At 40.2% G+C, this 142,978-nt stretch overlaps 3 protein-coding genes and 2 long non-coding RNA genes across 8 annotated transcripts; 4 read left to right on the top strand and 1 right to left on the bottom strand.

The window, feature by feature from the left end:
• Positions 1-6,014: 6,014 nt before the first annotated feature.
• APPBP2 (amyloid beta precursor protein binding protein 2) lies at positions 6,015-30,853 on the top strand. The gene is made up of 13 exons (XM_068656343.1): positions 6,015-6,335; positions 15,876-15,964; positions 17,021-17,172; positions 17,439-17,562; positions 20,489-20,657; positions 21,381-21,470; positions 21,952-22,019; positions 22,099-22,204; positions 22,572-22,696; positions 22,887-22,972; positions 23,416-23,606; positions 24,024-24,189; positions 24,999-30,853. The coding sequence occupies exons 1-13, from the start codon at positions 6,195-6,197 to the stop codon at positions 25,250-25,252; spliced, it is 1,761 nt and encodes a 586-aa protein (XP_068512444.1). The 5' UTR covers positions 6,015-6,194; the 3' UTR covers positions 25,253-30,853.
• A 5,103-nt stretch (positions 30,854-35,956) lies between these two features.
• Positions 35,957-41,502, bottom strand: CHCT1 (CHD1 helical C-terminal domain containing 1). Its single transcript, XM_068656372.1, has 5 exons — positions 41,391-41,502; positions 40,374-40,615; positions 39,283-39,458; positions 38,859-38,958; positions 35,957-36,160 (listed from the first exon to the last, which is right to left on the bottom strand). Exons 1-5 carry the CDS (start codon positions 41,500-41,502, stop codon positions 35,957-35,959), a joined length of 834 nt encoding a protein of 277 aa, XP_068512473.1.
• Positions 41,503-42,111: 609 nt separating this feature from the next.
• On the top strand, positions 42,112-53,811 carry LOC137842266 (uncharacterized). 2 transcript variants are annotated; one of them, XR_011088987.1, is made up of 5 exons: positions 42,112-45,967; positions 47,583-47,694; positions 49,845-50,049; positions 51,620-51,696; positions 52,802-53,811. It is a non-coding gene; the product is annotated as an uncharacterized lncRNA (long non-coding RNA). The 2 variants fall into 2 exon arrangements; XR_011088986.1 differs by having other exon boundaries at positions 42,114-45,967; positions 49,845-49,950; positions 52,802-53,810.
• Positions 53,812-56,207: 2,396 nt separating this feature from the next.
• On the top strand, positions 56,208-133,528 carry USP32 (ubiquitin specific peptidase 32). 3 transcript variants are annotated; one of them, XM_068655608.1, is made up of 34 exons: positions 56,208-56,398; positions 77,302-77,429; positions 82,987-83,092; positions 83,657-83,775; positions 87,373-87,532; positions 97,094-97,225; positions 98,679-98,786; positions 99,460-99,575; positions 99,990-100,052; positions 101,832-101,915; positions 104,533-104,594; positions 104,713-104,815; positions 106,752-106,944; positions 108,081-108,256; positions 108,695-108,835; positions 112,226-112,343; positions 114,685-114,839; positions 115,551-115,632; positions 116,468-116,542; positions 117,135-117,273; positions 117,527-117,632; positions 118,254-118,427; positions 119,005-119,179; positions 119,864-120,015; positions 120,739-120,850; positions 121,412-121,623; positions 123,053-123,237; positions 124,402-124,488; positions 124,998-125,118; positions 125,800-125,991; positions 126,590-126,884; positions 127,196-127,629; positions 128,252-128,344; positions 128,884-133,528. In XM_068655608.1, exons 1-34 carry the CDS (start codon positions 56,341-56,343, stop codon positions 129,055-129,057), a joined length of 4,830 nt encoding a protein of 1,609 aa, XP_068511709.1. In that variant the 5' UTR covers positions 56,208-56,340; the 3' UTR covers positions 129,058-133,528. The 3 variants fall into 3 exon arrangements, with proteins under 3 accessions (XP_068511709.1, XP_068511708.1, XP_068511710.1); XM_068655607.1 differs by having other exon boundaries at positions 112,226-112,385; XM_068655609.1 differs by having other exon boundaries at positions 56,209-56,398; positions 106,752-106,797; positions 112,226-112,385.
• Positions 133,529-134,350: 822 nt separating this feature from the next.
• On the top strand, positions 134,351-138,547 carry LOC137842018 (uncharacterized). Its single transcript, XR_011088888.1, has 3 exons — positions 134,351-134,864; positions 136,658-136,769; positions 137,281-138,547. It is a non-coding gene; the product is annotated as an uncharacterized lncRNA (long non-coding RNA).
• The last annotated feature ends 4,431 nt before the right edge of the window (positions 138,548-142,978 follow it).

Genomic DNA, 142,978 nt, shown 5'->3' with positions numbered 1-142,978 from the left:
CCCCCTTATTTCATCTTGAAGTTCTTTAGCTCACAAGAAAGATTCAACTAAACCAGATACAGGCAGAAATGGGAACATGCATACAAAAGTTGAAGTTTCAGGGAGAAAAACATTTACTCCAAAACCCAAGTAACAAGAAATAACTGAAGGGCAAGACTTCTTCATGCATCTCTCTCTCAGACACAAATATTGGGAATGCTTTTTTATTGTTATTAATTTAATACTTAAAGGAACTAAATGCTAAGCAGAAATCACACTGGTCCAAGAGCTATTTTAAAGGCAGAATATTCTAAAGTGAGGTTAAGTGGCTTGTCAATAATAAAAACTCATACATAAAGAACTGCAATTGTTTAATGGAAAATGTTTTTAAATCAGATATTTAGTTGACCTTTACAATGGCTTATTCTCATTTTGGCCAACAAAAAATGAAATAATTTCAGAGTGGCTGTACAAGTATTATTATTGCTTGGTCTGGCCCAACTAATTTAAGTCACCTCTCAAAATTAAACAGCCACAATTTCTTTTGCGTAGCAAAGCTGTTAGCTTTTTTTTTTTTTAAAAAAAAAAAAAAGTAGTTTAAAAGAAAATCTCGGACAGGATTCAATTAAATTAGTTGCATTCTGAAAGAAGAATTACAGTATTTATAGCCAAAAGCTGTTAAAATAGTAAAACAGATAAGCACCTATAGTTTTAACCCAGTGAGGCTGTCAGGTTAGCTGACATCAGAAGAAGAGCATCATAACTTCCATTAATTACTTTCAGATGTTCACTAATGCACTGTGTAGTTCACTAGACATAACCATCATTGTTCTCATTAGCGTATCTGTTGAGGATTACCTATCAACAGGCTCAAAGCCTGCAAAAACAAAAAGGAAATAAAGACACAAAGGAGAAAAAGATGCAGAAGATCAAATGCCTGGGGCTCAAATACCAGAGAAAAGAGAGGCACGCTAACCAAGATAGAAAATCCAAGAGAGCACTGCGCACCAAAACACCATATTGCTCCTCACATGACACCTCCCGTGAAATTAAACATTTTATAGTTCTACACTCAACCAAGTGAATAAACGAATTTACCTTCTCTCTAGGAGGAGGAGGGAAGAAAGTTCACACAGGTACTAATAGTTTTCACAGCCGTATGCCTTTCCCTCAGCTGAATCAGACAACAAAAAGAATTGACAAAGCTACATTCAAATTCATCGTAACTACACATAACAAGACAGCACTGGGTGGCCAGCATCCTGCCTTCTCTTCTAGTCGGGTGCTTTAGAGTTGCATAACATTGTGTTTTGTAAAAAGCCATGACTAATTTTCTCCGACATGAAAAATACAGAAGTATAACAGATCAGATGCTTAAAAACTCAGAACTGGGGCACAAGCTTAATAATCACAAGACACCAGAAATCAGCACTGCCCATCTGACTTCAACATACACAAGTTCTTGAAGTCTCTTAATTTGTAAAGCACCTCAGCTAACTTTGGTGGCTAACCTTCAAGTCTTTGTGCTCACAGACACACAATAATCTCTCCTTCCTCCTGCTCCTAAGCAAGCTTTGGCAACCTTTGTTTGCTATCAGCTTGGTTTCTCTTCTCTTGCACCTCTTCCACAGCCTACATAGGATGTGTTTGACCAGAAAGGCAAAAGAAAAAGATCAAACTGAACAGTATCCACATTCTTAAAGCTTTTCCCTAGCCAATGAAAGAGTGTGGGACCTGACCGTGCAAGGAGTTAACCTCTGAAGCTGATGGAGTACAATCTCAATTTCTTCACATTTGCTATGCCATAACAGCATTGTTTTAACATTTCTTCTGAAATGTGACTACTGAACTGATATATATATAAAGAGTGCAAAAACAAAAAAGTATTTATCTGGGTTGCAGTAAACATGAAAGCAAAAAAAAAAATGCCAGCATTAAAAAAGATCTGACAAGTTCACGTGCATGCTCCGCATTTAGCTCTTGTTTTAGAGCAACAGTCTGTTATGCTGGCTCCTCTACAGTTTAATGATTTCCTGTTAGGAATTTAAAATTAGAAGCCTCCAACAACTTCCCCATAAACTATTTTCAAGGTTCCTTTAATATCCACATCAAGGAGATATAGAAGGTTCATATGTTATCCATGTCAGTTCACTTCCTTCCCACTTCAAAATAAGCACATTGCAAGAAAATTCAGCAGGTTTTTGTATTGTTTTCTTAGAACTTTTTCCCCTACTAAGTATGTCCAGCCATAGTAATTAAAAAAAAAGGCTGTTCATTTACACAACCTCATATTTAAACTGAGAGAAAACGAGAACCACCAACCACTTCTGAAAATCCTGGACTATGATAGCTGATTGCTTAAGTCTTGTAAGAAAACTAAGTTTTCCATCAATGAGCTGGCTTCCATCTTCAACTCCATCCATATTGAATTTCACCTATGTGAACACAGCAATTTCACAAACTGATTTTTGCACTTTGACAAGTACATTACCTTTAATGAAAGCGTGTAAACGCTCTTGCAGTGGCAGCACGTGAAACAGATTGGATCTTTTTCATCCATGCTTTCTAGAATTATATTCCTGCAATACAGACATGGTATTTTAGTACTTCACACCTATAGATCAAAAGTCATACACCACTGTTTATTCTTTTGACTCTGAAATGATGTAATATAACTACCACTATTACACCCCACTCACAAAACCATTTGAGCATTTGCAAGCAGACATCCCATCTCAGTTCCTCACTGGGTCGATGAAAGGACTCAAACACTAATCACCACCTTTCCAACAAAAACCAGCATCTACACCTAACGACCAAAAATCACTTAGTATATGAATGCTTTCTAACTAATTTCAGATCAAAGCAAGTCAGGTGAACCTGCAGTTGACTTAATCTGACTTCAGAACACCTGTGAAAAAAGCAGTAGCAAAAGAGGCAATCCTGCTGCTACAACTCACCATTGTACCGATGGTAACTGTGTACCAATAACTTCTTGGGATTTTTTATTTTTTTAAAAGGTTTTGAGGACTGTTTTTTTTAACATGGTGTAGCATAGCATCAAGCTCCAACCACATTCTATCCAAATTATACAACCATCTTTCTCTGCAGATGTAAAATCTCTTTTGCATGAACTTCTACAGACAGCATTTTGACAACCAAGGGGTTGTTTGATCTTCAGGGACAGCTTTTATAATAGCAGACTATGATTAGATTTTCTTTATACGTTTACCCATTACATAGGCTTGTCTGCATCCCTATTCACTGCAATGATACACAGATGTACAGAGCCATTGCTCTCCATACGCGTTACATGTGAGTTGTTCAGATACCCAGATGCATCTTCAAAAGCTGAGATTACAGAAGACAGACTGACTGAATGCTTTTGCCTAAGCAACGTGCATTACCATTTTGCTTTCAGACGCAGACAGTATTTGTAAGCGTCCTTTAAATGTTTCCCTACATAAAAAAGACAAAAGAATAGAGAAAGATATCAACAAAGATAAGAATATCCATCAGAACCTTTGCCAGCAAGTACTGGAGTCAGAAAGATTTTCTAACATCTGCAACTACTAATAAGCAATCACATTAAAATAATTTACATATGTGAAGAGCACATCACTGAGTGAAGCCAGTTTGCTAATAGGTTCACAGTACAGTTTAAGCAAATAAATCCATACATTGAACAAGATACCTCATAAGTTTAAAGGTGTCTGGAGAACTAAATAACGATTTAAGAAAACAGATTTTTTTTTTGAAGTAGCATGCTACTGTACGTTACTCAGAATGGTGATCTACTATCTCAACATTAAACACGCTGAATTGACAACTCCATGAATACTCTATCCATGCTTTTACAACTCAAATATGTATCTACAATAGAAGATTACCAAGTTGCTCACTGGATAAATATATTAAAACACACACTACTAATAAATAACAGAGCTACCACATCCAAGTTGTATTCCTACCTAAAGATTAAAACACTTCAGCCACAAAGATTGCTCCTTGGCCTCTATCAAAGTTAATTACAGACTCAATATATAACAATGCACTCCAGAGAGAGCCTCTATCACATCTTTTCATAAAGATGTTTATTTCTTCCCCTTGAATTGCATGTGATACACCTACCTACATAAAATTACACAATAACAGGTGTATCCTGGCTAGTTATTTTTTAAGGCATAGCAACTTAAAAAGATAAAGCCTGTTGCTACAACACTCTCTTGGAAATTATATTTACTTTATACAGATGTTACTCATTATTAGATTTTTTTACTCTATTTTAAAGCACAATAAAAAGCATTATAACTTCAAAAATTACCATTTTCTAGGTATAATTAATACTTCTCTTTTATACAGCAGAAAGCTGCCTTATCTGTACTCTCCTCATATGCCTCCAGCTCCACATGCTCCGAACTAGCACTCTAGAAAGTAACTGAGGTAAATAGCCTCTGCTTCTTGGGGGACTAATTGCCAATAGAAACCATCTGTCTTTCTTCAACTGAAATAAAAACCACATGATCTCAGAAAATAATTAAAAGACACCTGAAAACACCAACAGGCAAACGAGGATAAAGCAATCTTCTGTGGTCTGCTTGTACCATGCTCATTTCTTTCTACCCCATAACACTTCTTTCTGTATGTAAGTGATGAAGAATAATGCTCTCATAAAATTGGGAGGTGAGAGAGAGGGCAGCACTAGCAACACCTCTAGGGTTATTAGAAACAGTCCCCAAAGTGAAGCGGTAGATGCTCCACAACCAGTAACTTTTAAAATAATAAATAATAAGCAGTAAGTCACAGTCACCACCCTATATTAGCTAAGCAAAACAAAATAAAAATTAATAGAATGAGAAATATTTCTCTGTCCAGTTAGTGCATCTGGGATTTTTTTTTTTTTTTTTTGACCACGGTTGTGATTAGTTTTAAAAGTTTTAAAACTGCAGGATATTGACTGTGAATAGATGGGACCGCTGTGGTTCAGGACCACATTACAGCAGTCAAATCTGAGCATTAACTTAGTGTGGTATCAAAATCTACACCAAGTACTAATCTCTTAGCTCATGCCTGTATTACACAGGGGTGACTACATCGCTGGCTACAGACATAGTGCAAGGCTGTTTTACTCCAAGTAATCTTAATTGCCTGTCCCAAAAGTATAGCATCTGTGGCCAAACGCTATTCAATATGTTCCTAGTGGCGTGTGCATGCCCCACATGGAAAGCAAATTAAGAAGAAAAACATACCTCAAACAGCGTGATAAAGATAAGGAGATATTGGCAAACTATAATGGGGCCATGGGGTTCATTTACACAGGGAAAAGGGCATTTTTACCACATGGCAGCCCACGAGGAACACCAGGCAAGCATGTGCACATAGGGCACATCAATAAACCCATGGCTTCCAAATAACGCTCACCTTGAGCTGCCTGCGCACCTGAAAGCCCCAGAAGGCAAGCACCAGCAGCACATCACCGCGGGTTAAGCTGTAAATACAAACACGGGTCCCTTCCAGGCGGGATATTTGCTGATTCCTTGAAATCCCTCTGCTCACGGCAGGGCAGGCCGCGGAGCTCGGCGTGGGAGGGGGCGCCCGGGGCCTCCCCTGAGGCCAGGTACGGGGGGTGCCGGGCCCGCTGCCCCCCTCACAAATAACTCTCCCTCACAAGTAACTTCCTCACGCCAATAACGCCCCTATACCAGTAACGCCCCTACACCAATAACGCTTCCAGACCCCGAGCTCAGGGACCCCGAGCACCCCCCGGCAGCCGGGCCGCGGGTCACGGCGCTGCCCGCTCACCTCACGCTCCCCCCAGCGCCTCCCCCCCTGCATTTCCCCTCACCCCCACCGCAAATCCCGTAACCCCTCAGCCCTTGACTTCCCCTTGGCTTTTCCTTCTTCTTCTTTTTCTTCATTATTATTATTTTTTTTAAATCCTCCTCCACTCTCCGCCCCACATTCGTTCCCTCGCGCCTCCCCAGCGCAGGCGGCTCAACCCCTCACCCCCCCCACACCCCCCCTTTCCCCTCTACCCCCCTCTCCGCCATCCTCCCTTCGCACCCCAGCAGCGCCTCCGTCCTCCCCTTCCCTCCCTCTTCCCTTCCTTCCCTCCCTCCCTCCCTCCGGGGGCCGGGCGACCGCGCAGGGCTGCGGGGCGTGAGGCGGAGCGGGGCCGGGCTGGGGCTGGGGGAAGGCGGCTCCGCACACGCAAGATGGCGGCGGTGGAGCTGGAGTGGGTGCCCGAGACGCTGTACAACACGGCCATCTCGGCTGTGGTGGACAGCTACGGGCGGGCCCGGCGCCGGGACATCCGCTCGCTGCCCGAGAATATCCAGTTCGACGTTTACTACAAGGTGCGGGGGGAGTGAGGGGTGTGTAGGGAGAGGTCTGGGCCTGGCTGGGCCTTAAGGGAGGGGGGGGGGGGGGGGGGTGGAAGGAGAAGCGGCCACGGGGAGGGAGGAGGAGGAAGGGGAAGGGGAAGGGGAAGGGGAAGGGGAAGGGGGGGCCGCAGCCGGGCCTGCCCCACGCAGGGGGGGTCTGAGGGGAAGGGGCGCGGGGTCTCGGTTCCCCCACGGTGCTGCTCGGCCGCAGGGCAGGGCCCGAAGGACGTGGGGGGGGGGGGGGGGGGACACGGAGCTGAGGGCCTGTGAGGGGGGAGGCTCCGGGGGAGGCTCGGGCAGGGCTCGGCCTGTGGAGGTGGCGGGGGGGTCCTGGGGAGGGCTCGGGAAGGGCCTGGCCCTGCCCTGCCCTGAGGGGCAGCGGGGACGTGGGGAAGGGGTAGGGGCAGGTTGGGACCGAGTGGTTTCGGTTTGGGGGGTGTTTTCGGTCCAGTTTCCCCCTCCCCCCCTTTATTTTTTTTCCTTCTACTGGAGAAGGTGATATCTGGTGGAAGGCGCTGAGTTTGCCAGGCTCTCCTACGTTTAAAGATCTGGTGGGAGCCAGATCGGAGACTCTTTAAATGATCGAGCTGGTTAGCTTTAAATCTTTCTTTCACGCAGTGGCTATTTCTCATTCAGCTGCCTCCTCTAAAATATCCCGAGTTAGAGGAAAAGGTGTGCGAGGATGGTCCATTAATTTCTATTGTCCACTAAATAGGTGCTTCATCCATCTACGGGAGCTGCTGGAAAAGAGCATTTGTCAGGAGAGAAACAGTGTGTAAGAGCTATGGAGGCGGATAACCTTTTTTTCCTCGGCCAGTAAATTTCTAAAAACCTAGGATGTGCTAAATGAAGTAGTTTTTCAGATGAGTCCTTATGAACCAGGAGTAGTGGCCCATCCCATACGTATGGAGTAACGGTATTTAGAAGGGTGTCTGATCTTCGATAGACAGAGAAACTGTTTCTGTGGAGTTGAAATACACGTTTTCTGTATATTAGGTACTACTTACCTAATCCAAAAGTGTTAAGAAGCATGGGAAATCTGTATATGAACATGCTCACAGAAAATGATGGGGTTGGATACAGCAAGTACTAGATAAACACTAAAGGTGCGGAAATAATAATGTGGAAAAACATTTTGAGGTTTATTTTTAGCTGTTCACAGGTATGGCCATTGATAAGTAAGCTTCCTTGACCCTGTCTTGACATTCATACAGAAAAAGGGCTGGTTCTCTAGGGCTTTAAAAGCACAGAAAAAGAACTTCAGATGATGGAAGTGTCTAAGTATATGTTCTTCCCAAATTGTTTAAAAACTCCTTCACAGGTGAGCTAAATAGATCAGTGACTTCCTATGCTTTATTAGCACTCTTCAGTGGTTGCATCAATTCATATTAATTTGGAGTTACTTCATCATGAAAAATAAACCAGCACTATATTTGACTTCTAAAGATACTTTAATCTGTTCTGATCATGTACAAGTAGTATGTTGCCTTGTTCAGGAGATGGTAACAAGCATGCTAAAGGCCTGTCCTCAAAAATACTGGTTCTGTTGTACTAACCGCTAGCCAGTATAATTTTTGTTAATGGTGATAATTTGTTTTTGTTTTTGTTTTTTTTTCCCTTTTATTTATAAGTTTTACAACAGGATGATCTTTGATCTGAAAAGTATAAGGTGCACCTCTATTTCTCATACAAATATATACCTATGAGATGTCCAAATACAGAGTAACTGAAAGCAGGTTACGCAGTGTAGTGAGTGTCTTGCCAGTGCTGCCAATAGCAAGATGGTCTTCCATGCCTTCACTCTATTTTCACACTATTTTGTACCTTTTCTATGTAGGAGAATCTGTCCTCTTTAATAGTTGCATTTAAATTAGCTTATGCATAAATGTGACTAAATCTTGGCTGGGATGCTGAAAGCAAGTCTGCAGCCCTGACTAAACGGTGCTCCATATGCAGAGATGTCTGCCTTCAGTGAGCATCTCAAAGCATAGCCCAGATAAATCTTTTGGAACAGTGCTTGCGTTTTTCTATGCACCTATACAACACCGAGCATGGTTCTTGATGGCTGCAGCAATACAAAGGACATCAGTGAACCAGGTTAGAACGAAAACTCCCGTACCACCTTTGAACAATCCCCTTCCCTGTTTCATATGGTGCGAAACCCTGTTTTGTATAGTGCAAAAAAGCAAAACAATTTGCTTTCTTTGTTTCAGAGCACAGGTACCAGGCTTTCCAAAATGATACTGATAATAATTACCATTATAGGTTGGGGAGGTATACTCAGTGCATCCTGACAATGAGTTCTTTAAAGCAGAATTTCCAAAATCACTAATAGTCTTTAAAAGAAGACAAACTAGAAGCCTTCTCAATCTTTGTTCTGATTATGTGTTGATGGCTGCTCTGTTGAAAGGGCATCAATTTGTTGTTAGTATTGTATAGAATTGACTTATTTTTTAAATACGGCTGAGGAAAATTGGTGGGTAATGTAGAACTTGTGAAAATAGCTGCATTTAGACCTTGAAAAAGAGGGAGAATCTTTCTGTGATTATTGATAGGAGGTATTTTTTCAGTCTCACATCTAACTTGCAAAAAAATGCTGTTATCTAGGTGTTATTTGCAACTTGTGGTATCAGAGAAACAGCCACCCGCTTTGTAAAGCTAAAAGGTAGCAGCACCAGTCAGACTTTATTTTGATACGCACTGTGGATGTTAATTGGCTGTGGCCATATAGAACTATTTTTAACACGTTCATCAGTATGAACACTTGAAATTAGCATTTGCCAGTCTTGATTGCACAGTTTGCTAGCTTGGTTACATTGGTTACAGGATATCCTGGAGATTTTCAAGTCTGCGTTTGTGCTAAGAAAAATATAAATGTCTTATCACATCTGTATTTTGAAGAGTTTAATAACTGGTATTGTCGCAAGTAACACCTGCATTTGGAAAAAATGTGCAAACACAGTGTATTTTGTTTCCTTAGGATCTTTGCCAGGCTTATGTATATCCTGGTGGTGTTGTTTCCTAGTAAAAGTAGTTCGTTTTTTTTTTTTTGTTTTTAAACTGGAGGTGAGGTCCAACTTTCAGAAACCAAAGAAAGAAATATGCTGGATCAAAGTTAAAATGTGAGAGTCGTGCCTGGCAGCTGGGCAATATTTGCAAATGCCAAACTTTTTTTATTAAAAAGTGACAACTGGAATAAACGGAAAATCTTCAAAAAAATTTTTCTTTTGTGGCTTGTCAGGGAAAGGATGGTCTATTGAGGGAGGGAGTTCTTCCAAATAACTGAGCTTTTGACAGAAATAAGACATTGAACTATGGAGTCCAGAGGCAGTTTACTTAATGCTGTATACAGAAGTTAGTTGTTTTCCCCTGTGCCTCAGCTTAATATTCTGTTATGTGTTAATTATCTTTTTTGTTGTTGTTGATTCTCCTGGATATTTGAAGTCATACTGCCTCACTAGTCTTAGTGTTCTCTTTTGTAGGTACTTGTTGCAGTTACATGCTAGCAAGCTAATCTTGGATATACATAGGATAACAAGGAGTTTCGTCTAGTGTCTAATTTCTTTTTGAAATGTCTATTCTGGATTGTGCTGTTATTTTTTTTTTCCACATTGATCTTTCTTGAAAATCATTTGGGTCCAATGTTCTTTGAATGTTTTCTGATGATATCATTAACCACAGGAACAATTGGAGATGACAAATTGTCTCAGTCAGTGCGGACCCGTAACCTTTAGAAATTGCACTATGCTAACTTGTTTTGTATTAACATTTTCAGGCAAAATCCAGAAGGCTATAATCATGCTTTTTCTGTATTTTAAGTGGTCAATAAAACTTCCAGAGTGGTCCCGCCTTGCTGTGGGTCAAAATACAGGTTTTTAATTTACATCTTGATAGCTCCAACTTCTGGACAATGTGTAGCCAGAGCATTGTCTCTTCCCTGTATTCTGGTAATCCAAACAAGAGCAAGTATGGCTAATAAAAGCTCTTGTATCGCATCTAGTTATTCTTTGAATGAAACAAAATGAATAAACAGGAATTTGCTGACACTTTGCAACACACAATAGAGCGTCCGTTCTCTGCATTGCAGTAGAGACTGCTTTTACTGATGAAGAATGATTATAAGCATCTTTTCCATAAGGTCAGAGTAAATCTGGTTCATCCCTCATATTCCTGGGTATGTGGTGAAGGAGGAAAAGGTAAGCTACCTATGAATTGAAGTATAGCTGTACATCTTTAGTTTGAATATCTTTGTGACCAGAGGAATACAAACAAGGTCATAAGCAAGCAATGTATCTTAGGAGGCAGGTCAGAAATCCAGAACAAGTGGGTCATATTTTGTAGGGCTTCTGGCTGTGACTGACCAGCGTGACTTCACCAGGCTTAATTAAATTAATGCTGCTGTCCTTCTAGGGGTCAGAAATACGTATGTGGGAACCAAACGTGGTTTACATATGTGTGCATGCATACAGGCATTCTCATCACCTGGTTAGACTTCCAGGCTGGCACATGCAGGAGGACTTCCCTAAACACTTTGGATTAAATCATATCCATCTAGCACCCCCTCTTTAAATTAAGACCTCCCACTGAAGGCGAAGCACCATGTCATGAGCTTTTTTAGCAATGTTTATTGCTCTTTATTTTAATATGTCTCTTATCTGTAGTCTAAATTTGACTGGAACTGAACCATCCTACCTTATGTTGTTGGCTTGAAACTCCTTGCCTTTGCTTACCGTTTTCCTAATTCTTATTATTTACTTCGCTCTTTATTTTATTTATTTATTTTTCTTTTTGAACCTCTGTGTGGCATGTTTTCTGATCCTAATATGTATTCTGGCTTCCCTGTTTTTTTCAGTATCCTTGTTAAATCTTATACACTGGAACTCAGCATAATTCTGGTAATGAGGTCACATGAACAAAGGTGTTCAGCTGCCGCTGAAGCAGTAATTGCTGTTTCTACTTCATTTCATTCGTACTGATTTAACTTGAAATCAAAGCAAACTGGATAGAAAAAATAGGGATTCCCTGCTGTGGAGAGTCACATGAATGTGTGACTCTAAGGTTTGTACTTCACACAAAGTGTACGAGTTCTGTGTAGATGTGAAATAAAACAAAAAATGCTGATGTGATACAGGAAGAAGAGCGAGTTGGAAGAAGTGTGCTCTGTATGTAAGACTATAAGCTCAAAAGTTATCTGTTAAATTAGGCTTATTCAGTGAGGGGTTTTTGTTAGTTGTTTATTTTGCTTGAGGTTCATAAAGATCAGATTCTAATTAGAAGTATGTTTTCAAATACATAAAAGTTTGCCTTTTTATGCCCAGTATCACATTGAACTAGCCTTGTCCAGATGCTTTGAAGATGGATTTGAAATTGATTTAAGAGTTCATGTACCTACATTTCTAACTGATTATTTTCTAAGCCTGTCTGCCACCTGTCCCCTTGGCCTTTAATGAGTCATTTGTCAACAGATTGATTCGGTGCCCTAATGATTCCTAAAAATCTTTCTTCCTTCTGTGTTAAGTAGGGGAGAAAGACAGGGGGTTGCAGCCAAACTTGTTTCCTAAATACTGATTTTGGTGTTTAGGTATACAATCCTTCCTACATTTAGCATGGCATTCTACAGTATGTTATTGAACATCACTAAACTTGCTGGGTAGCTCCATGCAATTCTTTGCATCTTTAATTCTTACCAAAATATCCATATTTATTTTTCAGACCTCTTCCAAACTGGAGCAATAAGAGCATATTTTTCAAATTGCATGTGCTACAGTTCTTCTGGAGGGTCCTCTTACAACTGGTTAGAATTAATCTCCATCTGCTTTTAAAATGTGATTAATTTTAAAAAGCTAAATGTATTTTTAGGTTTCTCTTGTACCCAGTGAAACAGCCAAGAATGCCAGTGATACTAATACTGTATCACTTTCTCTGTGATGTTATGGCTTTGCTTTTACTGGTAGTTTAACATCTTTGTCTTTATTTCTAGGGGTTTGCTAGGAAGCAGTTAGAGCTCAGCTTAATCTATTGAGAGAGAACTCTGACAAGAACTTTAACAGAATTATATGGGCGCGATGGTATGATAACAGATAAGTTAAAAGTTAATGTTATCAATATGTTTGACTGGGAACACCGCTGTATGCAGCTTTTGAATGCTTTGGACAATGTGCTGTGGGTTAAATGTAAGCCTTAGTTCCTGAAGGAAGATCACGGTGGTTTTCTCATAGCTGTGCAGAACAGTTTGACTCTGCACATATGTAAATAACAAGGCAACGCATTAAACTTATACCTTGGTTCGTGTCTTCAGTGCCAGAATCGATGTGTCAGTTTGAGCTGTTCAAGTTGGAAGTCATACTGTAGGCTCTTACTCAATTTTCTGTGGGTTTTAAAAAAAGAAATCTCTGTTAAGCTCCAAATACGTTTTTTTAGACAAAAACTTAACCTCTTCCTTCTTAAGAAATTAATAGTTTTCCAGAAGTCCAGACCTCTGCCATTCTTGTCAGGGCATGTTTTTCTTGAATCACTGTTTTGTTTTTTATGTTATGTAGCAAGGCTTGTGGTCAGGAATTCTGTCTCTCTGGAACTTTAACAAGAGAATCATTTCTTCAGTACTTGCAACTGCTTCTCAATGAGCAAATGAGTGTTACTGAGTCTACTGGAATTGCTTCACTGTTTGCTGTATACTCACTATTTCCATGTCAAATTTTGTTTGAAAATATTGCTTTAACAGCTCTAACAGTTTAAAGAGACTTCAAGCTGAGTTGGTTCCTCAAATGTTTGCCAGCGTGTCGAGGCAAGGGGTGAATAGTGTGGTAAATATTCCAAGGATACTGTATTTCTGGTTATACCAGGAAAAAACGGTTGTTTTTCAGATCCAAGAACGGTGCCTTGAGCACTGAGTGCTCATCTCAGCGTTGGGAATAGCAATGTGCACATGGCAAGCTTGGACCTTTGGGCCTGAAATAATAAATGTACCAAAAATGAGGATGTGGTTCGGGGCTCCCCTCCACAACCAGGGCATTTTTTCATTGGGAATTTAAGAATCCCATGTAACAGTGGGCACGTTACGACAAATGTTTATGGAACTTCATAAATATATTAATTTTAAAAGGTCATATTAGAGTTAACATTTGGCAAAGCAGTGTTAGAGTAACCACTGGGATTTTTAGGTAGCACAGCAAAGTGATGAGGGGAAATTATGATGTACTTGGTTGAAAACCGAGATATTGAACATATGCTAGTCCTTCTGACCAAGTCTTGGTAAAATAACTTGGTGTTAAGTCTTAGTTTCTTCCAGAAATGATCTCATTAATTGCTGATAAGATGTCTGCCTTCAGTACTGGAATAGTACACATTACAAGGTGTAATCTGTTTCAATTGTGAAAAATATGTTTTAGGTTTTATATATGATAGTTACCTTTACAGAGTTGTGTGGAGAAAATGAGACTGCTTACCATAGCAGTAGTTTTCTAATACACCAGGCTGCATGGTCTTTCTCTACCAGAGAGAAAATAGCTTCAGAAGAAACTGATTTCTTTGAAGTACAGGGACATGGCACTGTTTTATCTGAGGAGTAACTTTGCACGCAGACTTGTTCTGTTTTTTTAAGGGACTTCCTTTTTTTCCAGTGAAATGGATGACTAAAAGGAAAACATTCATTTCTGGCAATTGACATTATTAGGTCAAAGTATTTTTGAAGGTTTTTTTGTAGGTTCTGTTGTTAAAATAACAAACTTACTGTGCTGTAAAATCAGTGTCATGTGCTTTTATAAGGAGAGTTAACTAAAACTAAGTTTCTGGCTGGGGGAGATGTTCTCACATGCTTTGTTTGAACACGAATTCGTCTGCTTCCTGTCTTTGTGGTTAAAAAGGCAAACAGATAGAAGATGCTTATTAAGGTTTTTTAAGAAATTATGAGAACTCAGAGGGGAATGTTAAAGTTCTCATTAAATTTGTGCTTCTGCTTGAACACCTCTAGCATGTTCTATCAGCCTTTGCTTACAGAGTGAGGGTGCTGCTCGCTCACAGCACAGAGTCTTGCTGCCAACACATGCCAGCCTTGGGCAGTGTGTGTTTGAATACCTTAGCATGTAGATTGAAAAGTGGGGTTTGCTGAATAACTGTTAAGAGTGCAACGTAGTAGTGCTTTACCTGCATGCTCCTGATGGTGTGAAACGTTACTGCATAATCTGTTTGGTGTCAGATCATAAACTGTTGTGTCCTGGTCCTGCCTCACGTAGTGCACACATGAAACGGGAGAGAAATGGACCTCAAATGGCCTTTGTTGAAAGATGCAGCATCTAGAGATGAGTCCTTTTCCCCATGGAGCCACTGCCTTGCAAAAAAAAAAAAAAAAAAAAAAAAAAATATATATATATATATATATATATATATATATAAAGGACTGGGGGGTGTCCTAGAACACCTAAAACAAAATAAATGGTTGTACTGGAGCAGCCCTGTGTAATCCAGTGCTGTGCTTCTGACAGGAGCTGGGGATGGATATATGAGTATGGCAAGTATATAGTGGTGCTTCTTTGATTACATACCCAGCTTTCAGTCATTTGTGGTTCAGGGACTTCGATATCAGGATTTAATAGCCCGCGATGGATTTTTCTGCTGTATATTTGTACAGACATTTTCATACCTATGTAAATTCTTAGTATTTATAGCATGATGTGGCAGAAAGTTCTGCAGCTTAACTATGCGTTGCATAAAGAACTATCTCCATGGTTTGTGTTTTTGTGAGCAAGCCAACTGATATATTTGCTTATCTGCAGGTAAAAATTAGTTTGGACATAAAATTAGACATTGCTTTTAATAAATTCATGAACAGATTCACATGAATATTCCCATTTACTCAAACAGGAATTACTTGTGTGAGCTCAGGTATTAATGGGGTCAGGGCTCATGCCTGTGTTTAGCTCTGGGTATCAGTGAGTCATTCATTACAGAACTTGTGTTTTTTGTTTGTATATATAATTTTATTGTTGCATCCTTTGTTCTAGGGGCCTGCTCAAGTTTTCTAGGATCACAATATATTATTTTATTATATCCTTTATGCTTTGGCTTTGGATTTCCACTTACAAATATTCTAAAATAATGCTGGTTGCTAGATTCTGTGTAATTTTAAAAATGTTTTCAAAGCATCTGGTATCAAAGAAGCTATTCATTATAATTCTTGATAGCTTGGGGAGTTTTTTGGCTTTGTTTTTTAGCTGAGGTGTCGTGTTGTTTTGATGATGCAGGTGAATATAGTGGACGTTTGGAGAAAGAAAGAAAAAAGCGGACAAAAACAACTTGAAACCACATACAGAGCTCTCATAGCTTGTGTTTGTTCAGCTTTTAACACTAAAGTTGTGCTCCTGCGTGGAGATTGTGGAACTGTTACTTTTTAATATTTACTCCGGCTCTATTTCAATACTTTGAAGTCTGGGTTTCTTCATAAGTCATCCTTGTGTTAAATTTCCCAGGAGAGTGCAAAGTCTTAAATTTTTAAATATATTTGTGTCTTCCTTTCAGCTTTACCAACAGGGCCGATTATGCCAGCTGGGTAGTGAATTTTGTGAACTAGAAGTTTTTGCGAAGGTGCTACGAGCTTTAGATAAAAGGTAAATATCTTAATATTTTGTTAGTTCTCATTTCAGCTCTTAGCCCTTGATCTGGGCTTTGAATCTGGAAAAGGTCTCTACTTTTCTTGGGTTTAATAGCCTATGTGATAACCATAGGAATTACCTCTTCAGATTTGCAGAAGGGCTTTTAAGGTACAGTGTCTCTTTCTCTGTCATAAAATAAATAAAACAGTTGTAACTTCTATGCAAATACACCAAGTCATCTGTGTTACTTGGTACTCAGATTGCTTTCTTTTTCTACTGTGCAGTTTGTGCTAGCCATAAGTCTTGTGATAGGTTTCACTGCTCGCCAATACCATGCCTTAAAAGTTTTTAGACCTGCGGGTGTCCACTTCTGTTATCACATGCAGTGTATGCTATGCCTGGAAATCATACACATGCTTATCTCCATTGTTGTGACTGTTCTGAATCAGATGAGTAAGACGTACAGGCCAGTCAAAGTATGTTTCTTTAGGTTGCAGCTAATTCTAGGGGAAGGGTTATCAAACTGATAGGATCGCCCCAGTTTAAAGAGTTTTCCTGTCTTTAAATATTACCACTCTGTATTGTTACAATCAGAACGTGACTTTTTTAGATCAGATTGTTTGTAACCAAAATAAGTTTTGTGTCTTCCGACATATCTCCCTTGTTGCGTGTGTGATGTTAATGGGTTCATCACTGCTCATTTATCTGCAACTTCAGTGGGAGTTGTGGGGCAAGGGTGGACTTTGAGGCTTCCCCCCCTCTGAGATTTAGCTAAAAATGTTTTCCAGTTCTAACAATGTGTGGGTAGTTTGTATATCGCTTACACTGGAGGGTGTCCTTGTAAAGAACTTTGTGTACACTCGTTCTATTTGTTGGCTAATCCAACAACTGTAACCCATTAGCCTTGAGATTGACAATTACTCTGTATTCATATGGTTTTGGTTTGAGAGAAGGTCGGAGTTACTTCTTTGAATCACTACTCATTTGAATTCATGGCACTCAAGCCAACTGACTGCAGTGTTTTAAAAACTTTAAGTATAACTAAATTCTGTTTTTTTTTTTTTGTTTCAGACATCTGCTTCATCACTGTTTTCAGGCTTTGATGGACCATGGAGTAAAAGTTGCTTCTGTACTGGCCTATTCTTTCAGTAGACGGTGCTCCTACATAGCAGAATCAGATTCTGCTGTAAAAGAAAAAGCAATTCAGATTGGTTTTGTTTTAGGTAACTGATGATAAGCTATAAAATATATTCTTTTCATTCAAGCTTCAGTTAAGCTAATGCTATTTTTTTCTTTTTAATATCTGTAACTTCTTTTAAATAATGTATATACGTTTGGAATATAAGTTTTAGAAAGCTACTTGGTGTCTTATGTATATTGGATTTAAATGTCTGAGAATTTCAGGCTGCTCTCTGCTCTTTGAATGTTTGGGATTTAAAATTTGCAGGCATGATGCTTAATATTTTTTTCTTTTTTTTTTTTTCTCCAGGGGGATTCCTATCAGATGCTGGCTGGTATAGTGATGCTGAGAAGGTATTTCTTTCCTGCCTTCAGCTGTGCACCCTTCATGATGAAATACTTCATTGGTTTCGTGCAGTAGAATGCTGTGTAAGGTGAGCTCACCTTTTTTGCATGAGTTTTGCATTGGTGTTTTCTGAAATTACACTTAGTGTACAAGAAGAATTCACCAAATATGAATGCTAAAAATACAGTTGAGCAGAAATAAAAAGAAAACATACTTTTCCTGATAATAGATCCAATATGTTCTTGAGCTATTTAATTATGTAGTTAGGTAAATTCAGGTGTCTAGTTCTTGTTAGATGCCTTCAGCCACAACTTAAGCATTTGGAAAAGAATTTGTTTTTAGGAGGCATTTAGTTTTTGCATCTGGCTGGTTTCACAAGACCTGTAGTGGGGTCCATTCAGGTAAGTTCCCCTGCTCTTACATTCATGTACCTAGATGTGTGATGCTGATACAATAAGTGGCAAGTAGCCAGGTTGTTTTCATTGGCAATTGTGTGACTGACCTCTTCTGTGTGTTGCAGCTATGGGCTTGAATACCTATGTACTAGTAAGCATAGTTAAATTTGAGATATATATTTTTTTAGCTGCTGTAATGAACAACAAGGTATCCTGTTTATCTGAATATAGACAAAAATATTGTTTTGGAAAACTGCTCCAAAACAAAACTGCACCTTGTTTGTAGTTGGGTAAATGAGAAGTAAATGGGTTTGCTAGTAGCTATTTATTTTACGTATTTTTTCAGTGTTGGAGAGTGATATACAGCCCACACAGTTGTGGATAAAATATTGTCATATTGTGCTAGAAAAAACATCCATCATTAGAATGATTTCTTCTGAACTGGAGCTGCTAATTCTGTTTGGGCAGAGACAGCCATTGTTCTTGTAATGGAAGCTGATGGCCTGCATATAACATTAAGTCGCTCTGGGCAGCAGTGTGAATGGAGAGATATGCATTGGCATCTCCCAAACAATTAAATAACAGCACAGTTTAGTTGGAAATATATCAAATAAAAAGAATCCTGAAACGATTTCAGAAGTGCAAAGTATGTAAATTCTAAAAACCCTTTTGTGGGAGAGAGCAGTAATTGTACTCAGCTTCAAAGTCACGAGGTAGTAAGATAAACTTTTTGTTGTTACCATCTAATCCCCAGTGTAGAACAACTTGTTTGAACCACTTGAATAACTTGTTTAAGTCCAGCACTTGAAAATACAATTCTCTAAGAAGTGGCTCTTCCTATTCTAAAACCTAGGAAGTCCAGTCTCCAGGGGTTTAATTAATGCACTGTATTATTAATAGAATGCAATTTAAAAATGTAAACCTTTATTATCTAGACATGATTTGGTGTTTCTTCATTGTACTAGCACTAGTAAACTATATGAGAAAACTCAATAATGTGATTTGGGATCTCTTATACAAACTTTTATACTACTTTATTGCAGGTGTAGTGCTCCTATTGGCTTGATTTCTTTAATTTTTCTATCTTACACAATAAGGCACAAATATGTAATACAAATACATGGTTCTCCCATGTCATTGTTTCACATTTTGCTAATTCTTTTTTGGTGTTTTTAGCCTTACCAACATGTTGTGTAACCCTGTGGTTGCTGTTTGTTATGCTATTAGAGAATGATTTTACTCTAAAGGGGAGCATTACAGACATTAAAGAAGATTTGAAGTTATTAGCGTAAAGGTTATAAAGTGTTTATTCTATGTCTTTCTCTTCTAAAATTCCTTTGGATTAATAATGGAGTTTTTGTTACTCAAAACTAGATCACATTTAAAAAAAAAAAAAAGCAAAAACCGGCACAACCCTTTCAGTTTATTATCTAAAGGATTGGATTAGGTTTAGCTTGATTTCTGGTTGGTTGTTTTTAGATACTGCTGATGACGCACCAAGGTACTGGATATTGTCTTTCCCATGTGCATATGTAAACTGCAGTATTATCCCCACTCACATACGTCATTATGTGGGATGTGGGCTTTGTGTATTTGATGATGGATGGCAGCTCCTCAGCATCTCACTAGTTGGAATAGTTTCCTCTCTGAAAACTACAATTGCTTTGTTTTTCTCTCCAGTTTCTTTAAAATTCCTGCCTTTATTGCATCTAGATAGTTTTCTGCTGCCTGTGACCAAGAACGCAATGCATTTCTGCATCATGTTTAGTTCTCAGAATTTATTTAAGGAAAAATAGTTGTCATTTTTATTTTTTTCCCTCTGGGTCTTTGTCACAGTGTTTCTTCTTGGAAAGCTGGTGTTTGTTTACTTAGCATGTTTCAGGGGGTTTTTGAAGGTCTTCTCTTTTGATTATCTCTCTGCATGGCTTTCTCTCTGCTCTGTGCTTGCCTGCCAGTCCCTGCTTGTGAAAATGTCAGCTTTATTTCCTTTCTTGTTAATGTTTGATTTCATGATACATTTCAATCAGAAAGTATAGGAAGAGTATTATGGGTAGGCTGAATTTATAGGGCAAATTTGAATGTATTACCTTGCTGTTGCAGGAGGCATAGCTACAGTAACTTAGAAATCTCAGAGTAAATGCTTACAGGAAACAAGTTTAAAGAAGAGAAACATTTGGTCTAAAACATAATTGATCTTGCCTTCCTCTGTAACAGTTTATTGGAAGATCTAGTGTAATGTGTCATAAAAGGTATAAAATATTGCACTATACGTTAGCTCATGTTTCCTGAATTTAGCCCCTCTTTGCAGTACGGAATGGACTTTATGAAAAAATAAAATATAAAGCCACAGCAGAGTGGTTTGAGCACTGGATATACAATGATTCATCAACATGGAAAAAATCATTTGATGTTTCCAATGGTAAAAATTCTTGCTGTGCAAGTATTTTAAATAGTATTCTGTAAACAGTTCTTTTGTATTACTGAATTCAGACAGTGCAATTTTGCTGGATGATAGCCCAGTTCTATTGTAAGTATAATGCCAAATAATAGATCAGTGATACTACTGTATAATGAAATGGTTTATTCAGTGTTTAGAGGATCTCTTTACGTCTTCCTAAGGTTGCTGCATGTTCGAAATGGTAACTGTAAATATCACTTGGGAGAAGAAACGTTCAAACTAGCTCAGTCTTACATGGACAAGCTTGCAAAACATGGTCAGCAAGCAAACAAAGCAGCACTCTATGGGGAGTTGTGTGCACTGCTTTTTGCCAAGAGCCACTATGATGAGGTGAGTGGGATTAGTTTGTTTTTGTTTTACTTCAGGAAACTGGTTATGAAATCTGCTAGGACTTTTCATGACTGGCTTGCTATTCATATTGTATTTCTCGCTTAAGTTCCTGATTGGTTTTGGTTCTTGTGTGGTAGTGCCAGAGGAATACTTGATTTACCAACTGATTTCTGTGTGTTCTTAGTCTACAAGCTCTTAATGGTACTTAATCCATCATTAATAATCTTATCACATATAATTTCTGAGTATATTTTGGTTATCAGGAAATGACACATTACAAAAAGCTTATTTTAATAGGTAAAAATGAATCGGAAAGCACAGATTGCACTTTGCAGCTAGTTTAGAAAAACTGCAACTTCAGTGTAACTGCTGCATAAACTGCAATTTTCTTTTAGCTTCTAAGTACACTGACTAGCAAGCTGTTGTTTATGATAAGAATTGTAAGGATTACTTAAAGACTATTGAATACATTTTTGTCTCTAGAATATATTACATTCATTGTAATTATACAGAACTTAGACCAGTGTAAAATACTTCCAAGTTCAGTTATTAAGCTTAAGAGGAATCTTTAAGTTGGCCTTCTCAGATTTAGCTGAAAAAGCTTTATCAAACATAAGCAACTAAATAACTTTTTTTTAATTTTGTAATGTATATGATCAGTGTATTTTTCAGAGCCTAGTTATGAAATTCCAGACTAAATATGTTGCTGACTTTGTTCAATAGGCTTACAAATGGTGTATAGAAGCTATGAAGGAGATCACAGTTGGCCTGCCTGTAAAAGTAGTAGTGGATGTTTTGCGACAAGCTTCAAAGGTGAATTTAAAATCTTCCACATTCCTTTTGTAAGTGAGTTACTACTGAGAATTGGTGAGGATGGGTAGTACCTCCAGAATACTCAGGAAACCTGGTCTGTATTGTAAGCATTATGGTTTGTTTTTTGTCTAATTGGTCTATCTCAGCTGTGTGGATTTTTTTTCCTTTTCCCTGACACTGACTTACAGCTGTTCAAAGGAACTTCATGACAGAGTTAACCTGAGAGCATTCCATGAACAGGTGGTCTGTTTCCATCTTTGTAGACTAGGTGCAATACTAGCACTCTGTTTAGTCATTTATGTCAGAATAAAATATGTTTATAAATGTTATCTGTAAATTTTTCTTAAATAAGTTGAAAATTACTTTAGTAACAATGACAATATTTTGAAACTAGAAGTAATAGTGAGCAACTGGGCCAATATCTGGAGGAGATGCATTCTGAGTGTGCACCTCTTCATGTGCTTCATTTCTATATGTTTAGGCTTGTGTTGTAAAACGTGAATTTAAGAAGGCTGAACAGCTGATAAAACATGCAGTATACCTTGCTCGGTAAGTAGCATTCCAAAAAATACATTTTAAAATTTATGCTTAACTTGCCTCAGTTTGTAATATAAGTATGTTCCTACAGGGAGCATTTTGGAGCCAAGCACCCCAAATATTCTGATACGCTACTAGACTATGGATTTTACTTGCTCAACGTAGATAATATATGCCAATCTGTTGCGATCTATCAGGTATGCAGCAAAACTAAATGTCTGTCTTTGGTTTCTATTACTGAAAAGCTCTCAATTTTTTTTAGTGTAATTTGCATGCAGTTAATTCAGGGAAAGAGACAAAAGTTGATTAAGTTACTGGCAAGCTTTTTCAAAAAATAATGAAAACAACCATTAGTTTTTGTTTCCATTTTGCCCTGAATCCTAAATGGATTTTATATATATTTACTGCATCAAGTGTGTATGTATAGGCCTATAGAATTTCAGAACCATCCGACAATTTTTTTTCCTTTTTTACAGTGACAGAAATTCATAAGTTGTTGTTCTTTCTCTCTTTTTTTTCTCCCCTGTATTGACTGATGAAATGGTGTTCTTGTAACTCTTTCAGACAGCTCTCGATATTCGGCAGTCAGTATTTGGAGGTAAAAACATACATGTAGCTACAGCTCATGAAGACTTGGCTTACTCTTCTTATGTTCACCAGTACAGCTCTGGAAAATTTGACAATGCACTGTGAGTACATTGACCTGAGGTAATGGCAATAAATCTAGTACTGTAAATGGGGGAAAAATGTTTTTAAATTATACGGATTTTCTGATCAGAACTTAAATGTATCTGTTCATTTTATTAATGTTTCTAACACTTTACCAGTTAGCTGCTAATTTAAATAAAACTCTGGCTGCATCTATTCAAACTTTTTCAGATTCCATGCTGAACGTGCTATTGGCATTATAACACATATTCTCCCAGAAGACCATCTGCTCTTGGCATCTTCAAAGAGAGTTAAAGGTAGTACACTTAATTGCGTTACTTGGAACAGTTTAATACTGTGTCAGTGGAGATCAGTCATTCAGATATGTTTATCCTGTTCCCCAACAGAGGCATTGTAACTTGAGCTTTTTCCCAAATGGAGGTCACTCTAGAAGACTCTCAGCAGTCCTCGGTGCTCTTTATCAACACACTTGTAAAATGCAAATAACTTCTTTAAAACTTAGTGGAAGACTCATTGAATAAAAATAGTAAAAGTATAGATTATTTTAAAAAACAGGTTGGTAACTCTGGTCATACCATTTGAAAGCAGTTTGTAATAGTCGTAAAGCCTGATTTAGATGTCTCCCGAGGTCTCTTGGGTAGATGACTTTCTGCTACCTACAGTTAGCATATTTGTGTTTAGAACACAGTAATTTTGCTTGTTTTTTTTTTTGTTTTTTTTTCCCCTCTGCTATACTCAGCACTTATCCTGGAGGAGATTGCAATAGACTGTCATAACAAGGAAACTGAGCAGAGGTTACTTCAAGAAGCTCATGACTTACATCTGTCCTCGCTTCAGTTAGCTAAAAAAGCTTTTGGGGAGTTTAATGTACAGACAGCAAAACACTATGGCAACCTTGGAAGACTGTATCAGTCCATGAGAAAGTTTAAGGTAAGATTATGCTAATATAAATGTCCTAAGATCTACAAAACCCCTATAATTCTGTCACTGTAAAAAAATATATATATATTCTATGGCCATAATTCATAACCTCAGTTGATATTTTTATGGCTGAAGAACTTGCACTTTAATGTCTCACTTTGCTTTGTGCAACAATAATTAAGATGCCTTCAGAGACGGCATGATATCAGTTCTGAAGACGGAAGTGATACTATTTGACCATCTAAAACAGTATTTTGGCTTTTATTTTGGTTTACCTATACCTAGTTCTTTTATGCCTTTTATGAAATAGTGCAGTCTATTCAGCCACTAAATAGTTATGTTTCTTTGTCTCCCCTTTTTATTTGTGTTTATTTATTTATTGCAGTATGGTGAGTAGTCTGACCTATATGAATTTGTTCCTCACAGGAAGCAGAGGAAATGCACATCAAGGCAATTCAGATTAAGGAGCAGCTTCTGGGTCAAGAAGATTATGAAGTTGCCCTGTCAGTAGGACATCTAGCTTCTCTCTATAACTATGATATGAATCAATATGAAAATGCTGAAAAGCTTTATTTGAGATCCATAGCAATTGGTAGGTGATTCTTCCAATGTTTTTCTATACAATACTTCTAATACCACAGAAAAGCTTATTACTAAAACCTTTAAAACACTTCTTAAGGAACTTAATTCAATACATGTATTTCTATAGGGTTTCAATGTAAGTCTAATACTTTCTCTTAAATGTTCTGCTTGGAACTGAATTACAGGATTTTATCACTCCCAGGTTTGGATCAGAACTCACTCTTGAAAACATCTAGAAACATGACCGATTAAAAGCTTTGGTGTTAGTCTTCAGACTACATTTTGGAGTTGCAGCTGTAACTTAAACGCAGAATGTGTTTACCTTCTGAAAGAAATGGAAAGCTGTTGTGCCTGTCAGCCTTCCTTGTATATTCATTATTTTTTTCCCGTTATCACTTGCTGTGAACTTACAAATTAAGTCATCTTTGGGCCTTGCTCTGGCTCGATTTTGAAACAGGCATTCTTATTTCATATTGTTAACATGTAGAGTGGGTTACCAAAAAAAAAAAAAAAAGATTTTAAGGTAGAAGATCGAAAAACAATTTTTTAAATTAATTTTGACTGAAACCGTGACACAAAATGATTGCCTTCTGTATGAGGCTGCTGGATTCTATCTACACATGTAAAGCTACTAGAGTCCTTGAGGACAATTTACAGTTCTGTTAAAAGGAAAAGTTTGATATCAATGTCAAGCATTGTCCAGGAAGCTTGCATGTTGTAACAAAAAGGTTCGTGTTGATGATAAAAATGACATGAGAAGTAAGGTACAATGTGTGGGTGGATTACCTTTTAATTTTGTTATCTTCTGGGTTTCTTCAGGAAAGAAGCTTTTTGGTGAAGGATACAGTGGACTTGAATACGATTACAGAGGTCTCATTAAACTGTACAATTCCATTGGCAATTATGAGAAAGTTTTTGAGTACCACAATATTTTGGCCAATTGGAACCGGTTGCGAGATCGGCAGTTCTCTGTTACAGATGCTCTGGAGGACGTAAGCACCAGCCCTCAATCCACTGAAGAAGTGGTCCAGTCTTTTCTGATGTCTCAGAACATTGATGGACAGAGTAGCTAAGAACTTGGTCAATTAACCAGTTAAGGTTTTTTCCCCAGATTACAGGGGAAAAGTCATACTGTGAAATCTAAACCATGTAGTTCTCTGGGGGCTGGAATTTGCATTGAAACACTGGTCCAGTCTACTGAAGAGTGCCCATACGGATGAATGTGTGTTAAATTCTTATCAGCATGTGTATGGCATGTTTAGTTCGGCTCACATTTTTAACTGGGTATTCCAGAAAACCCCTACTTTCTCTCTTCTTTCGAAAGAACCTACTTTACAGAAAGTCTGCAAGAGAACATTAAATAAAACTGTTTGAGTTCAAAAGAGTTGCATTCTTGTTATGAATGGAAGGTTTCATCAAGAGCTTTCTTCTGATATACAGAAAGAATAAATGCTATGCTGTAAGAAATTACACAAGAGAGGTCTTTCTACTGTATGCATTGTAGCAAAGTTAATCACAAATTTTAAGAAAAGGGAGAATGCCTTGGCTGCCACCTTACGAAGAGAAGTGGCAAAGAACCACTTGGGAGAGAGCAACGTACTCTTTGTGAACCACGATAAGTTGATGAGCAAATAACCACCGTATGTTGTTGTTGTTAATATCCTGAACTGGACCAGTGTTCATCTGTAAGCGATAGAAGATCCGGTAGACCAGCAATCTTAGTTTTCTTTGGTACCAACCAAGAGTGCTAACTTTCCTAACAGGACCAGGAAAATCAAAAGTGGACCAGCCTGCTAGAAACAGTTTTTGGACCAGTGGCTTTAATTTAATATTTCTGCCCCTGCATTCACTTTTACGGTAGAATTATTTCATTTAGATGTATGATCAGTGCAAAATTATATTCATGTAATAGATACAAAACTAGGAAGTGAACGTTCTTTAGCAGTTGCGATGGCATGTCTTTACTTAGTAAGCGTATACAGATATTAATGTCAATGCCACACACAAAAACTAGAAATGCTTAACTATTTGCTGCAGCCATTTTTTATTTTTATTTTTGAATGGGCTTACTCTAATAATTGAGGCAGTAACTTGTTTATACCAGTTAATAGTTTTGTATTACAATCCAGTTCAATTTTATGTTTCTGGAGAACACAGCTTATTGTACAGTTTGCAGGGGTCAGTGGAAAATGCCAAAAAGCACAACAGGTCTTTTTTGTGATGCTTCGTTTCTACATTAAATGATAGTACAACCAGAAACTGATTCCTTTACGTTAATTTAAAAAGCAGAAGTCAGCTGTAAAGATCCTTTAATAATGCCTATCTCACTAGCCTGTCTTAATTTTTCTTCTGTTGGGGCATGGGGGCTGCTTTGCTTTTTTTTTTTTTTTTTTTTTGAGTGTGTGGGTTTTGTTTTTGGTTTTGTTTTTTTGTTTTTTTTTTTTTAATTGTTGAGGTAATACTCATTTGAAAGTCTGTGTAACATAGCAAACTAGAAACAACTCACTGCTGTTACCTCAGTTCTTATTATAGTGGCACAAACAGTGCTCCTATAGTTAGGATTCTGTCAGTTTGGGTTCCCTTCCCCCCCTATTTTCAGGGGTTTGTAACTTGGCCATGAAAGTTCAGTCCAAGCTGAGGCTCTGCAAGCAAGGTTCCTGCAGGACTTGGACTGGATGTTTTGTTTGGGGTTTGTTTTTTAATTTGTTTATAAAGCTTGGGACAGGGAAAGCTGCTTGATGGTCTTCAAAAAAGAGTGCAGAGAAGAAACAAATGTCAGACACTACTTTGAGCCTAACAGCTCTTTTAAGAACTGAAATTGTACAGGCCAATAGTTCATATACTGGTGCCTTCGAGTATAATTTTGGGGGAAAGGCTGAATAACACCAACTTGAAAATGCAGTTATATAATTAGTGCAGCTTTAATGATTGCACACTTGGAATACTTTTACTGACATAACAAGTAGTATTTGCATTAAAAAAAAAAAAAGCTGGTATTAAGACTTAGATTGCAGTGTATCCTCAAAGGCTGTTCGAGGAAAAGCCAACTTAAAATTATGCATGGATTTTAAATCTAATTTCTTCATAGTAATTTTTCTTGTTTACGAGTGCTTTAGGTACTACAAGCAAATTTGGCTGTCTACCAGGCAAAATATTTTCATCCCCGAATGTTCATACGTTAGGGCACTGATGAATTAGATATTATGAATTCTCTTCTTTAATCCTGTTAAAACTACTTAAATGAAGCTTGTAATATTAGTATCAGAACTTGGGCAGGGGAGGCGTGCTTAAAATTGTCCTAAACAAGCTGTGTAGCTTCTGTACAGCAGAAACGTTTAACAGCCTCAAACCAGGTACATGGATTTCCACTTAGAGCGCCTGGAGCTGCTTGCCTGGGGTTTGCAGTTAGGTCTCTGCTTCCAGATTTTGACTGACAAAACTCGAAGGTCTCAAGGTTTTTTGTTTGGGGTGGTGAGCTTGACTGGAGGTGAGAAAACAGGAGGGCTCCTGGTGTGGGACAGGTTAGGGAGGCGTTACACTGCTGAGAACCAAATGTTTGTTCAATTCCTTCAATGAGTAGCTTTATTCTGTTTTCTCAGACCTTCTGAGTGGATGTACATTTCTCTTTCCCCAAGCTACTTCACCAGCATGTTGTATACCTCGGTGCATTGGCTTGTCTGGAGGGAATTGACGTCCTATAAATCACCCAGGGTTCTCTTGGACGGTGGACTTTGGCCAAGAAACATGACTTGGAGAAGAGCACTTGCAGTGCTCCTTGTAGGACTACTAGCGTGCTTTTCATGTGATTAAATTAAATCGTGACCCAACTGTTGGGTTGAACTTCTCATTGTAGCACTTCAGTAACTCCAGTCGTGCCAAGGCACGCACATTTTGGAGAAAGGTAGCTGGGGCTGGTTGCTGAAGTTGTCAAAGTGCTGAAGCTTTGCACAACAACTTTGCAGCTACAAAATGCTTTGTCGCCTGCTATGCATGCCGTAGCTCAGAGCCTAATGCTGTCCTTGCTGCAGATGCGCTCTCCATGCTAAAACCAAACTGACCTTTCTAGTTTTGGGTTCTGCCTCTCTGGTGGTGTTCTCAGAAGAACTTAGCTGTCTGTATTGGCATGTGGAGACGATATTTAAAATGTGCTGCTCATTGTCACTCTGTCACTGTCTCTGCTGTTACAGCTTGTTGTTTGATATCCCTGAGAAAACAGGAGTAAAACTGGGTGACTTCAGAGGAAGGTAAATGACTTGTTGTCCCTCTGTAAGGGCAGGAGCAGCTCCAGTGTGATTGGATTGGGTTTCTTTGTATTGTTTCATCATTATGCTATGACTTCTTCTGCACTAGGTAGAGCTAAAGGAGCAGAGCATTATCCACTGTGTTCTCCGTACCGTGCGGCTTGTTAGTACAGAACTTGCCAACACAGACCCTGCACCTCCCTCCCACTAGAGGTAGAAATGAGGAATTCCTGTCCTATGTTTAGCCCTAACACAAGTTTTCAATGCATTCTTTTGTCAATTTGTCAGTACTTTACAATCTGATTGTAAGTATTGGAGAAGGGGGCTACGTCTAACCACTGTGCATGGTGGGAGACCTTGTGTCTGCTGAGATTCAGTTAGCCAGCCATGAAACAATAAAGTTGATTAATCATTGGCATTTTATATGTGTACAATGCACCTACCACTAGCTGAGAGTGTTACCTGGTGCTGGTGCTAAAGGGGAGAACAGGGCTTGCACCTCCAATGAAATGCATCTTCAGAATTATCTTGATGGTAAGTAATTGAATCACTCGAGTAACTGGAAACAAGTGGTGAGGACAGGTGTCACCTTATGGAAAATTAACTATTGTTTAAGCCCTCAATTTATTTTCAGCACGAAGCTTTTTGAATTGGTTATTTGTATGTCTTGTTTGAAGCAAACACTGCAATTTGTAGAAGGAAGAATGAGATATCAGGATTCCCGCACTGGGACTTGGGCTATTCTGGGTGACTTGTCTGTGGAAAGGGAAAAGCTTGCAAAGACTTAACTGACAAAAGGGGAAGGGGAAATTTGCTTCTGCAATGTTCGAAAATAAGCATATCCCTCAGTTACTTGAAGTACAACACCTAGCAACTATTTGGCCCCAAACAGTTGTTTGGTCACTTCTGTAGCACGATGTTAACTCTGACCAGCCAGTGTCTGCCTGTGCATGCTGGTCTTCATGTGCACACTTTACTTGTATACCTGGTGTTTAATTTTTTTTTTCACACGGGGTTTTTGTTAAAGAATTTTGAAGGTCTTTTTGTTGTTGAAATCTAACTTATTAGGACAACAGTGTTCTTTTTTTTTTTTTAATTACCTTTAAAAATGAAGTTTTTCTCTAAATGTGCTGCAGTCTGAAACTTGCTAAAGGTGCCGTTGCGCTGCTTCTCATGGTACAGAAAATGCACATTTAACTTGATTTCCTTTTTAGAATCAGATGTATTGGTAGAATACAAGAAGGAAAATGCATCGTGCCTAAAACATGATTGAAGCTATTGACAAAAACTTTACTTAATTTATATGGATCAGATGCAACTTTGCAGGCTAGCAGCAAGTAGCGTGGGAGAGGTGTTGCTGTTAGCAGTCTCTAAACAAAACTCCTTCCGTCTGCTGCCTGTGCGGAGACTTTATTTTATCCGAAGCTCATTGTATTCCCTTTTTTCCCTTATGGTTTCTATAATAAGAAAATTACTGGCCAAATGTTAATTGCAAATCTGACTGTTGTGGGTGTTTTCATGTTTGACACGTACGGCCTGTTGCACGTTTTGTTTCTTGGCCTTCTGAGGATTTCTGTGAGAAGCAGGGAAGAAATTTCCTTTACCTAGAGATAAACTAAACTGCGTGCAGAAAATTGACAGCACTGGTAATGCTTTTGTCCCTAAATCTCAGGAATGTTTTAGGCAGTGAAACAGGTTTCCCTTTGGTGATATAAAGGTGCGTGCTCTAGGGTCTTGTTTAACAATATTTCATTGCAATCCTAGGTATCTATAGCATGAGTGGCCTTAGTGAGTTTGTTGAAGTGCACATTTTTTTTTTCAAAAGTAAATTTTAAGATGAAAAAGATATATACTATATAAATATATAGAGATATTTAGAAACTTGGTTTGTGGTGCACAAGTTCAGTGTTGGATCACTAAATAATTGTCGCAGGTACCATATGTGTAACTTTTTTCTTTTATGTATATTCCTTTATGGGAAGCAATGTTGCCATGGTAACTAGAACTTTACAATTTCTTTACTACTTAATGATGTGAATGAACTCTACATTTTATTGAATATTACCAGGTTCAGTACTATTTTTATACTTTATTGAACTACAGGGGATTTTAATTTAATAGCATTCTAAAAAAGATGTTGCTTGAACTGTATAACTGTATAAATTGAACTACTTATACAAAAACACCTCTAAACCAGAATCTTTACCTGTAGTGCCACAGTTGTTTATATGAAAATATCTTGAACATTACTAGATTTGGAAGACCACCCTACTTGTGTCAAGACTAACGTTTCGTATCCCACTTCTCACAGACTGCAGTGCCCGACATTATTTGTAACCATCAAACCATACTATGTTTGTAACCAGCATTGTGATATTCTGTAATTGTATTGCTGAAATGAAATATTGACCCAATAAATATAGTGTTCCTGCATTTTGAAGTATCTGAATTGAATTTGGTTCAGACTTTGCTTTTGATAAATACCTGCCCCCTTTCTTTATCATAACCTGTGTAAAATGGGTATTGAGCTGTCGCTGTACCGGCCTTCGAACAAGGGAGTGCAGGGCTAGGAGGTGACTTGGTCTGAGTGCAGCTTGCAGAGGGCTCAGCCAGCAGCGGGTCTGAGCTTTGTTTCCTTTGGACTGTTTTGCCACTGGCACCTTTATTCTGGTGCTTCAGCCCCAGAGTGCATCCAAGCCGGCTGCTTTGGGATGGGAGGAAACCACGGACCTTACTGGGGTCGGGTCCTCTCGTTGTCACCTTGCACCTCTCCTCTCCCTGTTGTGTGCGGGATGCAAGGTGTTTGCAGTCCAGTAACGGCAGGGAGAATGGGTCACTGAGTGGGCAATTCTGTTTTACTCTGTTAGGAAAACAGTGTAAACGTCGCTTGGATAACTTCTGATACCATCACTGCCTTTATTACTGGAAGGTGCCATAGAAGGCTGATTTAATTTGCCTGGAGCAAGATGATAGATGATTGGTATTTTATGGAAAACTTAACTTGGGGTGTTTTCATCATAGCCGGCCCATTTGGTTTTGTGTTTCGATATCCTTTACTGCATGTTCTGTTGTAAGCGTGGTTGCCTTTGCACCCTGGATCTTCAGATACCGTAGCAGTTGTATTAGAAAAGAGAAGCACCGAATGAAGCTATTTATATGGGCTGTAAGTTTTGGTAGCTTTAGCTTTTCTATTGTTTTTTAATGGAAATCTTCAGACAGTACACTCCCGAAATAGATTAAAAAGCTGCATTTATAGTTCAGTAATTCAGACCACGCTGTGTCAGCATGGCGGTATCGGTGTGCGACAGCAGCTTTAGCTCTTGGTAGAAACAAGAGGGAGAAAGCCCTCCCCTTTCCACCAGAGGGGAGGTCGTGCTCAGCTGTGCTGTGAGCCTGCCACCAGCTTTAATCTGAAATGTCTTCAGACACAGGAAAAAGGCCGCCCTGGCTGCTTCCCTGGGCTGTGTTCAGGTGTATGCTCACAATCAAGAGTGTTTGCACACGGGGAGGTGCTGCCGTTCCTTCTGGTTTGTTTTTTTCCCCTCTCGCCTTGTCTCGTTGATAACTCAGTTGACCGTTTATGCACACTTACCTGCAAAATCCCCTAAAAGCTTGTTACTGATGACAAGCTGTGCAACTCCTTACACTCTCCAGCTGTGTAAAGGCTCCTGGACGGTGACTGTGGCCTGGCGAGGCCTCCTGAGGAGGAGCAGGCCTGGCCCTGCTCTGTGCCCGTGTCTCTGGTGCTTGGGAGGGCTGCAGGCCCAGCCTCAGCCCTCGTGCTCTGGGGGCCTGTGCAAGATGTCTGTGATGAGCATTTAGGTGGGGACTTTGTTCCTGCACCTCACAGGGGTCTCCGTGTCCCTGTTTTGCTGGAATGAGGCCCTCTGGGAGCCTTTTCCAGGAGACAGCAAGTGGCACTGCGGAGCTGTTTCTGGTCCTTGTTTGTGCTTTTGGAGGTTTTTACCCTGGATTTACTGCGTGTGCCAGCCACTTCGTGTTCATCTGGCCCCTCGCTGTAACCCAAAACACTCAGACCTTGGCACAGGCATGAAGGATTTGTGGGTGGGGAGGGCGGTGCCACGGGTGTCACCGTGAGCTGTGGTGGTGGCTGAGCCCATGGGGCGCCTCTGAAGCCTGAGCCCCTGGCAGCAGTCAGGAATGGGGCCTGCCGGCTGGTTTCTTACCCCCTTAGGGCTCACCTCATCTTAAATGAGGATGATTCCAGAGGCTGAGGCTGAAGTCAGGGCTGTGGCCCTGCCCTTTGTGGTTGTATAACCCAATATATCCTATCCATGCAAATTAAATGGGTGAAGGATACAAGCCACCAGGCACCCACACAACTTTCTCAATTCTTTCCCTTTTCCTCAGGGAAACGTTGACATTTTGGGGGTGACATTTTGAGGGAAGAACCACCACCAGCGGAATAAAACTGTTCCTAGCAAGGTAAGGGTACAGTGCTGTTGGAAGCTGAGGTGTGAGGCCATCCTGCTGATTGTTGGGGAGTTAATGACACAAACTGGATGAAAGCTGCTGTCCACTGATGACTTTCTTCCCCAATTAGTCTGGGGAACGATCACCCGAAAGCTGACATCAGCAAATCAGCACTGTGACGAGTAGCGCGCAGCTTCTCAGGCTGATGAAATTTAACCACAATTCCCCTAAATATGGCTTGAGGTGAGCTGCTCTGGGGGAGGTGGTGGTGTTTTGTTGTGGTGGTTCGTTGTTGTTTTAAGAATTAAAAGAAATATAGCCTTGGGTTATCTGAGGCGCTGGGTGTTCGTCCTGGCTGGCTGCAGGTCTGGAGCACTGGGGTCGCGTATGTTACCCGCTGTGGCAGCACCAGTTCTGCTTATTCCTGACATCTTTTGCCAGGAATGTTGCTGCTTTCTGTGGCACAAAGTATGAGCTTTACTATCCTGAGTGTAGCTGTCAACAAGGGGCCTCTGCATCTCTTCAGGTTTATGGTTTTAGGGGGGGGGGATTTTTTTTGTCTTGTTCTTTTCTTTGCTGATTCTGTGTTACACATTGACACTTCATAAAAAGCATTAAAATCTTGCTTTTCTTTAGAGCCAAACCCAAGGTTGTGCAAGACTTCCATGAATTCCCGGATGCTGCATTTAAACAGAAAAGAGCAACCGGCCTGAGTTAGGACAGGCGCGTGGAGCTGCAAGTCCTGCAGTTGTGCTTGGTAGCACTGCTGCCTGCCAGCCTCCAGCATTGCACAGCGCAATCCTAGTGATGCTGCATTAGAGGCACTGATGCACTTCTGTAGTTTGTGCCAAAGGTTTTCATGTAATGCGTTCAGTGTAGGAACGCTTCTCCTTGCCTTCCTTTGCCCATGTCATCTGTGGGGGACTCGGTGGGGTGATTGCTGGCACAGCTCAGTTTTCCTTGAGAGCTCTCCTGTCACTTCTGAGTTCCCTCAAGTCCTACTGGAAAAAATGTGGAATAATCCAGACTTGAGCAGGCTTTAATCTTGCTCAGCTTTGTCTTAAGCAAGGGTGACATTTTGAGGGCATACAGTGTTTTTCTGATGCAGCCACATGTGTTATTGGCTTATGCAGTGTGTGCTATGGGGGAAGCTTATAACCTTTAGCTGAAAGAAATATTGAAAATCAAGCCTAGTGAATCCTAAAATGCAAGCCAGCCAGGTTTTCTCTTCTAATTATTCCTGTCCTGCAGTGTTAGCTCCCTAATGAGTCTCTTCCTGAGCCACAGTCCAACAGGGCTACAGCCACCTCGGGCTGGATGAGTGGATAGCTGCTGCAGTGTCTGCCAGGCCCACTGACATTTGTGCTGGCTCCTGGGCTTTATGAGCCTGGAGCAGTTTGAAATAGCATGTGTGTATGTGTGGAAGTTAGGAAACTTTTTTTTTTTTTTTTTTTTTTTTAATGTACCAGAGTATGTTCCATACCCCAGCCTCTTCCTCTTTTGGTCTTTCCTCCCGGGTCGGTGCGGCCACATGGAGGGGTTGTGTGTGTGTTTGCATGGGAACAGATTCTGCCTTTGTCAGATGAGGTTTCCTTCCATAGCAAGGAAAGGTGGAGCTCTCTGCCTCTTCCCACACACTGCTCTTCCATTCTTAGGTTTTGTACAAAAGGAAAAATGTAGTAAAGGTAGGCCTGATGCTTATGCATCCCTAATGGAGTCTTAATGCTGGTGCACAGCTGCTAGGAAACTCCAGCCTAAGGATGAATAAGATCACATGATTTTTAAATAACATCATTTTCATTTTGCTTGGGTCAAAGCTTGTTGCTATGACGCTGCAAGTAATGCAGTATTTTACAGTTTCAGGAAACCATGAGGACTTTTTATTGCATACTTTCTACCTACGGTGCTGGGTGATGATCCCAGATTAATTCCTTTCTGTGGGTATCTGAGCTGTCCGTGAGAACCTTAAAAGCAAAGAACACAAAGTGAGTGGGAGGGCCAGGCCGAGTCCCCTGAGGAGCCGCTGCCCCTCTGCATCCCCACCAGGCGGATTGGAGCACAGGGCTGCTCCGGACAGACCCTCACCACCCAGGCTCTCAGGCAACCAGTGACCCCCAAACCTTGACACCTTCCTAACATTTCAGTATTGCACGTGCTGTATGATTCTGGTGTGTTTCTCACTGTAGGAACTTGGCAGGATCTGTTTGGTCCATTTCTGCAGTGGAGCAGACAGGGGGAGGAGGATTGCCTGGAGCTGCAGAGCCGGGGGTTAGTGTGGGACTCCTGCTCACCTCCCAGACCATGCTGTCTAGCTAGTTCCTGGCTTTTGACTTTCCGTTTTACCAGTTTGGATTTTAAATGGGTAAAATTTAGCTGTTACATGTGTACCAGCTATGATATGTAACAATCTGATAGCAGGCTGGGTTCTTTTAGAGGGAAATAGAGAGTTTTGGGAGAAAGGAAGTGAAAAACAAGATGGTTTGTGAGCAGGAGCACTCCCACGGGACACGTGGCTGCATTTTAGCAGCTTGAAAACTGGTGTGTGTGGGCCAAATCCTTCTGTGGGCAGACTGTGGCACCTGTCTGTGGCAGAGCTGATCTTGCCAACAATTGCCCCGATGTCCCTTTTTCCTACCTTCTTCAGGGTTTGTGTATGGCAGGGTCTGGGCTCACCAGCCAGGCTGCCAGGAGCCCTGGTTAGCAAGTGCACCTGCGACAGGTTGGTCGGCGTTTCTGCTCCACGCCGAGAGCGTGCGTGGCTTTGTAGGGATGGGCCCAAAGGCAAACCACAAGCATGCTTTGAGCATCCCGACTGCTATGCAAAAATGTGCTAATGAACCTCCCCTGGCATGGGCCACCAAAGGGATGTCTTCTGCTGCCTCAGTGCCTTATGCTAGAGCAGTTTCTCCTGCTGATTTTCCTATTTGTGCGTCTCCTCTGAGACAGCAGTTCAACCTGCCTGACTTCTCTAGCCCCACCACCGCTTGCACCTTCACCAGCTGATTGTTTTTGTGAAAAAGCCAGGTGTGGGTGGCTCTGCCTGAACAGGGCAATGCTGTCCCTGGCCATGCCCCTGGGCCCCAAGCTCCCAGCAGCAATACCTCAGCCATCATTTTCACCACTGGGCTGTGCCCCGGTGGGTGCGTTCATGGTGATGGCCTCTGTGTCCTGGTTTGTGCCCTGGTTGTTCCCGGACGCCTCTGGTACCTCCATCGAGGTTTCAGCTGTTGTAGGGCCACTCCTGCTTGTTTCACTCAGGTTTGTTCCTGGAACTGAATCTGTGCTTTCTGGTGGACAGCATAACAGCTTAAAAAGAACAAAAAAAAAAAAAAAAAAAAAACACAAAAAAACACTTCTAAGGATATTTAGATGACCAAACACTGACTCATGCTTGGGCAACAACTCTTGCTTCACCACGGCCCTGTGGGGTGGCAGTGGGTGAGAAATACCCGTGCTGCCCCACAAACCATCGCCCCGTGGTTGTGCCATGAGCTCTGCTGGATGTGGGATCCCCACTGACCTTCACAGACCCATGTGGGCTGGAAACCTCAGCATCTGGGCACCCAACCCCTGTGTTTTAATGCAAGAATCCCTCTTGGTGTGCTCTCCAGAGGACCAGCGTTTCCCAGGCCCTTTGGAAGGCGGTGGGCAGCTGGCGGTGCTGTTTAGTGGCCGTTTTTTGGACCAAGGCCGAGGTGTGCAGTGCGATGTGGGTGCTGAGCCCTGGTGCTGCGGGAGGTGCCTGTGTGGGGATGGGTGTGCGCTGCCACTGGATGTCACTGTCGCCTTGTGGTGCTTGGAGCAATGGGATGGCTGGGGGCAGCGGTCCCTGTGACAGAATGGCACTGCGGTGGAAGAGTGACAGCATCCTCCTAGGTAGGAGATGCCAGGGGAAAAAGGTTGGGTTTGTGTTGCTAGGGTCACGCTGATCGCTGTTTTTTTTTTTCTTTTTCTTTTTTTTTCCCTGATGTTCTAGGGCTTCAGATATTTCTTCGCTCCCACAGACTAAGTTGGACTGAGGCATGGGGCTAATTCCTACAGTGAAAAAGCTTTTGGCAGCGTATGAGAGCCAGTGGATCACACAGGGACGCGTGGCTCTGTTCTGCTCTGTGCCAAGAAGTGGGGCTGCTCTGATGTTTTCAGTAAGTCTATAAACTGAGCTTGGACCAGTGTTCAAATTCAAATGTCATGGCTCTTTTTTTCTTTTTTTTTAAGTTTGTTTTTTAAAAAAGGGCCTAAAAGCTCGCATGTGAGGAAACAGGATAATAGATCTCCATCCACCTTTAAGAAGTCTGGTGAGTAAGGCTAATGGATGGCTGCTCTGCCAGCCTCTCTCTAATAAAACTCTCAAAATTATCAAATTACCACGCTGCCAACCTCAATCACTTACTAATTGCATATTGATTCTGTATTTTTATGCCCACTCATCTAAATAACGAGGCGTTTCCAAACAGTCTATTTCTGTCCCCCCCTGGACCCGCAGCCTGCTGTTTGTGCTGGAGCAGGGAGCCGCTGCAGTTCCCTCCCCACGAAGGGCAGAGATGCTGCTTTTCTCCCACTCGTCTTGCATAACAAAAGGCGTTTGTCAGCCGTTACATAACGGCCGGGGTTGGGTTTGTTGCTGCTTTTTGGAGGAGGCCTCGTCCAGAGCAGCTGTGTCAGGGCCTGGGGTGCTCACGCCCTGCTCCTGCACAGCTAACGCTTGGCACCTCCACTTGCTTTTCTCCTCCCCAGGGAGATGCTGATGTCCATTTTTATTTTATTTTATTATTATTTTTTTAACAAAGCAGTGGGATGGGGAGGGCTTTTGGTTGGTTGTTTTTTGGGGTGTTTGCTGCCTCCTGCTTGGGGTGGCTGCATAGGCCGAGGCCAGGCCCATTGGCACCATGGCTGCTGCCAAGCAGAGGCCACGTCCTGGGCCCAGCCGAGCCTCCGAGGGGCTGGGAGCTGGGCTCGGGTCGTTCTCTGAGGCTGTGGTGAACTGAAGGCAGCACCAACACCCATCACCACCTGGCTGCCCTCATTTGGACTCGCTTTTTTCATATCCCCAGTTAATCTCAGGTGTCTCCTGCTCACAACATGTTATTTTATTTTTCCTTTACGTTAATTTCCTCATTGTTGGAGTGCATTTTTGGAGCCCTAAAAACAAGTAGACGGTTTTATTTTGCCATCAACTAAAAGAAAAGCTGCACAGCTGGTTGCCCCTTTGCAAAGGGAAAGGAGGCAGCTGCTCACCTGCAGCCGCCGCTTATTTATGGCTGCATTGCTGCCAGCAACCAGATGACTGCGGCCCTTTATAACACAGAGCAGTGCCTGGTTCCTACACAGGGTTGTGCCTTTTTGAACTTACTCAAAACATTTTCCCAGTTAACTCTTTTTTTTTTTTTTTTTTTTTTTTTTAAACTGTGGGTCTGTTTTTAATTTTTTTAAAATAAACTTATTTAAGTGTTTCTTATGGACCTTTGAACTTCCTGGTGTGCTCAGCCTTTGCTCAGGGGATGTTTATGGGTGGCTGTGAGTGTGCTCATGTGGTTTAAACCCTCAGGGCTGGGGTTCTCTGGAAACCCTTGGTTGCAGCTTCCTTGGGTGAGGAGCTGATGCTCAGGCACAGAAATAAGCCTTAGCAAACACTGACTTCACCTGAATGAGTTACTTGTTTCAATGCTTAACTCTTGTGTCACCAGATAAATCCAGGGATCAGATTTGGTCTGTAAACATGGCTGGGAACACGGGATCAGTGAACAGCCCCAAAAATCATAAGCCGTGGTGCTGGGCCCGTGAGCTCAGCTTCCAGGTGCTGGCACCAGCCACTGCAACAGCTCAGTGCCCGTGACATGGTGGGAACTGGCAATGCCCACAGGGTTTGTGCCCTTCTGGCAGGCAACTACTTGCAAGGTGCAGGTTTTCCCTCTGGTGTGGATTGAGCCCCTGCATACTGTGGTCATCCCTTCAGGTGACTGCAGCAGGGACACCTTGCGGGGCATTGCCTTTCCTGCTGGCTTACCTTAAACTTGTCCATTCTGTTGCTCTTGATGTACTTATACAGCTTCTGCAGCTGCTTTTCGTCATTCTCTGAGAAGAGGGAGACGAACCTCCACATCATTCTGGGGAAAAGACACAGGGATGGTGTACATGAGCACAGACTTCAGCCCTTCCTAGTGCTGGTTCTGGCTAGTGGAGGGAGACCACTGCTGTACCTGTGCGTGATATTTTTCTTTTTCTTTTCTTTTTTTTTTCCTGAGGCTTATAAGCTTCTGAAGAACAGCCCTTCCCTAAGCGTGGGAAGCACCAGTCTCCAGCAGACACCCAACCTGCCCAGTGCCTGGAAATGCAGGGCCAAATTGCATCTAAATTCCCCATGGGAGCCCATCTAGCCAGGAGCATCACCGGTGCGGGACCACCAGCCCAGTAAGAGGACAAAACCTTACGTCTTCCAGTGCTTGACCTCCGAGGCTCTGCAGTGCTGCCGCAGAAACATGTCGATGCGGTCCCCGATTATGGTCAGGCTTTCCTTTGTGTACTTCACTTTTCTCTTCCTGGGGAGGTGCTGGGGAAAACACAGCTTCCTGAGAGACTTCTTAAAGGGCCTCAGGAACTCCTTGCACTGTAAGGGAAGCATTGGAATAGGCACTTAGCACTCAGCTGGGGGCTCGGGTGCTGCTTTTTGTTAAATGAGCTGATTAAGGTGATCCCAATGAGCTGGGATCATTGGGGAAGTGTTGTCTGAGTGTATTGCATAGGGATAGGGGAGATGGAGTGGACCTCAGCAGGTCCCTTGCTAGAGGTTCCCATTGCCCCACAAGAGCCCATCCTGCACCTCCCCGGGTTTACCATGCTCTGGGCACAGCCTTCGGAAGGGAACTGAGGGATTTCCACCTCTGGGAATTCCCTTCTGACATCACAGGGTGAAATATTAACTTCAGGCTACAAGACAGCTGTTCTGCAGGGAGGGAAAGGGAACTCACACGCTGCTGCTTCCTGTGGCCGTGCCTGGGATGGTGCAAACATCAGCTCATGATGCAAGAGCCAATGCTGCATCTGCACGCCCTCCTTTTTGCCCCTCCTCACAGTTTTTTTGTCTTTTTTTTTTTTTTTTTTGCCACTTCTGAGCTGTGACCAGGCTGTGTGTGGGTATGCCTCTGTGCACCGGGAATGCAGGATGTGGGAGCGGGTGGGCAGGATGTCCCCGTGCAGGGCAGAGGTGTGAGATGGAGCTTTGGGGCCATGGTGCCGGTAATATTGCTGAACCACACCACCAAAGTGTCATGTGAAATGATAAAGATTGCAGTTTGTGTTTCCAAAAACCTGGTGGTGTATGTAAAGTGTGATTTTTGGTGGGGGTGGCTGTTTAACTCAGTGTGATGTCCAGTTAACTGGAAAACAGCAATGAGGTTAACATCCAGACATGGAGGAAAGCTGCAATAAGATGATGTATCCTGCTTTTTGCTCTCTCTCAACAACCTGAGTTACCACTGATTTTTTTTTTCTCTCTACCACTGAAGTCTATTTAGTATCTCACAATTTTGAAGGTGTCCCGATCGAGGCCGTCCGCGTAGTTGACGAGCGGGGTCCTGCATGGCGCAGCGTGCGAGCTGCCTGTCCTGGGGGCTGCCTCGCCCCTGCTGCCAGCCGCATCCCCCTCGGTGGCCTGCGAAGTGCCAAAGCTGCAGGTTAGTCGCCTGTTGGTGCCAATCCTACATCCTCTCCTACAAACATTGCTGAGGGCAAAACCTATCCTAAGGCTCAGAAGCATTTCTCTTCCTGCCAAAAGCATTTCAGATTGAGTTTTCAGAGGTGCTTAATGAAGCTAGGTACTCAATTATAATTAGAAGTCCATAAGAATTGGCCACCTACTGTAAGTCCCTTTTGGAAACCCTACCTCTAATAAATTACAAGGTAAACAATGGTCACTCATTCCTAATAGCATCCATCAAACAAGGGCTGGCATCCGCTTGCTAAGTGGAAATCGCAGCTACAGTGGGCTCAGTGTAACGCGGCACTGCTCCACGCACAGCTTCTATGGACAGCTGCACAGCTGGCTGGAAAGCAAAGCAAAGTCCTCAGCCACTGGGTTTGCATGTCCCAGGTCCAGGGGGAATTATCTCTCGCACAGGGTGTAAGTTTTCCCTGCAGCAATGTTTCCGTAGGTAACTTCTCCGCTCATTTTTTTGGAAAGCAATGATTGTACAACCAACTTAAACACAAGCTTATGGTGCCTCTTAAAGCATGTAGGAAGAGCAGTTCTTCCATTTTGTGTGTGCTCTGCTCCCTGGGAAGATCCCTTCTGGTTTAGGACTGGATTTACGAAGAGGTTTTGGAAGTGATGCTGAGGCCGGGCTCTGCTCTCACCGTGCCCCTGCCCCTGCTCACCTTGGCCTGCCCAGCCGGGTTGTCCTCAGCCGCCCCCGTTCTGCTGCCCGTATTCTCCATGGGACACAGACCCCTCGCCTCCTGCTCGCACCAGGTGGGAAGGGGAAGTTGCCACGGGAGCTGTGTTTGAACCAAAGCGCACTGGGGTAACCGGGGGCCCGGATACCGGTTCCGAGTTCCACCAGCCATGGGAACAGCTGGGGCGCTGCCCGGAACGGCACTGTCACAATGGGACAGTCCTGCAGGGCACGGTCACCTCTCCCAATCAGCTCTGCCATTGAATTGTGGTTCTAAGGAAATGGGCTGAAACCCCTGGGTTTTCCCCCAGGTGCTGTGCATGGAGCTTCTTAGAGCAGAGACCACAACTCCCACTGCAGTGTAAGGGAAATCTGGGGGCATCTCCCTAACAGGTGGTGGTGGAAGCCACCCACAACGAGATGCAGCTCTCCTGGGTAGCATCTCTTGAAGCTCTGTTTTAAAACACGAATAAATTGCTCTTCCCAGGAAGAAGACTGGAAAGGCTCGAAGTTGAGTGGAATTTGTTTTGGAAACTTACTTCAAGGCAAAATGCTTTCACAAATAAAAATGTGTCAGGCTGCTGTCATGCCCTGACCAGTTGGACAAGTGCAATTGTTTTGTCCCTTGGACAATTAGTGTAATTACTGCAGCTGTGATTCAGCTGGGCTCCTGTGCCAGGTTGCTTCTGGCACCAGGAGTCATCCTGAGGACCATACAAGGGTCCCTCACCCTGAGGACCCCCGGGCACGGCATGAAGAGGACTGGGCTCTGTTTGGGGCAGCAGGATGGATGCTTCTGGTGGAGCAACCACCATGTCCTGATGAGGGGTCTTGAAGCTGGATAGGTTCTTGTTTTCAGTCCTTTACCTGTGATTGAATTCAGTAATGACAAAAATCCGCTAAGACAAGCCTCGTAAGATGTTGGTGGTGTTTCTCCCTCTGTTTGCTTTCCACCACCCCCACATCTGAAGTTTCGCTGTCAGCTCGCTGACGTGGGAGCCTCACACGGGTTGGCGCTGAGCAGGCCAAGGACAATCACCTCCTAGCACATTGCAGCTAGGTTTGCTTTGACCCTCTGAGGTATGTTATGACTTATTTAGTCTATACTAAGATTTTAAGGTATGTTATGTGTTACTTAACATGAGGCAAGGTCACTGCATAGCAGAGCGGAGGAGTCACGATAGCGTGGATCAGCGTTACCTATGTGAGCGTTGGGGTTTTGCAAGGACTGCGTTGGAGGTGTTGTTGGCGAAGGGGATGTTGAAAGTGCACTTGGCTCCTCAACGCCTGTTGCCAGTGCTTCTCTTTTGCCTGCAATCATGACACCAGTCCCCGGTGTGGCAGGCAGCTCCTCTCCTTTTCACCTCCAGAGTTTACACCAGGAAGCTGACAGCCTGTGTCCTCAGCTCTCAAGTCAGGGTGCTGAAGGGCAACGTGGTCACAGCAAACAGGAGCACCAAGAGTAGTAAAGCTGCATCAGCGCAGGCTTTAACACATGGTGGCAGGTAGATTAAAGGCCATTCAGGAGCCCCAGGAACGTACACCGGTTGTTAGCGTAGGCATAACCCATATTTGCACGCCCGTATCTTGTGTACTTGGGAGATTACAGCCTCCACAGGCATGTGACTACAGTCTGGAGAGGTTCTCCTGATTTATCAAGAGAACACTTCATGTTTCAGAGGGCAAAGAAGGCCTTTGGTTTCCCCTGTAAATCCCAGTCTTTGTTCCACCTTTCAGCATGCACTGCACTCAGAGCACAGCCAAAGCCATAAATCCTCCAGCAGGAGGTTCAGGTGGACTTCCCTGGAAAGCCTTCATCTGAGGATCTCACTGTATTTAGGCGTTGTCCATTAACCAGGCTCACAGCAGAGCAGTGATCTTAGCAGCCTTCTCCAGCATTACTTGGTACAGTAGCAGAGCAGGGAACTAAAAAGCTGAGTCTGCAAAATGCCCCTTTCCACTGTTGAACTGTATAATGCTCAAACTGTACCCTGACCACCGAGCTATAAACCTTCCCTGCCTCTTGAATCTTTTTGTTAGCACCGAGTCAGCCTTCAGCTCATTTTGTGCATCACCTAAGGCCTGGTGAGTGAGTCCACTCCAGTGAGGTCAGGCACAAGGGATGCCTCTGAGCCTTCACCAGTCTTGTGGTCGTCTCCTTTCCCCTGCCGCCCTGCAGGACAACATTAATTTCAACTTTGAGGCCTATCGTGCTGAAGATAACATAACCCAGACCACATCTATGTAAATCTACCGGATTATGTTGCCTGCTTGAGGTCAGGAATCCTCTGAAACAATGTTCCAGTTGGATGGGTAAAAGTCAGGAGTACAAATAGATTATGCATCTCGTATTTCCTCTAGTGAAGGGAAGGGAGCCCAAGTGCCAGTCAAACACGTTGCTGCAACAGTACACCTCGGGGAAAACTGCTCCTCTTCCCCTGACAGCTCTTCTGTGAAGAGTCATTGCTGCAATTTATTGAGTGCTTGGGTCTTCCAGGAGCTGTGCAAGCGCAAACAGTAAGCGACCTTTCTTGCAAAGCAGCTCTTCCAGTGCAAGACTGGGCACGTAGCCAAAAAGGAAACATTTGTGAAGATACCCTGCTCATGCTGCTATTTGCTGTTTTATGCAGATTTGGCATGAAAACAACATGTGATTTGATGAGTCAGGTTGCATACAATATATGCAGGTGTCTGATGCAATATTTATTCAGTGGTAGGTCACGGGGAAGGAGAGTGATAGCTGCAGATAATATACAGGGACTTTACATTATGCTTAACCCAACTGCGTGTACAGGTGGTTTAGTTTAATATAAAACCCAAGCAGCATTGCCGGACGTATTGCGATGTGATACTAAAAAGGAGTTGCAGTGAGGACTGTTTTCAGTAACCTGTTTCTACCAAGTGGATGGTGAACGCCTCGTTTGATAGAGTGATTAATGATACTCAGCGCGACTGCTCAGCCGGCAGGGGTGGAGGCTTTGCTAATTGGATCTGGAAATTCCTTTCCTCGTGCTTAAGGATGATGCAAACTTTCACAGCCAACTGGAGACCTGTCCACCCTGCAGCTGGATGCCAATAAACACAGCTCAAGTTAATAACCCTTGTGTCAGGGGAAGAGATCCAAAAGAGAATCTGGGCCTTGTTATTGTTCGTATGTGGCATTATTAGAGGCACTGTAATATGCCATAGGAGTCCCTTTTTGTTAAGGGGTGGGAGTTTTTTTAATTGCTTGTCTGAGTAAACGTGTTAAAGACCCCAAGCGCTATTTGTGACCGGGGCATGTTGAACATGAAGCCGTGGTTGTTGAACACAAAGCCACAACCACGTCTGCATCCCTTTCCCCCTCTCTCTCTTCTTGCAAAGTCTGACCAGATGCGTTCAAAGTATTTGCATTCTGGAAGGCACAGCTGAACCTTCCTCAGCGCCCAAAGCTACTGGTGACCAGCCTCGTGTGCTGGTTCTTCACTGTCAGTAGATGTATCTTGGTGTGTTCCTACTTTATTTTATGCTTCAGCAGGTTTCTGGCTGAGTTTCTGCCTTTAGGTATCCAGTCTGATGTTAGGACACTTACTGGTCTTTGCTGATGTCATATCACTTGTTTTTGTTTTGTTTTTTTAAGCTGCTTGAAGTCCTCAGGAACTGAAAGAGCGTTATCAGCTTCCTTCACACTGTTACGAACGGGACAGTTACAGGCCTTCCTTCTTACTGCACTTCAGCAGTGCTTGTTTTGCTTATGCAAATCGAAATATGCATAGTTAATGGCATGTTAATAAACTTTTCCCTTTGCTGCTGCTTCAAAAATCAAATCTGGACCAAGGTGGGTGGCTTCATAGTGAAAGCAATCTAACTTCCTCTGTTAATCTGTTTTCTGATGCAGTGTGGATTGTGCCAGGTGCTAGCTCCTTGCCCTCTTTCCCTTCCTTAAGAACTTTGCCCCCCATCTTAGCAACAGAGGAGCCTGGAAAATGATGATGTTGGCACGGCTGTGCCCAAAGGTCAGCTCTGCCCAGGAATGTGGCACGAGATTAGCGAGATGTGCAGAGAGGCATTGAAAATACGAGCCTTAAAGGTGCACGCAATATAGAGGCAGGGTGCAGAAAGGACTGAGGGAGAGGTGGGAGAAGTAAGTGTTGCATGGGGAAGGAGAGGGTTGAGAGGCAAAAGGCACGGCTGGGTGGGAAACCCAGGAGCTCTCGAAGTCTTGATGTGAGAGGAAAAAAAGCTCAAAGCAGAGGCAAACAGCCCGGTATGGAAATGCCCATCCAAGCAAGGTTGTCTTTGGGTTGGTGATGCTTTTTTTTCAGTCTGTTATAATGAAAATAATCTTCTGGGAAAAACCCCATGGGTTCAGAGCTCACAGCACTGAGCTGGGCAAGAAGCAGCACCTCTCCACAGAGCGTCCCGGTGCTGCCAGTCCTCCTTGGCACAGCACTGGTCCCCCGCCAGATTGGCCTCTTTGCAACGCTGAGGAATAAAATAATAGCTCATGAAGTAAAAATAATACAAGATACAGAACACTAAAAAGGGATTTTCCTCTTTCTGCAATGGAGAAATAAATGGCTGACCACCAGAAGGGGTTCTTCTCTCGTATTTGAGTTTTCAGTCTTGAGGCTTTTCTCCAAACAACCCAAAAAAAAATCGCCGTCTTGTATCTGCCCATACAAAGAGGATGGAAAACAACAACTGGTCGGAGCAACTGGGGCTTGGAGCCAGGATCCTGCATCAGGTCTGTCCCCTCTCTGAGCCGTGGCACCTTCGGTTTCAACGCCTCTAATTATGGCAGAGGATCCCAAATCTGTGTTTTCTTTCCACCTCCTCCCCGCTCCTTTAGAAGGTGTTGGTACCTGGCTGTTGTGATCTTGCTGTTTGCACAGGAGCACCGCACTGGGCGCATTTCCAGTGCAACCTGTGCCACCGGGCTGGCTGCCTTCTGGCACGCGGTGTGACGGGGCTCCTGGGCATGCAACGTGAGCCGGAGTAGCGGGGTTCAGTCTGCTGGCAGCACCCGTGTCCCATCCCTCTGCTCCAACCTGACCGATGCCCTTTCCTCGCTCATCCCGCCTGGCGCCTCCTCTCCCGGCCCCGTACCCGCACTGCGCTGCCCCGTCCCGACCCCGGGTGTGAGGTGGGCGGCTGCTGCTTGGGGGATTTTTACAATTCCACTCAGCGCTTACCTCAGCTCATGGATTTTCCAGAGGAAGTCAGGTTTGGGTTTGAGGGCGGTTTTTATAAAATTATTTTTGGTTTTAATTTGAAAAGAAAAGAAAGGAAATCCCCCTCCAGCCTACAGAATGTAGCTTGCAAAAGAAGTGGCTTATTTTTTCTTTCTTAAAACATCGAGCACCCTGTTATGCTTAAAATAATAGAGAAATAAAGGCCAGCCCTGTTTGTGTGATGGGTTTCAGTCTCTTGTATTGATGCTGCAGTGGGGTAGCTGTAGTGAAACATAGGCTCTGCTGAGATAGGCAGAGGGGAAAAAAGCAGTGTGTGCCATTTAATTTCTGCAATGTTCTGATTCCCTCCTACCAGCCTGAAAATACTAAACACGATCCTTTGTCTGGCATATGGGGATTTGGAGAATTGTTGCTAATTACTGCAGTTGTGCTATCTAGCTTAACTGGCTTAAATAATATATTAAGTGCTTTAATGTTCTTCCACAACGTGCTGGAATGCAAAGAGGTGCATTTTATGCCGTTTATGGCAGGCACGAGATGTAACGCTGATCTGCAGAGAAACTTGGGTTTGGTGACTTACTGCTTGTATTACTGACAGCCAGGGCTCCAGATGACCAGAGACTGTTGTGCCGGGTGCCGTGCAGATACGGGGTGAGCACCTCTGTCTTTTGGGGCCCGAGTTCACCTGCAGGGAAAGAGGCAATGGGGGGCTGCAGGAACGGTGGGGCTGGACCGCTGGGGAGGCCAGGGGAGGACCTGGAGATGAGGCTGGTGGAAGCGCTGCGGGGTTTTGGTAGGTCTGATGGTAAGGGCAAAAAGCCTGGGATCTGGAAGAGCATCACGGGAAGTTGCGATCTAACTTATTTAGGGAGCATTCCTATTATTTTAATTACAGTTCAATATGAAATTAGGAACATATTGGTCAGCATTATATTTAGAAATGGGAGCACTTCAGGGTCTAGAAATGCTTATTCAGAAAAAGAAGGCAGACTTTATAGCCTGCTCAAGAATCCTTTTTTACACACACACATTTATTTATTTTTTGGGTGGTGGTGTTGAGGGGAACAGTAATTCTTAGTCATCTGATTCCACCCAAATTCCAGTGTCTCTTGCTTCAAAATCTGTTTTTTTTTTTTTTTTTTTTTCGGTATCTGCTGTTGTATCTAGTGTTTAAACAAAATGTGAGAAGAGCGTGCTGTGAATGGCTTGTTGCTGGACCTAGTGTGATGAATAATTATGGAGCAGCTGAGCAGTGCTAGCCAGAGGCTCAAAGAATCTGGTAAGACACGTGGTTTGGTTTTATTTTTATTTTATTTTGGGGTGGGGTGGAGGGTGAGGGGATAAAAAACGACTGACACTTCAGGATGTTATAAACCACAAAGGGAATTAGCGATAATGATAAAAAGACTTGCACGTTCTGACCCATAATTTGGTTTAGTTTGACGTAGTTCCCTGTAAAATCACAGGACTGTTAGAATGCACTAGTAATTAGCAGTATTTTATCCATTTGAAATTAAGCATTGTGTGCATGCTCTGCAGATTAATGAAAATTATGTATTTTTTTTGTCTGTTTTTTCTTGCTAATAGCCTGGAAATAGGAAGGTGAAAGACTTGTGTCAAATCTTCAAGAATAATTTAGCAATTAAAAGGCTGGGGAGAAAGTGTGATCTGAAGACCTTCAGTTTCCCAGCTGTGACATAAAATTTACAGCTACCTTCATTCTGATTCTGTTTTAATATTCCTGCAGAGAAGCAAGCAAAAAGAACTCCCCAGGCTGGCTTCAGTGAAATGGAGGAGCTGATAGACAATAACAGGGTACGGGCTGGCTGAGGAGTGATTTTTGTTGGTGCTAGCAGGCTCGTGTTCGCACAACGCTTTGGATGCTATAAAGTGATATATGTCTAATGCTAAAAATTGAGAGATGCTCTCTGGGAGATAGGAAACGCTGTGTGAAGACAGTTCCTGATTGGCTACACGGAAAAATTCAAGGTCATATATGCGCCAGCTTGCAGGGTTGCACAGCTGGTACCTCGGCACTAAAAACAGCAGAATCAACTAGAAAGCTGTTAGTGAGCTATGTGGGTAAAAATGGAAGGATACGCTAAAACTACCTGAAAGTGGAAGAAACAGCTGGGAAGTGATAAGAGAAAGAGAAATGAGAGGTAAAACTCTTGCCCATCAGTGGTGTCCAAGCGCTCTGTAACAACTTCAAATTGCTCCCTTCCTTGAATGCACCAATTTTCTTTTTCAAGCTGCAATGATTTGGCAACTTCCAGCTCCTCTGAGCTGGTCATGCATTGCTGAGAGCTGCTCAAGAATCTGCTCCATGGTCCAGGCCTAATGTTTGCTCTGATAGTTGAAAGGAGCTGCTAGGCCAAATGCGCTTCTATGAGTAGCTGGGCTTCTAACCAAAGGGAGAGTGACTGCCAAAGGCTTTTACGGATCATTAAACAATATGTTTTATATAATAAAAACACGTATAAATGCTTAACATAGTAGGCAAAACATTTGATTAATCCCTAGTGCTCTACCTGGCTTCATGGGTGCAACCAGCCCACAAAAGCAGCGAAGCGAAACGCCGCGGGAGCTGCTTGTCCACAGCCGTGTGCCGTGCCTCGTGTTTGAGAGTCCACTCTCAGCACATCAACAGCCACCGGGTGCTCAGCTGAAATGGCAGCTACACAATCTGGTCATCTGCATCCTGTTGTGGCTTACTGCTGCATGGAGGAGAAAGAGGTGTGATGTAGTGGTTTGAGCAGATGGCAAGCCGTGGGACCTTTTTTTGTTGTGCTGTTGGCTCTATCAGGAACTCGTTGTTGACTCTGGGCGGATTACGGGCCTGACGCTAGCTCGGATAATACCACTTTGTAAAGAAATGTAAAAGCCTTAATCACTATCATTAGCCATTTGACACCATAAACAGAGGTCTGTTATTTTAACGTCTCTTTCTTATCTCTGTCTGCAGCGTCCTTAGCTCAGGCAGGGAGGTGTCACTTTTGGATCGCCATCCGTGGCAGCGTGCACGCCAGCAGGACGTGTGTGTGTAGGGATTTTTGTATGCAGACGTCCAGAGTTATTCTGCTGTCTGCATTGTGAAAGCACTGAACTGAGACATCAGTCTGCTGGCACGGCGGGGAAGGCTGACAGGTTTCTATGTGGGGATCTCCTTTGCCTGTTCCACGCTTGAATTATGTGAAACCTTAATTAGCAAATAAAATGCTTTGGCCTTCCCTGCCGACACCTGAAATGGCATTGAGGGAGGTGCAAGGAGGTGCCAGATGACATGGCAGTCCTGGCTCCATGGTTTTTGTTCTGCTCTGCTGTCCTGCTGTTTTGAGATGCGCTTTCCATTGTGTCAGCTGCTGGCAAAATGTTCCTAAAGTTGTTACATGTTTTATGTTTTGGTATTGCTTTCTCTGTATGCAACAGTCAAGCTGCTAAGATGATGTTGGAGACCCCGTGTGCAGCAGCTGTTGAGCTGAGAAGAAAGAAGCTCACTCTTTGAAAAGGAAAGCTGCCCTGGTGGGCCGCAGTGGTAAGCCACTGCCTGCTGCGCTCTGCCGGTGCTGTCACTCTCTGGGGGCAAAGCAAGCATCCTCTTCCTACCATGCACTCTGGACTTTTCTGAAATGGGGTAAATATTACTCACTCCTTGCAAAGCCACTCCTTTGATTTGCTCTTCTGTTATTAATTATGTGTGCTTTCTTTTGTCACACCACTTTTTTTTTCCTTGCTGCTGAAGATGGGGCTGTAGAGAAATCCGTTACCTCCATTTCAATGGCAGACGTGTTATCTGTCTACAAGAGAGTACAGAATTGCTTTTATCAAACATATTTCTTTTGCCATTGTTTCTTGATGACAGATACTACTCTTAATCTATACAGCGACAACACTTTGAGATGGGAGATCTGTGTTGCCATCAATTTTTGTTACGGTGATAAATCATGGCATATCTCACTTTCTGAATGACATGCTTCTGGATTTAGGTCTGCATTTTTTTTTTCTTTGTCACAGTTTTTCTTTTTCAGTGCCAGCAGCAGCCTTGCCAAAGCTCATCTGTTCCTTTAGCGTTCACTCCAGCAGGCTGATTAATTCTATCACACGTCTCCCCATACACAGCATAATCAAACAGGTTGATAGAAAGTCAGGAAGGATGTGATATTTACAAAATTTCCTAATGCTTCATGCTTATCTTCGACTTCCATTAGTTGTGGCACCTTGTTTCCTCTGGGTTGGAGGGATGTCAGCAGAGTCGGACAGGAAAAATAATTTTTTTCCCCTGTTTGCGGGCCTCAAGTGTGATGGTGTCACCCTGCCACACACGGGGAAGCTTTGCTTACAAGAGCCTTGAGTGGAGGGTGCCTTATGCTGTTTTCTTCTGTGTCTCAAGGGCAGCTTCAGTAAAAATGGGGGATCGCTCTCCCACAAATCTTAAAATAGTAAAGAATGCAGTTCAGGTGCCTCATTTCTTTGGCTAGGTAGATAGCACTGAGTCAAAAATATGTATCAATAGGAATACAAGCAGCAATTTCAAGTGGCTTTAAACCTGTTCTGAGCTCCCTAAACAAAAGCATCTGGGGGGAAGTGGCTGAGCAAAAATATTAACTAATCCTCCTCTTAAGAGGAGGCAAAATTAAGCAGAGGCAGTCCACAGCCCAGATAAGGCTCCTGCCTCACTTGTCTTTGCCTGGCGAGGATGGAGAAGTGCTGCCCACATTGCTATCTCCTGCCTCCCCATCATGTTTATATGGTAATCTGTGTGGTTTATGTGGAACTGACTCAGTGAGAAAGAAGGTACTGGGTGTCAGGGTGAGCTTCAGCCAAGCTGTGAGAGCACTGGGGAGCTATAGGGCAGGAGTGAAAAGGGAAGGGCCCATGTACTGAAAATAAAGGGGAAAAATCCAAATCATCTCACTTTGACTCCCCAGGCAATGCCACGCTGCCAGCCCAGTGAGCGCTGCATTCATTAACAGGTCCCATCAGGAAGGGGGGGGATTACTGGGTTTGCAGAAATCCCATTTGAGAATTTGCGGTTAAAATATAAATGCAAAATTTATTAAAAACACGGTAGGGCTTCCTGAGAAAGAAGATAATGTTAAGACCTCATTTTCCTATCTGTTGCTGCTAGTTACAGTGATGTTATTCTACAGGTATTAAATTTATTATTTTTTTTTCTGTGTGTTTGTGCATTTTGTTTTATTCAGTTTTGGCCATAAAAGCCATGGCAATGCTCTGCTACAAAATTCATGCTGGCTGTGGTGCTGGTGTGCTGCCTTGTATGGTAAGTGTGACATAGGAGGGACCTAGTAGGAATCTGTTCCTTTTTATTTCTGTTTCTAGTTCATACAAATCTGTAGTGAATGTCACCCTCTGACTACTATTCAAAACCACATACTTCCAGAAAAATGTGGGATGTGATAAAAGTTGTAGTTTGCATGTAGAGTTCTGCTCTTCTTTGAGGAAGCCTCTTGTGTTCCTCCGCCCCAAAGACATCAGAATTAGATTGGCAGAAGATGATTTGAGGTATTTCCGTCACTCAGCAGTTAATTAAAAAGATATGAAATTGTTCAGCTATCAACACCGCAGGCCTATGGTAAATGAATACTCTCGTTGCACCTCGATATCTCTCCCACCTTCTGCTCTTTCCAAATATTTGAGATGTGCTCTGCTGCACTGCGTTCCCACTGTCTGTGAAGCACAAGGGGTAGAAGTTGTCTCATGTTTGTACAGTGCCTCAGACCTTGTCGTGGCAATAAATGCAAATTACAGATGATAATCTGGCCAAGCAGTTCTTGACCAAGTTGCCTTCTGACTGAGGGGTGAAGATAGTTCGCTGTGTCTGTGTTGGAGATCTGGGGTCTCCATTTCAAAAGCACATAAATGTCTGGAAAGAATAAAGCTGTTTGATCTAGGCCTTTGACATGAGTTTTCCTCTCGTTCCATCAATTCCTTGTCCCCTCATGCTATTTAGTACTGTTTGTCTGCTGGGCCACCACTTTCTGTACAACACTTCTGGCAGTTTTAGCTTTAATTTTAGCTCTGCATTTTTTTTTATTTTTATTTTTTTCTTCCTCCCATCTCTGTGCTGAAAATTCCTGCTTCCTTCTATCTGGTATTAAGTACAAATACTAAAGAATAGTGTAATTTTTTTTTAAATATATTATTGCATCTTCAACATAAAGATTGCAATTATCCTGGAGGGTGCAGCATTTCCACAGATGAGGATGATACCTATTTTGAGGTAGTTTACAAAGATCAAAACATATATGACATCCCTGGAGAGAGACAGATGCTGGGGAAAGAGGCAAAGATTTGGAGGTGAGTAATACAGCAGGGCCCAGAAGCTGCATTTTTGGTTCCTTTTTTTTTTTTTTTTTTTTTTTCAGTGAACTTTAAATCCGGAAATCCTAGGGACTACACCACTCTTCTCAGAATTGTTTTTGATTCACCGCAGCAGTTCCACAATTACTTGGCTCATCTCTTTTGAGTTCAGGTCTTAAGAATGCAACTTGAGACACCTCTTTAGCAGATGCCCGCTTCAGCCTTAGCCCACAGCTCAAGTCCGTGACTGTTTTTCCCTTCCTGGTAGCCTCGGGGACTGCCAGCCACCCCCCCCCGGGGACTGCCAGCTGCTCTGCCAGGAAGGCAGTGATGCTGTGCACCTCCTGCAGCCTCTGCGCAGCAGTAAATGTCTGCTTTTCCACAGATACTTGATGATGATGCAAAGACACTTAAAGATATTTGCTAAACGCTTATGAATCTATTTGTGATTAGCGAATAATTAAATAAATCACAGCAATCATAAAGGCACATGGCCAGTTAGTTAGATTTGCATATATAGCACTTTTCAAACAGAACAGAGGAGCTCAATTCATCTAATAGAAGCCTAAATTCACTGTATCTTAATTTGATTTACCTTTGACATAACATTTAAATAGTAGCAACATCTATAATCTTGTGCTCCTCAATAAGGCTTCATTAAAAACTCACTGCCAGATCTAATCCACGGTTAGCATACAAAGTCTTATCTCTAGGTTCCTGCTTCAATGCCTTTGAGAACATGCTTAATTTAATCTGAACAAAGACACTGCCATCATAAGCCTCCAGTCTGATTTTTCCAATCTAGAATATCTTTGTTATTAAATTTGGTGCAAGCCATGGTGCATACAATGGATACAGCAAATTATTTTAAAGCACTCTTCAAGGAAAATTCTACTGCTTGTTAGACATCTTTTATATCTGTGGGACGTAAGAAATGTCACTTTTTTTTAATGCCATACAAAAATGCAGTATTAGTCTTAACAACTTAACTACTGCTTGAAAGTGCCAAGTTTTAATGTAATATATGTTTTTTAACCATTTGAGAAAGAATGTTGTTTTTAAATGTATTAACCATCATCATTAACCATCTTTTCAATCCTTTTTCATTCTGCTTGAGGAAGGACCATCTCACTGCACGTTTCTGCTTCCTCATTTGAATCAAATACTAACTCAGCTGTTTGAGACTATACCTTAAGCTGGGATGGTGGCAGGATCTGATTTGCAATTATCATTTCAGACGTTCGTCTTTTCATGATATAGCAAGTGAACTAGTTGTCATTAAAAGCCCTGTACTGCCCAATAATCTCTGCTGCCTGAGAACAGGGCTTGTGTATGCTACAGTTAGAGTTTTTTCAAGACATAGATAAAACCAGAATATTTTTTAAAGTATTGGTTAGGCCTCGGCTGAAAGTGGAATAAAGCTCTGGTCATCCATACTTGTAAACATGATCTGAAACTGGTATAAAGAAAGTCTGCTAAGTTGTGGTGGAACTTTATTAGAGAGGTAACTAGTAGAGCTTAACGGTTAACTGTCTAGTTTTTGAAAACAAAAGCTGGAAAGGGAAAGACTGGTATCTGTAAATACGAAGAAAGCTGTTGGTAATTCATCCAGGTCCCAGCATGGAATTTGGTAAGTGCAGGAATGCGTTTATCAATGGTGGTGGCTGCACTAGCATCAGAGGGAGATCACTGCCCTGGTGTGGGTCCCTTCGCTACTGCGTGCCTGGATGAAACAGGCCCAAATGTTATGTCAGTTCTGCCCTGTGCCTGGCTACTTTTGTTGTTGCTGTTTAACAACAACAAACTCACTGAAAGTAAGAGGCTTAAGGGAGGTTAATAGTCATGGAAAAATCGGTGTGAAGACGAGAAGAATTTGGTGTGAAAACTACAGACAGCTGCCTTACGACACCATTGTAGTTGCTTCCTGCTCTAATTGCTTTCGGTAGCTGCTCTGCCAGTTTGGGTCTGGCTGGATCCCAGTGCAGCTTTTTGCTCCAAGCAAAACAGGGACTCTCAATGTATCATTATCTCTGCAATTCTGAGAAGTAACCAAAACATAAAATAGATTATTACTAGGCATAAGATCACACAGGAATGGCATACCAAAGTTAGGAATTAAACTGTGTCTCCTCAGCTGTGAGTTAACACTTCTGAAAAGTGATCCGTCACAAATGGAGCATGGCAGAATGAATGTCATTGTTAGAGGCTGGAATGGTTTATTTAATCACAAGATAAAGCAGATACTTCTCCAGCTGCTTTGAGCATTGCCAACTTCACTTTTGATTGACATGTTGCCATGTTTGTTGTATTCATTCTGCAAAATATTTTAGAGTTTATATTGCATCTAAATAGAAGCCTGTTTGAGTGAGGGACTACAAGGTGCATTGAGAAGAGAGATGTAAGGGTAGAATAAGAATATATGAGGGCACTGAAGACTCAGGCTTAAAAGATAAGTGTGGAACGAGTGGCTGGTGTGTTAAGTATGTTCCCAAGAATTTCACTTGGGTTTTTAAAAAGCACTTAAACTTTCTCCTTCTCCCCATATTCTATCTTCCAGGGAGGCAAAAGGTCCACTGGGTTGTTTTGCTTGAGTGTAATTATTATCTTCTTGGTCACGAATGTAAGATACTACAAAAATCTGGTGATGGCGGAAAAGGAGGATTTATGAAGTTTAATACATTTGCAGTGACTCTGCAGTTTAGTAGTGTTACAGGAGAGAGATTTGGCCTTCAACCTCGCTTCTCTGTGAGCTGCATTCCTGGCTTTGCGTATCAGATATGAAATTTGTTTGGAATGTTTGCTATAAAAATACCTACGCGTGAACTTACATCAGCAAGAAAATAACTTTGGCTTGACCTTTCGTTAGCCCTGATGTGGTAAGATCGTTCAGCAAGGAAACCCTAAGTTAGGGAATGACTTGCAACTGGTGTTTTCACAGGTTTGGTTTCCGCAGGGGAACAATCCTTGGAACGACCTGCCCCTGGTAATCAGTGTTTTATTTCACTCTCCTTATTTTCTGCTGGAGAGTGACCCAGGGCACGCCACCTCCCTTAACGCTGTAACGCAGCCATGGGGGGAAATCCTCAATCCTCCCATTCTGGGCAAGCGCTGCGCTGAATCCTAAACCCAAACCCCTTGAAGAGCTGGGAAGGACGAGGCCAATCCCTACTCCTTTCCCAACTCATCCCATGTGTGTGTTTTATGCACTGAACCCCCTTTTCCAGCGGGGTGCTCCCTCGCCTCAGGGCCGCCCCCCCCCCCATAAGCGCGGGCTGCGCTCCCCACAGCCGTTGGCGGGCGGCTCCGCGTCACGTGACCCCCCCCCTTAGAGGGACGAACGCGCCGCTGCCCTCCCCGCTCCTCCCTCGTCACGTGACGCGGCGGAGGGGCCGGGCTCCCCCCCCCCCGGCACGTGACCGCCATGGAGGCGGGGGCGGGGAGGGCGCGAGGCCGCCTCCTCCCCCCGGGCCCGCCCCCGCCCCCGCCCCCCCCCCCCGCCCGCTCCCTGCGCTCCTGAGGCGGCGGCGGCGCAGCCCGGGCTCCGCGGCGCCTCAGCCGGCCGGCGGAGGGCGGGGGGGGGGGAAGCCATGGACTGAGCGGCACCATGGGCGCCAAGGAGTCCCGCATCGGCTTCCTCAGCTACGACGAGGCCTTGCGGAGGGGTGAGGGCGAACGGCAACCGGAGACGTTGGGGGGGGGGGGGCGGCGGCGGGCCGGGGCCTGAGGGGATTGGGAAGGGGGGGGGGGGGGAGCCGGGGCTGTCAGCGGCGCTGTGACAGAGCCGGCGCTGCGCCTCGCGCTCCCTCCGCGCCCCTTTATTTTATTTTTATTTTATTAAGGGGGAGGTACCGGGGACCTCACCCCCCCCCCCCCCCCAGCCCGGTGAGGGAGCAGCCGCCACCGGGAGGACCCCCCCAGGGTCTCCTTGCAGCCGGGTGGGGGCTCCGTTGACACCGGCCGGGCCCCGCGGCCTCGCCTCCGCCTGTCACCCGCCGGGGGCCGGGCCGTACCGGGCCGTACGGGGCTGTACCGGGCCGTACCGGGCTCCTCGCGTTTGGCCGCGGCGAGGAGCGCGCCCCTGCGGCCGCCGGCTGGGAGGGAGCCGCGGTTCCCGTGCGCGGTGCTCCCCGAGCCGGGAGGAACCGGGGGTGGGGGGGGGGGCCGTAAACAAGCGCGGGGCCGAGCCCCGAGCTGCGCCCGGTGCCGGGAGCCAAGGACAAAGAGGGCCCGGGGAGCTTGGATGCCAGGAGGGTTTTTTTTTTCGTCGTCCTCGGCCTGTGGTGAGGTGCGGAGCGCTCCGGCAGCTCACCTGTGCCGGGGTCGGAGCGCCCGTGGGATGGGGGAGCGGCCCCTCGGGGTGCCGCGGGCACCCCAGAAGCGTCTGGGGGCTGCCGAGGGAGAGCTGGGAGGAAACATCCAGTGATAACTGGGAGAGAAACAGAGTGGTGTGACATGGGATGGTGATCTGCTGTTTTTATTATTATTTTTTTTTTATTTCAATATTTTTTTAAATGGTGGAGGCAGCGAGGGATGCCATGTCAAGTAGGAAATGGAGCAACGTATTCTAAACGCTGTCAAGCAGAGGAAACAAATGTGGTTCAAACTCCTTTTCATTACAGGTTTCAGCCATAGCAGCCCCAAAGAATTTCGCTTCTAGAGAAAGCACATGAAGTTTCAAAAAACATAGATGTGCGTGTTTTTAGAGGAGCTGGAGTCATAAACATAGTTTGGGAGAGACGCGAAATTGAATGAAGTCATTCAGTCAAGTTGCATATTCTGAAGTTCATAAATAAGAAAAAATAAACGCTTGGAATTTAAAGTTAGATTTAAACTCATATTTTGCCTCTAGGAAGCTAATCTGGAAGCTTTCATAGGGAAGACGTTACTTGACATCAAAGTAAGATTGATTTTGAAGTTATTTATAATTTCCTTGCACAGTGAATGTTATTTCTCTTTAGTGTTTTTCTATCTCTGTGAAGCTTTTAATACTGTTTTTCTGCAGGAGAGCAGAAAGGTTGGTTTAGGCCCTGTTATAAATTGATGTTTTACTAAATAACAGCGTTGTTTACTTAACCAGTGAATTGTTGTACATATAAAACAGGCTGGTTATCAAAGCGTTGTTTGTTGGGGCCATTCTTGCTCGCACAGAACTGTGCTGGTGCTTGTGGTACTTCTGTGGACACAAGCAGCAAATGATGATAATAGATAAACATACACATTATTAAAGCAAAAACAAAGCTCTGTATATTTACATCCCATTAGATGGATGGAGCTTTTCTGACATTGTGTCCCGATTATTAAATGCTGACAAGTTTTCTATTAAGTGATACACAAACTCACCCCGTGGAATGAGTGGTGGTTACCTGTGTTTGTAGAAGCAGTGTTCATTCAGAATGCTGTGCTCCTCTTTTGAGATGCTTTCAGTTGTTCAGAATATCTGGCAAAATGCAAAGCTGGTTCTGTAAGCTTCAGGAATTAAGGCTGACTCTTTAAGTTATGAATGGAAGCAATTTTACCATAATTTCGAGAACAACCCAAAGGAGTGAAGGTGAGGAGGGTTTTTGTGGTTAAACACTCACAATATAAATAACTAGCTAGAATATAACTTCTGTTCAAAGAGATGAAAACATGAGGGCAGCCTGGTATTATTGGCCTTGTTCACCCTGGAGCATGAGATAGTGCTGTGATTTTTTTCATCACTGTTGTTATTTTTTGCTCATCATCACAGACAGCTGACTGCAGTGTGGATGATGCGGCCGTGTGGATGCGCCCGATGAAGTTGTCTTGTGTCCCCCCAGGGCAGCTCCCGCTGCTGGTCTCCTTTTTCTCTCCTGCCCTGTAAAATCTTTGTCTGGTTGTGTAGCTTGGGAGTGAAACGTAAGGGCGACTATTTGGACATCTCTTCTTACGAATATTGCTGAGTTATCATCATCTTATTTACAGTTGCCAGGGGCACAGCTTTGCCTCTTGTTGTGGGGAAGGTAAAGGTTTTGAGCTTGTTCTGATCCCTGTGTGGAGCTCTTCCTGGCCCTCAGACCTCTGGCTGAGGTTGACTTCTTTGTGAGGAGATGAAATTCACGGACAGGTCGTTAGAGGTGAAGTAAGTGCTTTGTTCCAAGTCATGCATAAAGTAATCGGTTATTTCATCAAACTCAGTTTATAATGGCATAAACTGTCAACCTGGCTCATGGCTTTGTTGCTTTTTTCTTAGCCCAAGGTCCAAGAACATCTTTTTTTCCTGGGGCGGTGCTCACGTCAGCTCGGTCAGTATCCCTTTTGGTTCGGTGCCTTCTCCAACGCGTGCCTCTCATTTCTGCCCCCACTCCGTTCACCAGGCTGTCTGGCTGCTCGCTCCTCCTGAGATTGCCCAGCGCGAGGCCTTATCTTACACGGAGGAGGTAGTTCTCCGAAGCCTGCCTTATCTTCCACTTGTTCTGCTGGCAGCCTTAAAGGGCTGTGTTTGGGAAATGCCACTTTATAAAGGAACTTTATTGCTGTAGCTACAGTGCAGCAGGTCTGCTGCGTTGTATATACAATGCTTTAATAAGGATTCCTCAGGAAAGAGGTGGGTACGTGGTACTAACTGATGGCTGGTTTATGCTGGATCCCTGAGGACTGCATTCTCCAGTCACTGTTAACACGTCTTCCTTAGGTAACTTTTAAAATATAATCACAGACTCAGACCATACATTTATAAAGGTATTTGAAAATTATGAGATGATAGAAATCAAAGTTTCTGAGAATGCTGCTTCGAGAAAGCAGGTCATGCTAACTTGGGCTATTTTCAGCTTATGTATGCTAAATATTCAGTCAGGTAACCACTTAAACAAAAGGAGTGTCAATGAATAGTCATGGATCTGTAAGATTTGTGCTGGGAAGGAGGGCTGGGTTTTTCTTCTGCTCAAAGCAAGGTAAAACTGCTGTTGGGTGTATGCTGGGATGGAGGAAGGAGGAACTGCAGTTGACAGCAGCGTGGCCAAGGAGTGTAGCACTGGGAGAAACAAATGGCTGTGGATAGGTCTGTTCCATTGTGCTTTGAGTTTTGTGCACAATGATCCTTGAGAAAAAGAAAACAAATAGCCTCATAGTCCAGAAGAGTGCGTGCACTTCGTGTGCCCATTCAGATTGGGGCAGGACTAACAGGTGTGTCAGCTTCACGGGATTTGCCTCTGGTCACAAAATGGGGCTTTTTATTACTCCTGACTTTGACATGATCTTTTAAAATCCCAGGTGCATTTTTAGGAAAAATTAAGAGAACTATTCTTGTGGTTTATTCTCTTCTTTTTCTGTATTCCATGAAGGCAGATGTTGTTCTTTCTTTTCTCCCATATCTGAAAAACAGTGCTTGAGCAGCACAGGTAGGCAGGCATTCTGCTGTTTTCCAGGACACTCCATGTTCAGGGGGTATAAACCTGTGTCCTGTTTGAGGAGCTTTGAGTTTTCAGGTACTTGTGATGAAGATGCTTAGATCCCTTTCAGCTTCCTTCCTTTCCTTCTTTTAGCTATCAGAATTAATGGGATCCACTGCTGAGCCTGCCTAGATTCAGGGAGACTTGTGTCAGCCAGTATCTGCTGGCTTTAGGGCTCTGCTGTATGATTAAGGCAGGTATGAGCGCACAGCTTCACGCTTCCTGTTTATAAATCTGTGAGGAGCTGCTCCATCCCCAGAGCAGTAATTATTTCACGGCTTCGGCATTCAGCTCTGATGCTTCTTTTGGGAGGGTACCTCAGTAGTCTTAGCTGAACATATAATGAGATGCACAGGTGACTTGAGGAATTCGACTTAAACTTCCACAAGTTGTTACCAGAAGTGAGTTTTTTTTTACCTGTAATTCTTCAGCTAAATTGCAGTGACCTCTTTACTTTCTTCCTTATTTCAGCTTCCAAGTTGAGAGTGGTTTTCAGCCTTGTCTTAAACATGTACCCAGGTTACGTACTTCTGGAAATGAGGAACATTTGCGCAGTGAACTTCAGGCAACTAACAGCGTTTCCTTTCCTGGGATGCCTTTTGTGGTCTTTAGGAGAATTTATGAAATATCAGAATGTAATTCATTAGAGTGAATGCTGTGGTCCTGAAGGAGCTGACATGTGTACCTTCTTTGTAGGACTTCACTTGTTCTCTGATGGTTCCCAAGCACGGTGGCAGTAACCTGGAGAGTAAACGCTCAGGGGCTGGGTGTGCACGCAGCAATGAAGGCTGATAAAATAGGATTTAAGAGTGCAGGTGTTTCATAAACAAGAAATGGTTGAACATCTTTAAGGAAAAAGCCCTCAAAACCTTTAATTTTGATTCAGTACGTGTTGGGAGTTCTCTAGTTTCACACTTTAGCGGATGAAATGTGCCTCTAAATAATAGCAGTCTCATAATATCAGCTGCATTGCATAGATCCTGTCAGCATGTTACTAGAGACTCCAATCAAAGCGGTCAGGAAGGCTGCCAAATGAACGTAAATAGATAATATCATTTCAGCCATGGTGGCTGGGAGCTGAGGGATAAGCTGGACAAATCCACGTTTTGAGTGTTGAACAGCTTGGTATAAGCTAAAAGTTTGCTATCAGAAAATTATAGCCATAATGTATTTCCTTACATTGACATTATCAATTAAAATGGAGCACTGGAAACATTTTTGTATCGTTTTATAGAACACGTGCCTATATCTCATCGTTCGTACAGCTCCGGGTTGTTCTGCTTTGTCTTACATTTTGATCAATGAAATCAGGTTATTCACGGTCAGCTCTTCCTTGTCAGTTTCTGGTTGTAACTTTCTTGAGTAACAGCAGAGGTTTGTTTTTTTTTTAAGGCAAGCCCAGAGAGACTGTTGAACTTTCATCCTTTCAGGTTTTCAAGACCTGCCTGGACAAAGCCTTCTGCAGTCTACGCTGAGTTAAGTGTTGACTTGGTTTTAAGCACCAGGCTGAAGCAGGTGACCTCTGAGATGCTTCCCAACCTGGTAGATTCAGTGAAATATTTCTGTTCATTTTGAATTTTCTAAAGCCTTGTTTTTATGCAGTATAAATTCAGGGTCCTGAGTCTACATGACAGTGTCCTAGAGAGATGATAAAATAAGACAAAAATAGAAACTAAGAACCTTTTCAAAATGACACGAAGCATTTCTAATGAAATGTGAAAGACCAAAAGAGAAGTGGAGGGGGACACTACTTGAGTCCTGCTGTACTTGACCTGTACCAGTGTCAGGCTCCCTGGCTGCTGGCACTCTGCAAGAAATCAGTAAAACAACCCACATTCCCTTCCTCCGTCTCAAAAGGAAGCCAGCTTACTGTCTCATTTCATAAAATAAGTGTGGCGTTCAGTTCCTTAGTACTCAAAAAAATGGAATCACATTCAAAAAGCGGGCCTGTGAAGGTATGACAAGCTTTGTGAGAGTAAAAGAGAACACAGCATTAGCAAGTTGTGATCAGGTGAGACATGATCTGTCTATTTAATTCTATAAATTAAGATTAAACAACTGCTACTTTATGATAGGACTGATTTTGATTTTTCTGTAATTGAAAGAAGCAGCAGACATTACTAGTATCTGTCATTTTTAAATGACAGAGCATCTGAAAATTGAGTGTATATACATATATATTGTTAGAATGTGAATTCATTAATTCATTCTAAATAATTTGGTATATGGCGAGTGTCAGGTAGGTCTAATGAGCGCTATATCCTAGAGGTCTTATGGCACAGCAGTTATTTGTAAAATAATCCTGCTTTTATTTCTTCTTGGATTTTGGCCCAGGAAGAAATCCCAGATACAGTGAACATACAGAAAGGAATGGAGGAAGTGTAGAACAAGCGTTGTGTTTCCAAATACTGGAAGGCGGTGTGTGTTTCCTTTTTATTTCCTCCCCGGTGCTTTAGCAATAGCCTGCTAGTTTCCAAAGATGTGCCAAGCAGGGAGCTGAGCATCCACCCGGCCCTGCTGGGCTGGGCAGGTGCTGAGCTCCCAAGGGAGCTGTTCTGCTGCCTCACTGCTGCTCACCGAGGGCTGCGGTGCTCCAAGTGCACCAAGAGGTGTTTGGGATCTTACAGAGCAGGTACTTAGGGAAGTGAAGTTGTCCTCAATGAGCAGGAGCGGTGTGAGTTGTTCTGCCTGTCCTTGACCGGTGATTCTTCACCCTTGCGACGAGGGGCGTGTTTGCTGTCCTCTTTCTTACTGCACCCCAGGGATTGCAGCACCAGCTGCTGGTCGTAACCGATGGCATTACTTTGACCAACACATGGGGCTCAGCGGAGGCTACGTTGCAGCACGTGGCATTTGATTTGGGGTGCCCTCTCTCTCGAGGTGAGCTCCAGTGAGGCAGTGATGGACAGCTGGGCTAAGAGAGGCACATTGGGTGGGATGGGAAGTGTGCTGAGGGCATCTCTGCAAGTCTTCAGGCTCTGCCCGCGTGCTTTCAGAACTGCATTATACAACCTATTCTTTAGGAATCCTCATAATAAACCTGTTGTTTTCCATTTTAGGTTCCTATATAGGAAAGTAAGTTTGGGAGGTTAATTCTAAATAAGACTTTCAATTTTTCATTATTTTTAAAACAAGTTACTTCTTAATTTGTTATATTGCTTGAAGCGCTTGCTTTCTGTTTAAGTTATACTTAATCTAAATTACTGTGAATATCGGTGTGATATTTGCAGTATTGAAGAAATACAAAAAGCATCTTTAACATTTAATTTTCACATGAAAAGGTCATTTACATAATGAGACAATGAAGCCTTTGGGCAAAGATGAATGTAGAAGGAAAAATCCATTAATGTAGAATCTGCCTAAGAGTTTGAAAGGACCTAATTCACAGAAGTTTGAATACTATATTATTGCTAGCACTTACCAGAATAAAAATACCCTGCTTGCCTAACGAGTGGCAAAATCCTAATGCACGTTCTGTTTTGTGCTTTCTTAAGGGACATCTCGCTTTTGTTAGCGGTGACTGATCCTGAATAGCTTTAGTCTTTTCAGCTTAGCTGTGTAATGATACTTCGCGTTTCTTTTTTTATGTAATGAATCTTAACACCTCTGAGCAGTGGGTTTATTGCTAGCCTGTGTTTACAACTGAGCACGGTTGGCATTGGCCTTGTCGTAGGTAAGGGCATGCTTGGAAGGAGCGCGTGTCTTTTAATTGCAGTTCTATTAAATGGATGTAAAAGCCCTTCTGGGTTTCTGATTCTTAATGGGCATAAGCTGGGCTCGGATCTTGGTTTGTAACAAAATGCGTCTGCGTAGAATTTTTGTAGTGTTTCAACTAAATCTATTTAAAAACTGGTGCCAGTTATAATCAATCACAGCGTTCTTCTGTGTAGACAGTTAGGTCACTCATCATAATGGCAATAAAAACAGAAATCCTTCAGTAGTTTAGTGTAATCCTGACAGGCGGCTGAGCTCTGAGAGGTAAAGACGTGTGCTAAATAATCTGGTAGTTGGAAAAAAAACACAATACTTTTTTTAAAAAAAATAGACTAACATTTGTAACAAGGCCTTCATTTGCAAAACAGAAGATGCCTGAGAAAGGTTTGGGTGATTTATAATCCAGGTGGGCTGCAGTGAGCAGGGTTCATTCTCCATTATGTATTTAACTTGATGTAAAAACAGCCAGCCGAGCACAGAGTTCGTTAGCAGTGCCAAAGTGATAGCTGGCAGCAGGCAGGGTGGCTGGGCGTATGGAGTGCTGTGATCTCCGGGGTCCTTAAGCCCTGCTCTCCATCCCCTTGCAGCCCGTCAGAGCACATAGCAAGCTGCCCCGAGCACAGTGCCACGTGCTGATGAGGCTAACAGCTCACTGAGCTTGTGAGCTGGTGGATTTGGGGCAAAACAGTGATATTTCCTTGGAATGGTGCTGGGAAGCTGTGGAGGATAAGCGCCTCCACCATTCAGGTGGAAGGTGCTGCAAACCATCAGAGCTCCTGGGAAAAGGATGCCCTGTGACAAAGGGGGAGGAAGGGGGTGGAAATATCATCTGGTTTTACACCTTGCCATGTACTTCAGTTCTGACTTTAAGGACGTTCTTAACCCATTAGTGGTACGTTCTGCGTTAAAAAGGGGGTTGGCTTCTTGTCTTCACTCAGGTTCTCTGCAGGCGCAGTCATGAGCAGTGCAGCAGGGCAGCGGGCGATGCTCTGGGGTGAGGCTGTATCTATCATCCCAGTGTCGGAACGGGGCCCTTGCTACCTCCTGCCAAGGGAGAACGGAGCTGTGCTTGCCAGGGTCTTACATAACATTTATTTTGATGGTAATTTTTCTATGTTGAAGACCTTTGAAGCTGTTTCCTGTAGTCCTGGAGGTAATAGCTGGCTTCTTGGAGCTATGCAAAGGTAAAGAGAAACGTGCAGCTTGGCTCTGAGTTAATTTTAGTGTAAAGCATTAACCTTTTTCTAATTCTGAGCAAATAACTGTGATGGTCATGCAACATCAGATTTTAGATGGTAGAGAAAGAGGAAAAAAATTACTCAATGCTTAGCAGTCTTAGAGAGAAATCTTTAGAAGCAAGACTTGATGCTTCAAGAATAATGTTACAATTGTTTAGTCGGAGTTGGATCCCGTCGTTCTGAGAGGTAATGTCACCAGGCCAAAGCAGGAGGTAATTGCATTCTGCATAAAAATATCCTCACACTTTATAACACTTATTACAACCCCTTTTGATTCTTCCTCACACAAGCTGCGTTTTTATTCACGTTGCATTGATCTTTTTTTTTCACTTGGTATTTCAGTTTTCATCCCCTCTTAGAATATAGGTATTTAGTACGGAACATACGCTTAGGTTTCCATTGTGTTTGGAATTGATATTCTTTATTTTAATTCATAGAGGTAATGGCCATGGTCAGGTTTTGTCCTGCATCAGGCTGCTTTGGTCCGGGACGGAAACACTTTAACGGGTGTATGGTGCTGTCACAGTGTAACTCTGCAAAGATCCTAAGGCTGGTTTAATTGGGTTTTTGGTGATCATTTTAAATGATCAGTGTTACTGTGTTAGTTTTCAACATTGTTACTTTGAAAATCTGAAACCTTGAAAGAAAACAAAAATTGGAAGAAGCTCAGAAACCCAAGCAGGGCAGGAAGTGCCCCATTTAGATGGGCTGTGTACATGCATAAAAAGAGCTGGAAGTGTTGGAATAATTACGAGAGCTTTAGTTTCGGTCTATAAATGAACTTGGATTCTATTTTGAATTCAATTTGAACACAAATCTATTTTGGGCGAAGAAGTGCTTCCTTTCAATCCATGGTTCTAGTGGTTTGGTGTTGTCCAGAAATAAGATTTTTTCGGCGCTGGAAATTTCCTATTCTCATGAAGAACGTTTTCACCATGTTCTAGCTAAGTGCGATAGAGTTAAATACTGGATCTTAGTTTAGAAATTAGAAAAGTGAATTTGTACTTCCTACAGCTGAAGCAGCATTTGCCTAAGAAAAGTGATTGCCAGCAGCGAGTGTGGTGGGCACAGCCTGCTCTCCGTCCTGCCAGGGTGTTAACGAAGGTGATAGCAGGGGAAAAGGAATGCAAAGTCTGCTTGCTCCCTGTTTGCCAGTCTTACAGCTAACAACATGATTTTTCTTTTCCTTAAGGAATTATAATCAATCTTTTTGCTGCTGACTAATTTACCACCTTTTTTTTTGTGTGTGTTACCTGCAGCTCTGTCTTCTCATTGCCTTAGTTAAAGAATGGCTGTATAAATACATTGTGCTAATAATTAATTCATTTCCTAAGTAATGAGTAGATTGTGAAGCAAATGGGTTAAATAAGGAAGGAAACAATGTATAAATTCTAGTATAAAACACTGGGTAAATACCTGCAGAAGCCACAGAGTATTATAAGAATATAGATTTAAAAGGCAGAATATAAAGTATTTGATAAATATCTTTTCATATAAAGTGTTCACAGTTTATTATGTAAATGTGCTGCTTCGAGCAGAGGCAGCTGTGTCCTTGGGGATGTCTTGAGAGTCTCGGCAGAGATTCAGGGAGAGTCTCCAACTGCCGAAGCTATTCAGGGCATCGTAGCTATTTTGTATTAAGTTATTCTTACTTATAATTATTTTATTAATAAATTATTTATGATTAGCCTCTACTTTTGGGAAATAGTGGATGCTGTGGGAGGGTTCCTGACTTATCACATCAGTCTAAAGTGGTCACTGGCTGCAAAGTTACAGAAAGAAACCCATGCAGCTGTTACCTGGGATCTCTAAATACGTTGTTTCTTCCATTCTTGTGAATGTAGCACCTTAGGAATAGAATACAGCTGGCAGTGAAGACTTCTAGAGATACATCTGCACTCTGCTACCAAATCTACTTAAAACTAGCGTGGCATCTTTCAGGATAGCTCTTCAAAATGAGTCCTCAGGTGTGTGTGGGGAATTCTTAACAAGGGACACCACAGTGGGGATGGAGTTTGGAAGCAGTGAGGCTGATTTTTTTTGCTGCTGTCAGTTAAAAACTGCCTCCGATTCAACTCCTGGTGTCATGCTACAGGTGTAGTAGGGCCCCAGCACTGGCCACGTGTTTGTTTTTGTTTTACTGCTTGACTGCCTTGGCTCCTGTCTCTGTTGGTGATTTGGGTTTTATTTTTCAGCCTGTCGCAGATTTGCATAAAAAAACTTGTTACGCATCCATAGCAGTGTAACAGAAGGCATAGATAATTTTGTGACCTGGCACTAAAATAGCACGGTTTGCGTCTGAGGTTTTGTTCCACGGTTGTTTCCCCAGCAGTTGAGGATATGAAGGATTAAAGCACAGAGCCTTCTGCTGTCCATCGGCTGAATGTGTGCATGCATGTGTGGCGTGGTCAGGGCAAAACGTGTGGCTTCCAGGTGAATGGTGTTTTTCTTCTAATTGTTGAGAAACAAAAATGGAGCAGGGCACAGTCTGAATCTTTTAGCATTGGTTACTTGTTGTAGCACCAACTGCTGGGCTTTACTGGAGTTGGCTTTTCTAACTGCCAAACATCTGAGTTAAATACGTGATTAAAACTATACCAGCAACTGCAAATCATAACTCCTTGCCTTTAACCTTCACTGAAGGCTAAACGAAACACTGCCCTCATGTGCACGAGTTGCAGATTCTGTTTAACTTTCAGGCTCAGGTTTTTGTTTTGTGTTTTAAGGAAGTGCCACTTTATAGTATAGATGCGCTACGAGTCTTTGGCACTGTTGAAAGAGAGGATATGAAACATTTGTTCTATCAAGGCATATTTTTTAGCAGGGTTCTTACGTGGTGTTTGCCCTTGCATGGTTGGCATTTGCAGCAGTGCCTTAAACCTGCCTTCAGATGGCCTGTACCTGCAGACGGCAGGGCTCTCCTCGGGAGTGCTTTTGCCTTTCATTTTAATGTGCTGTTTATTTCCTGGAAAGGAGCTGTGTAATGTAATTTTGTATATCTTACCAAGCATAAACATCTAGATGATTTTCATGATGGTAATAAAGTGGAAGCAGCTTTTCCGAGTTGCGACAGAAGCCGCTCTGCTCGCCCAGGGGAACGCCAGCCGACAGTGAGCTGCCAGGAAAGCTGGCCAAGGGACAGCCCAGAAAGCAGGTTTGTTTCCTACTTAAATGGGAACAGCTAGCCAGTTTAATGCCCTTGGCTTTTGGTAGGGCCAGCAATCGTTCCTCAGAAGCCGTGGCAGCCCCTCACCTTGTGGGAAGCACCCCGTGCCAGGGGGTGGCACCCCGGGATGAAGTTGGGCTGGAAACGGCTTTATTCTGCTGCTGAGGAGGAGTTTGCCACTTCTTTAATTGCTAAGTCATTATTTTGTCTCCAAGCCGGCAGTCAGTTGTGCCTAAATTCGTAGTAATACATATGGTAAAAGTTATTGTAATGATCCGCAGAGGTTTCTGAATTTTCAGGTTCTTTCAGCCTTCTTCTGTGGCTTATGGGGTTGGGCTGGGGAGCGTATAAAACCAGGCTCCTCTAATTCCTGAGGATATAAAATATAGCCAATAAGATTGAAGTGCTCAGATGGTGGGAGGATTATTTCACTGCTGGGGCTATTACGGAGCAATTCCTATCCCTGCTCGTCTGATGGGGAAGGTTGTCACAGAACCTGTACTGATTAGCTTTGCTTGAAGCAAACATAATCCAAATAGCAATGTGACAGTGTGTGCCCTGATGGAGATACTTTGCAGATGGATAAAACAGGCTAATAATACTTAATGGCATTCTTTTGGAGGATGGTAACTGTGAGAAGTAAGCTCTTTGAAGATTAAAAGTGTCACATAAATGCTAAGTATTCTTGTTACAGAAAATTGGCAAATCCTATTGTAATAACTAAATCTTCCGCCGCCCTCCACGCACAAGATGTTAAACCTTTGATATGCATTGTGGTTAGCTCTAATAGCACCAAGAAAAGCTTTATCCCCACCGTGAGCCACTGCTACCAAAAAACAAAGAACAGGTATGAGGGGAAAAAATGGATTGAATAACGTGATTTTTTTTTAATATCCAAACTCTATTGCTATTGTCCTTAATTCCTGTTGCATCCTGTCACTGGTAAGTGTCATGCTAAGAGTGTCAAGTCTTCGCTGAGACACGCCGAGTAATAGGAACAATGCGATTTGTAATGTTCTGGTTGGGAGCCATTCCTTACGAGGGGGTCGGTGGTTTTGTTGGGGGCAGCCTTTTGTGTCTGCCCACCCCAAATGTTCTCAAGCAGTCTCCTTTTTTTTTTTTTTTTTTGCAGGAATGGGTGGGTGTGGACTTTGTCTTTTAAGTAGGAATGGCTGGTTCATTTATTTCAATTGTGTTTTGCAGTTTGGGCTTTTTCCCAAACATGTTTTCTGTTCGCTTGTACATCTTACCTCTTTGAAGCTTTTTAGTAATTGCTTTGGTTCTTGACAACTTCATAACCGCAGCCATTGAGTCACAATAAAGACTAATGAAAAAAGTAATAAAATTTCCATGTATAACTAGGAAGAAGATTCCTGAGGGAAATATTGAGCAAGTGATTACAGGGAAGATAATTGTCTGGTTAGAGAATTATATGCCCTGTGAGTTTGATATTGAACCTGTAAAATTGTCACTTAAAAATCAAAATATTAGAATTATTAAAAGCAGAGATGGAAGTCAGAGCTTGAGGTAGGTGCATTTTGCTTGCTTTCTGAGGAATGATCGAGTGGTTTGCTGTTCGGTTTTTAACTGAGTTTCGCTTATTTTTAGTAAAGAATAAATGCAGTGTTAGGCTGCTGTATGGCTGCAAATTGTTGCTTGCCTCGTGTGCTTGAGATCTGCAGGGCTTTGGGGCTTTTTTTTTTTTTTTTAATAAAGGCACTGATGTAGCGAGCTGTCTTTTATCCAGTAGTGACTGGAGGAGTGGTAGGAATTCCCCTTCTGTTTCCTGTTTGTAGTGTATCGTGGACATTTCGATGCTTCACATTCTGGGAAAAAGCGCCATCCCTACTAGGTATTTTGTAAGGTGCTTTAGCCAGATGAGCTCAGTGTGTCTTTATCTTCCCCTTACCTGAACTTTTCATCCTGTGTGATTTTTTTCCTCCTGATCATGGAGTGATTTGTTTCCTGGTTTCATTTCCAGCACTGTCAATACCTTGTGGTTTGCTGTCCGACTTTTTTTTTCCCCACTCACCTGTAAACTAGAATATACAATTTCCTTTCATGTAGCCAAATGAAATATCTTCTGCTTTTGATACCTCAAGATCCTGCCAGCTCCTGGGTGCTGTTGCTGCCACCTCTGCTGGTGCCCGTGGTGCTCTGCGTGTTGGTGTGAGCAGAGGTGACCAACTCACCACTCATTTCTAGCAGCCACTCCTTTCTCTTGTAAAGAAGAAAGTAAAGAAAACAGCTCGGCATGTTGTTTCTGTGCCCAGCTTGTTACAGATTAGGTTAATTGGCTCTTGGCTGATAGCAGCCCTTGCAGATTAACTCCACCTCCTCTCGGTTCAACTACCGGGCTCCTGTCCTTCTCACAGATGGAAGCAGCTCCTTGGTGCAGGACTTTTACAGACCGGCTGAGATCACTTATAAAGCAACTGTCTGATGTAGACTAGGATTTTTATTCCTTTTGTCATTTCCATGCATTCTGTTGGATCTAGATGATCTTTAAGGTCCCTCCCCGCGCGAGCTGTGCTGTGACTGCGATTTTAGCGCTGAGACAATTAAGGCACGGAGAGGTTAAGTGCCTCTTGCCTGAATGTCTCAGCATTAAAGAGCTCCAGCGCGATGCTTTTATTCCTCTTCTGCTACAACAACCAACTTCTTATGCTCTAAAAAGCTGCGTTTTATATCTCATTCTCTATCACAGCGTTTTATATAATTCTGCTTGGATTTTGAAGATGAGGGGAAGAGGCATTGTAGGGGAAGGCGCATTTTGTAAAACAGGAATTTAAAACCCATGCATTGTGCTCACTCTCATCACACATCACAAGCAAGGTATCTAGTAATCACCTCATATAAGCTATAATAAAACCATTAAGCTTGACTAGCCACTACTTCTAACCTTCAGACAAGCTCCCTTCAACATTAATACTAGTTTCTTATAATGCTTAAAGTTCACGTGTGAACTGTTGCATCCTAAGCAGCAGTGCTTGCTCATAAACTTTGGTGTCCCTTCTCTTTGGTGCATTTGTAAATCTTTAAACTTTGTAAGGGCGGTGGAGAGCGGCCGTGCTCTGAGAGGCAGGCGGGGGACTTCCAGCGGCTGTCGCGTTGGGTGCAGGTTGCTTACTGGGGCCAAGCAGAGGTGCTGCTGCACAAGCCTTGTGTTCATGACCTCTGTAGTGTTCCTAGTGTTGTCTTTTTTATTTAAAAAATTCGGATTTTAGGCAGATTTTAATGACTTTCCTGCAGTATTCGAGTAAAACATACTATTGAAGGAATCTGGAAGAACTTCAAGCCAGGTTTGTTTGCCTCTGAGGACGTCCGATAGCGTTTGCGGTGTTTGTGCTTCCAGTAGTGAGACCTGACTTTGATACAACCATTTCCTTCTCTCTCTCTTTCCAAGACAGGCAATGAACAAGCACGAAGTATCGATATGAGGTGCATTTGGTTCTAACAGTCAGATTTTTATGATGACTCAATAAGATTTTACTAGTAGCTCTATAAAGGCAGCACACTTTTTGCTGAGGTAGGTGTTTCTTTCCCAGCTTGCTAAGTTTTCCGCAGGCGTTTGTTGTCTAAAGCAGGCCTCTTCAGTCTCACCTTTGTCCTGAAGTGACAGAGACTGTGCTGCATGTTGAGCTATGCAGTACTCACATTGCTTTTTTTTTTTTTTAATTCTAAAAGGAAAATTCCAAGATGGCTTGGTAATGACTACATGGAGTGAAAGCATTGGAAAGAAAGGGGCGGCTCCAACACGGGACTGCCTTATTCTGTAGCTGTTTTTGGAAGGTGCTATATGCATTTTTAGCTAGACAGTTGTTGGTTTAAACAAAATAATACTAGAGTTGTAAATCTATACAAACGGCATTACGTTTAACACCATTAAACTAAAAATAACCTCAGCAATTGGGTGAGCTGAAGGTCTGCTACAATTACTGTAAGTTGTGGTGGCGTTTTTAGCTGAGGTTGCACGGTTTCATTTAAACTTTATTAAACAAACTGGAGCTTGAGTATTCCCTGGAGAGCTGGATGCAACACTAATCTTCTGTTAAATTGTCTTCAGCATTGTTGGAAAGCATCCAGCCAAGGTAGCGTTAAGGAGGTTTGTATTTGCAAAGTTGCCTGGATGGAGCGACAGGCGCTGACTTCTGTTGTGGAAGAGGCAGTTTGCTTCTGCGAGGGGCTTTGGGAGCAGGCTGACTGACTCAGATACAATTTTAAGAATCAGAATGCGATATGTTACTATTGAAACTTGCTTTTCTTATTTTAAATTCAAACCTTAGAATAAAAAGTTAGCTTCTGTAGTCATGAGGAGTGAAGAGCTAGGCGTGCGGTCCCAATTAATAGCTGCCTTGCTTCCTCTGCAGCAACACTGAGGCCGAGCCACCTGTTATTGGTAGGAACGATGAGAAGGGTTTTTTTTGCTGTGTTGACTATCGTAAAGTTATTTTAGGAAGTCTTACATGTTCTGTTTTTCCCTGTCAGGCTGTGAAAGCAGCAGCAGCGTCTGTGTGTGTGCAGGGAACGGGGCTGCTCAGTGGCCTGTTTGTAGGGACGGCTCCGTCCTGGTGAGGCTGCCTTTGGAAAAAGTGAGTCTGCTCAATGCAGGACCTTAAGTCAGTGGATGAAGTGAGGTTGTTAACTGTGTTTACATCTAAATGTTGGTTTAAAAATATCTCTGTGGTCTGTGATGCTTGCTGCTGCTCAGCCACCTTTTTATCTGTTGTGCGTTGTTTTTAACAGGCGCTGATTGAACGCATTTCCAGAGTTCTTGAACAAATGTTTGAATGCCTTTCTGTAAGCCTCTCAAGTCTTGAGTTGTGAAAGACAAGAGAAAATAGTCTTAAAATTCTTCCTTGCACTTCTTATTCTTTTTATTTCTCCCTTCCCACACTCCACAAAAACTTAAATAAAAAAGTCTCCAGCGAATACACTGAAGTGCTATTAAAGGCTGCTGTGTGGAAGTGGAGGGCAGTGTTTGACATTGACCTCTTAATAATACCAATTTTGCATACATAACACCTCTGACCTCGGTTGGACCGTCTATTCAGCATGGGATTTGTGCAACTGAGAGAGAAAAGAGAGCCTGCAGCCATGAGCACTCTCATTTTTATTACAGTAATAAATGTATTGCTTCTGGAAATCTTACCTTCATAATTTAAGACCTATTGTTATTTCTTCTCTACAGGCTATCATGTTCTACCTCTGTGTCAAATAATTGGAAGTTTTGTATTCATGTATTTTATTTGTCTTCCAGACTTAAAGTAACCATTGATAATATCTTTGCTTTCTACTCAGCTCTGTTTCAGTCGTACTTTCGTGTGCCTGGCTCTAAATGTATAATGAACTTGTTTTTGCAGAGCTTTGCAGATGATTGTAGATGGCCTGCATCAATCATTTTAATGTGTCCCAGGGAGGGAATGGAAATGATTATCTTTTCTGTAATTCCATGACCTGCTCTGTATTTTCTGCGTGCAAACAATAATATTAAGTGATCTCTAGCGCTAGCAGTTTGCTTTTGAGATGTAGCACAGAATAGCAGTATCAATTTAGCATCTCCTATTAAATGGTGTGCTGGCAGTCCTTGCTGAAGATGCTAGCAGCGTTGAGTAACATTCATCTTCTCAGCCTTCCTTTGGCCAAGCCATCCAGCAGCAGGACTCGAGGCATGTGTGGGTTTTGAGGCAGGTGGGTATGGGATGGACTCTGCAACCTGCCAGCACCACCCAGGGAGATGCTTGCACCAGGGGGATGCTTGCACGGCCGCGGCTCCTGGGGAGATGTGGCTTCCTTCCTCTGCTCAGGGCCATAAGGCGACACGCAGAACCTCACCGGAGCACTACGTGGTCTGCTCATGGGGCTGTTTGGTGCTAATCGCTTTGGTTTCTGTTAATACAGGTAAATTATGTGATTATGAAAGTACAGGACTGACTGAAACAGCTTAATATTCTAGCCCATTACATATAGGCAGTTCACATTTATTGCATAAGTAAAATTTTCTATTAAAACAGTTATTGGAAGTTTTAATTGGTTATGGGCTGTTGTATTTCTATGTTGCCAGGATTAATATAATTAATGCTGGCAAAAAAGTAGTGCACAAGTGTATGCAAAACTGCATGTACTAAGAGGAAAAAAAATCCTCCCCTAATACAAATGCTGCAGTTGGTTTTGACTGCTAGTTGAAGGAAACTGCAGCTCCAACTTGAAATGTATTTTGCTAGTGTTAGGATTGCATTCATGAGAAAAAATAAATGAAATTTTGGGGTGGGAGGGGATTCTTGTTACCTTCTTTAGCAGAAGGCTAAATACTGTGACTTTAATCAGAGCATAGTCCTACAGCTACGTGGGCAAGTGGAAACAGACCTAAAACCCATTTTTTAATTTATTTATTTATTTATTTTTTACTACAACCTGCTATATTATGAAAAATTCTAAAATTGCTCTGGAGTTGTGTACTGTTGGCGTATTGCTTGAGGCTTCACTACCAAAACACCTGTTCAGTGTTTCTTGAGATAACTGAGAAGTCAGTGATAGATGTCCCAGAGAAAGTTTCTACAAAACTCCAGTTTTAATGAAATTCTGTCACCAGTAACAGGAGGTATGGAAAGCCTTATTTTATTTAAACAAACAAACAACCCAAAGGCCTTGGTATTCAGGTGCACCAATATAGTATAAAATACAAGTAATTTTAATGAAGATTTTCTATGCAGCCAGGAAAGTAAACCTAAAATTTATATAGCCACGTTATATAAGAACATTGATAATGGCATGATGCTTTATTAAGTAGCTATGTTTGTTGTGTAGGTTTCAAACTTGATCTGGCAGTCAGCAATAATTAGGTTACTTGAAAGTCCACTATAATATGTGTAAAGCCATAAGCATTTGCTTAGTTAAGACTTTGTGTGTGTGTATGTATGTGTATATATATATATATTTTTTTTTTTCTTCTTTTCTATTTGCTGAATGACCACAAAACAGATTGGATTAACTGGTAAGGAGCTCAAAAAATAAAGGGAGAAGGACCAGGGAATACAAAGTCTGTCTGCATTAAGTGCGAGTGCACCTTCATGGAAGTGCTGCCAGGTCGTATCCAGGAGCTTTGTTTGCTTTACCTTGCTGCAGCACTGGAGCTGGGAGCTTCTCCCTCTCATTTTGTCCCCCTAGAAACACGGCAGCTTTTGTTCCTAAAGACAATGTGGTGAGAGGCTGTGCGTGAGGTTGTAGGATGGGGCGCAGGATCCAGCCCTGTGCTGTGGAGCACTTCTGGTAATTCCTTGCACAGGTTTGGGACAGGGCTGCTCCGTGAGGTCATTTTTTTCTTTTTTTTTTTTTTTTTCAGAATTGTTGTTTTGCTGTCCGTCTCCTCAATTCAGAAGAGCCGAGGGGGTGTGGAGGGCATCACTTCAGGTTGCAAATAGCATATCAGGGAGTCTGCTTGCAATTAGGGAGGAAAGCCCTGAAAGAAGGCTTTAACTGGCATGCCTACCAAAGTGTTTGAGCATTCGTTAAAACATCGTACTTGGAGAAATAAAGAAAATAAATGATTCCATGGACACAGTAATGTGAAATGGAGAATGTCAAATACCATACGTGCCAGGTAGCAGTAGTATACCAACCTTCTTTTCCCATGTAATTAAAGGATGTTTATTTTCCTAAAACGTGATGTAATAGTAACTGTGGCTCAGGCTTGAGGCTTATTTCTTAGATCCTTGTTTGCGTTTTTTTTTTTTTTTTTCCTGGTAAAAGGTACCCAGAATACTGAATAAAATTTGAGAAGAAACATGCCCCAAACTCTGTTTTTACACACTACCGTAAAGGCAAGACCCCACTCTGTTTCAGTGTCGATGGGGGTTAAAATCAAGGAGGAATGTTTAACATAGTTTGCTTCTTAAGGAAGGGTTTTCCTTTTGATGAATGAATGAATTGAAATGCGGACGTTTTGAAGGGAACTCTGGATGAAGTCCTGAAGCACTCTGTTTTATTTTGGCTGGCAAAAAGCCGGACAAGCTTCTGGCTGTGTTGGAGTTGCCCCGTCTGGCTGGTTATATCAAGGGAAGGAAAATGCCTTGCTATAAATACAGCGCAGGAGCTGTCACGGGCAGCATCGCTGCGTTGGCTTCGGGCTGCTAAATGCTCTTCTGCAGTATGTGGGAACCGTTGTGGGATCCAGGCCGTGGCGTGTCATGCTCTGCAGCCTGATTTTGACGAAGTACTTGTGTTGTTCAGTGAGATACCTCTCAAGTCTACAGTACGCTTGTGGACCTAGAGTCATTCTTTGCCTCGCTCAGAGCTGCTGAACCAGGTTGTTAGAAAGTCGCTTTGTGCTCGGGAAGTAGGAAGGCAGGGACTGCTTTTCAGGACAGTCATGCAAGTATAAAGGGCATCTTTTCAAACTTTCCACTTTTAGTTTGTGAAGAAGTTTGAACGGGTTTTATCTGGCAATCAGACTTTGACTGTGCAAGGAAGTCTTAGATGGAGAACTACATTTAGTCCAAACTAGCACTGCTGTTCAACTCAGGCTTTGCTGTACTATCTCGTAAGCCTGTAAATGGTGATTACTGATTTTTTCTACAGAAAGACTGACTGGTTGCTAGATGAGGCTGTTTGAAGCGTGCTGCTGGAGGTGCTCTTCATAATATTCACTACAGTTGGTTACAGATCATTTCTCTGGCTTACATGCAACATAAAATTGATCATAAAGCTAGCTTATTTTCCTTCTGTGTGACGATAACGGTGCTTAATTTAGAACAAATTATAATACATTATTGTAGTCAAAGAAAACAGGCAGTGAACTGTTGCAGCAGTTGATGTTAACTTTAGTTCTACCCCAATTCTCTTTTTTTGGGGGCAGATTATTAGATCTCATTTTCTAGTAGTTGAATTTTTCCACTATCTGGGTAAGCTCATGCATTTAATTCGTCTGATCTTTTATTTTTACTATAAATATAACATGTACGGGATTGAGCGTCCTTGAGGTGTTACGTTTCTATGACATCTTTATTGACCAAATCTTTTTTTCCTCTTACTCGATACAGTTACGGACATAGAGCTGAAGCGACTGAAAGATGCTTTCAAGAGAACTTGTGGACTCTCATACTATATGACCCAACAATGCTTCATCAGGGAAGTTCTTGGTGATGGAGTCCCTCCAAAAGTTGCTGAGGTAATCTATAAACTTTTCTGGAGAGATGTATGTGGTTGATACTTTATACCTTAGATGTGCACACACAGATATGCCTGTGCAGAAACAGGCAGATTTAATTTCTTTCCATTTTTCATCTAATATTACAGTGTGTGTTCTCTAAATGGAGGTAATGTTCCAGACTTGGATCATGAGCTGTCACTGTTGTGTGCTTGATTGTGTCATTGCTTGAGACTCATCTAATAGGTGGCAAATGACTTCTAAGTAAATCTAGGTATCCAGATGTAGATTTGGGGAAGTGAAAAATTGGGAAGTTTTAACTCTCTCTATGAAACTATTATAGTAGAGGATTTTATATGCTCTGGAGCTGAGCATGCTGATGTTTCTCTGAGATTTCAGAGGCTTTTACTATGTTTTTTAAAGTGCATATTAATCTTTACAAGCTCTCAGAAATAATTTTGTGTATTTTAAATATATATAAATGAACTGGATGGTAACCAGAACCAAAATATGCTACATGAGTATAAATAATGTGTGTGTATATATATATATGTATGTATAAATATAAGTGCATATATATATAAAATAAAAATAGTGATACCATCCTGCACATGTGCTTTGAAAAAAAAATACCTTTCGTAGAGTTGTCTATATTTTGAGAGAGAAATTAAAATATTGTTCAGGGAAGAATAAGATTAGCCAGACCTTTCAAATGATATTTTGCTCCATGTCATTTCTAATCACAGCTTCTATTTCTGGTATCTTCAGTGTTATTGACCTCACAGGCAGCGTGCAAGTCTCTCAGTTTTATTTAGGTAATGTGCATAGTGAGGTGTGTGTTGCAAAAGGTTTAACACTGTATTAGAGGGTTTCTTTTTTCTAAGCTTAATGTTTTCTCTGTTCTTTTTCTTTTTTTCCCTAAGTATTGACAAAGAGGATATTACTTGCTTCTTTAGTATATATGGCAGTTTTATTTTTATGTGTGTATTCAAGCACTTAACAGGAAATACTGTAATGTGTTAGCACTGTCAAACTGAATGAAAGTATGAGATTTCTTGTAGCTTAAGGCAAGTGTCTTCAGTACTATATTTGGTATATTTTGTGTGAATACATTGTTTATAGATGAAAAATTAAAAAAATAATAAAATAAAAATCTTAAACAGTTCATTATTTTTTGAAATAATATGAAATATTAAAAAATTCACATTGTGAATTAATTTGTACTTTATTATCCTTTTTATGCCAGTATTAATGGTGAAATTATTGATTTGGATGAGATAAATTTTCACAAATAGATACTCTGGGTTTTCAAATGTCTTCTGTTACCCTCTACTTTTTTTTTTTTAATCTAACCTTAAAGACACAATTTTGATCATAATTGTGTCTCTTAACATTGCAGTTCTACTGCAGTTCCTGGTTCCCATTTGGTGAAGTAAAGTTAGTGGAAAAATCATGACAGTTTGTGATGTGATTTCATCAGAAGTGGGATATAAGCATCTCAAAATTCCAGTACAAATTACTGTGCACTGAATTACTGTGTACTTCTAGCATTCATATTCGGGCAATGCAATATTCATTTCTCTGAGCTTGAATATTGAAAATCCGGACAAAACTTGGACTTGACTCCGCTCATATTGTAATGGCATTCTTTGTAATTCAGTGTGGAAAGGCAAGCACACTCATTAGACAGCTAAAGCCTTGTTCTGAGTTTTCAGCCTTTCAGTCATTGAAATGGATTATTTTTAGCCTGAGATTGCTGGGCTGTTTTCTCTGCATGCTTTGAGTAATGATTTGTTGTATCTGAGGAGTGATAGGCCTTCAGGAATTCATTAAATTAAAAACACTGATAGAGCAGGCATGCAAAAGAGGGAAATGAAGTCTGTGGAACTTCAATCAATTTACATGATTGTCATGCACACGAAACACTTAAATGTTCTGGGTGGTTATGTTCTGAAAGGATCTCTTAGAAAAATGGAATTGAAAATATTAATAAAATGAAACAGCATGGGCTGTGTCTGCATTGCTTTAACTGCAGGAAAGCCGGTCAAGGGCTCAGATGCATGAACACAGCAATTATTTTTAAATCTAGGGAAATAAGACAATTATGTTCTGCAGTTATAGGTACCTTGACAGAAAAAGTACTGTTCAGAGGAAGTAGAAAGAAGGAATGGTAATATCTCAAGAAAGCATTTTTAGTAGCTTTGTATGTTAGTCTTAGGAGAGGAGGAATGCTGAGAAGGACCTCCTAACTTTTTCGTGTGCAGTCCTGTCCATGACTAATTAGATTATACCTTTATCAGCTTAATTTAGAGGGAGTTGCATATCAACCTTCTTAAAAAAAAAAAAAAAAGCAGTGATTTTTTCTTGTTCATTTATTATGATTGTGAGAAGCACTTGCGCTGGTTTTTCTCCAAATGTGACTGTAATGTAAGTAGAAGAGGGATGCTAATGAAGACACGAAGGACATGTAGGGGGAGCTGCCAAAAGAATGAGAATGGAGACTTCTCAAGGACTGAAAGAGAAGACGGGTTATAAGAATAGAATCAGGGAAGAATCCAGCAGGTTTTATACGCTAGAGAAAGGAGCCAAAATAATACTTCGAACATCCTCTCCTACCCTTCTAACAGGCTTACTAGAAGCTGTGGGCACAGGGACACAAAATTGCTTCTTATTTTTGACAATGCATTTTATTAGAAAAAGTTTTCCAAATAAAATTAATGTGAAAACTTGTGGGGCTACTTCTTTAGAAATGTGAACTAATCCTGGTTGTATATTGTGTGCAACTTACTCAGTGTTTGTAAACTCTCACCAAAAAATGATTAAGTGACTGAGGTAAAGGTAATACCAGCTGCTAATTGTTCTTCTTCAAAGGCGTGTTAGATACTAATACCTTGGATATTATCCACAGAATTCCTTTTTCTTAAATCTTGAACGATATGTTGTGTTAAAATAATACATAAATGTAATAGCTGGCATTCAAATGATACTGAAATGGAGATGTGCAAAGTTCAACTGAAGTGGGTGGAAAGTTCAGAGATGGGTATGAATTTGAAATATGCTTTCAGATGGATGAAGAGAGGAGACAGCTGTATTCAAGGTGATTTATGAGATAAGTGTGCTTCGAAAGTCTAAGAGCACAGAAAGGTGAAATTTGAGTGACAGAGAATAATAAAAAAAAAAGATAATCTTTTAATCAAAGTTGTGAAGGAAAAACAGTGATTTCTCTTTCATTTGGCATATTTACATGTATCTGGTCTTTGAAAGTCCTGTTAATCTGAAATGTGAGAATTCTCTCCCTTTTTATACTTAGTGTGCTTGGATGTTTTTTCCTGCATCTGAAGGAGCTATATTAAGACTTAAGTACAGTATTCAGCAGAGCTAACTGCTTATTTAAAAAAAAAAAAAAAAAAGAAAAAAGTAATGGCTCCAGTGTAATATAGAAGTAAATCACTTATGTATGCAGTGTAGCCCTGAAGGCATCCTGTGAAATCAGAATGATTAGAAGTAGAAAGTGTGGAATTCAGATCTCTGCCATGACATAGTCCGTGAAGCATACGCTGTGTCCAAACAGAGCACAAATTCAGTTTTAATAATTTGAACTCCTCAAGCATCTGCAAATGGATTAAACTTTACTAATAGAAGATGACCTGAGCGTGCTCTGGGCGGTTAGGGTGTGTGTGTGGGGCTGTCTTCCAGCAGAAGGAAATGGCAGGTTCTGCATAACATCTTCCATGGAATGAGATCCTTCTGTGCTTTTGTGTTCACTTAAATGTACCTGCCCTCAGACTTCTTTAGATTTTGGGGAATTTTCAAAGCCTCGCTGTGGTCCTCTTGCACCTCCCTCACCAGTTCCCTCTGGCTGCTGTCAGCGTGTTTACCTGCTGCTCAGAAGGCTCTGGGAGGTGTTCATGTTACCATCACGGTGATTTACAAGTACTTCAACACGAAACTATTTAAGTGATTCAGGAAGATTTTGCTTTCTGTGAAGCCTTTTTCCAGTGCTGAGTTGTTCAAGACAAAGTTGTTGGTAACAAAATTGTTTAAATTTTGCTTTCCCAGTCTAAAAGGGGCAAGTTCTGTTGAAGTATTTAGCTGATTTTTTGGCTTCCAGTTAGCGGAACCCATTCTGATGCTTGTCAGCTCCTGGGTAAACAGTTTCCTGGCACGTAGACCTGTGTGAGTGAGACGGAAATGTTTGTTGGTCTTGTTTTGGAAGACATGGCACTCACATTCTGCACAGGGATTTCAGTCTGTTAAAAATTGATTTTTCTCCTTAATACTCTTCATTGTAACGTGCTGTCTGGCTCCTTTAGAAGGCACAACTGATAACAGATTGCACTTGATTACACTGAATGCCCTACGTAGTTACGGTAGTAGTATATAGATGTTCTTGTAATATTTGAAATGTGATTTATGTACTTAATTCGTGCCAGTTTCATGGGCAGCCTCATTCTGGCTACTTACTGACAGCCCGAGGTCACCCACTTTGAGTGCACTGGATTAGTGAAACCTGGTAACAAAAATGGTTATTTCAAATCCAACGTGGTTCCCTGCCTGGTTTCACTCATAGTTGTGCTACGTGAACGCTTATCCTGCTATCACAGGCAGCGTGTCTGCAATCTTCTAATTAATACGAGAGTTCATACTTTCATGTAGTCATTTTACTTTTTGATGAATTAGAAGTGGATTGTTTTGATGTGTTTAAAACTTGTTGGGTAGATTCTCAGGATGTCACACTTAAGACTGTTAGGGCCATGTACCTTTTTCCGGAACTGCTGGTAGTCTAGAAGAGAAGTGTCACTCCAATCACACATGTCATCCCTCACTTTCATTTTCTTGTCACTTGTGGGTGTAAATGTTTCCCGATGGTTATGGTGGATTTTAAAAACAAACAAACAAACCAACCTAAAATGTGTATTCATTCTTTAGACTGGTGGATTTTGGTCTTTGTGTCCCAAAGAGTCATGGCCTCTTTTTTAGTCTTGGTTAAATTGGTTAAATTTAAAAGGTTAAAATGAATTGTGCAAACTCTTGTATTTTCAACGATTTTTTTTTTTTTAATAGAGGTTAGGAAGTCAGGAAAAAAAAAAAAAAAGTTAAAAATGATGTTGCTTTTGCTGTTTAGAGTTGTTTGGTTGTGGTTCGTGTATTTAATACCAACCAAAAGGCAGGGAAGGGATGCAGATGTAGCAGCCGTTATGACCTGTGGGTTTCATCCAGTGGTTTGCTAATGATTGGCTCTGCTCTCTTGGGTAATTCACAAAATAGTGAGTCTGCCTGCAGTAACGTGGAAGCCCCACTGACCTCTGAACTCTGCTGGGGCTCTTTGGCTAAGCTGCTGTATAAAGAATACGCTCAAGGCTTTACTGGAGAAAAATGAAGAAGCAGAACATAATTACATGTATACATCCTGTTTGTAATCTTGTTTATTTAGTAAGTAATTCAGTAGCAAGCAAGGAAAATAGTATTTAAAATGTACACAGTATTTTTAGGGCCCTGGTGTAACTTGTTGCTGTTAGTTGTGATGTCTCTGTTCCTGCTCTTAATGTTTTGGTTTACTTCTGGTTTATTCTCTCAGGTTATCTACTGTTCGTTTGGAGGAATGTCCAAAGGGCTGCACTTCAATAACTTGATAGTTGGATTAGTTCTACTTACAAGAGGCAGAGAAGAAGAGAAAGCAAAATGTAAGTAATACAACTTTAAAAAGTAATAACAGTATCATGCATGTAGAATACACTTCTGTAAAGGAACCATAAATCGTGCTATATTAAGTCACCGTTGTTGTATGTAAGTGGGAATACATTTGCCAATAAAGATAGTATATTTTTAGACATTTTTAGCTGCATATTTTGAAATTCTATATATTTTAGTTTTCTATACCTAACAAAGTGAAATATTTGATAAATTCTCATGTTTGTGGATGTTAGGATCCTACAGAAAGACTGCTGAGTACTGTATGTAGGCAGAGAAAGGAGGACAGTGCTGGTATTTTTCAAAACAAACTAAAGCATCTGCCTACTGACTTCTGTTGTTTTGTCTTTCTTGTTAATCTGACTTGATAGTATTTATTTTTTTTTTGATTAGTGGGCAGTGGTAGAAGAAAATATTTCTTGATCTAAACCCTATTAAGCTATACTGTGATTGAATCAAATTATTGCACTGCTTTTTGCGTTCTTAGCCAGTTTTAAACCTAGTATTTGGAAAAATGTAACTACGGTAGTTGTTTAAATATTTTTCTTCTTCCTCAGACATTTTCAGTCTCTTCTCTAATGAATCTGGGAGTTATGTTGTTCGTGAAGAGATGGAGAAGATGCTGCAGGTGGTTGATGGAAAAGTGCCAGAATCGCTCAAGAAATGTTTCTCTGAGGTACATTTTGTACAAGTTTTATCTTCACAAAAAAAGTGAATATTACATTAGGCAGTTTTTCTTCTGCTGTATAAATTCATGTGGATGTGTGGCAATAAATTAACATTGGTTAAAGAGAGGAAAGGTTCATAGTGTTTTTTTTTTAATCTTATAATATTACATGTGATTTGCATTGATGTAAGTAGCAATTTGGTATATGCAGGCATTCTCCATGCTATTTTACTTACTGTGCTAGTTTGAAAGATACCATTTCCAAAAGGTAGTCATGTAATCAAGTAAATTTAAGTATGAATATTGCCAGTGGAATTTCATTGATTAGTGTGGATATTTTATTGCAGTTGGGAAAGAAATCTAGAACACAGATCTGAGAGAGGAAAGAAAATCTGCCCCTTGGATTTAAAAAAGAAAAAAAAAAAAAAGGCCTACCAGCAGTGGTTGCTTAAAATAATAGTATTAGAATATTACTGCTGTCTCACTGTGCCTGCCAGGAGCTACACCATTTATTTATGCATTAGGTTGTTTGAGAGATGTAATCTTTTTGAAGCTTGTTCAAGTCCTCCCCTAAACAGGCTGCTGTTACTTATAGATATTCACAGATACTTCCTTGGCCCTAGTCATCCTACTCAACTGTCAGGTTCCTTTGATTTGGTTGTTTCCTTTTAGTTATTGACCAGCAAAATCCAGTTGTCATTATACATTCTGCTGTAAAACTGGTTGAGGAGAAGCTTTATTTGTGGATTTCAGATTACTTAATTTCCTTACAAATTCTTGTACTGTGTTTGCGATAACTTTGGTATGCTGGTTACCAGCATTGGCTGAGGCAAACCCTCTTAATCTGGCAGTGGTGTCATGTTGGCTTTGTGGGCAACAATTACATTCGTTCTTGCCTGGGATCATAAATCATATGTATACTGCAGTCCAGTTTCTGGAGCCTGACCACTTCGATATTTCCTACTTATAATTCCCCATCAATATGGTGTGATGAATTATACCCTAAAAGTTAATTGCATACTGTCCAAGAAATCTAGAAATACTTTATGAAGATCTTGCAGGGAAAGAAGTATCAATCTCGCTTGATACCGTTTTCCTGTTCAAGAAAATGCTCTATATCGATTTTCTTTTAAAAGGAAAATAGTGTAATAACCCACTCAGCAGGATTTACTGGCCTGTTAATCATACTAGGTCATTGCTGAAGAGCGAGAAAGTTTAATGTTCCTGCTGTGGGTCTGCCTTCCTGCCGTATGGCAGATGAGTTTATGCTTTCCAGGATGATGTTTATAGGTACTTTCATTCTTCCCTTCAGAATTACTGCACGTGCTCATCTAAAAATAAGAGCTTTGAAGCATATCTATGTTTTCCTCATCCTTGCTTTTGGAAAAAAAAAGAAACAAATTCAGTGATATCTGCATTGCTCTAGTTGAGTTCCATCATGGCTCAGCTGTAAACCTTACATGCCTCAAATGCTTTTTTTCCAAAGCTTTTTCCTGTCCCATGTCTTGTTGCTCTAATCAATTAGAATGACACAGGAGTCTTGGTGAAACATGGCACAGCTCTTGCTCCATTTACAGACAGCAGTGGAAAAAAAAGTAGTAGGAAAGTAGAGTGGAAGAGGTAGAAAGAAAATGATCTTGAGTCTGATTCAAACTGCTAAAGAAATTTGAAAAACAAAACAAAAATCCACCATGTTGTGGGCTGCGTTTTCCTCCTCTGACAGCAAATTTGCTTTTGCTTAAGCGAGTGGTTCCGTAATTGACTAAATCCTGCAAAATCCAAGTTGTTGACTTACCCTTTTCCTGGCAGTTGTTCATCCCCCTACCCTTGTGCTGACTCAGGTAATTTTATGATGCCTTGATGAGGTGGACTGAGAAACTGATCTGGCTGAGAAGTAACCCCTTTTTCTGTAGCTACTGCGACTGCTATTGCAAAAGAAAAGGCTTGGTGCCTGGAGGAGGAAGGTTAGGATCCCTGCTGTCGGTCAGTCCTGTGGATATGTACTGATTAAACAGATGATGGAATAGCAATGTAGCATCCTGACTTCCTTGAATCATTGTCATGTGGAAGTCTATGACAGTGCCTGTAAGTGTTGGGCTATTTCTTTGTTCCCCTCCTCTAAATCCTGTGGATAAATTTGCTGTCTATTCTGCTATCAAGTTCAGTTCAAGGCGGTTGAGTAGCACAGCGCTCAGGTTTTCCAGCAGAGAAGCAAATGAAATATGTTCCTAAGTTGTACTTTTCTTCTGTGTTAAGGTTAGAGAGTCTTTCTCCTCTATGAATTACCAACAAAGATTGCCACTCTTCCCTCCTTACAATTTTTTTCAGTCTTCTGTGATAGTTCCATTTATTTCTGACATGCTTAGGTTGACTTTTGTACTAGATTTGTTATACAGGGAAGTGCAGGTAAAATTCCCCAAAGCGATGCAGGGCTGTAAAGCTAGCAACAAGCACATTTTTCCCCCTGTTTATTAGTAAAAGGAGAGTCAGAAGGTGATTTGATCACGATATCTGCATGCGTTTATAGGAGAAAAATATAACACTAATGTGGGGAAGAGAGGCATAAAAAGAGCCAGTATCTGGAATCTGAAATAATCCATTACGACTGGAATACGAAGCAAATGATTTAGCAGCAATGGTGATTAACCATTTTCTTCAATTGGCGTTTGCGGATAGTCCACGCCCCGGTGCAAATTGTTGGATGCTGTAGAGGTGTAATTCAGTGAAGCTTAATGGCCTGTGATATTAGGGAAGTTTAACTAGTCAATGGCTTGAAACCTCTTCCAGTTTCCAGACCTCTGTTTATTTACCATGGAGATTAGGGCCTCCATATAATGAGTTTGTCTACTGATAATAGGTTTGCCTTTATTGTAGTTAGTTTTCTAGGCAGTGAAGAAATAAGTCTGCTGATCCCTATGGCTTCATACCCACAGCTTGAAAACCGTTCAGCTAAATGGTTTAAACAGCCTCTTCAGCAGTTAAACTCTGTGAATCCATAGCTTTTACATATTCCTAAAGAGGCAGTTCCATGAGACATCCAGCAAGAGAAACCTGAGTTAGGAGATGCTGTGAATGTCATGTTTACCTGCATGCTGCAAGGTGTTCTTTGGTCACCAGCAGCATAATTTTTTATGCTGCCGCAGTGATTTCTCATACTGTTAGTTATTCACAAATCTAATTATGCTAGGTGTTTGTGTGCTTGCACAGATGTAACATAATGCTTATGATTTTATAGCACCTGTTAGTCAGCACGAAAGAGCTTTTATCTGTCATAACAACTTCAAATTCATAAAAATAACCCCTGTTGTTCTGAGTTGTAAGAAACCATTTTTCTTCTAATCCCCATAACCTGAGGTTCAGAGTAAATGCCTTTCCAAAGGCCACGTTGAGTAGGAGGTTGAAATGCAGAGAGCTGAGGAGTCTAATTTCCCTCCTTGTGCTGTATTTCAGAATGAAATAGAAAAACAGGCATGGCTCCAAAAAATTGTTTCAGTACTTGTTTTTATAGGAGATTGTCCTAATTCTTGTTCTTGCAGCTAGATGGTTCCTGTTTACAGATACTGAGAAAGGAGAGAAAACCAGTCACGTTTTCTTATTTTCTAATAGGGTGAAAAGGTAAACTATGAGAAGTTCAGGGTTTGGCTATTGCACAACAAAGATGCTTTCACATTTTCCCGTTGGCTGCTGTCTGGAGGTGTGTATGTGACACTCACTGATGATAGTGATACTCCTACCTTCTATCAAACACTGGCTGGAGTCACACACTGTAAGTAAAAGATGCTTCTTATTATGTGCGTTTCATAAAACTACTTCAGAGTTCACAAACTTAAACTGTTGCCTTGCTGCAGTTGTTCATTAAATCTTACTGCTCTGATTAGATGCATGCAGTTCTGTTCAGTGAGATACATTTCTTCTCCATGCTAATTTGTTCTCTGCTTTTTGTGCTGTGACAAGTAAAACATTGTTATGTACAAGGACACAGTGGGGCATTATTTTGAGAGAACAGCATTGAGATTACAGCATTTCTTATAGTAGATGTTGACTACCAGGCAAATTAAAAAAATAAAAAAAAGCAAAATGTCTTCTCTGACAAATATGTTAATCTAAAGAGACTTGATGGTAATACAGGTTTTGTATTTGCTTTTTCTGGTGTAGTGGATCATAAAACTATTGAGATGGTTTTGATAACAATGCTTGTTTCAAAACTAAGTATTGCATCTTAGGTTGTTTTCTACAGTCAAATAAGTAATATTCTTGGCATGTGATGTAGTCAGGGAACTAAATTAACTAAAGAGAAGCCTCCTCAGGATTTGCATGTAGGAACGATCTCCAAAGAACAAATGCTTCCTTATGTCTATATTATTGCAAAAGGAGGAGCAGCTGTTTTGTAGATTAAATGTAAAAACAAAGAGCTGACAAATTATACTTGATGTGCAAGTGTAATGTGAGCATACATTACAGGAAAGCATCTGAGGGACTCGGTGTCCCTTAGGAGAAGGGTCTTTGCTGTTGAGATGTCAGTGATTCGAACAATCTGCGTGTACTTTATGCACTCACAGATTTTTCTGTTAATGTGAGCATGGCTTTTTCTCCCTTCAATAGGTGGATTACTTTAAAATTATGTATAATTTTTATAGTTTTTTTCTTCTGTTTTTAAATACGGATTGAAATTCTGTTTAGAACATCTGAAATGAAAATGCATGATTAAATTAGAAGTTTATAGGCTAGTAATTTATTAGGGTTACAGGAGAGATTGCAGTAGACATGGAGGTTTCAGAAAACCATGCCAAGGTCTAATAGACAGGGTTAGAGAAAGAGGTTTGCTTAAAGGAGAAAGAAGGAAAGAAAGAAAGAAAGAAAGAAAGAAAGAAAGAAAGAAAACACATTCTTGAATTCTACAGATTTCAGCCCTCAGAAAAATCTCTCAATCTGTATCAAACTGAGACTCACCACACTTCCAGCCTTGTCAAGTCTGCCTTACCCTAGGTATTCAAAGAAAGCTTTACCCCGTGCCTCTGAATGTTACCTTGGAGCTTGCTTAGATTTTTTTTTCACATGAAATTGAATGTTTTTCTGTACAATTTTTACTAAGCTTTTCACAGAAAGTTTATTTATACTGAAACTGAGGTTTGTAGTAAAAATAAATAAATAAATCTGATTCTTAGAAAATAATTGTTTGGGTGGCTCCATGTTACATTTGTTTCTGCTTGATTTTTTTTCTTTTAATTTCATAGACAGTATTGTCACTTTTTTATTGCAAACTTTTCGACCCTTGTCTTGACAGAATCCCAATTATTTGGTCAGTCTCCGTCAGATGAAATTGTCTCAGGTGCTTCCGTTTACATTTGAGCTTTTGTGATTGCAGGGACCTTCCACTAATCACGGTGACTCTGCTAGCATTTCAGCCATCTAATTATTGTCTGAGCACGCTTTCGGCAGGAACAGTAGTCTCTATCTTCCATGTAATGACTCGTCACCTCTAACTTCCGCTTACCTCTTTGATGTCTTCAACTGTACAGCCTCGAATCTTGCTTAATTGCTCTTACATGAATCGCCTCCTTCATGAAGAAACTGGCTTGCTCTGTTTAGTTTTTTTAGTAGACTCAGCGACCCTCCCTCAACACTGTCAGCATCATCGCTGAGAATGGCAACCTTGAAACCAGCTCACTGCTGCTCTGAAAGGAGTATTTTTGTAATTCCTTGAATTTTAAGGTTTAGAAATTCAAGTAATGCTCATGTATTTGGTTTTAATCTCTTAAGTTAGTTAAGAATAATTTCATAACACTCCTGTGTATTGCAGCATCTGATTTTGTAAATCATGTTACAAGAGGAAGCGTTTAGTCTCCTTTCTGGGAAGCATGCATGCGTGGTTGCTCCTCTACACATGCTATTTGTATAGCTACGTGTTCTCTTGGAGAAGTTCGCAGAGTTTTAAAGCCTCATGAAAAGTGTTCGCAGAATTTCAGTGATTCAACACAAACTATGTATTCAGGAGAAAAAAAATAATCAAAAAACACAACCAAATAACATCACCATCAAAGGAAAAAACAAACAAACAAACAAAACCAACAACACTTGTGTTCTGGGGAAAAAAAAAAGTGTTGCTATAATATTAGACCAGACTAGAGAAATTCAGTCTATTCTGGCAGCCGATAGTGTTTGTGTTTCTTTACCAGCAGCTTACTTTCATAAGCAGTAAAGAAGGTGGGGATAAATGAAAACTTAAGCTGTCCATTGTTGGCCTTAAAAAGCTGAAATAAAATTAAATATTTGAGAATGTTTGAAGTGATCATTGAATCTTCAGGTACATGTCAGAAAGCTTTTCATTTTATGCAGGAAACTCATGTAGCTTACATTTATCTTTGCATCAGTAAAATGTTTCAAACAGTATGGTGTCTGCAGGTTTGGTATACTGAACCACATTTGGAAAGCTTATGTTCTGGGGTGTGTTTGGACCACTAGGTAAAATTAAACTTTATTGTACTTTTGTTATCTTCCAGCTAAATATTGTTGCAATAAAAAAGGAAAAAACAAACAAAGAAAAAAGCACAATGTATTCAGTACTGTGTTAGAATGTATGCAGCTTGATACCTTTCAAAGGACAGATGTGGAAAACCGACAGCAATTTTAGGTAGGAAGAAGACAAACTGGTGAACTAACCAGCCTCCCCCACGTCTGGACAAACGCTTCTTTTTATGATGTGTCTGATGATTTCCCTTGTGATTTGAGGCGGTAGAGGAATCTTATACAATAAATGCAAAAGTAAGGAAAATCAGAGTGCTTGGTCACTTGGAAGTAATTGCAGTGAAATATGAATGCTTGGGGCCTTGCTGGTTTGCTTTAAGTCTAATATTTACAGCCTAGTCAAGTCAATCTAAAGAGTAAGAAAGTAATCTTACCGTAGCTGCATGTACGAAGCAGCATGAGCTGTTATGACAGCTCCTTTTCTCTAAACTGAGGCTTGGTTTTAGTACATTTAACTAGGATAATAGTTACCTTTTGGGAGAAAATGGAACTGAAATAATGTTTAGTAAACCCAGGCAAATGCTGCTGGCAGAATATAGTGAAAGTGTGAGAGTTTTTAGAATTTCTTCTACTGTCAAATGAAAACTGCTGAGTAGAGCTCCCCTCCCAGGGCATGCACAGATTCATCCCCTGGCTGCAGGACTGTGGCCAGGTCGCAGCACGCCCTCTCCTGGAGCAGGGCTTTGCTCAAGCTTCAGACCCTTTTCAAGCCTTACCTCCTCTCATCGTGCTTTCCATTAAACATCTTAAATAATATGTCAGAGACGTGAAAAATTGTGGTGATGAAAATAGTGAAAGTTATTAACGTTGATGTAGGAGAGACAGCGAATGTTTTATTGCAAGGCACCAGTGACTCCATTTGTGTTTGTTTAATGAGCCGAGCTATCAGCAAAACAAAGGAATTCTAATTTTTCAGTTGTAAATAACATTTGTTTCGCAATGCAGATGACTTCAATTATTATTTCTCAATACATAATTAGAAATTAAACTTTGAAGTTACAGGAAGTTGCATGTGCTCGCTGCTTTTAATCAAATTTTGTTCCATTTCGCTTAAATCATAAATAGGAGTCATTTTATTTGAAAGCTACCAGAATAACGTAAGTTTCTCTTGGACCTTGTTCCCAAAAAGTAGTTAAAAGAATACGTGTCTCACCTCCATCCCAGCAGTGACCAGTAACACTAGTCTGGATTTTCTCAGTTTTCTGGTCCAATTGGGTACTTTTGGTTTTTATCTGTTTAGTCATCATACTGAACAGCAGTGTAGTGGAACGTGGAAGTCAGAGATAATCCTGTCAAGGACTACTACTAACACTGAATTTCTCTGCAGGAGAATATTTCCAGCAAATCATTATCTGTCCTTAGTAATTACAAATTAAACGCCTAATCTCCTCTGGTACTCTCAAGTTCAAATACAGTAATTCAATAATACAAGAGCTCTTGGCAGCTGGAAGATGTCATTTTGGTGCCTACCCTGCAGGTTTGTACTCTTTTTAAGTATCAGAGCAGATCTGAGTCCCAACTAGGTGCAAAGCAGAGCTTTCTGTTGCATAGTTTAGCTGATGGATGTAGAGGAAGAGGAGACACCGAAGGGTGAGATCCTGCTGGTTTCCTTCGCTTGGCTGGACACAGTTCTTCAGGTGAAACACAGGTGGTGGTGAACTTCTCTACAGCTGGGTCTTTTTGGTGTTCCTCAGTGTCACTTGATGGGCTTACATACTCGGGTTTTCTGTCCTGATCCATAGGGGGAATGCTCCCACTTGTGAGAGGTTGCTGGTTTCAAACTGACAGGCCATGTAATTTGTGCTTCTCCATTACCCCATTCTTGTGTCACTTAGTTCTTACTAAATAGCATCCTAATTCTCCTTTGAAGTGACTGTCTTCTGTCGTCAGGAAAAGAATTGTCAAAATCCTCCTGCTTTTCTGACAGCTCTTCCTGAGGTTCAGCAAGACAGTGTTTAATCAGTATAATAATTATATCTTAGAACATAGTTATTGCTAATTTGTCGTAATAAATGAGAGACGCCCTGGATAACCAGATGTCATGGTTGAAATGCAGGAGTGAGTTGATGAAACAGTTTGAAGCTGAAACTGAACGTTGTGGAAGGAACCTCTTCTCTCAGGTTTAGAAACCTGTAGAGCTTTGTGGTAGGGTCAAGTCTGTAAAAAGAAAGAAAAATCAAGCAATCGCTTAACTTTGCCCATCCTGAGAGGCTGTCTGGGTGTAAATATATTCCCTTCTTTTTAACTTAAAGAAATAATAATAAAAAAAAAAAAAAAAGATGGAAGTATTCCAGCATAGTAGGCCAGTAAGAAGAAGCCTCAGTGTCACTTAATCTGCAGCTTGCCACTTTGTGATCCTCTTAGTTCCCAGGTTATTTTATGTCCTGCAAAGCAGCTCTGTGCCCAGCTCCCAGAACCTTCGATGCGTTCGTTTGCAAGTGCCCCACGGCCACGGTTAGGCAGAAACCCTGGTCGTGGTTCAGCCTGTCTGCCTCTGGTCCTGAGCTGGCTCCCTGGCAATGGAGAGCCCGCAGTGACTGGGGACAGGGTTTTGCCTGGAGGGTATCATGGTGAGGAGTGAAACGAAGCAAGTTGCAGTTAAAATGTTGGGAATATGGTATGCTTCTACTGCTGTGAGCCAGAGAGGATTGTGCCATTAGGTAGGTAAAAATTAGGTTGTTTATAAAATAGACTCAAATCTTTGCTTAATTCCGGTGTTACGAGGAATTGTAATACATCAGGCCTGAAATGGAAACCTGTTCTTACTTTTTTTTTTCTATGAGAGAAGAATATTCATGGCTTGCTACCTGTGTAGTATTTAAGAAGGGAGTTATTTCATGAAAATGGCATTAAAATGAAGGGTGCTTTTTTTAGTGTTTATTGTTGTTATTGCGGCTTGTCAATCGCAGTGTAGTGGCTGGTTTTAAATTAACTCATTTTTACAGTTTTTGCTGAAAACCTGTTATTTACCTGTTCTTCCTTTACTATACAAAGACTCCAGTTTGATGCGTACTTGACGTTATCATTCCTCCCATTGCGCTTGTCTAACTGCTGGAGAATTGAACTATAAAACACTATCATTAATTCTACAGATCTGATTTTTTTTTTGGTGACTTTAATGGACAAATGATGGCAGGAGAGATAAAATAGAATAGTAAGTGGGTAGTATCTGCTTAAATTTCACAGGTGCATAATGCCTGTGTGACCTCAAATAATCACGTGTTTAACTGGCAAAAATGAATAATTAGTTGCCTAGAAAACCAGTCTGTTCTGATGTTTTGGAATCTGTTGTATTTATAAGATAAATTTTTAATTTTTCTTAAGTTATTCAAAACTTGACCCACTAAATGAAAGCCTAGTTCACACCACCTGATGTGATTTGACCAGGTATTAGGAACAAAACAATTTTATACTTTGAGAAGTTAAAATACTTGAATATAAGCCTCTTTAGAGGAAGATGGCACTTTTTTTCATATGCAGTAGTATGGTAAATGCAGACACATTAGGATGATAAGTACAGTCTGCTTCTATCACGCTTCATTTAAACTTCAGTAACAAATATGATTGTATGTGTATATCCTAAATGGCAAAAGATTCCTGGCAGTTTAGATGTAACGAGGAACGTATGGCGCACTGCGTATTCTGAGAGCAATTTACGAGATTATGTGCAAAAAATCACTCTGGAGAAATCAAATTATCTAACAGCTGGCTTTGCAACTTCAGACTTAAACATTTGCATCCAGTAAATCTTTCTGTATTTTATGTAAATGAAACTATTTCAATAGGCTACAATTTATTGTTACCGAGAGTCATATTCTTTTGTTATATTCTTCCTTCTCTTCAGCCTAAATCGTGCAAGTCTATTCAATGCGAAGGATGTTCTTTCCTGCTTCACCAGTTTTACTTTCTAAAATGTTTGGCTCTTCCATGGAAAAGTAAAATCAATACACTAGATTTATCCTGCCTATATCAATGTAGCACTTCTTATGTTAATATTTATCAGTTATTATTTTGAAGGTGATGATTTGAAAATTTGTCTTTTAAAAGACAACATAATTTTAATTGCATAAATGCAAATGAGATGCTTTCTGGGATAACCTTTATTTTGTGAGATTAACTTGATAATGCAGTAAAGGTAGCACTGTAGAAACTATCAAATTGAGTAAGTGGAGTGCAAGTAGCTTCTACTGTAGGCATTTGAGAATATTTTACCTTGTCAGAAAACTTATTTTTTCAGTTCTTACTTACTAAAGGTAAATACCACACCTGCCAGCAGAACAGGTTTCTGCAGGGTTACTCTTCCGTAAAGACAACGTGAGCTTCCTCATGGTTTTTGGATATTCTTAGTGTGGCATCATTTCAGGACTGAAGCGCAACTGGCATGTCTGTTGTTCTTCCTAGTCAAAGATAGATTAAAAGGAAACAAACTGATTTGTATGCTCACCCTCAGGAACATTAGCATAATGCCTTTGTATTTGCTAATGAGAACGATAATGTGTGTGCAGTTCTGAATGGCACTACAAACCTGCCCTTCATACGCTGCGTTTGGGCAGTGTAATACTTCTGTAGTTCTCTTTATGTACTTAAGATTCTGTCTCACAAAGTATTTTTTACCTTTCACTTGTTATTTTACTTTTTGATTATTTCTGTCCTTGAAACTCCATGAATGTGCTTTTTTTTTGCATCCCCTGCAGAATGCAGGTGCTGCAGTCCTAGCGTGGTGTCCTGCAGGCTCTGCCTTGGCAGTGCTGCAGCACGCTGCGCCCTGCTGAACAACAGCATTGAGGGAAAGTGTATTTTATCTGGCAGATTTTCTCTCATCTGTTGAGATGCAAACTATTGTGGGACAGGTATGTCGTGAAGTCATCACAGCACTCCTGCATTTCCTGGAACACACCTGAGTGTGCTACCCAGGCTCATGAAACTGCCTGCATCTGGGCACAGCCCTAAGCATCTGCGATGTTTCTGTATGCTGATCTTCAAAGAAATAACTATTCTATTACTGCTTCTTGATTTGTAGTTGAGTAGGATTCCTTTATATGTTTAGATTACTCTTTCCATATGTATTACAACACAACCAAGAGCCAGCAGATGGTAAGCCAGATAAGGGAATTGATCCAGCTGGAAAGGAGGGAGAGGAGAAAGGAAATCAGTTTGGTTTTCCTGCTATATCCGTTCCTTTATCTCACTCACCATGTAAATGCACAATAGTGAGGATGCTGCAGCATGTGCCTGGGGTTCAGTGGAAGGTAAGTCTTCTCTGTTCAGCCTGGAGTTATGTTAGAAATCTGTGACCCTTGAACTGCAGCTGTAGTGTGGGTGTTCTGCAGGCTAGTGTCAGGTCTGTCTCCAGCTTGGGCATATTTTCGCTGGTGTTACTTTGCTAGCTGCTGTCTAAAAATACTTTACAGGAAGATGCAATCCTTTCCCACTCCTCCAGCCCCACATCAGAAACTAATTTTTGGTAAAAATTTTCCAAACTTTCTGCTGATGAGGGTACAGCACTGCATAGATTGTGATGTATAGTTCTATGTGCCCATTGGGTAGTTACAACTAGTTCGTGCTCCTTGTATGTTCCCTAAGTTACTATTCTGATTAAATTACTATTCCTAATGACAGATATAGGAAAAAATCAATACAATTTTAATTTGACATGTGACTTGTTTTATCTTTTCTTAAGCCTTACAGGATTATTATTGTTTCTGTAGACTAAACCAGGCCAAATAGCTCAAGTTAAACCTATTAGAAAGCTGGCAAGGATTTAAAGGCTCAGAACCATCTGGGAATGGGATCACACGTAGTGGTGCTTAATATAGACAGCTTTGTCATTACATATCTATTAGAGAACCAATTAATTTACACTGACCTAAAGCAGTGTTGTGACACACTTGCATATGTAAAAAGATTAAAAATATTGTGGAGCAGAAACTCTGTGTTTTCTATATACATTTAATTTTAAAGATAAAACTGACAAACCCCTAAAACTTGGGAAAAAAAAAAAAAGACCTTTGTATGTTTTGAAAGAAAACATTTCTTCCTCTGCCTACTTTTTACTTCCCTTTGCCTAACACCTTGTTTTACTAACCTCCCTCCCTCCCCCCCCCCCCCAATTTATATTAGATGATAAATTCCTCAATATAAAGTCTCTTCTAGGTTTGTATAATCATTCTGCAAGGTTGACTGGGTTTCTAGGTGCATCTATAGTATAAATAACAAAGTAAAATAAAATATATATTTTGATATAATGCTAAGATAAAGCTAAATTTTAATGTGACAGACACTATTATTGTGTAAGTAGAATAAAAATTTTAAATGGGAATTATTTAAGAGAACCTAAGTACTAATCTTTTTTCTTCCCATAAGAGTTCTGAGCTTTTTTCTTTTTTTTGAATGCTACTTTACATGCAGTTTAGAAATCTAAATATTGTTTAGCTTTGCAAACTGATATTGCACATATAATCTACCTGTTCAGTTCATCAAGAAGAAATATATGAAAAAGAAGAGATCGCTGGAACCTTTAGCAGTAGGCAAAATTCATTTCTGCACTTCTGATTACTTCTATGTATTATTGATGTCAAGCTCTTAGATATTGAATAGTTAAGATGATTCTTTAGGTAAGCAACGTAATAACAAAACCTTTTCTCTACAGCTTGTATTTTTATTTTTTAAACACAGAAATCAAGCACAAAAATGTAGCACCATTCTCTTTGTGACAAAATAAAGCTGCCTTTTTATTTAGTGCCGAATTGTAACACAGTCCAGATGTTACCAAAACTTTCTTTTATTTGTGTTGGTTATACAGTGGAAGAATCTGACATCATTGATCTTGAAAAACGATACTGGCTGCTAAAAGCTCAATCAAGAACTGGACGTTTCGATTTAGAAACATTTGCCCCCTTGGTTTCGCCTCCTATTCATCCATCTCTGAGTGAAGGTATGGAACTTCAATAAAACGTGCAAGGAAGTGATGTTGCTGTGGTGTTTGGCATCTGATTGTCTCCTGACATACAAATTTTAGGGCTTCAAAAGTGGGACTGTAGTTTTTTCTAAATGTATTTTAAGCTTGAAATGGAGAGAATCATTTCACTGTCGTATTTGTCGTGAAATCTGGAAGAACGAAGGTAGTGGTACTTCGTGCATTCTTGTAAGTTGCCAGGACACGTGGGAGACATTCTGTACAACTTTCCCTTGCAGTTGCTTAACATTTTCCGTGGGTTCCTTAAGATTCTGTAAAGTGATAAAATACATTGCTGTCCCTGAAAGAGATAAAATAGGTAATAGTTTTTACATAACAAATAGGAGTTTCATCTGTTAACTGGCAATTCAGCAGGCAAGTCAGATGTTGTACCACGCAGTTCATGAAACGGTTTTCCCTAACAGTATACATCCAGGAAGATTTTGTCCAGAAAAACTGGTCAGGAGATTTGGATTTTGCAATATTGACATGTTAATAACCAGGCTGGTCTTTGAGGTTGAAGCCACTCTGGTAATAACTGGAGGTTATAATCATCTAATTGTCTTTTATTGCATAAAATAAGAGCATTAAGTAACATTCTATTTCCATATTAGTCTTTTCTCCATTCTTAGAGTGGCATTTTCTTTTATCACCAAATGGTCAGCTGTACTGATGAGTCTCAGTAGTAAGTAGAAAATGGATAATTCATGTTCAGGTTAGTTCATGTTCAGTAGATACAAGCTGTTGGAACACCAGAACTTATGTTCAGTTCAATAGGGATATATTGCCATATCCTGTTGCTAGTGAGTGTGTTTTATATGTTAAGTAATACAAATTTACACAGCTGTTATGAAGAAACTTGAATCGTTTCTGCACATTCTCTATGTTTTCTGAATGAGTCATTAACTTTTTATGGGATCAAAAATGTTGTATGTGTGGAATGAATAAACTCAAATCATTTGAAGGCCAGTGTAATGGAAACTCCTAACTCACTTAGGGCCAAATTTGCCAAGGTATTCAGTAATTTTCAAAACGAGCTTGTTGTGTTTTGGAAAAGTCATTATTGGCATCTGAGTACCTTTACTCTTCTGATCATGTAGCTTTTGTGAAAAATGCTTATCCTAACCACACTGTTTTAAATTCACATTTCTATAAATTAGCCGTTACATGTAAGGTGAAAGAGTAAGGCATCTGTTTAGGATTCCTTAACTCTGTTTCCCTTTGTCTAGCCACACTAGTGATCTAATTCATCTTTAAAATGGTCGTAGTAGTGATTCATTATCTTTATTACACTTGCTAAGAATGGTACAATCATAAATGTTTGTACTTCTCCTTGCAAATGTAAACCATTAACACTTCACATAAATTCTAAGGATTATTGTCAACTGTTTCAGTCAGATGCTGTAACAGGAGATGCTTCTGTGGTTTGCAGGTTTGTTTAATGCCTTTGATGAAAACCGAGACAATCACATAGATTTTAAAGAAATTTCCTGTGGGCTCTCAGCATGTTGCAGGGGACCCTTGGCAGAAAGACAAAAATGTAAGTATGCAGAATGTTAACTATTAATTTTAGAGATCTTTTTTAGTTTGAACAAGTAAGTTCAGTTGTTTCCACTTTTTTAGAAATTTCTTTCACATAAGTGTGCATCTGTGAAAGGTGACAGACTTCAGAAGTTTAAAAAAAAATATGGTTAAGTATGAAGCCTTCCTTTTATAAAGCACAATTAAACTGAATTCTGTATATTTTCATAACTCATCAACAGCTTCATATAATTATAAGGCTGTTGGGAGAAAAAAAGCATACTTCAGAAGTTATTTTGCAGTGTTCTGTGGTTAAATAGTATATTTTGTCTTGTTTACTGTCCAGTTTTCAGCTGTTTCCCTGCAAGGTTTTTCAGTAATGAAATACCTTCATTCCACGCCTTTCCAAAGCCATATTGCTGGAACTTAAAGGCATTCACTGGAAGTTTCTGTATGCACATATGTTCCCTGCTAAGTCACATCAGAAAACACAGCACAAAATTGCAGGAATCTAGACTTCAGTTTATTAAACACAGCTGCTCCATTTCCTCACTAACACACATGCATCCTGCCTCATCTAAACTGTCAGCACTAAATCATGTTCTTGTGACTCTGCAGACTTACATTCTGTAAGAAAAAAAAAGTTGTTGAGTAGTTCTAACATACAGGCGTAATTTCCTTTTTTCCCTCAGTTTGCTTCAAGGTTTTTGACATTGACCGGGATGGTGTGCTGTCTCGCACGGAACTTAAAGAAATGGTGGTTGCACTTTTAGAAGTCTGGAAGGATAACCGCACCGATAAAATACCTGTAAGTTACATTTATATATTTTTCTTAGTCACTTGCTTCTGTTTCCTAAAGTCATCCTTCTAAAGTAGGAATAAATGTCATGTTTCAGATGTGAATGATGTTTGAACACTGTTTCAGTGAAATACAGGCATCCTTAAACTGTCTTAAAAGAGGAGTATTGATAACTGGATGTAACTTACCTTGCATAACTTTACCCTGCCATTAACCAAAGTAGAGTTATTTGACTGTAATGTATCCTGTTTCATTTAAAGAAACCTTAGGTAGAAAAGTGCAACTGTCTGGAAGCACTCAATTGTGAATTACATAGTGGTATCATCAACATTTCTGATGGTTATATTTTTATTCTGAACACATACAGCTCCAGAGAGTGCTTTGAGAATTTAAATCTGTTTTCTAATCCTTTTGTTTGCCAAGGAACTGGACATGGATTTGTCTGAAATTGTAGAAGATATTTTGAAAGTGCATGATAACACAAAGGTAGGAATTTGCTGTTTTCCTGTTAGTTTTATGTCCTGGTATCTTCAGTTTATAAAATAATAATAATAATTAAATCTTCTGCTTTCTTTAAAGTAGACATGTGTCAACAGAAGAATTTTTCAAGAAATATCTGTCTTCCATTAACATGTTCTTTTGTAACTATTGTGGAAAATGTTCAATTTTGTAAGCCATTTTATTATACAAAACCAGCTGAAATTAATTTGAAGCATATACTGTTTTTGAGGCTTCGCTATGCATAATACCACTTAAGTCTGCTGGTTGACTTTTTCTGAAGAATGTTTTTTGTTTCATGTTAAAAACAAAAAAGGGGGGTAGTGCATTAATGTATCTCATGTTTTATGCTATGTGAAAAGGAACATTATCCTTTTATGCTGGAACAACTGCAGTAATTCAAAGGTTACTTAAGCATTATCATTACCAAACTGTTTTTGGTAAATAATATTATATCTAATCAATGAAGTATATTTCACAGTATTGTTTCAGAGCTAAGTATCTGTGAAACTATGGAGGCATCTGTCATGACAAAGCAACAGATCTTAGTAGTTTATAGTGTACTTTATAGTTCACTGTGTGTAAATCTTTAATTATGTTTTTTTTTGAGATGGGCACCATTATCTGCAAACAATATCCTTTGCTTCACTAATTACTAGAGGAAGAATATCTGAAAACTGTACATAGTTTGAGAAAAGCTGTAAAGAATGGCTAGAAATGCTTAGTTACTTCTTCAATAGTTCTCTTGCCTGCTTATACTTCTACAAAGTGGAAGGCAAATATTCTATTGAATTCTTTTATTACCAAAGCAGTAGAAAATACATCTTCACTGAGCTCTTTTCATCCTTTGAGGTTTTTTCCATTTTAATAAAGAGTAATTTAATAGCAGCCTCATCTCCACAAAGAGTTAAAAAAAAAAAAAAAAAAAAAAAAAAAAGACTGAAATATCTTTCATAGAGCATCATGAATGTAGCGCTGAAAAGAGCTGATGATGCAGTAATTACATAAATTACTTTACTTAACCTCTGTACATAAGTTAGCTTTAACCTGTGAACTCTGGAGAAATGGTGTGTGAGAAGAGAAGAGCTGGGCTAACAGGCAGGGCTGTAAAAATGGCTATGAATTATACTAAAAGCTCAGATTGTTACTGTTGCTGAGTTATGGAAAATCAGAAAGTAATTGATTCAGGTACTGGCCAGTGTTATGCTAGTATAACTTTACAGGTGATTGCTAATTAATAAGACTTGTGTTGTAAGTTAAGATCGTGAGGATTTGACCTGCAATTGTTTTGCCCAATTCTCAGAGGAAGACAGTGGGTTTTCTGTGTATAGGCCAGTACTCATGTGTGCAGCTCCTATAGAAGATCAAAGCCTGAGAGTTTTCTTTCCTACCAAGTCATTACTCTGACCAGCCATGTTCTGCTGCTTCTGCTTTCATGGTTTGAGGAAGTACAACTGCAGTTGAGCATGAATAACACAATGTGAATGATGTGGAGCAGGAGCAAAGGTTACACGCTGTGCAGAGTTTGACCTGAGTAATCTCCAGGCTTTTTGGTTTTCCAGGTTGAAAATAATATGAAAACTGCATCTTTCTTCTTTTATTTGATCGAGGTTTATTTTAAGAGTGGTAGATGCTAATTTTTCTCAAAACACTATCTTTGCCTTGTGTGGCACATTTAATTGGCATTTTAATAGAAATAGGTTAATGGTTTGGTTTATCCTTGCTTATCCTTTGGTTTACTCTTTCCCATTTCTTCTTTTAACTAAGCTTGGACACCTCACTCTGGAGGACTACCAGATATGGAGTGTGAAGAGTGCTCTTGCCAATGAATTTTTAAATCTACTTTTTCAGGTATGTTTAGAAGAAATTTAAACTTGAAAAATGCAGTGATTAACTTCCCAGCTTTTTGCATGGCCTTGAATTGCAGCATCAGCGTTTGTGTCAACATGCTTGCAGTGTTGTCTATTGCAATATGCTCTGTGTTTCTGCAGGCGCACATTACCTTGACGGGATGATTCTCTATTTGATTATTATTCTTTTCAGTGTATGGAGATGCCTACAGCATAATTTGTTAAAGTGAATGTAGTGTACTGTTCATGAAATGAAAAATTTCAAGTGAACCAGCAGTTAGATTTTCCATTAGAAAAAAGCTGTGTTTTTAAATGGTTGTTCTTCCAAATCTTTGCCAAGGGACACAGGAAATGAACAAAGGTATTGCTAACTCTTTACAACCGCTTTCCCTTTACATTTTCTGTTAAAGCTGTCTGAGGAGCCTTTCATTGCTTTCTTAATGGAGCACTCCTTGAAAGCTGCGATATCATATCACTATTGTGTTGCACAAGCTGAGGATTAATTGTGCTCTGAATTTGCCTTTACTTGAGCTTGAATGGGATTTTAAAAAATCCCTTAAAATAGTCACATTCTAGTGCTTGCTCACTTTGTGCAGAAAATAAGAGTATTTTCATTCAGTGCAGTTTGTTCCTTACCTGTATTCCACAGAACTAGATACTTTGAACTTAAATAATAAGAATAATGGAGCCTTGAGATTTACCCTATTAGTATTCACTTCAGCCCACTTTTTTATCAGGAGGTTTACCAGGAAAGTGTTTCATCAGAAAGAGGCTGTGATTTATTATTATTTTTTTTAAGTTAATACTGAATAGTACACTACTGATTCTCCAGTGTATAGTCCTAGAATACTTTTAAAATCATGTTTGGAACTATACTTTTCTTAGAACTTCTGGCTGAGTGAGAACATTCTGTGGCCACACCACAGCTGGAAAGAATAAAATCAGAAAGTTCTGCTTTTTTTTTTTTCTCTGATAGCATCAGCTTTTGCTTACACTGCAACCTTCTCCAGAATGGCTGTCTTTTAGAAATACCTAAAATCAACTATCCTACCACAACTTAAAGCTGGTTAACTGACAAATAGGTATGCGATGTCAGGGGTAGAATGAGCAAACCTTTAATGCATTTACATGATGATTTGTTGCAATTTTTGTTACACATTTCTTGTTGCAGTTTGCATTTACAGTATTTTTTCTTCTGTCAGTTGCCACATTTTCTTTTTAGACATTGTAGGTTTCATTTATTGTTACTTCCTTTGATACCTTTATCACACAAGGCACCCTCATCTCATGCTGCAGGCTGAAGAGCATACTCGCACAGGACAGCCTGCCATTGATTTGTCTGGGCATTTATTTGAACTGTCATGAGCTTCTGTGTCTCATCTGCAGACAGAAAAGCTAAGTAGTCTGAGTGGAGTGCCTTGGAAAGCTTTTCAACAAATTGGTTTGTTTGCAGCAGGGGGAGTTTATATGAAGAATCTGATATTAGCCCAGTGTAACATGACTTAAAAGGAAACATCAGAGCCAGCTGTGTTGTGTGTGCTGGAAAATCTGTTGCTTCCCAGCAGCTAATGGCCTTTGTTTTATTCAGAATGAGAAATGGTCTCTCACACTGTAATATAAATTTAAATAAGATATCTCACCAGTCATTAGAAAGCTCCAGCTGAGATGCAAATTGGTAGCCTCAAAAGAGATGTAAGGGAAAGACGATAAATCATGTTATGAGTAGCAACCAATTTGACAAATGTCTTGGAGATGAGACAGCTGACCCTCCTCCCTGCCCTGCGAAACAAAGACCCCTGCAGCCTGCGTCCCTGTGCTCTTGGCTCCCCGCTGCACGCCCTGCGGCTGGGAGCTGCTGGGGAAAAGCAGCCACACACGGGGCTGCAGACAAGGCAGGGGCAGCTCCTCTAGGAAGAGGGGAGGAAAATATTGTCTGGGACTGCTGTCCTGCACTCAGAGTGAAAGCCCGCCCAAATGGGGAGCTGGCTTAGAGGGTGGTGCCTTTTTCTTCATGTATTTTTTTATTTTAAGCAAGAAAAGAGGAAAGAAAACGATTGTTAGAGAGCAGCTTTTACCAAATTTTCCATGGTGACACGTTGGTTGGACTGCTATAAGCTTCTCCCTTGGTCTCTTCATGTGCTAGTTTTCCTTTCAGTCCCTTTTGCAACCACTTCTTTCCATTTGTCCCCTTTCAGTGTTCACCTTTAGCTTATCCTTTTCCACCATTTTGCATTCTCTTCGTTTTTCCTTTCCTCTGCCCAGTACATAAACGTGTCTTAACCTTTTGTATATCCAGTCCTTGTCAGTTACTGTGATCTTTCATACTGTGTGCCTTTCTTCAGACATGAAAGTAATGAAAATTCATTTTGTAATCATGTTAATTTGCCTTGGAGCATTTGATATTCTCTGCATCTTTGTTTAACAATGGAAACGGGTTGTGAATCTCAAAGCTCCAAATGTTTCTGTTTAGTGTTTTGTTTGATTGTAGCTTATCTTGCTACATAGCTAAAAAAAGAATTTTCTGAAAAGTCCCATTAAAGTTATTATTTTCTTTCATTTATCTAAGGCTTGTTTCACACTGGTGCAACTCTTAATAAAAATTGCCTTTCTTTTTCCAGGTGTGTCATATAGTTTTGGGGCTACGACCTGCCACTCCAGAAGAAGAAGGACAGATTATTAGGTGTGTTTTTTGCTCTAAATCCTTAACAGGTGATTCAGAATCACCTTCTAATATTTTCAAAAGAAGGATTGTAACTTCCCTTTTTCAACTAATCCTTCATGTTGTTCACTGTTTGCAGAGGCTGGTTAGAAAGAGAAAGCAGATATGGCCTTCAGCCAGGGCACAACTGGTTTCTTATTGCAATGCCATGGTGGCACCAGTGGAAGGAATATGTCAAATATGTAAGTACAATAGCAATGTATACTGAATAAGGGAATTCTTCATAGGTATGAATGTGTTCATGAAAAAAGAGTGGAAGAGAATTGTTTTGCTGCGTCATTGTGTCACAGTGAACTTTTCACTATAATTTCATCGAACAGTCACCTTTCTGTTTTGTTTCAGCATTCCTGATTGTCAAAACACGTTTGAAGTAAAAACGTACTCTCCCAATAGTACTTCCCTAACGTCGTTTGTCCTGTTTGATAACAAAACTACTTGTTTTGGTTTTGACTTTGCACTTTAGGGCCATGGCATGGTTCCTGTGCCACAAATGCATACTGTTTTTTGGACAGGCAAAGGAGGGTATTGATACAATCTGACTTGCAGGCAATGATGAAAGTAGTCCAATACCTGATAATGATCAAAGGAGTCCTGCTAAAACCTTACGTTACATGGTGCTCATTAAGACCTTCTAACTCAAATATTCAAGTTAAAACTTCTATGTGAATTTTATGTCCTTGCCAAGGAAAGCATGCTTAATAAAATTGATTTAAGATTGAGATTAATACTCTTTGCAGGTGATGCAACCAAGAATGTTAGAATATAAACTATTTCTCAGAAGAGGTTTATGTAGTTATAAGGTGTCACTTAAGTATTTGATTTAAAAAAAATCAAATAACTAAAAAGGTTTAGAAATTGCAATGTATGCATTAAATAACAATGTAACTACAGTTATTCTTTGTGTACAGTTAGTTGGACAAATGATGGCTTAAATGACTGAAATACTAGGCAATTTGATTCTTGTTATACTAGGAGTACTCAGATGTGCATGTGACTTCATACCTACTACTTTGCATAATAGCAAAATGCCATTAGTCACTCTGTCTGCCTCTTGAGCAAAGAGAGCACTCAGAATTTCCATGGAACTGTATAAATGATTACTGGTATTACAATGCCAGTCTTATTATTCCAATTTTAGTCTTATTTTTATACTTTTAGCCTTACTGCACAGCTTTGTCAGTTGACAAGATGCTGTGTTTAATGATGTGATAAATAGGGGACAGTATAAAACGGTGAATGTCCCTTTTTCTACTGTTGTTACAATGGTGTCTGTTGCATGGACATTATTTTGTTTCCCTCTAAAGTTCAGTTAATCCCATTTTTCTTCTTCTCTCATTTATTGAAGCTTCTTGTTGCGACTAGCATGCTAAATTGGATAGGATTCTTCTTACATTTTGTCTGTACTGGGCAGGCAAGTTTTGCTTACAGGGGACACAAATTTCATTCTCCACCTTTGTTTTTGCCAAAGTGTGAGCCAGATTGCTTGCACAATGCTGCTTCTCCAAAGGAATAAAATAAGAACTCTTTTACATCCTGCATAGCACAGGAAACCTTTAATCATGGTAATCCCAATTAGTAATAAATCTGTTAATAACAAGATAATTGTGGTCTGTAGTTTCATCAGTTTATATTTCTCATCCTCTTCTGATACTTAGGTGTTTCTGTGATTGATCAAAACAGAAAATTAGGGAAAACTAAATTGATGCAGGTTTGAGAGAAGAAGGTGTTTTGCTCTTCTGCATGCTGCTCTTGTTTAACCATACAAAATTCAACAGGGACCAATCTTCAAATATTTATAGCCTGTTATAATAGTTATCTAAAATGGTTCCCTTTTTATGTATCTAGGTAGAGAAAGTAATTCTGATCTTTCACCATTTTTATGTTGTGCAGAAGAGTATTCCACTGCTTTAACAATTTTAGCAGTTTTTTCTCTGACGAGTTTTCATCTGTAGATGTATAAAGTTGTGTTTGTTGTTTTTGTTGTTTTTTTTTTTTTTTTCTGCGAAGCTCGTGATATGTGAAAGTGGTTACGCAAATTTTGGTAATGGGTTTGGTTGTTGTTGTGAAGTCTCTGATACTAGCTTATAAATAACTTTTCTACTTGCCTACCAATTCTAGGATGCAAACCCTGTTGTGATAGAGCCTTCATCTGTCTTGAGTGGAGGTAAGAATTCACTCATAGCTGCTGCAGCCAATACTTCAGAACAGGGAGAAGACAAAGTGGGAGGTCTTAATTACTTCAGTGCAACAGAAGAAAAGTTTTCAGATAATATTTCTACTGCATCAGAAGCCTCAGAGACTACTAGCAGCAGTAAGCATAACATCTTATTTCCTTGGAGGTTTAATGTAGAACAAGTTTTGAGAAACTACATGCTGCATGGATTCCTCCAGACAAAAAGATAACAAAGTTTAGGTTGCAGAAGTGTCCTACGTGTGGATGTCAATGGATTGCTAGGAATTTTTAGCCTCTTGTATAGAAACAATAGGCAGTCGCATTTACACAGCAATTCATCTTTTGTCCTATGAGCAGTTTCCAGAATTATTTTCAAGATAATTTTTTCGTTTAACTTATGTTCTGAGTGATATTTTTCTTCTATTTACATTAAGTTATTTCTGGCTTATCTCTAGTTGGTATTGTAGTATGTCTTGCAGTGAGATTTCTTCTCATCTTCACAGTAAATGAGGTAAAAAAAATAATAGGCAAAACAATCTTTAATTTTACAGCACATGTCATTTATTGAGCTTGTATAGATTCTAGGAGCCACCTTTGTGAAAGAAAAAGAGATTTTAGTGATGATTTTCAGTCAGTTCTTATGAGAATTTGAGATCTCTCTTTTTTTTTTCCCTTATAAGACAGCTGAATATCACACCTGGTGTTTTCAGATCTGTCTTACCATGACCCTTTTGAGGGTGAGGAATAGGGGAAGGTTCAGGAAGGGAGACAAGTTTTAGATTAAAGGTTCTTTATTTTTTTCTTTAACTTGAAATTTAGATTTATCGTCTGAATAACTAGAGCATGTTCTGTAAGAAAAAAAGCCTTCTTAAGGAAAAAAAGTAAAAATAAAGCATTATTGCTTGTGTTTTCAATTTTGTATATAAGATTTTCAAGTTTGATATTCAAACATCTAGAAAACAAGCAAATGCCAAAAACATTTGCTCACGCAAACCTAGTTAGGCTGTTTTGAAACCAGCATTTATGTAAGTATCTGCTTTGCGAAGTAGAATTCATATAGCCAGTTATTCACCTTTTCTGAGAGCGCTAGTATATTTGTTACTCTATAATTAGGAAGAGTTGCATATTTTACTGAAGTATGAAGGATAGGAGACTGGTTCAATGGCCTTTAAAAAAAATGTAAAAAAGGATATCACAGTTTAACTGATCCATTAATGTTGTGTGGGTGGAGTCACTAACTGAAACAGAGATTTTTTTTTCACATTCTGTCACAGATGCTCTTTACCCTGGCACACCAGGGACTGATGTATGTTTCGCTAGGCAGCATAATACTTCAGACAACAATAACCAGTGTTTCCTTGGAACCAATGGGAATTCTTTGCTACAACTTAATCCTCAGAAACCAGGAGCTATTGATAACCAACCCCTTGTAACGCAAGAACCAGTGAAGGTAAATACACCTGACTCAGGCAAATATAGGAAAAGTATGTTTTAACATACTTTTATCATAGCTTTTTGTGTGTTTCTTCTTTTCAGCTAGTGGCTGAAGTCACAGATCAGTACTATACTCTATGAGTATACATTGTATTTTTCTATGCTATACTTGAAGCTGTTGGAGTAGGTGACACAAAAGAAAAACATAATATGGCTTTTATAATGGACAGTCTTTTAGAGAAACAGTAAATAGTGAAACATTAGCATTAGTTATTGTATTATTGTATTAGTTATAGTATTGTATTTACAAACTGTGGTATGAAAAGCAGTTGCTAATTACAATTTAAAGTGCTTTAATAATTAAAAAGGGTTCTTTGTTCATGAACTAAAATTGTTGTAGCTGTACACTATTTTTTGCACTTGAGATTTGACAAAATCCTTTTTTGTGTAAAAGGCTGCATCATTAACAATGGAGGGTGGAAGATTAAAGCGATCACCGCAATTGATTGAAGGGAAGGACTACATAATGGTACCGGAGCCCGTTTGGAGAGCACTTTACCATTGGTATGGAGCAAATTTGTCCTTGCCCAGGCCGGTAAGTTGTGAGTATAGGCACTGTTTACTTGCCATAAAAACTTAAATGCATTTAACCTACTAGATAATATTTCAACTGTTCTACAAGGAAAAATAGAAAAAAAAAACAAACAAAAAACACCACAACAGTAAAGTTAAAACTGGGACACCTGTTGCTTTGAAATGGCATTTCTTATCTCAATTTCATGAAAATGGAGAGAAGGGAACAAAGGCTGTCCTTCAGTCACAGTACTATAGGAAACACAATGTACGTGACTTGGTGGAGTTCTAGAAGAATAGATACCAATATGAGCCCAATAAAGAAAGCAGTCAAGGACTATTTTTTTATGAAATGATTGCCTACAATCACTACCAATTGTTATTTTGAGATCATACATTTAAAATAAGTAGTTCTTTTTTATCATTATTTTTCTAGTATTCTGATAATTGCTCTTTTTTTTTTTTTAAGAGTAAATAAAAATCCTGCTGCTGAGGCAAGCAATTATCATTCTTTTTCTTCAGCACAAACTCAGTAACACTCCTCCAAACTTATGGAATACTCATTTACTCATTTGCCAGCAAATAATTCATATATAGTGAATTAATACATTTATTGTATTTTTACAGTAAGCAGAAAAACCAACGAATTGCAGTAACATTGTGAAATATATTTACAATTAACATAAGTATATTCATTGTGTAATAGAAAATGTATTTCCAAATTGGTAATGTTGAGGTTTTATATCCACATTTATTTAATTGCCTATAGTCACTTAGAACCTTACAAAGAAACTGACTATTTAGTGAAAGCCTATGAAAGTTAAGGTGACATTTGTACTTGTTTGTATAAAAGTTTTCTTAAAAACCTTTGAAAAATTGAGTTTTTGTAACTAATACTAGTATTTTCTATATTAAGGTTGTAATGTTCTTAATTAAAGATTAATTTGGGGCACAATGCTGAATTTAATTTTTGAATGTGTGAAAGTGTTCTGTGTTAAATGGAATTGACTAAGTGGACTAATAATTACTCTGCGTTATCCCAATGAGATATTTTTTGGTTGCAGTTAAAACAATATTTCTGAAAGAGAAGCACTAATTATATGGAAACAGTGTTAAATCATATAATTTGCTCACAGCTTATTGGGCTATCTCTGTTTCTTTGTATGTATTATTGCAAAATGATTAACCGGTCATAATCATGTGGAACCAAAGCAGGCATGCCTTGAGTTATTAATATTCAACGTGTCAAAAAGTAGACTGATCTTAAAGCTAAGAAAATTATAGTAATTTGCTCACAAGTAGAGGCATTGGAACTCTACTTGTTTAGTTTCTGTTGAAAAGAAAGGTATCCCATACAGGGGTTTATTTCTTCTGTGTCCTAAGCTACACCTTAATATTTAAATAAGGAAGCGAGCATTTTTTTTTTTTTGATGGTAGCAATAGAGATTAAGCGATCATTTATTCTTGAATGATGGCAGGATTTTAGAGACCAGTCTGTGGTTCCGCCTTCAAAGATCTGCTTTCACTGCAGCCCTTAAATTATTAACCTTGGGAGTACACCTAAAACCAAGGTGGTTGCAGAAGGCTGTTACTGTATTAAAAATTCTCTTGCATGAGGTGTGGAGCTGGGCTCCAGAAGGAAACAGCCAGCCTGCACCTCTGAATAGGATGCAGCTTAGAAGCCCTAAAATTGAAAGACAGTGATTGAAGATGGGAGGAATTTCTATTTTGAGAGGGATCACAGTGCTCAGACAAAAAATAACTTCTCTAGAATAGCTTGGGTAGATCTTCTAGAATTTTTGCTTTGATTCTTGGTGTTTTGTGGAAGTGTCTGACCAGGATTTCTCCGAGACTTGACCGGACAATGTCCAAGCGTGATTTCTACGTCAGAAACTTCCCTGATTCCCAGCAGATGTGACTGGAGACACTCACATCCAGTTAGGTAGCCCCAACAACTTGCAGTACCATTTGATCATAATGGCACTAAGAATTCATGTATGACTGCCAAGCTGTACTCACCTTTTACCATTCTTCAATAGAATTCACCTTGTAGTCAGCCAAAATCTCAGGATTCCAGGACTGGCTGTATATAAAATACTTTTAATAAGGTGTGAAGCGTTTTTAAGCCTGCTAGATGAAAATGTTTATATAAGACAGGCCTCATTTTAAAATGTTTTGATTCCAAACAGATTTTAAGTTGTGTTTTTCTTGATTTTTTTTTTTTTTTGGTATTAGTTTTGTGTTTCGTGTTAGAAATGGGTGAGAATTTGCTGTACGATTTTTGATGATTTGATCTGTTAGCCATAGTATTGACAAGGATTTTACAGTGAAAAATCACTGGCTTCTGCTACCCTCCTCCCACACGTTCTCCATGGAAACAAACATCTTTCATGATCCAGAAAGGGCACATCACTTTATGCACAGCGCAAACTAATGTGCTTAAGATTTTTGCGATAGTGCCATTAGAAACAAGACTTCTATTCAGAATGGAAAAAAAATGAGTTTAGATATCTTGCCTGTAAAAATGTCAATAGTGGATGTGTAAACATCAGCTTTTCAGTTCATAATTAAAGAATATTTGAGATGCAGTTATCTGAACTCCTGAATTTATGGAGGGAATTGGGTTACATGTGGCCATATATATGGGGAGTGCAGGCTCCTGCCTTCAGCAGGGACCATCAGGGCGCTTCTTTCTAGAAGATGTTTTTGTTGTAGCTGAAGTTTAATACCATGACACTTCAGTGCATTATGTTGCTTCTCACAGCTTAAGCTGAGTGTTTTCTTCTGATTGTCATTTTCACAAAAATAGTTGTCCTGTTATTTATGTACATCGGCATCGGGCAGATCTGGGTAGCAAAATCTTTGTAGGAATGTTGACTGGAAAGCCACAAGTCACATTCCGGGGAAATTTCAGCTATTTCTGTTGGTGTATCAAAATGCAAAGTAAGTTTTAATATATCCCTACAATATGAAGTTGTGAATTCAGTACTGTAGTTCAAAAAGAACAAATGTCTTAATGTCGTGATTTTTTTTAACAGTTGTGAACCTTTTGTGTTGAAGTATAGACTGAGTGGAGTTAATGAGGTTCATTGTAAATTCAAGTATATTTCAGGAATGGTAAGAATGTTCTTTCCATAGTATTGCACAGGAAACTATGCTTCCACTACATAAGGTGTTTGCTTTTGCTAGTCTGAAACTAATAAGCTTCCAAAAGTACTTAGAAATCAGTAAATTTTTATCACTGTGAATGTTTGCCTAATACCCCATAAGAAGTTCAGAGGATTTCTTGTCTCCTAGTAAAACATAATTATTTTCTATCCCTCCACTTTAATCATTACTTCCTGTTCCTAATAGGATTTCCTACGTGTTTGGAACAGGAGTCTCTGAACTGTGTTTTAAATGTCTTTACTAGGTGATCAAAAACAGCAAAACAAATGTGCCTGAACTAGAGTTATTTCCTCGCTATCTGCTCTTTCTGAGACAGCAGCCTGCCACTCGAACACAGCAGTCAAACATCTGGGTGAATATGGGTATGATGAGCCTGAGAATGTTTCCTCAGCATTTACCTAGAGGTAACTTAAGAATGCAGCAAGAATACAAGCGTGCAGTTTCTAAGAAAGCGAGACCCACAGCTGTAGAAGCGAGCTTGCTGCCACTGTGCTTGCACACCAGCTAATCAACTGTAAGGCACAATCAGCGTTTGGTAAAAATTTCAAGGCTTTCCTTCTATCTCCTTTTGAAAGGAAGAGGCTTGAGGGAGCGTTTCCAGTGCAGTCAGTTAAGTTGTGTAGTTACTGCAAATAGATCGGTGAATTGAAAGTGAGAAATGAGCACTGCATGAAATACAGAGCTAAGATCTGGTAATTCCCTCTGGCAGTTAATTATGTAGCCAGGGTACATGCACCTGTGCATTGGGGTGTGTTTCTGATAGTAAATAATAAAGTAAATCATTGTTCAGCCAACTGGTTCTGAGTTACTCAGGCAGCTAGACTTTAATGCCCAAAATTATTTAGTACCCTTTAAAAAGGGGCTTAGTTAATGGAATATGGAGACAATTGCTTGATACAGTTTGGAAAGACATTCAAAAGAAAGTAAACATCCCACTAAAATACCGTAATTGTGGTGTTAATGCTCACCAAAAGATTGTCCAAGTAATAAGCTATAAGAATAATCTTTATCTTGTAGCTTTGCATGTCTCTGCTGGCAAGTGTTACAAGGATTTATTTTCAGTAATTGGTTTGTGTGTGTCGTTACATATGTGGTTTATACAAGAGGTCTGAAGAAATACATGATTTCCACATATTACGTGCATTTGGATACACACAAATTGGGCATGCACAGTAACATACATCCAAAATTGGGCTCACCTGACTACTGAAAACTAAATCCTTCTGCCTTATTACTGTTAGTGTATGTTTAAAAATCTCATGCAGATGCTCAGTTTTTCACTGCTTTGATAGAATCTCAAACTTAACCTGTAAATGGTGGCTGCCTGTTTGATCGAGTTCCGCTACAGAAACTGCCTGCTACCAAATTCATTTTTCGTATTGACCTAATAAAATAAAAATTGTTTTGTTTGGACTTCCTAAAAGACTGAAAGTCAAAGAGAGGGAACTTTCTGACATGACAAATTTGATCTTGATTTGTAATTATTTTGCTCTTCACTAATTCATTTGCCCAATCAATTATTAATCTTTTTGAGTTTTCAAATGTGCTTTCTTGCTGTAATCTTATGACTAATCCTCTGATCCTTAATCTCAGAAAATGCTTTTTTGTGTTCCTTTAAAAAATAAATTAGTATTTTGCCTTGTAGCCTGAAACAGAACTGATGCTTTGCTGACTTACAATTACAGTATAGTTTTACTCTCTTGTCAAATTGCATGTATAACTGCATCTTTTCATACAGTACTAGTTAATTGTACTCTTTTAATGATGAAAATAGAACAATGTCAAATCTGTAGTTATTTAAGTAAAGCAATTGCCCAGCCAGGCTCTATAACACAAGCTTCTTATTAATACGCTACGGACCTGGCTTTGTAGGAGTGGGGAACTTCCTTCCCCTCCCTTAGGTTAAACTAAAGAAGCTCAGAAAATAAAACAAATTTGGTCTCATCTGTTTCAAACTGCACTTTTTAAAATGTTCTGTTTAAAGGTGAGCTTGTTTTATAGAAAACAGCAACAATCTTGACTGATGGAATTAATTTTTGTTCCAAAGATGAGATTGTTTAGGAATGCTGGTGAAAATCATAGGCATCTTCATAGAACATGATTTGAGGCTCTTAGTTACAAAGAGTACTTTTATTGTCAAACTGCCAGGCTGATTTCATCTTCGCAGGTCAGAGTTCATCCCACAGAAGAGCTGGAGCAAAGTCATGCTACTCCCAAGAGTAGTCAGCCTGATTTTTATTGTATTTTAACCTTATTTTTAACTGACAGTTTGCTCTCAAAAGAAAATATCCGTGACATTTTTTAAGCCCTTTATTTTGAAAATTACTATTGTCTTCTTTTTCTTTAAGAGGAAAAAAAAAGAGTAGTCCAGACATTTAAAAATTTCTTTTGAGTTATTTCCTGTGAGAATCTTAATGGAGCGGTTTTCTAATAGGGTTGGGTAATAAGGGAGATGAGTCTATTGTCTTTGCAATAGCAAGTTTGTTCTGTGCCGATGCGAGACATCCCCGAGTGTTGGTAACAGCTAGCTTTCATTTCATTACTTTATCCATAAACAAAAGCAGAACTCTGTACTTTTTTCACCAAAAAAAAACAACTTAGAGTCCGCATAGTGTGTAAGTTGTTATTTACCTGGGTTTTATTTCAGTGTGCATATGGGTATATATGTTATCTCTTGCTCTTTCCTTATGGTTGCGAATCCAGGGAATGTACCTTCACCGAATGCTCCTTTAAAGAGAGTCTTGGCTTACACTGGCTGCTTTAGTCGAATGCAAACGATTAAAGAGATACACGAATACCTCTCTCAGAGGCTACGTATAAAAGAAGAAGATATGCGCCTCTGGTTATACAACAGCGAGGTAAATGTCAGTCTTTTTAGTTTTTAACAGCTTTTGAATATTGTATATCATATTCTTTTGTAGATACTATTAAACACATGCACAGAAAAAAAATAGCATAAGTTTTCTTTGAGATTTAACCACCCAGGTTGGAAAACCTGGGCCAAAATGTGTAAAGGTTTTACTCATGCCATTTTTTAATTTTTGTGCGCTCCAAGCAGTGAAATTTAGGTTTTTGTGACATTAGCCTGATAAACATCAATTTATCCTGTGATATGTTTATAAAATGGCAGTTGGCTTACTGAATAATACTCTTGCTATACAGTTTAATAGAAACTGGTTTAGATCGAAGTAAAAATCTGTGCTTTCATTGGCCTGCATAATGCTGTAGGCTTCTGTTGACACAGCCAGCAGCCATTCAGGATCTCTTCACACGTGTATGTGAAGAAATCGAATGAGCAAGCAGAATGTATTCCTCCAAACCCTGAAGTGTGTATAGTTTTGTCATGCTAAAGGAATGCCATGTAAAACTACAGCACTGAAATAAATCCTTGTGGAGATCAGTGAACTGCTGTATTTAATTAATTTTGCTTAATTAATTAGGGAACTGGTACTCTTATTTATGTGAAAAAATATTAATACTATTTTAATTTCATTGCTTTGAGATTAAAACATCCTTAGAGAATTTTTGATCTAGAAGTAATAACTATATGAAGTATTTTTCTCCTGCAGAACTATCTTACTTTGCTCGATGATGAAGATCACAGATTGGAGTACCTTAAAATCCAAGATGAGCAGCATTTAGTAATAGAAGGTATAAAAAGAGCATGTAAAGTTGTTTACACACTAAGAGCAAATAGTTTTTTTATGAGTCTATATATTCTTAATAGGCTGTGTAAGTACATAGTTGTGAAATTGTCCAAACTGCTATACAAATACATTAGCCTAGTGCCCAAATATTTAATCTTCGGAAATATTTTGGGAAGGAATAGTATGTGTACATTTCTGTCTGTCTGTATATACTGAGAAAAATATAGGAAGAAGTACCAAAGCTACAAATAATGTACTATATCTATAGTAGTAACTAGAACACCAGAGATAAAGCAAAACCTGTGTGATGCACCTGATGCTTTTTGTTGTGTTCCCCCCCCCCGATTTTACAAGAATGCATTCATACAAAGCGAAAGGTGAAGAAAACTGCACGTTGCAATCCATACCAGGTTCATTTCTAAGAATTTCATTCATTATAAGCTGCTTTTATTTTCTTATCTGGAAAGAACCTAACACATTTGGACTTGGCTGCTTGACTGACTGTCCTCATGGTGAAAATGCCTTATAATCAATCAATACCTTTCTTCTTTCAATTTCTGTTACACCTTATCCTTCTGCCATGCAACACTGTGCCTGGCAGAGTAGTTTCAGTCACAAATGAATCAGGCCTTTGCTGGAGGTGCATGGATCAGCTGACTTTTTAACTAGCTTGACCTGACTTCTTGTCTACTCTTATTTCGAGAAACAAAAGTGTGCCTACTGAAAATAATTTTATGATCTAAATTTAAATATTTGCAAATTTTACTTAAGTCTCTTTAGCTGTATAAGTTATCTGGAATAAGTAGTAAACAAAAATCTTATACCATGTCTCTTTCTAGTTCGAAACAAAGACATGAGCTGGCCTGAAGAGATGTCTTTTATAGCAAACAGCAGTAAAATAGACAGACATAAAGGTAAGTACTTGAGGTATGGTGAGAAGAAAAATCCAAGAGGATGTATTATGTTGAAAGTCTTTTTAATCAAATTGCTGTTAACATTGGAAGAGGTCTTTTATGCCTTTGCAGCTTTGCTTGTTCTTTCTGTTTTATTAACATAGCTGCTAAAAAGTGTGAGGGTTGGATGTATAGACAGATGAATATTCAGGTGCAGCAGTAGCAAATTCTGGATTCAGTGTTTATTATATTTTTTATTTTTATTTTGTTTTAAGGTGAGGAATAGTTAAAATTTTAACAAATGACTCCAGAAGTTGCAGTACCATAATTATTTAGCTGACAGTCGTTTATCTGGCTTGTACTGATATCCATGGTGGATGGAATCCAACAAAATACTTAATTACCTCAATTTCTGTTGACTTGAGTTGAGAGAGCAGATATTTTGAACAGGCTGATCCTCTGTAGCATCTGTGCTAGTTGTAGTCTAAGTGGGAGCATGTTAAATTGTTCTGGTTGCAGTGAAAAGGTCACATTCTCAGCTTCACTGATATACCATTCCTCACTAATTTTTCACATCTGCAGAAGTGACATAATTATGTTTCCTTCTTCTCAGTTCCTACTGAAAAGGGTGCAACTGGATTAAGCAATCTGGGTAACACATGTTTCATGAACTCCAGTATCCAGTGTGTCAGTAATACACAACCTCTGACACGGTATTTCATCTCAGGAAGACATCTTTATGAACTTAACAGGTAATCTGTTTGAGACCTTTGGCATTTAGATATCGCAGCTGATTTAAGATCAGTTTCAACTTTCAGAAGTAGACGATATGAATAAATTCTTTAAAGTTTAGTATTAGCAACTATCAGCTATACAACAGGTACTAGCTTGGATACGTGAAACTATAAACTCTTTGTTTCTGGAAGAGCTAAAACAGTTCAGCATGAAGCCTTTGCACTTCCTTGTTTAAAACTCATGCTTATGGTATTCATTCATAAATTCTAGGACAAATCCAATAGGAATGAAAGGACACATGGCCAAGTGCTATGGGGATTTGGTTCAGGAGTTGTGGAGTGGGACTCAGAAGAATATAGCACCATTAAAGTTACGGGTAAGTCTGCAATGTGTGTTATTTAAAGGTAGAAAGCAAGAATTTCTTTGAATAGTGTAAATCTTTTAATGCACTTTTCCCTGGTGTTAGCTGTATTGGTTCTGGGACTCAGATTGCTGTCTCCCTAGAGGAGGAGAAGGAAACATGGACACACATTCTGTGTGTTAGAAGTTGGCTGTGAAACCACAAGCATGTGCTAGGAAGACAGTCATCACGTGCATTGCTCCAAACTGGTCACAGAATTTAATCTTTCAGGAAAGGGCTGTGTCAGGACAAAATGCCCATGTGGAGGAGGTCAGGGTGTGTGCGTCCTGGTGGTCAGGACTTGAACAGCTTTCTGTTGAATGTAATCATGGTTCAGCAGGTGTAAGCTCAAAAGAGTTAACTGATATGAATCAGAGGTTGTGGCGTAAGATGTGGATTTTTATAGCCCTTGTTAGGAACAAAAGATAATGCATTTACCTGTAAATGATCTTTTGTTCTGAAAGCATAGGGAGTTGTCTCTAACTCTTGGCAATTACATTTCTGCTTGTTGACAGCGTGCATCTTCTCTTCGATATTTTGATTTATTTTTACAGTTTTTGTCATGTAACGTTAAGTAACTTTCTGTCCTTTTTGTAGTGGACTATAGCGAAATATGCTCCAAGGTTTAATGGCTTTCAACAGCAAGACTCACAGGAGCTTCTAGCTTTTCTTTTGGATGGTCTTCATGAGGATTTGAATAGAGTTCATGATAAACCATATGTTGAACTGAAAGATAGTGATGGTCGACCAGACTGGGAAGTAGCAGCTGAGGTATGGGGTAAAGCTTTTGTTGTTGTTGTTTTGGATTTTTGTTTGTTGGTTTGGTTTGTTTGTTTCTGTTTCCCCCTCATAACACCTAGTTGCTAGAAATTACTTTGTTTCTCAGGAAATCTGAAGTTATTGATGAGCAAGTATGTGACAATATTCTTGCAGGAATGGGCCATCTTTTGAAACTTGTTAGATCTATGATTTAAGGAGTCAGTTTCATCATTGTTCTGAAAATGAGCTTGTTTAAATATTATGATAAAGGTATAAAGATAAAATCTTTCAATCATTTTGAATGATTCAGAGTAATGAATATCAAAATTTTTCAAGGTAATGATCCTTTCAGAAGTACTTGAAATGATGTCATACCTTGATTATTGTGTTAAGGGAAATAAATTTTCTTTATTCTTGTTGAAACTAAATACTTCCTCTTTATTATAAATCAGTAAGACACATCTGTGGAAAAGTATTTGAGTTCCATAGGCTGACACAACTTGCTGGTCTTCCAACACATCCTCTTTCCTGTAGTTCAAGCAGTAGTCCAGTTTCTAACTTTGTGTTATTTTCCTGCAATTTGTTTTAGGCCTGGGAAAACCATCTGAGAAGAAACAGATCCATTGTCGTAGATTTATTTCATGGGCAGCTGAAGTCACAAGTAAAGTGTAAAACTTGTGGACATATAAGTGTTAGATTTGACCCTTTCAATTTTTTATCCTTACCTTTGCCAATGGATAGCTACATGCACCTAGAAATTACAGGTGAGTGGTGGTATTTGTTGCAGCACACACAAGTTCATAGGGAGTTAAAAAACTGCATATAGAACAGATTTTCAAGGAACAGCTCTAAAACATCCAAATTCTGTGTCAATATTTGTACTTTAAAAATAGTAGCATTATTTTAATGTAAAAGAAATAAGAATTTTCACTGGTTAAACTAAAATAAAAGCTTTAAAAACAGAGCATACATGGTCCATTTCCTATCCTGACTAAAAAACTTAAAACAGAAACAAGTAAATTGAGGTTTTGAGAACTTCACTTCTATTCACTGAAAATCTGTATTGTGGACATTGTCCTAAAACTGTGTAGGGTGAAAAAGAGAGGCTTGTGGTCTAGTGGACAAATAAAAAATACTTCACAGTTTGTGAACTACACTATGAGCAACCAATATATTGTTGGAAAACAGGCAAAAGGAAAAATGATAAAAAGCTAAAAAAAAAAATTCAAATCCATTTTCTACTGCCGGTGCAGCAAGGGATTTTCTGACATTTGTCTGCAGATCTTGAAAATTGCCTGATTATAAAATAAATTAATTAAATTAAAAATATAAAAATCAGATTTTAGTGGGAAAAACTTACTTTCTAATAAGTAAGTAGGTGTAATGTGTTATTCTCATTAAATCTTTCCTGGTTTGCTGACCAGTGTGTTTCTTTGTCCCCTTCAAAGTAATCAAATTGGATGGTACTACGCCTGTTCGATATGGCCTGAGATTGAACATGGATGAAAAGTATACGGGTTTGAAAAAACAGTTAAGTGAACTCTGTGGGCTGAAACCAGAACAGATACTCCTTGCAGAAGTCCATAGCTCCAATATAAAGGTAAAAAGAAAAAAAAATGCTGCAAAATACTTATTGTCTTTCTGATTATTCTTTGACATATCTGCAGTGTCTTCATGCTTTTTGATATTAAGCTTTGCTCACAAGAAATGTGAAGTAATTTAACTGAATGTGTGATTAAAAAAGTGAGCTTGGTTTTATCTCTATATGAACTTTATTTAATTCATGTTTCACTTTTAAGCTGTTATTTGGCTTACGTCAAATAGGTTTAAAACCAAGTAAACTGAGCCAAGATAAATCACTTGTAAATAAAATGAAAAATGATGTGGAAGCTCAGAGAAGTTGAATTAATAATGATATTTAACGAAAACATGAGAAAATCATCTTGAGGTAATAGATCTCAAGTTAGAGTGCTATGATGAGCTTTACACACCATCAAGAGGTTGGAGACATAAATGATACCTGACTTAGTTCTGCATACTGGCTATGTATGTGTTTACATCCATATTTTGGTTTGCTGTTATTGAATAGGATTTAAGCTAGGGGCTTACAGTCTAGAATCAGTAATGCCTCAGGTCTTGCTGCGGCACTCTGCAAAGTCTTGTGCTTGTTGGCTCTCCTTTATCAAGAAAGGAGCAAAAAAGCAGATGGGAAGGGAGAGATGATCTGATAGGCGTACTGATTTTCAAAAGAACAAAACATATAAGGAGTCACAGATAGAAGCATATACATATCTGACTAACTTTTTCCCTGTTTGCAATGAAGAACTTTCCTCAAGACAACCAGAAAGTCCGGTTATCAGTGAGTGGGTTTTTGTGTGCATTTGAAATACCCATTCCAGGATCACCTACATCAGCATCAAGTCCTGTGCAGACAGGTAAAAGAACACTTTTTTTCCTGTTCACTTAAAACGTACAGTGCTTGGGTACTGCAGAAATTCAGGAGAAAAACCTTACTACTAAATACAACTGAAAAAGGCAGGCATAAAGAAAAGCCAGGTAAGTCCAAGTTTGATGCACAGAGAAGCTGTGAGCTGTCTTAGTGCCTGCTGGTGTCCTGTGATCCTTTTAGGGTTGTGCCCAGGGCAGTAGTCTGAAGATCACTGTATACTCATTTTAGTTAGAAACATGCAAAATATTTTCTTGCTTGTGGATTGGCTCTAAAGTAGGATGTATAAACATTGGAAGTATGGTGTTCAGTTTTGGCTTCTGTTTTGTTGTCTGTGTTTTCATGTATGGATTGTAAACACCTCTATTATTCTTTGTTCTTGCATACTCTGATTTTTCAAAGTTTTAGGCAAATAAAAGATTATGTATTGGTGTGAAGGAGAGTAGCAGATATTTCATGAAATGCATTGAACAGAGTGGAAGGCATGAGGAACTTGTGATAAGTTATAGATGCTGTAGATAAAAGCGAGAATGTAATTTTCTGTCTACAGATACCTCGACTGGATCATCAACTAACGGAGCACCCAACATAATGATGAATGGGGACCTTCCCAAACCAACCCTGATTCCCAATGGAATGCCAAATACTGTAGTGCCATGTGGAACAGAGCGGAACCTTGCCAACTGGACTCTGAACGGTCACGTGCCCTTGATTTCTGACAGTCCGTGTACAGGGTATATAATTGCGGTCCATAGAAAAATGGTTCGTGGATTTTGCATTTGTTATAAATTATTCGCATAACGCTGAGAAAGTCAGTGAGGGTATTTTTTATGTCCATATGATAAATTAAGCTGTATTTCTTATGAGGGAACATGAATATGTTTCACTATTATGTATGCACCAAGTTATACGGACACACAGCTCATGTAGATTTAAATTATAGTGTCTAACGTTGGTATATTTTTCTTTCCTTAGTATTGGCATGCTTCCCAGTCCTTTAATGCTGAGATGCATGCTTGGGCACTCACTAGCTCCCTGATTAAATGTTCCAGGATTCTTTGAGCAGAAAAAAAAATCTAATTAGAGGAACTACTTGAAATGCGTTTCTTCCCTAGCCTGTGGAACAGCATCATTTCTTACACAGAACCAGAGTAAAGATAGATAGTACATTAGTGGATCGTTCTGTTAGCATGAACTGCTCTTCATAAAAGCACCTGTAGTTGTGTTGCACTCTAAATGTCAAAGTTGAGTGACTGAACACCTCAAATAGCCATGTGTTCAGTGTGCACTGTCTCCTGACTTCAGACTCTGCTGACATTTAGAACCTAGGGGATGTGGGCTGGGAGGCTCTTTAAGTTCCCTCTTCACTGGGTGTTGGTATGAGGCTGCTTTGCCTTATTCTCTCATATTGTGGCCATTATCCACCTCTATCATTGCCATCTTGATTTAAGTCTGGTAGAATTTCATATGTGATCGGTACAATGCTTGTGGGCTGTTACAGTCTGCTAGTTCTACAGCTCACAGTAGGAGTTGTGTGGAAGCAATTCCAGCAATCCGTGCTTGTCATTGTCAAAAAGCTTATCGATGGAAAGGCTCATTTGTAATAAATTTTTGCAAGGCAGTAGTGGCTTACTGTACCTAAGTGTCATTCAGTCACTGTGTTAAATCCTACTTATAAATGAGAGATGTAGCACAAGGCCAATTTGTCTGCCTGGAGTAAGTTGTGTACAAGTCTGCAGTGCCTACTTAAATGTGAAGGTTTTCTTTCTGGAGAGAATGTAAGCTTGCCTAGCGTAGAGGTCATTTGGGGACAGGTAGTAACATCACTGGGTGCCTTTCTGCAATACAACATTACCATTTGGTGGGAAAAGTAAGAAATATCCATCATGAAATACAAAAAATTGAACATGGTTGAAATAGATTTATGTTGATATGGTCTAGGGCTTAAACAACATTGCTGTGATATCATAAAATACAAAAAGAAAGTTTTCAGGTCGTTTCAAATCAGTTATCAAACTTTACTGCTTTTGATATCAAAAAAAATGTTGAAATAAAATACTTTGAATAGAATTAATTTTTGTTTTAATTGCTGAAACCTAGAATATAAACCAAGGTCATCAGCCGAGTAATTATGGTAATGTGAATTAATTCATACTTGAATCTGAGTCATTCTTTTATTTCACACTCGCAGATGCGGACAGAACTGTATTTTCTTTCATCTCAGAAGAATCGCCCCAGCCTCTTTGGAATGCCACTGATTGTTCCTTGTACAGTTCATACACGGAAAAAAGACCTGTATGATGCGGTATGGATCCAGGTTTCCAGGCTGGCTAGCCCTCTCCCACCTCAGGAAGCTAGTAATCATGCACAAGACTGGTGAGTTTGGCAGGCCAACCGTTGATTTGAACTACATAATACAATAGCTTAGACTTGTTTACAGAATTTTAAAAATACTCATTACTTCATTGATTTTAACTTCTCATAATAGCTCTATTGAATGGAGATATGCTTTTAAATGTCAACAATTTTAGGAACAATTTTGTGCAGTTTTTCCTCAAATGCTTTCTGTCTGCAGATTCCATCTAGTGGGTTCTTTTTCTAAGAAGTGACTTTAGAGTCCTAAAATTTTATAATGACAATAATTAAAAATACCTTTTAATGCCTTTTAGTATAGTTAAATATAGTATTCCTTCCAGGTGCACTTAAAGATAGGTTTTACCCAAATTAATTGGCTCATTCTCATGCGTTGATTGATAATTCGTTATATCCATCAAATGGAAAAATAATTGAACAGTCTGTCCTATGATAACATTTCATGTATTTAACAATGAATTACTACATTGTTCATTCATCAGTATGCCAGGGAATTTTGACAATTATTAGTAGCTGTGAACGTGACTCTAGACTAACTGATTTTATGTAGTCGATTTAAACCAGCGAGCCTGTGTCCAAGTTAACTGGGCTAGAAAAGAGATACAGGGTAGGATGTTGTCCTGTTTCTTTCAAAATCAGTGAGTGCATTACTGTTCATTTTCTGTAATTGCCACTGCATGTGGCAATTTTTTGAATGCCTTCAGAAGGCATGAGGCAAGGGTCAGATACTACACGTTTGCATTATTTTAGTTTTCAGAACGTTATATGAAAAAGTTCATTTCCAAAGCAGGGGGAACTGCAGTTGTTTAAGGGATTTCCATTTCTATTCCTCTGCAGTCATATTAGTGTGCTAGTAAAATGAAGTAGTACTGATGGTAGTATGAAAATGTGTGACTGTGCCTGCAAAAGATTTAAATATCTTTTTTTTTTTTTTTTTTTTAATAGCTCAGTGGTGATCCTGATGAGTAGACTTAAAGCTAATGCTATGATATGTGTACTTGGAATTTAGGTGAGATAAAGGCAGGTCTTATTTCAATATCTTATGCTTAATATTCATTATCATTTGGATTTTTTAGGTGTTTTAGCAAATAGAGTGAAGGAAGGTCTAAATTAATTGGCAGTCTGAATGAATACCTATGTTTCATGTTGTGTTTTCTTCTGTTTCAGTGATGATAGCATGGGATATCAGTATCCATTCACTCTAAGAGTAGTTCAGAAGGATGGAAATTCTTGTGCTTGGTGTCCATGGTACAGGTAAATTGTCCTTTTTAGATTTAAGGAAAGGAATCACTTCAGCAGAAATGTAATTTATGGTAATGGGTTTTTGATACGTTTCAGACTTCAGAGGTAATATCAATAAGGATCTAGAATCTAATTTAACCAAAACCCTCACATGGCAGACTTTCACTGCAGAATAGCTTTTATGACTTGGAGAGCTGAAAGCCCCGCTGACAGAAACCTTAAATTAGGAGATAGACAGGAGATTATCAAAAAAACTCTTAACCCCTTACAATTTTCTGTGTGCATATGTGCCTACATGCAGGCACGTACATGTACCTATTTGGATGATTTGTGGGGATTTCATACAAAACTAAACATTTTTAGATGTAGATCATCTCTCCTCATTAGTTTCTCTGCCATTTGGAGAGTAAGAAGTAAAGTGGACCCTAAGAGTGCGCTTGGAATTTTTCCAAAGTGTGAAGTAAGGTAAAGCCAAAAAGGGTTTGGACAGTTCACTTATTGCATCTAACATTTTGTCTTAGATTTTGCCGTGGCTGTAAAATTGAGTGCACAGAGGACAGAGCTTCTGTTGGTAACGCTTACATTGCTGTAGACTGGGATCCGACAGCACTCCATCTACGCTACCAGACATCACAGGAACGGGTAAAATTGCTACACAAACCCTTCCTTGTTTGTTAATAGTCCTGGAGTACAACCTTTTTCACTAAGACTAAATTAGGAAGGCACTCCTTTTTCATTAGGCATTTGATTCTTACTGTATCAATTTTCTGTTAAACTAAAAGCAGTAATCGTAGAACAGTATATTCTGTGAATAAATTAGTTTCTTAATGTTACACCTCTTACGTAACCATAATGTGCAAGGAAAGCTTTTAAAAAGCCACAGCAGTGTATTTATTGCCTGTTGTGTTGGTTCTAGCCACAATATTTTACAAAATATGTTAATTTGATAGATTTTCGAAGGATGCCAGTGCCATAAACAGTTATCCATATGAGTAAATCCATTTGATTCATTGAGTCTACAAAACAGATCTAAAGGTAAATATGTGGCCAAGTTCAACTGGAATAGCTATTCAGATTTACGAGCAGAATCTATAACCTTGTGCTTCATGGATGATTCTGTAAACAAAACCCAAGAATAAGGACTGCATTATTTGTATGTCTCCCTCTTCATAACTGAAAAAAATCTGCTAAAACTTAGTGCATTTAGCTTTCATCTTTAATCCTAAATATAACTATATGATGTTATTTGTACGATACTGTGAACAGTCTTCCTCTGAGCAGTTTGTATGTTTCCAAGTCAGAAACAGTTCTATCTCACTTCAGATTGTAGAAGAACATGAAAGTGTTGAACAAAGCCGACGAGCTCAAGCAGAGCCCATCAATCTGGATAGCTGTCTTCGAGCCTTCACCAGTGAGGAAGAACTGGGGGAGGATGAGATGTACTACTGTTCCAAATGCAAGACCCATTGCCTGGCTACAAAAAAACTAGATCTTTGGAGGCTTCCTCCTATTTTGGTATGATATTGTTTTGATTCCTCTACAGCAGCAGAATCAAGCTGCATTGGTTACAAATTCAAATTGCTAACTACCTCTTCATATTCTGAATAAGATTTGCTTTTGTTCACAGTCTCAGGAGGGGCATTGACTTAGTTCACATCATGCATTTCTGTACTGCAGGAAAATAGCAAACCTCAAAAGCTTTTTTTTTTTTTTTTTTTTTTTAATCTTTTTAGCTAATACCAGCAAAAGAGGGATTTTGCATTTGGTTTTGTCTGTTCTGACAGAGTTCACACTTTGGCAGCGTTTGGCAATGTGATCTTTTGTCTAGTTGTGTAACACCTGCTGTTGTGGGTTTGAAACTTGGTAGGTTATTCAGAACACCACAATATGGATCACTGAAGTGAAGCAAACTTTTCCATCATTTCCCCATGAAAGCATTAGTTCCATATTTTACCAGTTTGATCCTACAATCCAAATTGTCACATATGATGTGGTTACTCCTTTTATTAATATGTGATAAAATGTGTATGCTTCAGGAAAAAAATATTTTAACAGTTAAATCTACTCACTGTGATATAATTCTTTATTTTTTCTCTAACATATTTGTCTTTAGATCATTCACCTGAAAAGATTTCAGTTTGTAAATGGCCGCTGGATAAAATCTCAGAAAATTGTTAAATTTCCCCGAGAAAATTTTGACCCAAGTGCCTTTTTGGTACAAAGGGATCCAAGTCATTTTCAAAGAAAGCAGTTAACTCCTCAACTTGATGACCTTCCTGAACCACGGACCCCTCTCCAAGGGGAGTCTAAAAAAGTAGATCTGCAGATTACTTACACAGCAGAAGGAGATGCACTGAACAGAAGTCCATCGTCCCTTAACACTACTAATGTATTGAATAATATCAAAGGTAGGTAATAATTAGGGAAGATTCCAGTAAAAAAATTAGTTTTATGACTTTTTTTGTTTGCTTGTTTGCCAAAGCTCTGCACTTACTCTGAAATGATCATTTCTGTTGTTGTTTGCTCTGGAAAGCTTAGTGAAACTCCACCACTTAAAAAACCAATAATAATTAAAAAATTAGTGACAACAAATATTGGGACTGTCTACTTCAGGGTAGTGGTCTGGATTAAGAGTAAGGAATTTGCAACAAAAACTTGTAATAAAAATTCTAGACCATGTATTTACTTACCTTAACAGTCCACATATTTTCTATTCTAGCATCTCCATCTTTGGGAAGGAAAAGTGGAACCAGCTGTCCTTCAAGTAAAAACAGTAGCCCAAATAGTAGCCCAAGGACTTTAGGAAGAGGCAAAGGGCGTTTGCGGCTACCACAACTGGGTAAAAACAAACTATCGAGTAGCAAAGAAAATTTGGATGCAAGTAAAGAGAACGGTACTGACCAGGAACAGAAATTTACTTCTGATCGAAGTGATGCTCTTACCAGAGGGCAGATTTTGGGTGGTAGCCAGAGTGAACTGTATACTGCTCAGGACAATGAGATGACTCTAGCCAATGGATATATTTGTGAACAGAATGCATATAGTAATGGCAGTATCAACGGTCAAATTGATAACCACAGCGAGGATGATATTACAGATGACCAAAGAGAAGATGTTTGTGTTAACCCTATTTACAATCTATATGCAATTTCGGTAAGTTGGCTTTTTATGCGAGTAAACTATCTTTGTGTGGCATTAATTTGACTAAATCTTTTTATTGTTTACATTAAAAAGTAGAGATTTATAAAAAAAAAAAAAAAAAAAAGAGAACAAAGTAGAGCCACTGTCAGCAAAGTCAATTTAGTATAAAACTGAATGCAGCTCAAAAGTATCTGTGTTTCGTCTTCTTGAGCATGTAAGCTTAGCAAGCTCCAGGTATTTTAAAAGGAAAGAAAAAAGTGAAGTGCAGTCATAATTAGCACCAACATTGATTGTGTGACCATTTTTAGCTTTTTTGAGATTAGAAAACAATGAAGTAAAATTCAGTGGTAAAGGAAAAAGGCAGAAAGAGGTGTGAAAGGGAGGCTGCGTTTGGATCGGGCATGTTGAGCTGCCAAGCTCAGCATGCATGAGATGTTTTTGGCATATTTAACGTGCTGTTACTTCAGAGGAAAGAGGTTTTGTTTAAGAGAGTCTGCAACATTTAAGCATCTTCGGCATGTATAGATTGTCATAAACCATTGTCGCTCAGTTAAAAATCATGAATTTCTTATACTGCTCTGTGAATTCTCAGTTTTGATGTTTGATCCAAAATTTTCTTCTTCATTTTCTTCAGTGCCATTCAGGAATTATGGGAGGGGGTCATTATGTCACTTATGCCAAAAACCCAAACAACAAGTGGTACTGCTACAACGACAGTAGCTGTAAGGTAAATCATTTGTTTTTGTATCAAGTAATTACTACTCTTGGGTACCTAGAGCCAAAGAAACTTACATTTTGTGAGAACCGTTCTTTTAAAATCATGAACGTTTCAAAAGTATTTCAGACAAATATTACATTTTTAATCTAAAGTGTACATGAGATTTTTTCAAGTTAACATCTGTTCATCAGCTGCTGTAATGTAGTTAAGATGCTTGTTTTGTACAAAATGGAAGTGTTACTAAAAATGGAAGTCCAAAAATATTTTTTCATGATGCTGGCTGTTTTGTATTCAATTACTGAATAATTAAGTTCCAATATTTCAAAGTGTTTGCATTTAACACTTTAAAAAGTCATACTTTTCAAGTAAATAATGGAACCTGATAGCTGTAATAAGGAAGACAGAAAATGTGATCCTTCTTGTAAACAGCCACTTAAAAATACTGTTTCTAGGGCAATTGTGTACATTCTGAGTTCAGTGACAGTAACGCAATTGTACCACTGCCTATTTCAGAACGTGTTTTTCTGTTGTTTTCTTTTTTTTTTCAGGAATTGCATCCTGATGAAATAGACACCGACTCTGCCTACATTCTTTTCTATGAGCAGCAGGGGGTAGACTATGCACAATTTCTGCCAAAGATTGATGGCAAAAAGATGGCAGACACAAGCAGCATGGATGAAGACTTTGAGTCAGACTATAAGAAGTACTGTGTTTTACAGTAAGCAGATGATCTTCCATGGACTGTTTTGAGAATGTGAGGGATAACACCCTGAAACTTACATTTGGCAAAAATGTTATTGAAACAGATAAGCTAAGTGTAGTTATTGTACCCTGTGGTCTGAAAGCACAAAAAGAAAACCCTAATTAAATAGCAGTTAATATAAAGATAGTATTGTTTTGTTCTGTTATCTCACTACATGCTCTAAACATTTCTGATGTTAGACATCAGGCTGAGACTGCCATTTGGCCTTTAAATAAAATGGTTTGAGAAAAGCCAACTAGGACCAAATAAGAGGTAAATTTAATAGTCCAAATAAGAGCTAAACAAAGTAGTGTAGAGTTTACCAACTATTCTAACAACCCCCTAAAGCTCTCTTTAGATTTAAGATAATGGGGAAAAAAATGTAGTGTTGTCTTTGGGCAACATGATATTGCTACCTCCTTTTTCCTGCAGTTTTATTGCATTTTATTGGCAAAACAGGGAAAGTAAGAGAATGGAAAGTGCACAAATTTAAAGAATGAACATCCTGAGTAGGAAAAGTTTCCAGTTTTGCCGCCACTAACGTGTCAGTTGCTTTCTTTCTGTTTGTTGGGAGCACAACCAAATTATAATTTGAGGTGAGATTAATTTCTACTCTTGAATGGTTTATTATAACTGTGTTTTCTCCACGTGTTGGCTGTGCAGATCAACAAGTTTCAGGAATGGCTTTTCTGCCTGAAGTGTGCTATCTTAAACTTTTGAGATGCCTCATTAAGAGACTTCAGGTTGAAGAGAGTAGCTGTGATTACACGCATGGTGTCTTAAAATGTGCACATTGCACAAAATGTTCCCAGCTTTTGGAAGGAAAGATGCTTGAGCTTATGTTTCATAACTGGTGTTGCTTTTAAATTTGCACTTTTAAAAATTCGTATAATTAAATTCAAAAACATAGTTTGTTTTTGTTGTTGTAAGGGCTCTGGAGTGAATGGCTGTGAATTATCCACTGTGTATTTCAAACAAATAAGAAGCTGTGGTTGTCAGGTAGCTATCGTAGCATTCATGGATTTGTATTATTTTTTTATTGATTTCTTAATTTAATAGGGTTTCTCTTTTCAAACGTTGGTTGCCTTTCAAATTTTCTTTCTTGTAACAGGTTATGCTTATACTTGCAATTAAAAAAAAAAAATTGCTTTCCGTGCCCTTGCAAGATGCTCCTTGGAGTCAATGGGCTTACTGCATGAAGGAAAGCCTGAGCAAGTCTTAGCAGAGACTGGGAAAGAGATGGTTATTTTTTGAGTAGGCATTTCTTTAAAAATTTCCAGTGTTAAATTGTTTGCATATATGAATGAAGATAAATGTTTCACCTTTTGTTCTTCAGCTGAGTCTAAGAAGCTTACTAATTCCATGTGTCATCTTCCAAATTCTTTAGATTTCGTAGCTTCACTAACAATTGATACTTACGTCATTGATCTCTGAGATAAATTTTTGGCTTCTTTTTAATGTGTTTTACAAGAATGCCAAGCCTACCAGTAACTGTATGATTTCCAGAAGGATCTGGGTTTTATTTCCATTAAAAAAAAATTATATCAGCTGATCTTGCTGTCTGTACTCTGGCAAGAACTTCCCTGTCTTTGTTGGAGGTTGTGCCTCTGTCAGGACAGCAGATGAGTTCCCACCTAAGTATTGTCTTACTTGTGAGGTGTTGCTCCCTATCCCGTTGTTGTGGTTTGATCCCGCAGGCACCATGCAGCCTTTTGCTCGCTCCCCCCACAGTGGGATGGGGGAGAGAATCTGAAAAATGGTTAAAAGCTCATGGGTTGAGATAAAGACAGTTTAATAGGACAGAAAAGGAAGGGGAGGAGCTGTGCCAGGATGAGCTGTGTTTCAGTACCAGCCACTTCAGACAGAGCTCGAACCCCTTCATACACTGCCAGTAGCTCTTTCAGCTGCAGTTAGGCCTCAGAATCCCCAACTCCAGAACCCTAGGGCTTGGCCTCGGGTCTCCCTGGGCTCTTTCTGCCAGAGGCTCCAGGTGGGGACGTTCTCCCCGAGGGCCCCTCCAGTCCTGGGCAGAGTATTCATCACTCACTTCTTTGCGAGTGATATACCCAAGCCTCTAGGGCCTAGGTAGATTTTCCATCCAAATTCCTCATGTCCTCTCCGTGGTTGTGCAGGTAAAACCAGGGGGACACGTGGTGTGTACCCCCCATATCCCCCACTTAAGCAGAGCAATGCTTACTCCTAATAGCTGAGTGGCTTCCCTGCCTTCTGATTGCAGTCTACAGGTCCCGCTCTCCCAGTGTCAGAGCAGCCAGGTGTTGATGTGCTTGCCTGGATGATGGCTGAAACCCTTTGGGAGGTAGTTGCAGCTGACTCAGGGGTAGGAATTGAGTGTCTGCTGCCTTGTTTGTGAGGTCTGCCTCTTCCTCGTGTTCCTGTGGTAGCCCTGCTTTGGAGCAGTCTGCCTCGTCCGCTTCTTTCGCTTGTTAGTGGGAGTTTCTTCTCTTGCTGAACGAGCTAACTCCTGTGTCCATTGCTGCTTCTTGAACAGAGGAGCAGCTGATTCTGGCACGGGCTGGTTCAGCTGCAGTTCGTGTTGTGGGGTTGGATTAGCTGCAGTGCCTGGCGTTTTGTTGTCAGATCTGGAGACCTTCCCCTTCCCCTTGCGGGCACTGAATCATGTTGAACAGGGCTCCCGGTAGGCACAGGCCAGGTCCCAGCACATGGCAGCAATCTGTGTCTCTGGAATCGTCAGGTGACAGCGTGCACTTTCCAAATATTTTCCTAGCTTTTCAGGATTCTGCACTTGTTCAGGGGTGAAGTCCCAAAATGCTGGAGGTACCCACTGCCCCACGGACCTCCCGGCCACTCCTAACTATGCTGCCTCCGGGTGGCATTCCTAAATAGCTGCTTAACCTTGAACAAAACAAGAAACGTGTTCAGGAGATGTAGCAATAGGAACGTGATGGTTTGAACATCCCAAGGTTATTCGAAATTCTCAAGAGATATTGTGACTAGCCTGGAGGAAAAGGGGAAGGGGAAGGAGAAAAAGAAGGTGAAGAAGTGTGGGGAAAGTGTCTCCTTTGTCTCCCCCATAGATTGTCTCTCTAGGAAAAAAGGTAAAGAATATAATTATTTATAGTTGCTGAGAGATGGTTCCTGAAGTATGAGGATGATGGTAATGTAGGGTACAAATATCAGATTAATCTCACAACCAGTGATTTTATCGCATCATAAGCCACTGTTACGCAGTACAGCAAAGCGATAACCTCAAACCAGCCCCCAGGGATGTTCCACAGGCACAGGGAGCGTAGGCAGCAAGTGAGGTGTTACACAGCATGGCTCTGAGAGCAAAAATTCCAACATTGTGACCAGCAGCTGTTAAACTAACACAACGCTTATACCAATTTTGTTTTAATGTGCTCTGGTCAGCTCTGTCATTACCTCAACCCTTCGTGCCCCATGTCGGGTGCCAAAAGGACGGCCGTGGTTTAACCCGGCCGCCAGCTCAGCACCACGCAGCCGTTTGCTCGCTCACCCCACAGTGGGGTGGGAGTGGGAATTGAGGAAAATAAAATAAAAAAGGTAAAAGCTCATGGGTTGAGATAAAGACAGTTTAATAGGACAGAAAAGGAAGGGAAAACAATAGTAATAATAGAAAAAAGCCTGTAAAACAAGTGACGCGCGATGCGATTGCTCACTGCCTGTCCCCAAGCAGTGGCTGCACCCCCCGGCCAGCCCCCCCAGTTTTATGTTTGCAGGACACTCCTGGTACGGGATATCCCCGGCCGCATCCCCTCCCTGCTCCTCACACACCCCCAGGCACAAAGCTGAGTCCTTGGCGCTGTGCAAGCACTGCTCAGCAGCACCTAAACGTGGGGATTTAGCAGGTTGTTCTCATCCTAAATCCAAACCGCAGCACCACGCCAGCTACTAGGAGGAACATTACCTCTGTCCCAGCTGAAACCAGGACACCCATACATTCTTTTATCTTTAAAGTGGTCTAAACACTGAGACAGAAGAAAGGCGCAAATTGTGAATTTCTAGGTTAGAAGGTTTTTTTTCAGTTCCCGTTTGTCTGTTCCTCCCTGCGCAAACTCCATGAAAAGTGAAAGATTTTCAACTGATTTTTACTTTAAAATGTTTTATTTAAGCAGGTAGCACAATCTACTAATGTTATTTGATCTTTTGTGTTTGTTACATTGGTTGTAATTAATTTTTTAAATTAAATTAATTCATGATTTAGTAGTAAATTTATTAAGTTAACTATTAACTATATTCACTTTGTAAATTATTGTATAAAACTTATTGACAATGCACTGACTTTAGAAAGATGTTAATGTACATAAATACCTTGTAAATAAATAGTGTTGATGTACTGGAATATGAGCTGTATTAAAAAAGGTATCGGTAATTGTATATGGAGTGAACCTGTTTATCTGTAACTATATTATTCAAACAAATTAAATACTGTGGATGCAGATAAAGTGTCACTTCTTGTCAGATAATTTTTACTATTTTTTTTGTTATGAAATTTCTGTACTGTTTTCATTAAGCTTAAGTGTATTTTTCTATCCCAAAGGTTGAAACGTGTAAGCATACAGCAAGTCTTTGCAATTTGTCCCGTATTGCTCTCAGCAGGTCTGAAATATCTTTGCAGTTACTTCTACATTTTAATTTATTTTAGTTTTCCTTTTGAGGACATTCTGATTGGTTTTTAGAACTAGTCCATTTAATCATATTTAAAATGTGAGCCAGTATACATGAGAGAAAGAGAGTGAGAGCAACATCTCTCTCCTTCTTAGCAATAAGTCTGAAGAACCAGAACACTGAATTGCATTTAATGAAATGGTTCCCTCATTTTTCTGTGCTGTATTTTTGGTAGACCTGAAATGAGATCAGTGATAACTTGAAAGCACAGGGGCTGCACCTGGAGATGCTAGTTACCTACTCCTGAGAATCCCTGTGTAGGTTATTAAAGTAGAAAAAAAAAATCAGTCTTTTTTAATATTGTTTTATTTTTGTTTGTTTAGTTAGGCAATTAAAACTCAAGCTGTAAAGGATCTGCTGGGTCTCATACAGTAATGTCTCCTTTTGATTTTAACAAAGAGTAGATAAAATAAAGGTTTTGCTTCAAAATGTTCCGGAAAGAATAGAATTATAAGACAATTATGCAAGGATTTCTATCACTTGCACATTTGATAGTAAGTCGAGACACAGCTTTCAATGGCATATGCTGAATTTTTCCTTCAATTGGCACCGTGGCCATGCAGTGGTGCTCAGCACCACGGGGTGGCAGCGCTGCCTGCCCTGTCCAGCCAGCAATTTCTGAAAAAACTCTTCATGTTAGGGTAGAACCTGAAGTAAATGGTGCTTAGTAACTTTGTACCTACTTGCTTAGTGCTTAATTTAATTACTTTTGTATAATTGATCATAGACATTTCAGGTTGAGCAGAGTACCCATTTCCATCAGGCAGAAGCAAAAGGAAACAATTCGTACAAAAGACATACGAGCAAAACGAAAGAAGCAAGTTAAAAAAAAAAAAATACAGTTCATAAGAACAGGCCAAAAAATAACAGGTCTGTACTGTGCTGTGTAGGTGTTTGTTCTTCAGATATTAGTTTGCCTAGGTGGAGAATGAAGCTGCAGCAAAGGAAATTCTTTCCTGTAGCTAAAGGAAGAGAGTCACATGCTGTGGCACAGGCAGTCATAGTTTCCTCTCATTTTGTTTTGTAACCTGTTACGTCTGTAAAATCACAGAATAACTTGGGCTGGAAAAGAGGAGGTCATCTGCTCCCTCCAAATGTTACAAGTAGGCCTTGCTTCAGGTATTGTACCAGCTCCCTGTATTGTGGACGTGGTCAGTACAGAGGGTGATGTTTTCAGTTATCTTTTCCTTTTCTTTATGGGTCTTAGCAAGTGTGTTTGCCGTTATGCACCACTAGCTTAGTAGGTTGCCTTCTTTTCCAAACAGTTTATGAAGGGGAAAAAAACTTGAAACCATCCTGAAGCTCATCTTATTTCTTCAGGTAGTACTAAAAAGTGGAATTTCAGGTAAACAGAGGCTGTGAATGGCTCTTCAGGAGCATGCACTTCATCGTGAATCCCAGTTAACTACTAGGTTAATGCTAATGGCAGAAAGTCCTTGGGAAAAAATGCACAGCATACAAAATGATCTTAATGTGGTAAATTCTACCAGGGAGCTGGCTTGTTTGATGTGCTGCTGCTGGAGGAAGCACTTCTTTCATGTGTCAGATCCATAACAGAGATTTACAAAGAAAAGATGAAGAATAATTGAGAAAATAGCGGTCTTTTTACTCAGTTGAATATTAGATTTCCTCTAGAATCTTGTTTACTATTATTATTTTAATGCATGCCACTGCCTTTCAGATGTGCCTTACTGGTAGGTTTTTAGATGAGGCAAGGCTTCAGATTAGTAACTGGAAAGTCATAGGGAAAAGTCTTGTTTAATCACTGGAGAGATAACAATGCTGAGACAAACTTACAGGAATAAGAGGTCAGAATTCATCCTGGTGTTGTTTGGATATGAATTTGTAGATGGATTTCACTTTAGAAGTGAAATAAAACTTCAGAAGGGTGTGGATGCACACCCTGAAACCATAACTCTAATAGCTCTAATAAGCAGATTATACCTGAACTGTATTTCCATCCTAAACTGTTCTGTTGTTTCCAAAAGGTAGGCTCTGTATTTTCTCAGCTCAATCCCCTGTTCAGTAGTGCAGTTTAATAGCAATGACATTTATTCTTAGACAACAATCCATTTCGGAAGTGAAATGATCTCTTTTGTACATGCAGGTTTTGCTCTTGGAAACGGAGCCTCTGAAACAAGGAGCTTTGAGTACTTGGTGTACAGTCTTGGCGTACTGTTATGTTCCAGCCACTGCTTCCACATCTATGAGCATTTGCTCACGTATTTTCTTGACAATATATAATGTTGAGACATTTCCTCTGAGCAGACACTGGCAGTATGAGACATACTGCAATTAAAATAATGTTTTTTTTTCCAAAAAGGAAGTTAATCTGGTTGAGCTGGCAACTGGACCAAAGTCCGGAGTAATCTGGCCTATCAGGAGTCATATATCATTTGGTGTTTGTTTGTTTTTTGAATGTTTCCAACAATATTGTGGTCATGTTTAGCTGGAAATGAACTATTCTTATTTTATGGCCCTTGAGCTAAATGGATATCTAACCAAGGAGTAATGTGCATCAGTATCACTGAGGATCTTCCTAGGATGGTACCTGAGAAGCTAGCATTTCCGTGGAAATGAAGCAGTCTCTTGCTGTTATTTATCAGGTGCAATTGGAGCATTAAATGATGACGCTTGCTCAATGCACTTGTCCTTACTGCCTAGGAATACATTTCTGGTGCACTCATAACACTTCTTTTTCACAAGTGCAAAAATTCACAGTGATGTTTGAGTCATTTGTGCGTTTTCAATGTTGAAAAACTACTTTGAACCAAAGAATAGCATCTCTAGTTGCTCCTGTTGTGAATTTCTCCTATTAAGGCTTTTAGGTATTGAAAGTGAAAAAATAATCTAGGTACCTAAGATGTTCAGATGTGCTATTTTCAGTAACAAAGCTCTATTCAATTTTGAAGTCTGAATTCACCAAACCCCATCTTGCCGTGGTGAAGTGACCTGTGCTGAAGTTCTGCCCAGATCCCTCTGTGTGTGTCTGACAAGCTAAAAATACGTGGCCTAGACTTGAAGGTAGGCAGACAGCCTTTCTTCAAAGAGCCAAGTCCAAGAGCTGAAGGGCGTTTGGTCTTTCTCCTGGGAGGGAGAGGGAAAGAAGCAGAAGGGGAAGTACCTTCTTATGCAAATACTGTTTCCCTCAAGCTGACAGCCTGACGGGAAGCACGGAGGTACCAACTGCTGCGAATGCCCTGCTGCCAAAAGGAGCTGACCACCGTCACTTTCTCCTAAATCTTAAAAGCCCAAAGTAATTTTTACCTTTATTCAATTGATTTCATCTGTTCTGGACTTGCCAGTTATGGCTGGAGCATATCCTCTTGGTCCCTGCACTCCCTTCGGTTGGCACAGGAGGTTATGTCACTGATTTTCTCTGTATAGACCATTTGTCCATTACCTGCAGGCTGGGGCCATTAAGTGTCCTGAGAAAGCGCATGGACTGCAGGCACAGCTGCCCCCGGCTGGCTGAGCGCCCACAGGATCAGCGTATGTATTAATTTCAGCTTTTGTTATACTTTTTTTCCCTTAGGTCCAGTAAATGGAAGCAAGAAGTTAGTAAAATGCAGTCATCCATGCTTGCTGATTTATCATTTGATGACAATAATCCTGACAGAATCTTGGAAGACCGCGCCTTTTGTTTGGGACCTGCCTCCAGCTTCCTTGTTCATGTGTAAAAGATTTCCTGTTGCTGAAAATTAAAAGCAATGTTTGATAAGGGCTGGTCAGCAAAATCAGCCACAAACTAGAAATAATATTAAGGATACTTTGAGATTTGATTTAAATCTGTATTTTCTGAGCATGCTTGTAGAATCGAGAAGTGCTGCTCTTGCTGACAGTTTATCTCTGCATGAGTCTCAGTAGCTCACAAAGAAATTAAATAAAGCAGATGGGTAAGATAGAGGCACCCAAATACCCTAGTTTTTGCAAGTTAGTTTTGTCTGTCCAAACAGTAGCAGTAGGCTCTGAGGCCTGACAGATCTCTAACAGTTAAATGTTTTTAGATGTATTTGAAGCTGGCACCCTGCTGCACCTTTTCGGTCTAATTAACATTGCGTAAACTTCCATGGAAGTTATTACTTACTTCATGGCCAATATTTATGGTCAAACAAGTGGCATTCACATGGTTTGAAGAAGCAGCGTGTGTTTTTTTGCCAGTAATAGCACCGTGCATGGCACAACAGCAGTCCTTGAGAACTCTCTGATTCTGATATTCTTCCTAGTCTGTGGGTGCAAGCATCGCCGCAGTGGTTCCAGGTCTTTGTGTCTGTTACCAGTATAAAATCATAAAAACAGAGCTGAGAGAATGTACCTTTACCTGGCTTTCTGAACCTTGCATTCTAACTTCTCACACTTCATTTAAAAGTCAGGACTACAGAGCAAACTGATGTGCTAAGATGGGTCACATACTGCTTTTGCTTGTCAGAGCTCAGGTAGTTCCAGCCCCAGCAATAAATAAATAAATAGAGCAGCAGATGCTTCGCAGCCTTTGTTAAATGTTTGATCCCTGAATATATAGGACTTCTTGTACTCGGTAAGCAATGCCATTTATCTTGGTATTGTTGAAATTATTTTTCAGCATCAGATTTTTATTGGGTGCAAAGTACAAAAGAGATGGCTTATAGAGCTTTCATGTAAGATGACGATGCTTTCTGGTTTGTAGAAACAGTAAAGCCAAACTGCTCTGCGTATTGCCACTTTGAACGTTTTCAGTGAGTGTAGACTTAATGCAAATGAAATAACTGTGTTTTATTGTTTTTCATAGAACTATTGAATCATAAATGTTTCACGTTGGCCAGAACCTCGACAGGACATCTAATTGAGCCTTCTGCTCAAAGCTGCATCAGCAATGAGCTGAGGCATAGCCTAGTACTGCCAGAAACGGTTGATTTTAAAAGTATTAATAAAAAGTTAAATGAAGATGTTCTTGTCTGAAGTACTTTCTTTTTACTTTGGTTTGTCAGTGTTCTGTCACAGCCAGGTCAGACTTTCTGATCTTGTCTGCTAGTCCAAGCTCCCTTCTAACTTATTATTCTGTGCCTTTTTAGTTCTTCCAAGTATCCTGTGACTTTTGTTGTATTTACGACATCCAGCTGAGGGCAGGTTGGTCAAACTAAGGTAGAAGAAATGAACTAAACTGGCAAATAAATTGGAAAGGTGGTGGGTTATGTGCTGGCTATATTTGAATCGTAGAAATAGTTTGAAACAACAGGCTTGACTTAGTCTTACTGGGCAACATCAGAGAGAAGCTCGGCCAGGTAATTTTACTTGTTTAAAATTTGCTGATATTTGTTATAGGAAGCCCAGTATTCATTTAGGCCCTCCATGTTTTGCATACAGTGGCTGAGATGGTTTGCAGATTAAAAATTATCTCTTCATTTAGTGCGGCATTTTGATGGAGAAAATATTTACACATTATAAATAAACCTTGGCCTCCCAATGAGAAGCTGCAGGAAAAGTAGAGAGTTCATGTTGATAACTGGATAACAACAAAGGAAAACTGCTGCTTCAGAGCCAGAAATAGGATCCAGCACCACCAGTGCCTAATTAAGAAAGTCTTACAAATTATGTTTGTGTTACAATGTTTGGAGCACTGAGACAATGCAAGGAACAATGTGATTACAGAAGTCGGGCCCTTATATTGTTAGATCCCTCCTCCAAAGTGCTCGACTGACAGTCTGACAATTGCCCCCGCGTGCTGCTCGTGGTGCCAGTGCCACACAGAAGTGTACTATGAGGAGAAAAAAGCCTGCAGAATTTGGTCATAAAGTCTTGCCCGAGTTAGGAGGATGAGTTCAGCAGCGGGCAGTGGATGAACACATCCAGATGTCTCCAGTACGGTGTCCGCTTCCCCCAAACCCCCTCCACTTGGAGACATAGAAGGAACTAATTGCAAAGATGGAGCCAGCCTCTGAAGTGGTGCGAGGCAGGAGCACGCAGACCGGTTTCAGTAAGAGTGGTGCTGAGCTGATAGGAAAGGAGAAGCTCACTCCCCAGGAGGCAGCGCAGCCGTGGGGCAGGCTGTGAGTCCCCAGCCCTGGAGGTTTCAGCACCCACCTGGGTCAAACCCTCAGCAGCCCGGTCTGACCGCACACCGAGCCTGCTCTGAGCACGGTGCTGGGCCGGAGACCTCCGAGAACCCTTCCAGACTGAATTTTCATATGATTTGAATGCATTTCCAAATTGACAAGGGTAGAACTGGCCGGAGTTTTAAGCTCTGATGTTGAGCTGTTTATGGCACAATCTAAACCAATCCTTCATCTGAATTCTGGGTGTTTTATTTTGCGTTTATATCCACCAGCAAGCAGAACAGAAAGTTAGGTGAATTTTTGTTAGATTACATTTTCCTTTTGATATGTAATAAAACTACTTTGGCTACTTTTTAAGCAAAAATAGTCGCGTTACGTGAGTGTGCCTGTCCAAGGGACAGGAAAGGATTCCACACAGGAAGGCCCGAGTGATGCATATCGACTGTTAGTACATGCTTGTGTTTACAGCCTTGCTCATGAGCAAGTTAATTGGAAATGTTTGCTTGCCGTGTGGTCTTTCCTTTTTATCTTCGGTTTTGATTATGAAAATGTTCCTGTTTAGAAGACGTACACAAGGGAATAAACCGTTGGGCCCACAGCCTCTTTGAGCCTAGGCAGCCCCAGTGCTTGTAACAAAGAGAACTGCAGTGGAAGCTTTTTGATAAAATGTTGGCAGCATATCAGAGGACCAATTTGACCATGAGATGTGAACAAAGATGCCACGCTGGGTCCTTAAACTTCTTACCTTTCCCCCTAGTTACATATTTTTAAATGACTGAGTGAACTATAAGCTATTGTGCTATTACCTTTAGGGTATGTGATATTTTCTAGTGGCTCAGTTAACCAAGTCATTAAATTCTGCTTTTAGCATAATCCAGAGTTTTGACTGCTCAGTGAGCCACGAGGCAAACAAGCAGCAGTTTAAAGTGGTAAGAATTAATAGTGGCCTGAAGAATCACTGGCTTTTAGCACAGAATCTGTAGGAACAAGAAGCTTGACTTGTTTCACCTATTTTCATTTAACTGGGGAAAAAACATGAGCTGTATTTTAAAGTAGCCTCTTTCATGTGAATGACAGGCAGGCCAATATAGCAAAAGGCTGAGTGTGAAGAGGGGTAGAGTTTAAATAAATAAAAAATATCAGGAATTGATTAAAGGAGGGTAAGGGATAGAATGCAGATGTGAATGTCCCCTCCTAACATTTCACTCATGGCTGGGCTTGGTCTCGCTTCCTTTAACAGCTGGGTTTTGATGTTTCAGGGTAGAAAGCAGACACCTCCTTTACCTCAGCTTTTGTGTTCGAGGCAGCACTGACCCTTTGTCTAACAAGTGCTTGGGCAGGTTATAAATCTGTAACTTTGCACTTCACCTTTTGTATCTTGCTTAATGACCTTTTAAAAATAAATGCAGAATAGCTGAAGGAAACAGTATCAGGAATGGAAAAGCTGACACGTATGCAACCTGAGCTCTGATTTTTTCAGATCGCTCCAGTCTGTTGAACAAAACTTCTTTTTCTTTGCTTTGTGTTTTTTTTAAAAAAAAAAAAAAAAAAAAAAAAAAAGGAAAAAGGAGGAAAAAATGGGTCAGGGGAGTGTTTTCTTAGCTGGATCCGTCTTATAATTCAGCTGTAAACTGCTGCAGAGTTACTAGCCTACTGAGAGAGGCCTACAGTCACTTAAACGTGAAAAAAGGTTCTTTGCACAAATACCTGCAATTTTGTTTTCAGGTGTTTGTGGAAAGCTGGTTGTTTCAAGGGATGCTTGCAAGAGCCACTGGGATTCGCTTTGTTCATTTTTTATTGCATAAAAAGAATAACTTTGGATTCTGATCAGGCTCTTTTGCTGTTTCCCACAATATTAAATTTAATGTATATAGCCTTGATATGAAAAAATGTATGGTATCTTTTACCTGATTCCATGAAATATATATTATTCCAGAGGAATGTCTTACTACAAAACGTTAAAGTTCTCCATCTCAATGAAAGAAAAAAGTAAGTTTCCCACCATTTCAAACCAGTACAGTATTTTTGTGATGGCTATAAAAGGTATTTCGGGTTTGTGTATACAATAGTAAAGCACTGGCATTATTTTCTATTGTTTATGTATTTTGCTTAAAACAAAAGATTACTCCAAAGGAAGGTATTTGAGGAAGAATACTTGCAGAGAGAAGCCAGCTTTATTTTGGTTGGCCGTTCTGGTTTATCAGCTAAAAAAAACACTGTACAATTTACAGAGGGCTTCAAACTGCTTACAGGTCCCTTTGCCACAAACACTTTTAATGTAGAAAATCCATGCTAATGGACTGAATATGCTGATAACTACTTGAAATAGATATGATTTTTTTTCAAGTAATTTTACTACTTAAATCCCCCAGATAACTGGGATACCAAAAGCAAAACACGAGTGTGTTACGGGCAGGTCACAGGCACTATTTGTAGTTTCTCCACATCCACAGTCGCACACCCTGGCTCAGGATGAATAGATCCAGGTTGAACCAGTTGTCGAGTGTCCTCGCAGCCTCTTTTTCTGCTGTGGTTTTTAAATGGTTGCTGCTGTCTATTCTTGGAGTTTAAAAGCGAGCCTTGTTTTGTGTGCATGTTTCCTCAAAGGCACAGCACTCTGAAAATATATAAGGTCACTCTGAAAAATATCTTAGGTACTCCAGCTTGTCACAGCACGTGATGCAAGTGCCAGCAGGGTGACTGTAAAGCTCTGCTCTCTGCTTTGAGGGAGCTCGTAACCTTCATGTGCTACGTGCTCGTGCTAACTTCTGGGTGCGACGCTGAACCCTATATGAGACTTTTTTTTTTTCTTCTGTTAGGGCCATGACTGAAGCTTTATTTCAGAATATTAGTATTTCAGTGCAGCCTTTGCATTTACCTGCTGGAGATACCTTTATGTGGCAGGTTATTCCCCAGCTGGGCGCTTCAGTCTGTCAGATCTGGACTTTTGCACTTTGCATAGATGATCCTGCCTGGGTTACAGATTCACACAGTAAATCACCCTGATCTAATGTGCAAAGAACATCCCACTTGAACAAACAGTGTTCCACATTGATTGGGTTTAAAGTGGTATCGATGCCTTGAGCCCGAATGTCTGACTTTCTAGCAAGGGGTGGTCTGAGAGGAAGTGGCACTAACCTGGGTGATTTACAAAGCTGTCTATGAAATTTCTTGATTTTCTGCTAGCATCTGATGTAGGTG

Source organism: Anas acuta, chromosome 19 (assembly GCF_963932015.1).
Source record: "Anas acuta chromosome 19, bAnaAcu1.1, whole genome shotgun sequence".
Classification (NCBI taxonomy): domain Eukaryota; kingdom Metazoa; phylum Chordata; class Aves; order Anseriformes; family Anatidae; genus Anas; species Anas acuta.
Note: the sequence above shows the minus strand (reverse complement) of the source record. Positions and strands in the feature narration are given on the sequence as shown.

What these genes read in the sequence shown, in the direction of transcription:
- CHCT1 (XM_068656372.1), bottom strand. Translation starts at nt 41,502, where the DNA reads ATGGCAGAGCTGATTGGGAGAGGTGACCGTGCCCTGCAGGACTGTCCC. An exon ending in GAGGTCAAGCACTGGAAGAC is followed by an intron (nt 38,959 to 39,282) that starts GTAAGGTTTTGT and finishes TCTTTTCCCCAG; the next exon opens with AATGATGTGGAGGTTCGTCT. An exon ending in ACAGAATGGACAAGTTTAAG is followed by an intron (nt 36,161 to 38,858) that starts GTAAGCCAGCAG and finishes GTTCTTTTTAAG; the next exon opens with CTGTTATGCTGTCCACCAGA.
- APPBP2 (XM_068656343.1), top strand. Translation starts at nt 6,195, where the DNA reads ATGGCGGCGGTGGAGCTGGAGTGGGTGCCCGAGACGCTGTACAACACG. An exon ending in TTTTGCGACAAGCTTCAAAG is followed by an intron (nt 21,471 to 21,951) that starts GTGAATTTAAAA and finishes CTATATGTTTAG; the next exon opens with GCTTGTGTTGTAAAACGTGA. An exon ending in ATCTTCAAAGAGAGTTAAAG is followed by an intron (nt 22,973 to 23,415) that starts GTAGTACACTTA and finishes TGCTATACTCAG; the next exon opens with CACTTATCCTGGAGGAGATT.
- USP32 (XM_068655607.1), top strand. Translation starts at nt 56,341, where the DNA reads ATGGGCGCCAAGGAGTCCCGCATCGGCTTCCTCAGCTACGACGAGGCC. An exon ending in TCCATAGCTCCAATATAAAG is followed by an intron (nt 120,016 to 120,738) that starts GTAAAAAGAAAA and finishes TTTGCAATGAAG; the next exon opens with AACTTTCCTCAAGACAACCA. An exon ending in GCTTGGTGTCCATGGTACAG is followed by an intron (nt 124,489 to 124,997) that starts GTAAATTGTCCT and finishes ATTTTGTCTTAG; the next exon opens with ATTTTGCCGTGGCTGTAAAA.